The 144,179-nt window shown below is 45.5% G+C and overlaps 3 protein-coding genes, 1 long non-coding RNA gene and 1 pseudogene across 5 annotated transcripts; 1 reads left to right on the forward strand and 4 right to left on the reverse strand.

Annotated features, from left to right (window-relative positions):
- The first annotated feature begins 27,288 nt into the window (after nucleotides 1-27,288).
- Nucleotides 27,289-30,045, forward strand: LOC112878984. Of its 2 annotated transcripts, none has more exons than XM_025943280.1 (4): nucleotides 27,289-27,666; nucleotides 27,940-28,260; nucleotides 28,645-28,895; nucleotides 29,264-30,045. In XM_025943280.1, exons 1-4 carry the CDS (start codon nucleotides 27,576-27,578, stop codon nucleotides 29,843-29,845), a joined length of 1,245 nt encoding a protein of 414 aa, XP_025799065.1. In that variant the 5' UTR covers nucleotides 27,289-27,575; the 3' UTR covers nucleotides 29,846-30,045. The 2 variants fall into 2 exon arrangements, with proteins under 2 accessions (XP_025799065.1, XP_025799066.1); XM_025943281.1 differs by having other exon boundaries at nucleotides 27,289-27,612.
- A 9,089-nt stretch (nucleotides 30,046-39,134) lies between these two features.
- Nucleotides 39,135-42,362, reverse strand: LOC112878983 (the record flags this gene model as incomplete). Its single annotated transcript, XM_025943279.1, has 4 exons — nucleotides 41,411-42,362; nucleotides 40,776-41,299; nucleotides 39,862-40,622; nucleotides 39,135-39,735 (listed from the first exon to the last, which is right to left on the reverse strand). Coding segments are annotated over exons 1-4 (2,838 nt in total), but the record flags the coding sequence as incomplete, so codon positions are not given.
- Nucleotides 42,363-45,542: 3,180 nt separating this feature from the next.
- On the reverse strand, nucleotides 45,543-108,060 carry LOC112897134 (transient receptor potential cation channel subfamily A member 1-like). The gene is given in 14 exon segments (XM_025965343.1): nucleotides 45,543-45,594; nucleotides 45,901-45,935; nucleotides 45,937-45,984; nucleotides 46,082-46,210; nucleotides 46,212-46,253; nucleotides 93,552-93,653; nucleotides 100,697-100,852; nucleotides 102,318-102,440; nucleotides 103,150-103,236; nucleotides 103,481-103,634; nucleotides 104,512-104,604; nucleotides 106,774-106,939; nucleotides 107,040-107,110; nucleotides 108,041-108,060. Coding segments are annotated over 14 exon segments (1,278 nt in total).
- Nucleotides 108,061-124,669: 16,609 nt separating this feature from the next.
- Nucleotides 124,670-132,509, reverse strand: LOC112888471 (annotated as a pseudogene).
- Nucleotides 132,510-140,507: 7,998 nt separating this feature from the next.
- On the reverse strand, nucleotides 140,508-142,018 carry LOC112888492. Its single transcript, XR_003227826.1, has 4 exons — nucleotides 141,560-142,018; nucleotides 141,391-141,478; nucleotides 141,021-141,156; nucleotides 140,508-140,872 (listed from the first exon to the last, which is right to left on the reverse strand). It is a non-coding gene; the product is annotated as an uncharacterized LOC112888492 (long non-coding RNA).
- Nucleotides 142,019-144,179: the final 2,161 nt, after the last annotated feature.

Consider the following 144,179-nt stretch of genomic DNA (forward strand, 5'->3'; position numbering starts at 1 on the left):
TCTCACCCAGCGTCTTGACCTGCTGAAGGCAGTCGACGAACTGACGTTCAGTGTCGCCGATCACCTTCTGCAGCCTTTCGACGTCATCTGTACGACGATACAGCATATTCTTCACGTCAGTAAGTAGCTCCTCTTTGTGTTTCGTTATTTTCCTAAGCTCTGTGGTAAGGGTACTTCAGCATCTAAGGGAAGTAACTAAGGAAAAGTACTCGAAGGGAGCGAGGGCCTACCTTGGTGCGCCTTTTTCTCTGCCTTGAGTTGCTCCTGGTACTCTGCTTGTTGCTCCTTGAGCTGTTGTTGGAGCTCGGAGTTGGCCTTCTCCATGTTTTTCAGGTCATTCTTGAGCAGCCAGGTCTCTCGAGTCCTTTCTTGCTTCAGTATATCAAGCTCTCGCTGCAGATAGCAATTCTTCGTGATTTCCTCGGAGATGCGCTTGTCCAGGGCAGCTAGCTCTCGCGCGTCACTCACGACCGCGCGGAGTTTCTCCGACTTCTTCTGGGATTTGTTGATCACATGCTGTGCAAACGAGGAAGAATGAGTCCTCAACAACTCTCTACCGTGCACATCTGGAACATTACCCGAGTATTACCATGGAGAAGTCGTATAGCTCCTTGAAGGTGCTCTTGAAGGTCTTCAGGTTCTCCGCCGACAGCAGGAGGTCATCCACCAGGTCGGTGGTGATGACGTTCTGGTGCCCTGACCCGGCCCTCAACACCTCACGGGCACTCCCCGAGGGCCCGGCGGCATCCCCGGGCGGCGGCGGCTAGACACCTGCAAGCACACAACGTGGTCAACACATTATGCCCAAACCTCGGCAACCAGCCACAGGCGGGTAAGCGCGTACCTGCGCCATCAGTATGAGCGGCATCAGGGATCTCGACTTGTTCCCCGCCACTGGGTCCGGCTCCCTCTTGTCGGGGCTCGGGAGGCGGCAAGTCGGGGAGCGCCGCATCCGCTTCAGGGGCCACCTCTGCGGGTACCGGCCCCTCAGGCGCTGGGGGCTCGGGGGCTGCAGCAGCCGAGGCAGGCGCCGCAGCCGTGCCTGGTTCCAGCTGGAGTTGCACGGCGCTCGCAGCCCTGGTGACATCGACAACATCGTTATCCAAGTGGGCACGAGCAGGATCTTCAAGCAATCGAAAGGAAACTTACAGTGTCGACTTCTTCTTGGCAGCCTTCTTCACCCGCCAGGCCCGTCGGGGAAACTTACAGTGTCGACTTCAATTTTTTCAGATTGTTGAGGGAGCACTTACTGTGTGTCCACTCCGTCGTCAATGGCTCCGCATCTTTCTTCATTTCCTCGATCTCCGACTTCTTGGACGCCATCTCTGATATGCTAAGCCACGAGATGCTCGGGGGCTGCGGGGAGAGGGGTGGGGAGGTTGGAGCGGGAGGATCTCCTTGAGGGGATGGCGGCGGCGTTTGGCTCGGATTGGGGCTTTGGTGGTTTTTGGCGGAATGCGGATTGAAAGCACAATTTTCCCTCCTATTGCCGCGGGGTTAAGTAACCAGTGGGATGGGGAAAAGTTACTGTTCTGAAGTTCAAGAGTTGTTTTGTGGAATATTCCGAAGGTGAAGGGTCATTTGGTGATCTGATTGGATTAAATATTTGATTAATCATTTTTTCAGGGCTAATTAGCCCGAAAAAAGGGGTTTTTCGAATCTTTGGTCTAATTACATCATTTGTATCATCACTTTGGTCTCCCCTTAACGTGTCGTTGTTTAGCCTGTATGCCACGATTTTTGGACCCTTATCTCCAATTTTCTGGGATTTGGATTCAAGGCTCGGGGGCTGCGGGGTACGTGGCATCGACTACTTATTTTTCAAGTTTCTCTAAAGGATAAGGAGGACTACAGATTAATGGGACCCTCAGCCTGATTCTCTGATTCAACCTAAGGCTTGGGGGCTACTCCATATGGAGTGCGATTTTTTTTAAATCGCACACCATAGCAGAAATAAAATTCGGGGCATGAGCACCTCATAGCTTCGATGCAGCCAAGGAAGTACTCGAAGGAGGATTTCACGATGAAGCTTCAGAAGAAGTCGAAGACTGCTTCGAAAGTACTCGATAAGCCTGCAGTACTCAGCTACGAAGAGCTCGGGGGCTTGTCAGACCCGGGGCCACCGGGCTGGCATGTTACGAAGTTTAAGAGATTAAGCCCGTCTTATCTCTTATTCATTTTGTTTATCTCTTGTTTATCCCGTTTAAATAGGAGATAGAGCTAACCAACACGGAGAGGATCTACTCGAGATCAGTTCTGGTGTGATCCCTCGGAGGGGGTTGGTTAGCATCTTTGTAACTCTGACCTCTCGGATATATAAGGGAGGTCAGGGACCCCCCTCAAAACAGAAGATCATTAGGTCATTCTACATCAAAGGCAATACAAACCATACAGAACGTAGGGTGTTACGCTCCGTGCGGCCCGAACCTGTCTAATTCTTGTGTTCCTTGCACCTTCGAGTTCCTGATCTCGGCGTCTCCTCACCCAAAACTTACCAGCTTGGGCATATCCCTCGGTGGGCAGCCGGTTAAACACCGACAAGGGTTTCACCCGCCAATGGCGCGGTCCCCGCCATGGCGATGGTGATGGCTGCGGCAGCCGATGGAGCTGTTTCTTCTTCAGGCTCGGCCCGGGAGGAGGAGGCGGAAGGACTACAGGAGGACTTTGTAAGCATGACACAATATCAGCATATAGCAATACAACAAAACAACAACAAGTACCCGGAAGATTCGATTTCTTGCGCCTTCCGCTTCCGCAAATCCGACGACCCTGCGGCACCAGCGGCAAAGCGTCAGCCAACTCCACGACTGGCTCGGAGGAGTTGTCCCGTCGCGCTTCTCCTTCAGCTTCCTCCTCTGCCCGGGGGCTCACATCCTCTGCGGACCCGCTGCTGCGCTGAGCTGCAGCTATACGAGCCCTTTTGGCTTCTACAGCAGCACTGGGGAGGAGGTGGTCCGGCCGGGGGATATCGGGGCGTGGCGGGTAGCTACGGTATAGTTCTGTGTGTCCCTGCAGAAGGCTCTCAGTTAGCGATGGCATAACAGAGGTAGATTTCAACAAAGAGTAGTCGAGTACTTACAGTTTTGGGTGGATTCCGTGCGGTAAACATTTCCGGCACATACGGCACGGCGTCCACGTCCAGCAGCACTCGTCTGACTCGGAGGAGGGCGGCGTCGTCTGACAGCTCCTCTGCGCACATGCGAGATGGATCTTCAGAGCCGGTGTACTCGAATCCAAGTCGGTGGCGCTGTAGGATCGGTTGGACTCAGCGTTTGAAGAAAGAAAATATAACGGAAGCGCCGGTCACCCCCGTCATCTTTTGTGCCTCTATGATGTCTAAAAGCTCCTCGACTTGATCCATGTCTCCCCTGGACAGTTCAAGATTCCACTCCGGCCTCACTACACGTGGGTTATTTGTTTTGTTGGGGAGCTGGGGGGCATGATTTTCAGTATAAAACCAATGGTTTTTCCAACCGGGAAGGTTGGAGGGGAATTTGTATGAGAGGTATCTTTCGCTGGCCTGCTGACGCAATTGAATGCCGGCGCCCCCTACAACAGAAAGTTTTTTCGAGGTAGGCTGGGATTTGACGCGGAAGAGGAAGCGGAAAAGATCCCAGTGGGGCTCGATTCCGAGAAAGGCTTCACACAAATGGATAAAAATAGAAATATGGTAGATGGAATTCGGGTTGAGGTGATGGAGCTCAAGCCCGTAATAATAAAGAAGGCCACGGAAGAAAGAATAAGAAGGGAGGGCCAATCCCCGTTTGGCAAAATGGTAAAATGTGACGATTTTGTCAACATTTTCCATGGAAAATGGTTCACGGAAAGAGGGGCACCAGTTGACAAGATTCTTCTCTTGCAGCAACCCCTCGAAAACTAGCCTATTCAGATCGGTGAGGGAGCGCTTACTGTATGTCCACTCTCCGGTCGACGGCTGCGCCTCCTTCTTTTTCCCTTCGATCTCTGATTTCTTGGGCGCCATCTCCGATTCGCTTGCCACGAGATGCTCGGGGGCTGTGGGGAGAGGGGCGGGGAGATCAGGATTGGGGGATTTCTTTGGGGGGGATGGCGGCGGCGCGTGGCTCTATTTGGGGATTTTTGTGGCTCTTGGCAAAATGCAGATTGGAAGCACAGTTTTTCTCACTGCTGTCGCGGGGTTAAATAACCAGCGGAGTAGGGAAAATTTACTATTATGAAGTTCAAGAGTCGTTTTTAGGAATATTCCGAAGCTGAGGGGTCATTTAGTGGACTGTTTGGATTAAATATTCGACTACTATTTTTTTCAGGGTTAATTAGCCCGAAAAAAGGGGTTTTCAAATTCAAGATCTAATTTCCATCATTTGTATCATCATTTTGGTAATTTCTCAAGTTGTCATTTTTTAGCCTGCATGCCACGGTTTTCGGATCCTTATCTCCAATTTTGTGGGATTTTGATTCAAGGCTCGGGGGCTGCGGGATACGTGGCATCGTCTACTTATTTTTCAAATTTCTTTGAAGGATAAGGAGGATTACAGACTAATGGGACCCTCAGCCTGATTCTCCGATTCAACCTAAGGCTCAGGGGCTACTCCATATGGAGTGCGATTTTTAAAACCGCACACCATGTTAAAAAATAAAATTCAGGGCATGAGCACCTCATAGCTTCGATGCAGCCAAGCAAGTACTCGAAGAAGGACTTCAAGATGAAGCCTTTGAAGAAGTCGAAGGCTATTTCGAAAGTACTCAATAAGCCTGCAGTACTCAGCTTTGAAGAGCTCGGGGGCTTGTCAGACCCGGGGCTACGGGGCTGTGTACATAGCGTAGTTTAAGAGATTAAGTCCGTCTTATATCTTATCTATCTCGTTTATCTCTTATTTATCCCGTTTAAGTAGGAGATAGAGCTAACCGATACAGAGGGAATCTACTCGAGATATGTTATGGTACGATTCCTTAGCGGGTGTTGGTTAGTATCTTTGTAACCCTGGCCTCTCGGATATATAAGGGAGGGCAGGGACCCCTGTAAAAAGCGATCTCTAGACCATTCTACACCTAAGGCAATACAAACCACTACAGGATGTAGGGTATTACGCACGAAGCGGCCCGAACCTGTCTAAGCTTTGTGTTCCTTGTTCCTTCGAGTTCCTGATCTCGGCGTTCCCTCACCCAAAACCTACCACCTTGGGTATATCCCTCGGTGGGCAGCCGGTTAAACACCGACAGTGTGTGGTAGCAGTGGTTAAGCGTTTGAAAGTACTAGCCACATGCCGCGAAATATGGTAAGTGGTAAGCCTAGTAACCAATCAGCCCGGGGAGTGGACATACCTCCCACCACTCGTATTTGGTTTTTCCTGTTACTTGATTCGACGTGTGGGAATACGTGTTGCAGGGCAACCAGGAGTACGGTCGTGTAATCGCACTACAGACGTATATCCTGCACATTGGATGTGCGTATGGTCCTGCAGTCCCTTGTGGTGGATCTGATCCACGAGTCGGAATGAAAGGCAAACGGTTGCTTCGGAACAATCTCTGGACGTTCCAAGCGTGTGAGTTAGGTTTACCCTTGCAAGGCTGAAATTCGATTCAGGAATCGTCCGTTTCTTGCGGAAATTGAGACTGCTTGATCCCTTTGCCACATAGAGTAACAAGAGCAACTTTATGGTTATCAAAGATGATGTTTGGCTAAAGATTCTACCATGCTTGCATAGTTATAGGTGCTTATCTAGAATGATTCCTCACATAGAACTTGAAAGCTAAAATTTGAAATTAAGGAATCTACCCTTTATTGCTTTTCAACTGAAAATTTTACCCACAACCATTAAAGCCTTTATAAGTCTAGTTACATGGCTAAGTATACCATGAACAGGTAAGCATTGCTGAGTCTTAGAATACTCAGTCTTGCCTTATAACTTTTGTTCAGGTAATCCCCCTGACGACTCTGCTCTGCCTATGCCGTGGCCCTACCCTCTGCCTGATGGTTGGTCCATGGAGTGGGACCCGTCCCCGGCCAACACAGATTCCTCCGAGTGATATCATACCAGGGCTAGCACGATATCCGTACCAGCGACGTGTACAGTGACCATGTTTTAAACTCCGCTGCCAGGACTTGAGACTTAAAACTGTTTTGTAATAATTTCCATCAGTTGGGAACTGATGTTACTTTTAAATACCCGTGTAATATACCTGCCTGTGGTGTAAAATGTGATGGCAATTGTATCTTTGGACTCGCTTTCGTGCGAGGTACCTTGTTTGATCCTGCATTCGGTGGTTTATCGGGATGTTAGCCGACAGGCCAAGAGATTATACCGTTTGAAGTACGATGGAGCCCTCAAGAGTGGACTCGCGTACTTGAACCAGTGTAATTCAGGTTGGTTCTGGCACAGTATCCTCATCTTCAAGGAGTCAGGCAAAGAAGAATGATGGCTCCGCATCTTCGGATAGGCCTTCTCTCTTTAGAGGCAGCAGTTCTCACCTAAGCCGAAGAAGTGCACTTCAGCGATGTCTAGACGAGGCTGTGCAAGTAAGTCATATGTAGTTTGCATGTGTAATTTAATTTCTTTAATAACAATAAATATATACTTATCTTTAAACAGCAAGAAGAGGAAGGCAGGGGTACGGATGAGAAAGAATATGTCGTGAATGTAGATGGCGATGGAGATGGAGGTAGTGGAGAGGGAGATGGGTGCGAGGACAGAGAAGAGTGCGAGGATAGAGATAGAGATGCAGAGGAGGAGGAAGAGGAGGATACTACTGCACAACCTATGTTCAGGTACTTATAATCATTTCATGAAAAATTTTATATGAGCTAGGTAACTAATACAATACATTTAGATTTAGAGGCAACAATGTGATGACTCCTGCAGCAACCAATCCGGCAAATTGTCGACAGATTAGACCACATGGGGATTGGTAAGTAATATATTTTATTGTTGTGATTGTTTTATTTAATATATTATATAGTTCAAGTAAGAAACGTGATGGATATCATGTTCTAATTGCAGGCAGTGGGACGATATTTGTTGGGAGGGAAGAAATAGGTTAAGACCTGTGAATGCAACATTGGGAACACTTTGTCGGTTTCATTACCCAGGAATGGTCACAATTGGAGGTGTGCTTCAGCCTGCATTGAAGTGGGAGCACTATAAGCTGCAATCGGATGATCAGCGCGTCACGACTGCAGCAAGAGTTTGGAATGAGTTCTGGGTACTTTTTTATCATAACTTGTCTAACTTGTATAACTACTATCTATTTGATTCTTTTATAAGTTGTCTAACAAATTTATTTTCCTTTTTAGGAGAGGTATCATTTGCCGGACGAGGAGAAGCAGTGCCTACAAGATAGGGCTCGTTCTGTGTTCGACAAGGCAGAGACGAAGGTGGTAAGGGACATGATGTCCAATGCTCGTATACAGTGCGTTTGTTTATACTATAAGAAAATAAAGCTGCAAGACATGAACAAGAAACTAGGTGCTTCTGAGATATATCTCCGAGAGGATGAGTACCTTCAAGTTGATATTAGCGGTTTGCCTTGGTTGAGAAAGTGTCCGGTTGCTTGGCGAGCACTTTGTGCTTATTGGGCTTCACCTAGATTTGTGGAAAAATCCAGAATGAAGAGAGCTAATCGTCAAGCAGGACCACGGGTTACACAATGGGGCTGATGGGCACCTTCGTTTGGCTCGTCGAATGGTAGGTGTTTATTATTTCAATTTGATTATTATGTATTTACTTGCAATATCACAATTTCTTCTTTGCCAGGAGGCACAAAGTGGGGTGGCCCCAAGCTATATTGAGACATACATTCGAGGCCACCACGGCGCAGATCCTACACAGCCAGAGTTGCTTTGCAGTGAGAATGCCACACAGACTCTGGTTAGTAAAAAAATTTGATTTCAATTAAGCGATGATTCGAATATAATCTTATTATTGGTTGCCTGAATGGTAGGGGAGATATGGTGATGAAATGGTGGCACGTCATGGGAAGGAGTACGATTGGAGGAGAGTGATGTGGATATCGGTGCCTTATACTCAAGCGGGGGAGGGAAGAAACATGGCAGGTTCAGCATGTTGAATGGCGTTATTGATACAAGTGGTGCTTTGAGTGAGGCAAGGTGTTCCCAGTCCACTCAGAATTCTCGTGGCTACCAACGGGAAAGTGAAAGGGAAAGTCGACTGCAGGAGGAGATAAGGCAGCATAGAGAGGCGATGCAGAGGCAAGAGGAGTGGGCAAGGCAACAACATGAGTACATACAAGGTTTTTTCGCTCAGCAACGATAGATTCAGGTACTATGCAAGTTTCATATTTTTTTAAGTCCTTGTGCACTTTTCATTGCTATAAGATACTTGATCTACTATCGGTTTTTAGAAAATGCTAGCGGCTACTCTTGGCTCACAATTTAATTTGCCACCTCTTCCTTCACCTCCTCCTCCACCGCTGACTTTTGTACCATATGTGCGTCTACCGTCTCCACAAGTGGTAATTATATCGTACAACTAGCAATGCTCAAATTTTCTTATATATACATACTAAATAGATTTAACTTTTTCTATAATTAGGGTTCGACGAGTACTCATCCTTGAGGAGTTTCTGCCAGCCCGTCCATGCCACCATCAACAGCGCGTAACATTTCTGGAGATGACTGCGGCAGCGGACATAATATTATGTGTAATCACGTTTCGTTGACATATATATGTCATTTAGACTATGAATTTTATGATTGTACTTATTGGATGTATTTGATGATTGTGTGATAATGTATTTCCTAATTCTACTTATGGATATGTTAAGTAACTGCTTATGGATGATTGCGTTTCATAACTGCTATTATATGTAGCTGTTTTTTTAGCAGGATCCCAGTATTTTCGTCGGCCATGGCCGACGAAAATACTGGACACAATACAATATTTTCGTCGGCCAACGAAAATATTTTCGTCTGAGCCGACGAAAATACGACAATTATTTTCATCGGCCAAGCTAGCCGACGAAAATACATGACGTATTTTCGTCGGCCGTTAAAGCCGATGAAAATATTGCCATTGTTTTCGTCGGCCACTTAGGCCGACGAAAACATGAACATATTTTCGTCGGCCGTGTTGGCCGATGAAAATAGTATTATTTTCATCGGCAGCTGACGAAAAAGCACCTATTTTCGTCGGCAGCCGATTCCATCGGCCTAATTTCATCGGCCGACCCACGAAAATAGCTATTTCTGATGGCTTTAGGCCTATTTTCATCAGTTACTAGCCACAAAATTACACTATTTTCCTATAGTGATCTTGTGGGCTAGTGGGAGGAGTTTGTAGTGATCTTGTGGGCTAGTGGGAGGAGTCTTGAGCTTGATCGAGGGTGATGATGGTCATTTGTTAAGGATGAAGAGCTTCTCCTGAGTTGTTCTCTTTGAAGTGTTCAACATCTTTCTCAAGAACGGATTCAGGAGGGTCAAGAGGAGAAATGACCGTCACTTGCTCGATTAGATCACCCATAGGGATAGGCTCCGTCAAAGGATTGGTTGGTCGAGAGGTCATGACAGAAGAAGGTTCCTCCCCTAATTGGGTCCAAAGCGGTGGATGATGTCGAGGAAAAATTCCACGGCTTGCTTGGATTTGATGGTCGCGATCGGGTCGCGATCGGTCGAGCCTCAATCCACTCGTGAACTTGTCAACGGCGACAAGCAGATGCGTGTAGTCCCCGGGTGCTTTACTGAGGGGCCTAACCAGATCAAGTCCCTAGACCGCAAATAGCCACGTGATCGGAATCATCTGGAGTGCTTGTGCGGGCAGGTGGGTTTGCCGAGAGTAGTATTGACACCCTTCGTAGGTGCGCATGATCCGCTCAGTGTCCGCCACCGCAGTTGGCTAGTAGAAGCCTTGTCGGAACATAGTCCCAACCAAGGTCCTGGGCAAAGCGTGATGCCGGAAGACCCCACCATGGATATCCTTCAGCAGTTGCTTCCCTTATTCGATCAGGATACAACGCTGCAGGATCTTGGTGTGACTCCATTTGTAGAGCTCTCCCTCAATGATGACGAAGGACTTAGCGTAGTGTGCGAGCCCTCGGGCCTTCGTCTTGTCGGCCGGGAGCACCTTACAGAGGATGTAGTCGAGATAGGGCACCCTCCAGTCGGTCGAAGGCACAGGCTCCGTTGCTGGTTCCTTGCTAAGCTCCATGACCTCAAGGTCGGAAGAAGCTGGCAGCTGTTGAGGCCCCGTGCCCAAGGCAGGCGGCTCATCCCGAGCCCGCTCCGGCTCCTTGTAGCGAATCAAGGGCTTATACTGATCGCTGGCAAAGATGCTAGACGGGACGGGCTGGCGACTCGATGCCATTTTTGCCAACGTGTCTACCGCTTCGTTGAGCCGTCTCGGAATGTGGTTAAGCTCGAGACCATCGAACTTATCCTCCAGCTGACAGACCTCTTGGCAATACGCAGCCATCTTAGGGCTGTGGAAGCTTGACTCTTTCATGACCTGGTCAATGACAAGCCGCGGGTCACCCCGGACCTCAAGTTATTGGATGACTAGCTCGATGGCAATGTCGTTGAAGAGCACTTCATACTCAACCACGTTATTTGAAGCAGGAAAATGAATACGAACCACGTACCTCATGCGCACGCTAAGAGGAGAGACGAAGATAAGCCCCAAGCGTGTCCTTTCTTCATCAATGACCCATCAAAGTACATTGTCCAGTACTCCTCGTCCATAGCTGCCGAGGGTGATGAGGACATCTCTCCTTTGCATACAATGCAAGGACCGATCACTAGAGCACGTGCACGACAGTTGGATCTCCAGGTACGTTCTAACCTTGTCAATTATTTTTTAGAACTTATGCTTGGTTCTATGCATGTGTTATTGATTAGGAACAATGGAGAGGACCGGCAAGGGCTTGGAGAAGGCCAAGGAGTCAAGGCAGAGGAGCTAGGACGTTCACACCAAGGAGTCCATGCCCAACTCGACTTCGACTCCACCTCGGATTCCAAAACCTTACTTCACCAAAACTGACTCCCTGGCCACATACAGAGTCAGATTTGGCCATTCTATATATGGTTGGAACCACAATTTCATAGAGCTTCCAATGGAACCAGTACCACATCAAAATTCCTTCTGAATCGACGGGAATCATCGATACAATTCGGCATCCAGAATCTGTCAGGGTGCTGTGTCACCGTTTGTTGGGCCATTGGCCCGTGTATCGTGTTGAAGCCCGTTAGGGTTGCATCCAGGGGACTTGCACGCCCCTAACTCCCTTTCATTCAGTAGCCATCGCTATTTTAGGGTTTGGGGGTTTTGCTAAGAATCAATCTATTATCAAATAGTGTCGCCGTTCATCGGTTTGTGAGACTCCACCTCATAATCAAGTCTGTTTGATTGCATCTCCTGTTCTTGCTTGTGTTCTTGTTGCGCTTGTAGGGATAAGCCTCCATGGTGAGTTCATTCATGTGACACAGGTGATAACCAACAGAGCAGTGGTATAGTGATTGCGGGGTTCTGTTCGTTCGGAGCCTTGGATCTGTAACGTCGAGTTCTCCACCAATCAAGTTTACCGTACCTCTCGGAAGATCAGGACTGAACCTACTATCAAGTGGTATCAGTTATCAGGTTGCTCATGAGGTATACTCGTGTGCCTTTAGATTTGTTTTGTCTTCATCCTATAGTCCACAAAAAAGTCAAAAAAAATTTACTCGTTCCGACCTACAACCCTCGCTCGGCCTTTTGCACAATTTAGTTTCAAAGTCTGTAGTTCCGAGTTCGTGTCCTAGGTTGAGTTTGGTTGCTAGTTTAGATTTGTTTTAGTTCAGTTTTGTTTCTTCCATCCGCTACCATCTAAAAAAAAACAATCTACAAAAAAAATTTCCATCCACCGATCCGCATCCGATTCGGTTTCCACCGCCACAAAACCTAATTCGGAGGGTCCTCCTTAAACCGGGCATAACTTTTCGCTCGGAACTCCAATTGAGGAGAATTTTTTTCCCAGAAAGCTCTCGAAAAGTTGTACATACTATTCCCCGGCAATGCCAGGTTCGGCATTCTCAAAAAAATAAACAAAAATTAGGAAGGCACTTGATTCGGGCTCCGAAGTTCCAACACCAGTTTTCCAAAACACTCCTGAATTTGTACCGATCACATCTTCCATCGATCTGAGCTGATATTTGGTGCTGTTCATTCTCTTGTGCCCCGGGTTGAAAAAATATCAAAAAAACAAAAGCAAAAAAATAAAAATTTGATTCCTACTAGTACTAAAAGTCAAAACAGGGGGTAAATTGTTGTTTTCTATGTGAGCTGCTGGATACCTACTGATACTACCTTTGTTGTTCATCATCTTTGACCCTTGTTCCTTGCTTGCTGCTACCACTGTTCTAATATATTTTTAGGCCAGCAACTAGGTCAAGTTCTTTGGATACTTATTCAGCATTGCTATCTGTTACTAACTTGTGTACCACATACATATACTGCATTTGAGCCTTCCCAAGCTCCACCTTCTCCCGAGCAGAACAGGTACCCTTTGCAATCACACCCACTCTCTTCGTGTTGTCATACCGGTCACCGTTTGCCACCTACAGTGCTGGTAAGACACTGGTAAGAGCGGGGTAAGACGCATCTTACTGCTTGTTTTCCACTTCCACTTCAGAGAGTGTAGTCGTAGGGTTCACAACCTTTTGCCTTCATTTCTATTTTGTTCTAACCATGATAGGAAAGGCGCCGATGGACGAGACCTCTCCTTCTACACTTCCGGACGATACTGAGTGCGTGTCCCACATGGAACTAAAAGACATGATGTGGGCGATGACTGATGCTTTGAACAAGTACCAGACCACTACAACAACCACCTTTCAGAGGATTCATACAAGTGTTGATGGTCTTGCCGCACAGCTAGATGCGGTGGAGGCTCGTTTTCCCCACCATGCTCCACCCCCCATCGTCCCTGCTGCCGGCGGCCTTTCCCACAACGACACAGAGGACGAGTTTGAAGATGACGAGGTTGATGCACAGAAGTGCCGTCGCCTCCTACGTCATCGTCAAGGTATGGGAGGTAATGGTAGACGTCGTCCTCATGCTCCTGAGCAAGATAATGATCCTTATGCTAAGATTAAATTTTCTATTCCACCATTTTATGGATCTTATGATGCTGAGACTTACTTGGATTGGGAGATGATGGTAGAACAGAAATTTAGCTCCCATCTTGTTCTTGAGCATCATAGAGTTAGACAAGCCACTAGTGAGTTTAAAGATTTTGCTATCATTTGGTGGAATGAACTTGTCAATGCACGTAATGCCCCACAGACATGGACTGCATTAAAAGAAGAGATGCGCGCTAGGTTTGTTCCTCCATCATATAGACGTGATCTTTGTAAGAAATTACAACGCTTTGATCAGGGTGACATGTTTGTCCAAGAGTACTACCAAGAGTTGCAGAAGGGTATGCTTCGTTGTGGGGTAGTTGAGGATCAGGAAGACCAGATTGTTAGGTTTTATGGGGGCTTGCGGCGTGAGATCCAGAATATAGTTGATTATAAGGAATATCATTCTATACAATGTTTGTTTCAACTTGCTATGTTGGTAGAAAAAGAACTGCAGGGTCACCAATAGCAGCGGCGGAACAACACCTTCATGCCACAGCAGCTTCCGGCGCCAGCCAAAGTGGCACCCTCCTCGAGCGTACGTACGGCCGCACCTTCCTCCACCGGTGTTGTACGCAGCATCGCACCTTCGGCATCAAAGGGACACGACAGCAGCAAGTCCCAGATGCCTCCTGGTGTTGCAGCAAAGGCTAACACTTCCACTGGTCGCACATCCGACATCAAGTGCCACCGCTGCCAGGGATTTGGCCATATGCAGCACGATTGCCCTAGCAAATGGACCATCCTTGCTACTGCTGACAGTGGGTATGCTAGTGCTTCTGATATTGAAGATGAAAATATTATTGCAGCTAACATTTCAGGTTCCGATGACGGTGCTGAGGAGGTTCTTGGTACATTGGTGACCAACAACTACAGGACCTTAATTGTGCACCGAGCTTTGAGCACCACGGTGGGAGAGGATGACAAACGCTAACGTCACAACCTTTTCAACATGTTTCTTGTCGTCAAGGACTGCCGTGTGTATACAATTATTGACGGAGGTAGCAGCAACAATTTGGTGAATGTTGAGGTGGTCAAGAAGCTTGGCTTGACCATGCGGGAGCATCCACATCCTTATCACATTCAATGGTTTAATAACAACGGTAAGGTAAAGGTAACAAAAATAGCAAGGATACATTTTTCAATTGGATCTTACCATGACTTTGCTGATTTTGATGTGGTGCCTATGGATGCTTGCTCTCTTTTGTTGGGACGTCCTTGGGAGTTTGATACTGATGCTATTCACTATGGTAGATCTAATAAGTATACTCTCATGCATAGGGGCAAGAAAATTGTGTTGCTGCCAATGACTCCCACTGAAATTGTGCAATTTGAGACTGAGAAAAAGAATAATGCTAAACAAAAGGGTGTTTTCAATTCTGAAAATCAGCAGCCTATTAAGTTAAACAATCCTGTTTTGTTTGCAACTAAATCTGATCTTGATGAGCTATGCCTCTACTGGACCTTGCTATGCTTTAGTGTGCAAACATGCTTTATATTCCATTGAGGTTGCGTCCATTGCTTTGCCACCTGCTGTTGCTAACCTTTTGCAGGAGTATATGGATGTCTTTCCGTCGGACCTACCCCTCGGATTACCACCTGTGCGAGGCATTGAGCACAAGATTCATTTGATTCCAGAGGCGAGCTTGCCGAACCGTGCCGCCTACAGGACCAACCCCGATGAGACTAAGGAAATTCAGCGACAAGTCCAGGACCTTCTGGACCGCGGGTACATTCGTGAGAGCCTTAGTCCTTGTTCTGTCCCTATCCGTTTGGTTCCTAAGAAAGATGGCACTTGGTGCATGTGTGTTGATTGTCGAGCCATCAATAACATTACCATTCGACATCACTATCATATTCCTCATTTGGATGACATGCTTGATGAGCTTAGTGGTTCTGTTATTTTCTCCAAGATTGATTTATGTAGTGGATATCATCAGATTTGTATGGCTTTAGAGGATGAATGGAAAACTGCCTTTAAAACTAAGTTCGGTCTTTATGAATGGTTAGTCATGACTTTTGGTCTAACTAATGCGCCCAGCACTTTAATGAGATTGATGAACGAGGTTTTACGTGCTTTCATTGGCAAATTTGTGGTAGTTTATTTTGATGATATCCTTGTTTACAGCAAGTTATATGAGGCACATCTTGAACATTTGCGTGCTGTTTTTAATGTCTTGCGCGATGCACGTTTATTTGGTAACCTTGAGAAGTGCACCTCTTGCACCGATCGCGTGTCTTTTCTTGGTTATGTTGTTACATCGCAGGGCATTGAGATGGACGAAGCAAAGATTGTTGCCATCACTAGCTGGCCACTTCTGACTACGGTCACGCAGGTTCGAAGTTTTCCTAGTCTTGCAGGTTTTTACCGGCGTTTCATGAGGGATTTCAGCACCATTGCAGCACCTCTCCACGGGTTGACGAAGAACGGAGTGCCGTTTCAATAGGGACCAGCACAACAACAAGCTTTTGATGTCTCAAATCAAAGCTCACACAAGCACCATTGCTGCAACTTCCTGATTTTGGGAAGACCTTCGAGCTTGAGTGTGATGCAAGCGGGATTGGCATTGGAGGAGTGCTCATACAAGGAGGTAAACCTGTTGCTTTCTTTAGTGAAAAATTGCATGGTCGTTCGCTGAATTATTCTACATATGACAAAGAACTTTATGGTTTAGTGCGAGTTTTACAAACTTGGCAACATTATCTGTGGTCTAAAGAATTTATCATACATTCGGATCATGAATCTTTGAAGTACCTTAAAGGGCAAGCTAATCTGAACAAACATCATGCTAAATGGATTGAGTTCATAGAGTCATTTCCTTACATCATTAAGCATAAGAAAGGGAAAGACAATGTGATTGCCGATGCTTTATCTAGACGTTATACCATGTTGTCCCAACTTTCCCATAAAATATTTAGTTTAGAGACCATAAAGAGATTATATGCTACTGATTTGGACTTCAAAGATGCTTTTGAAAATTGTAGAGAGGGAAGAACGTGGCAAAAATTTCTGCTGCGTGAAGGCCTTCTCTACCGTGCTAACAAGCTGTGTATTCCAGCTAGCTCCGTTCGTCTTTTGCTGTTGCAGGAGGTGCATGGTGATGGTTTGATAGGATATTTTGGTGTTAAAAAGACGGAGGATATGCTGGCCGCTCACTTCTTTGGCCACGGATGCGGCGTGATGTGGAGCGCTATGTCTCGCGTTGCACCACATGCAACAAAGCTAAGTTTCGACTTGATCCACATGGTCTTTATATGCCTCTTCCTGTTCCTCGTGCACCTTGGGAAGATATTTCTATGGACTTTGTTTTAGGATTGCCTAGAACAAAGAGGGGGAGGGATAGTGTCTTTGTGGTTGTTGATCATTTCTCCAAAATGGCACATTTTATACCGTGTCACAAGACCGACAATGCTTCATATGTTGCTGATTTGTTCTTTCATGAGGTTGTACGCTTGCATGGTGTACCATATACTATTGATTCTGATAGGGATGCTAAGTTTTTAAGCCAGTTTTGGAGAACCTTATGGTATAAATTGGGAACAAAGTTGCTGTTTTCTACTACTTGTCATCCACAAACTGATGGGCAAACGGAGGTAGTTAATCGTACTTTGTCCACTGTTGCGGGCTGTTTTGAAAGATAATTTGAGGTTGTGGGAGGAGTGTTTGCCACATATTGAGTTTGCCTATAACAGATCTATTCACTCCACAACCAAGTTAAGTCCGTTTATGGTAGTATATGATTTCAATCCTCATGCTCCAATTGATTTGCTACCTTTACCAACTTCTGAAATTGTGAACTTAGATGCTACACAATGTTCTGAATTTATTCTTAAGTTGCATGAAACTACTAAGTTGCAAATTGAAAAAATGAATGAAAAGTATCGAATTGCTGCTAGTAAAGGAAGTAAGGAGGTAAAATTGGAACCCGGTGATTTGGTGTGGGTTCATTTGAGAAAAGATAGATTTCTGGATTTGCGAAAGTCCAAGCTCATGCCACGTGCCACTGGATCTTTTAAGGTTCTTGAGAAGATAAATGACAATGCATGTAAACTTGAGTTACCTCCCGAGTTTGGGGTTAGTCCCACATTTAACGTTTCAGATTTGAAGCCATACTTGGGTGAGGAAGATGAGCTTGAGTCGAGGACGACTCCAATTCAATAGGGGGATGATGATGAGGACAACTCTCCTTTGCATACAATGCAAGGACCGATCAATAGAGCACGTGCGCGACAGTTGGATCTCCAGGTACGTTCTAACCTTGTCAATTATTTTTAGAACTTAAGCTTGGTTCCATGCATGTGTTATTGATTAGAAATAATGGAGAGGACCAGCAAGGACTTGGAGAAGACCAAGGAGTCGAGGAGGAGGAGCTAGGACGTTCACACCAAGGAGGAGTCCATGCCCAACTCGACTTCGACTCCACCTCGGATTCCAGAATCTTACTTCATCAAAACTGACGCCCTGGCCACATATGGAGTCGGATTTGGACGTTCTATATATAGTTGGAACCAGAATTTCATAGAGCTTCTAATGGCACTGGTCCCACCTTAAAATTCCTTCTGAGTCCATGAGAATCGTCGACACAATTGGGCATCCAGAATCTGTCAGGGTGCTATGTCACCGTCAGTTGGGCCGTTGGCCCGTGTATCATGTTGAAGCCCGTTAGGGTTGTGTCTAGGGGACTTGCATGCCCCTAACTCCCTTTTATTCAGTAGCCATTGCCACTTTATGGTTTGGGAGATTTTGCTTAGAATCAATCTGTCATCAAACAGTGTCTCCATTCATTGGTTTGTGAGACTCCACCTCGTAATCAAGTCTGTTTATTGCATCTCATATTCTTGCTTGTGTTCTTAATTGCGCTTGCAGGGATAAGTCTTCGTGGTGAGGTCATTCGTGTGATACGGGTGATAACCAAGGAGCAGTGGTGTAGTGATTGCGGGGTTTTGTTCGTTCGGAGCCTTAGATCATCAACGTCGAGTTCTCCACCAATCAAGTTTACCGTACCTCTCGAAAGATCGGGACTCAACCTACTATCAGGGGGCATCTAACTCTCGGTCCATTCTGTGAAGAAATTGGTGAGCACATGGGATTCGATGGCTATCCAAGGGGCGTATGAGATCCCCTAACCCATCAGCTCGAGGGCCCATTTCGTGATCCTCCTGGTGGCATCTAGGTTATGGACAACCATGCTAAGAGGAAAAGATGTGACCACTGTTACCTAGTGTGACTCAAAGTAGAGGTGCAGCTTCCTTTTGGCCATCAGGACAGAGTACAAGAGCTTCTGGATATGGGGGTAGCAAGTCTTGGCATCGGCCAGGATTTCACTTACGAAGTATACGGGGCATTGCACCTTGAGGGCATGCCCCTCCTCCTCCCACTCCACGACTAGGGCGGAGCTGACCACCTGCGTCGTTGCTGCGATGTAGAGTAGGAGTGGCTCTCCGTCGGTTGGCGGGCGCCTTCATCAGGAGCACTTTAAGATTGTCAAGTGCCTCCTGAGCCTCGAAGGTCCACACAAAATGGTCGGTCTTCCTTATAAGCTGGTAAAGGGGGAAACCTCGTTCGCCGAGGTGCGAGATAAAGTGGCTGAGCGTCGCAAGGCATCCTGTGACTCATTGAACCCCCTTGAGGTTCTGAATTAGGCTCATCCTAGTGATGGCCGCAATCTTCTCTGGGTTGACTTCGATGCCGCGCTCGCGGACGATGAAACCGAGCAGCATACCCCTCAGAACCCGAAAACGCATTTGTCGGGGTGGAGCCTGACACCATTCGCTCAGAGTCTAGCGAAGGTCTGGTCTAGGTCAGCCACTAGCTAGTTGGCCTGTTTGGATTTGACCATGATGTCATCCACATATGCCTCAATGGTTCACCCGATGAGGTCCCCAAAACACCTAAACATGCAACGCTGGTACGTAGCCCCCGCGTTCTTTAGACCGAATAGCATGGTGACATAGCAGTACGATCCGAGGGGAGTGATGAAAGAAGTCATGAGCTGGTCGGACTCCTTCTTCGCGATCTGATGGTACCCGGAGTATGCATCAAGGAAGTAGAGGGTTTCGCACCCCGAGGTCGAGTTGACTACTTAGTCTATGCGAGGCAAAGGAAACAGATCCTTTCGGCACGCTTTGTTGAGACTCATGTAGTCCATGCACATTCTCCATTTCCCACTCTTTTTCCGTACAAGAACGGGATTGGCTAACCACTCGGGGTGATACACTTCCTAGATGAATCCGGCTGCCAAAAGCCTCGCAATCTTCTCACCGATAGCCCTGCTCTTCTCCTCGTCGAAGTGGCGTAGATGTTGCTTGACCAGCTTGGAGCCTGCCTGATTTTCAATGCATGCTCGGCGACATCTCTCGGTATGCCCAGCATATCCGAGGGCTTCCACACAAAGATATCTTTATTGGTGCGGAGAAAGTCGACGAGCGCGCTTTCCTATTCGGAGGTGAGCGCGGTGCCGATCCGCACCTTCTTGTCCTCCGAGTTGTCAGGGTCGATGAGGATCTCTTTGACGCCCTCCGTGGGCTCAAAGGATCCGGTGGTTCGCTTGGAGTCTCGGTCCTCCTCCGTTGTTTCCTTCCTAATGACTGCGAGTTCATCGGAGGCGATGACCACCGAGGCGAGCTCGCAGCTTTCCACCTCGCACTGGTAGGCACGCTAGAAGGAGGCACCAAAAGTGATGACCCCATGCAGGCCCAGCATCTTGAGCTTCAGGTATGTGTAGTTGGGGATGGCCATGCGTAGCAGGACCGCCCCAAGATGGCATGGTAAGATCCATGAAATCTGACCACCTCGAAGGTGAGGGTCTTCATCTTGTTGTTGGTCGGATCCCTGGATGTTAAGGACAGGTCGATCCGCTCGATATCGCCTGCTTCCTCGGCACGAAAACATGGAACGGCGCTCCGGATGGCCGGATGCATGACCAGTCGATGGCCATGGCATCTAGAGTCTTGGCGTACATGATGTTGAGGCTGTTGCCCCATCCATCAGGACCTTGGTGAGGTGCCTTATGCCGATGATCAGATCGACCGTAAGCGGGCACCTCCCTCGCTAGGGAACGCTGCTCGGGTGGTTAGATCGGTCGAAAGTGATAGCGGACTCAGACCACCAGAGGATTGAAGGTGTAGCTGGTTCGGCCTCGTAGACCTCCTAGCGCGTGAGCTTCTGGTGGCGCCTAGACTCGTAGGCAGTCGGCCCACCAAATATCATGAGGCAGCTGTCAGTATCAGGGAAACCATCATCCTTCCCCTCAGCGTCGCCCTCCCCCGGTTCAGGTTTCTTCTTCTGATCTCCCTTCTTGGAGCCCCTCGACACGTACTTATTCATAAGGGTGCAGTCCTTGTACAGGTGCTTGACGGGGAAGTTGCACTCCCTAGAGAAGCACCGGATGTTCTCCAGAGAGTCTCTCACGGCTTCTGCCGGCAGTTCTTGAGATCCAATGGGTTTTCAAGGCGCTTGTAGGTGCCCTGGAAATTCCCCACGAAGATTTCCTTTAGGTCCGACCAGTCGTGGATCCAGTCGGCGGGTAGGTGTTCGAGTCACATTCATGCCGAGTCGGCCAAGAATAGTGGCAGTTTGCAAATGATGAAGTTATCACTGTCTGTTCCTCTGCCCCTGCAAGCGAGCCGATAATCCTCGAGCCACAAGCCAGGATTTGTCTCCCCAGCGTACCTCGTATGTTCGCCGGGGGACGGTATCATGGCGGGAACACCGCACTGCCGATACGCGAGTTGAAAACCCTGGGTCCCGGCGGGTTGGGGCTTGGGCTTCGATCCTCGGTGCTGTCGTGGTGTCCGCCGCGGCGAGGGTCATACCCTTGACTTGCCACCGCTTGCTCATCTACATGCCCATGCTTCTGGGCATTGAGGGTGAGGCGTGCATTGTGGTCGGCGCCAAGGTGCCCCGTAACGGGGCCGTTAACGGGCCCCTCTCCCCGTGCGGCGCTTGGTGGACGAACACGTCCTTGACACCCTGCGCCGTGGATGGGTGCTGGCTTGCGTTGAGCCTGCGTCACCAAGACAATGAGCTTTCCACCTGCTGTTGCAGCGTGCGCTCAAGGAGCGTGCGCAGCTGGTTGTGGGTGCAGTGCCCTTCGGGTGTCGCAGGCTCTGAGAGTCCCTTGAGCAAACCGCTGCGGCAGTGACGTTCTGGCTCACCTGAGCAAAGAATACGGGCCCTTGTCATCCTCGAGGATCCTCCAGTTTACATCACGGGTGATGGCACGTGCGCGCCCGCCAACCCGGCGGTGTCCAATCTCTCACTTGAGTTCGGCATGCTCCTACTCCAGCTAGAGGCGTGCCTCCTTGAGCTCTTTTTGTTGTTCCCCCAGCTGCTCCAGCCGCATGCGCGATGGGGCTTGGTTTTTTTCCCGGGCTCCAGCATCGGAGCTGTCCAGGGAGGTGTTTCCATTGTGGACGCTTTCGATGTGCCCCTCAGAAGGATCCACCATGAAGCACTCCAGCGAGGAGTGATGGCTCCCCCTGTTGGAGTCAGAGTCAGAGATCGCCTTTGAGAATTCGCCGTCCGCAGGGAACAAACCAAAGTGCAACGCTACGATACGTTGTGCATCCTGGGCCACATTGCGCAAGCCAAACGGGAATGTTGTCGGGGCGCTCCCTGTTAGGATCTCCGGGGAGAGCGGTTCTCCTTCGAAAAGCTGCGCTGTGATGTTGGCGAGCGAAAAGAGGACCCGATGCAAGTCCAATTGGATTGGTCGGGGACCTAGGAAAGCGTGGAGCTAACGCCCCAGCCTCTCATAATTGAAATCGAGGAGCCGGCTGCCCTCAAAGGCGTGATTCTACAAGGATGTGTAGCCACAACCCCTCGAAAGTCTCGATGATGGGGTCGAGGTTGGTGGTGCAAGTGGGTCGGACCGGAACGTGAATCTGCTCCAGCCCTCCCTTCCATGGTGATGATGAAGTCCAGGCTCCCGAAATGAACGAGCGTGCCTGGGGACCATCCTCCAGCATGGTTCGCCATCTGCAACCTGGTGGAATCGACGAGACGCGCAAAAGGCCCCTACCTAGTGAGCCAACTATAGGTGTTTCGGATCGTTGACTAGTGTATTTGTGTTTGTGCGTCTGGCTTAGATGGTGTGCAAGGATGACACAATGGTTTATACTAGTTCGGGCAGGACATCCCTATATCCAATTCGAGCTGCTCGTGTTCTTGCATTTGTTTGCTGTAGGGGTTACAAACGGTCGAGAGAGGGAACGAGCTCCTAAGTCTGAGGTGGCGAAGTGTCATGTGAGTGCGTGAGTGTCTAGCATTCCCCCCTGTGCCTGCCCTTCCCTTTTATAAGCCAAGGGGAAAGAGTCGGATACATGAAAGAGAGAGAGATAACGAGAGGAAAAGGAGGGTCGCCGGCATCCCCCTGCTCTCCTTCCCTGCGCGTGGATCCCGTTGGCCCCATAGATGATGATGGGGTGTCCATGCGCCACCCGCTAGCGCGACGTGTGATGTACGCTTCAACAGGATGGGCGGCGCGGGCCCCCGGCATGTCTAGTGGATGACGTGCGCTCCGACAAGACGGGTGGCGTGAGCCCCCAGTGCGTTTTGCGGCTTAAGCCCTAGTGAGGCAAGCAGCTGGGGCTCGCCGTCATGGCCTATCACCTTCGGGGGTCACGTCGAGGTGCGCCCTTGCCTATCCCCGCGTCAGAGGTTTGACCTCTGATGCGACCTTTCACTCCCGTGGGAACCTGAGGGCCCTACGCCCTTGGGGCGGGTACGGCCGAGCCCGTGCCCTCGAGGTCGGGCGAAGCAGAGCTCCCCCTTTGCAGTCGGGCAAGGCCGAGCCATCACCCTCGGGGTCGGGCGAGGCAGAGCCCTCCCCACAGAGGTCGGGCAAGACTTGGTCCACATCCTCGGGCTCGGGCGAGGCAGCCCGTGCCCCGTGTCTGGGCCTGATATTGGGTCATCGATGCTCCTTTATCCGGCGGGCCGTCCGTGGCCGCATGATAGCTTGGTTAGGCCGAGCTGCATAGTTTGGAAGGGCTAATTTGCGATTAGTCCCATAAGGACCATACTTTGGGGCATCCATGATATTCACCCCCGTCACAACGCCACCTCCAAGTGTGAACACATATGCACTTGTGGCTTTTATCTTATCAACATCAATGATCCAGTTCGAATCATTATACCCTTCTAGTACTCTAGGGTACCGGATGTAGTGGATTCCATAGTCCGTTGTGCCGCTTAGATAATTCATTACTCTTTCAAGAGCATTCCTGTGATCATCTCCTAGGTTTGAAACAAACCGGTTCAGTTTGCTAACAGCAAACAAGATATCAAGCCTCGTAGCACTAGCTAGATACATCAACGAACCAATGATCTGAGAATATCTTATCCTTTTGTTCTTCCTCAGAATTACAGACACTATAACCAAAGTGACTTAAAACCAAAGCGACTCCAGCTGGCATCTTAAGGTGTTGAGACAGATTTACAGACACTATAACCAAAGTGACTTAAAACCTTCTCCACATAGTGAGATTGTGAAAGAGTCACCCCACCATTACTTTCTCTTACCATCTTAATATTAAGAATAACATCAACTTCTCCATATCTTTCATCTCAAAACTTTGAGACAAAAAGTCTTTGACTTCCTTAATCACATTAAGGCTTGTCCCAAAATCAGTATGTCATCCACATACAAGCACAGAATCACTCCTTCAACCCCACCAAAGCGATAGTACACACAATTGTCGGCTTCGTTCACAACAAAGCCTGCAGATGTCAAAGTTCTGTCCAACTTTTTATGCCACTAATTAGGTGCTTAATTGAGGCCATATAGAGACTTCAGTAACTTACACACCATTCCCTCTTGACCTTTTGATACAAACTCATATGGCTGATCTATATAAATCTCCTCCTCCAACTCTCCATTGAGAAAAGCTGTCTTAACATCCATCTGATGAATGAGAAGACCATAAGAGGCTGCCAAGAAAAGTAACACTTGAATTGTGGTCAAATGAGCAACACATGAATAAGTCTCAAAGAAATCCTCTCCTTCTTTCTGGGTATTACCCTTGGCCACAAGCCTAGCCTTGTACTTTTTAATAGTACCATCCAGCCTAAGGATGTTGAACAAACTCCTAGGTACCATTAGACATAATAGAATTCATCTCACTCGTCACTGCTTCCTTCCAATAGTCAGCATCAGGAGATGAATATGCCTCTTCAGTGGTTCTAGGTGTGTCATCCACAAGGTATACAATGAAGTCATCACCAAAAGACTTTGCAGTCCCTTGTCTCTTGCTCTTTCTAGAAGCCTCATTGTTAACCTCCTTAGGATTTTGCACAAGTGTCGGTTAATTGTGTACTATCGTCTCAATAGAGATATCATCCTCGATAAACTCTTGCCAAGATGAACTTGTTTCATCTCATGGGAAAAATGTTCTCAAAAAAATGTAGCATCTTTGGACTCCATTATTGTACCAACATGCATGTCAGGTATTCCAAATTTCTCTATTAAAAACCTATAACCAACGCTGTGAATAGCATAACCTAGAAAGATACAATCCATAGTTTTAGGTCCAAGCTTACGTTTCTTGGTTATTAGCATGCATGTACATAAGTATGAAAGTGTTGGATTTTTCTTCTCCCGGTCTTCGAATGGTGTTATCACTTTATTCTTTGTAGGAACACGGTTAAGAACATGACATGCAGTCAATATAGCCTCACGCCACCATTCTTTGGAAAGTCCTGCTGTATCTAATATGGCGTTAACCAAATCAGTTAGAGTGCGGTTCTTTCTTTCTGCAACCCGATTTAACTGAGGTGAATAGGGAGGCGTCCTCTCATGAATAATACCATATTCCTCGCAGAATGAAGTGAAAATATTTTAGAAGTATTCGCCACCATGACCCGACTTAACTCTTTTGATCTTTTTCTCAAGTTGATTTTCTACTTTAGCTTTATAGATTTTAAAGTAGTGCAAAGCTTCATCTTTTGACTTCAACAAATAGACGTAACAAAATTTAGTGCAGTCATCAATCAAAGTCATGAAATATTTTTTACCAACTTTTGTCAACACATCATTCATCTCGCACAAGTCTGAATGAATTAATTCTAAAGGTGCCAAGTTTCTCGCCTCCGCGGCCTTGCGACGCTTGCGAGTTTGTTTTGTTTCAAGACATACATGGCATTTAGAATTTTGACAAAGGCAAATTTTGGAATTAAACTCAAATTTGCTAACCGCATCATACAACAAAAATTAATGTGAAAACGCCAGGAATGCCAAACATTTGATTCATCAGTGTTAACAATATTGTTCACAACTTTATTACAATCATTTGACAAAGAAAAGCAGAACACCCTCCGCTATCATAACCTTTTCCAATAAAAGTCCCAAACTTAAACAAAATATATTTATTGGTGGGGACATGCTGCACGTTCTTCAACACGGCCATCAGGAAGTAGGCGAGGTAGAAGCAGTTAGGTGTGTCTCGAGTGAGAGGAGGGTGGCGTGCCAATCCCCTTTATCGGCTTCACAAGCAGTATACACATGGTCCATTATTTAAGTCGGTTGGAATCCTCTTCAAATACACATACGGGATCAAACACATAACTTCCTAGCATTTATTAGTGGATTTTTATTTTTTATTGTAAATGAATAAAATGGGCCAAGCCCATAAATTCTGACACCGTACCCACTCCAGCCCAATTGAACTCACGATGACATTGATCTAATCGTAGATGCTGGGGCTTTGCTTAGTCAGACCGTGGCGAATCCTCGATTTTATAGTCATGATTAACGATTGAAGGATAGGTCACAGACCGTGGTGTATTAGTTCGGCTTGGGGTGGCCGCAAATTAATTCACGCCCGCGCATGATTCACATCCAGGAACAAAGCACGAGAAGGTGCAAGGAGCACCGGAGCGAAGCCCTGCAACTTGGCCGGCTACCGCCTGCTGCGAGTGCGAGAGAGATGGAGAGAGGTGAGGAATAACCCTGACATAGAGGTACAGCCTCGGCTCTCTGGCTCACTGATAGGTAGGACCAATGTGGCCTGGATCCATCCGCGTGTCCTCCTAGCCGTCGGCCATCATATCGTCTCCACATCCGAGCACACCCTTAACCTTGATGCATCATTCCACCGGCCAGCCGGCATCATAACACAAACAAAGTTTCGGAGCTTTAGAAGTCGGAGCTATATTATCAGCCAAATAGTTTTAACAGTTCTATGTTTTTCTTTGAGCTCCTAAGTGAAGCTGTTTCACGGTGGAGCATAGCGGAGTGCTCTAAACGTATCTTTAGTATGTATTTGGTTTGAGGGTTGAAGTGGATCAGGTTAGGTTGGATCCAATTTTTAAAGTATTTGGTTTGAGGACTAGTAATTGGGTTCATCCATAAAGGAGAATATACCCGTCAATGCGGGTTGGTTGACCATTTCGACCCACTTTCTGTCCGTCCCTTTGCCGTTTCCTCAGTTCGTTCTCGGCGTGCTCGGTTGCAGCTTGGAAGGTGACGGCGGCGGCGCGGCAAGCTCATCTTACGGCATGGAGGCGGGTGCCAGAGGCCTGTAGGCGAGCGGGTGGACGGCTTGCAGCCGTCACGACGCGGAGCAGCTGCGCGAAGCGGAGGTGGGAGCATGGGCCGGCGGCCGTCGCGCGATGCGTAACAGCCAGCCGAAGGCCGGAGGGTGGGGCCGGGCGGCCGGTGCGACACGGAGGCCAACATGCAGAGGCAGCCGCGCGATGCGGAGGCGGGCTGGCGGCCGGCGCAGAGACGGCCATGCGGCACAGGCAACGGCGTGGCCGGCCGCGGCACGCAGGCCGGTGGCGGGTGGCAAGTGGCGCCAAGCCACAATGCGCAGGGCGATGAAGCGTGGTGGTTCGGGGTGGGCGACGGCAAACTCCAACACAGGGGCAGCACTACGGGGTGGGAGCAGGCTGGCGGGCAGATGCATGTCCTAGAGGAAGAAGGATGCGGGTCCCGCGTATAACACTCGCTAACGATGTGAAAATGGTCATCTCAACCTAGATTCATGTTCCATAAACCAAACAAAAAATTTAGTTGGATCCGATCTCTCGACCAACGTTATGTGGGTAAAATCCGGGTTGAACCTAACGCAAAAAAAGGATGGATCCAACCTATCTCTAAACGCAGGCAGGATGTAAAAAAGGACTGATCTCAAAAGGAAAGAAAAAACGTAGCAGAGTCGGGCACGTCATTTACGCGGGGGTCGGGCTCGGACAGAGCCGGCCCGGCTCGGGCCCTTGAAAAACAAGGGCAAAAAGGGGATGCCTGCCCAGTGCCCTAGCTAACACCACATTGGATCCCTTTCCCTTGGGCGGTTGCGCGTTCATGGCGGCGGCGGCGGCAGGCGGCATCGGCTTCGGCTTGGGAATCGGCTGGCGCTCCTCCTTGGTAGAGCAAGAGGAGGAGGATTGCGCACGCCGGGAGGTGGTGGCCGATCCTGGGAGTGAGCAGGAGGCGCGCGAGAATCAGGCGATTGTAGCCTGCAAGTCGACAGGCCTGCCCGGGCTGCCATGGATCGGATCAACGACCGTGTTCCCAAGCATAAGGGTGAGTTCACCCAATTCTGCTTCGACTTCGACAAACTCGACCTCGACAATGAGTGTGAGTAATCGTTTCATATGTATTGTCCTTCGCCCATCCGTCCATAAAAAAATCGGTTAATTAATGCGTCACACAACTCTATATTGACAACTCGATCAAATTATTCTACTCTTGATTAATGGATGCAGCTATTTGATTTACGGATCGATTGTTGCCTGCTCGATGTCGATGCCTAAAGTTAATGGATTCTGGCTGCTGTGTGCTTGCACCTATTCAGTTTCGATAGAGCACATTTGGGGAAGTTTAATTCTTTATTTTTTTCCTGCACCACAGGCTCCCCTGCTCCGATGAGATGCACTGATAGAGATGACTTGGTCCCCTCTATGTCAATGGTAGATAAATATGATAACGATGATGAGGACTGTGCAGACCTGGAACCTTTCTTCTTCGATGAGCCAGAGGCGGTGGCTGATCATGAGAGGCGGATGCGGAGAGAGCAGGAGGAAGCACGCAGGAAGGAGCAGCGCGAGCATGACTTGAAAGTCCACAATGCTGCCATGGACAGGATCCTCGAATATGAGCCCAAGCTGGGGTGCACCACCTTCACCCGCATAAGCTTCTGCAACCTCAGCAAATTCAACCTCGACGAGGAGTGTAAGTCCATTCATCTGCTGTCAACTAAGAGAACATAGCTATCTATTCATTCGATCCAGACTATATTTCGCATCTTAATGGTTTGCCATATATGAGAAACTAGTGTTTCCTTGATTGATATCTTTTCGATCAAATTATTCTACTCTGCATGCTGCAAATTTGGAAACTGGTATTACTCTATCATACCTTAACCTCTTGCTTTTTTTTTCTTGTCGTGGAGTTAACGATTTGAATCAGGTTTATGTAATTCCCATTACAGTAATTCAGTCTCCGAAGTATCTATGACCTACCACTGCCTGCATAAGTACTTGAGTATTGACTTTCTATATCAAAAGTAAAATGCATGAATTTAATTTCTAATGTTTTTCTTTTCTTCCACTGCAGCACCCCTTGGTCCAATGAGATACACCAATGCAGATGCCCTCGCTGTGAAGATAGCTTCCTCAGATGATGGTACTGCCAAACAGTTCATTCCTGGTACCTCAGCAAATGTCATCACTGTAAAGATTGCCTCCTCAGACGTCGGCTTCCCGATTGACGTATATGGCACTGTCATTGCCAGAGACAGCTTAGACCTCAAGTGTGTTTATCTCTTCAAGTGTGATAGGGATCATTGCCAACACATCACCTCTAAGGTATGTATGTAGGTACAAGTGTGTAACTTGATATGAAATAAGTCGTAGCTGCTAGTGTGCATTCTATGCATATTAACTACAGCTGTTAACTTCTTTTTATTGTATATCTTCATGTACGAGGAAATCACTCAATGCATTACGCTATGATATCAATATAGCATAGGCATATCACAGCTTCAATTCGTCATCTGGATTCTAAACAGTCTTCGTGATACTAGCATTTTGAGACCTATAGTGATATACTTGTACTAATACACGCATGTAACAAACAGTTCGTCTAACAGCCTCCATAAGCTGTGGCTGAAATTTCTTGTACTTCCATTGCAAGATAAAGATACCACTAACCTGTTATGTGAACTGTTTCACAGGATAATTTGTTGATCTTGACTGGGCCAAAGCGAGGGATTGCACTAATAGATGGTATATATTTTGAGGTTAATTTGAAGATCAAGGGTGGTCCAGGCCGCCAGAAGGACAAACAACTTAGTAAAGGACTACTAACGTTGGATGGCCGACCAGCTGTATTGGAGGACAGAGTGGTTGGAAGGGGCTCCTTTGACACTAGACTCACTAAGGTGGTGATTACGTATGCAGTTGTGAAACGTGCAATCGAGGCAACAATCGCTATTGAAGTTCTCCTCCAGGGAAGATTTTCTGGATTAATCACTGCTTGCACCACCAGTATGAAGAACAGCATTGTGCTTCATGATAGCAAAGTGACTAAAGTTATGGCCTCTGATTCTAAAGGAGCAATCGAACTGTTGCAACGTGTTGTATCAGTCAGTTTGAAGGAGAAGCTGGTAGTAACAATTGCTACCCGGACTGGTCTTAAGAGCACCATTAAGTTTACTCCAAGAGTCAACGGTGGAGATGAAAATGAAGTTACTTGTGGTTCCATCAAGATGCGTGTAAAAGTTACTTGGTCGATAATTTCTTACGAATATTTGTGAAGGTTACCTGGTCGATAATTTTTTCCAAACTTTTGCCTCGAGTCAATGATACATTCTATTTGTATGTCTAAGTTATGCATGCTTATCACTTTATCTCTGTGGTTCTTCTGTTAAACAAACGCTTTAGCATCGTTTTGGATTTGTAACTATGAAGTTTGCCTTGGAGGCATGATGATGTTCCTGATATGTGTTGCTTTCGATGTGGTAGATTGCACTTGTGTTATGGACCAATTTGGGCATTTATAGGTCTACAATCATGTATGATCCAGTAAACAGCACGGGATCATACTATTTGGCTAAAACCAGTTTTGACAGCTAGTCTGTTACTTTGGGCGTAGTGGTATCGTTGTTGGTAGACGTGGTCTTATGCTGTTGGGTAGAGGTCCTGTCTGTTTTCCTTTTGGCTAAAACCAGTTTTGACAGCTCGTCTGTCCTCCTGTTTTATGGCACTCTTTTGTAAGCTGGTAACCCCAGCACTTCGGCTGGATGTAACGCTCTGTTAAGCTTTCTAATAAAGCTGGGCAATGCCTTTGGTCAAACAAAAAAACAGCACTGGATGAGGGTACGTGATTTTGATATTTTATTCTGCAGGGCCATTGATTCAGGGAGCTATAGACATGGTGTCACATTGCAATCCAGTGTGTAGATGCATTCTGCGCTGGAGGCTTTCAATCTTCGTGCATATATAACTAGTGCCAATATCAACGTGATGTATTTTGTTCCCTCGCAACTTCTATAGGATAAAAAAATACAAGAGGGTGGTGGGAAGATCTCAGATCAGGCTGCTCTTTCGCAGCACTGCCAATATCGAAGTTATGAGTTTTCTTCCCTGGTGACTCCTTGCATTTCTGTTTATAGTAGTTTCCAACACTTCGGTTACTGAATGTAAATAATGACTTTAGTCAAGGCCAACTTCTGCTGAACTCGACTTTGTTTGAAACAAATCTGCTAAAAGTGCATCTTTATCAACATAATGTATCAATACTTCATAAAAAAAAAGAACTCGGCCAACCTTGGAGGAACTAGGTGGCCTTTATAATAATATGATAATATAATTAAGAAGAATCGTGCATCTAAATTGGCGTTGATGAGGACTTGAACTTGGGTGGTCTACACACTGTCGATCATTGTCTAGGTGATATTTGCAAGTCCGGACAATCATTACTTGTCTTTGTGTATCTGCGAAGTGGCAGAGGGTCGTGCTTTATTTATTTATCTGCTGTGCGAGTTCGATGTTTTGGAAATACAAACACAGTTATAAAAAAATAAAAAATGCATAAACTATATTCAAGGATGGTGAACTACACCTTAATAGAGGAGTCATGTGGCTTATCTCCAAGGGAAATGGAGACGGAGATACCAGTCTTGGATCAGCAATGTCTGTTGATCCGTTCAACAGTGTAATTGTTTTGAATTTACCTCATAATTAAATGGCGGCATTTTTGGTTTGCATAGAATCACAAGCTGACACCAAGTCGCTTCTATCGCATGTACATACATCACTGCCGGAGAAAGGCACATCAGTGCCGGTCCCAGGGAGATTTAGTGCCGGTCCCTGTGACCGGCACTAAATGGCTGGCACTAACGTGACAGTCGTTAGTGCCGGCTATATTGACCGGTACTAAATGGCGCGTGTTAGTGCCGGTCCGTAACTCCAGCCGGTACTAACGTGCCCGTCCCGGCCCGGCTCCTGGCAGCAAGGTTAGTACCGGCTGGTATAACTGGCCGGCACTAAATCTTTTTTCTTATTTACCTTTTGTTTTTCATTTTTATACGTATGGCTATGCGTATTTCTACCGTATGCGACTACATAATCGTACTTTTTGCATTGCACAGTAATATTAGGACAGCATATTACACTAATATTATATATATATATATTCATCATGTATGGAACACTTAGGAGTTTAAAAGTACTTGAGATATTATAAATTATTAAGAACATCAACTATAGTAATTTATCAAATTTCCCGTCGTCGGATCTTTTTCGGCGACGCTTGTACGGACATCGCCATAAAATTCGCCCTTAGGATTTATGACTTCATCGAGCAGGAATCCGCATATAGCTTCTTGAATTGCCCTGATCCGAGCCATTTCAATGAGTTCTTCTTTCATCCGCCAATGCTGTCACATTTTTCGAAAAAAACATGAGAATAAAAGATAATGAATTAAAATGATGAGCAGATGTGATTGTGCTCACGTACATTGAATGCCTCCACTGTCATTTGCCCTTTTTCACTTGCAAAAGTGTTGATCCACTCGCATACGTAGTATCCACATAAGTTGTTTCCTTGTCCCTGTCTCCAACACTATGGACAAATGTGGGTTAAGATATAGAATTTTTCTGATGTTTATTGCGAATGACATTAGTAGCGAGAGTATATTCATACTGGAAAATCAGTCACCCAACAAAGAGGCTCGATTTCACCTATGGGCAAGCCTATGTGTTTGCGGAGGTAGCGACGCCATGTAGTATTTACCACCTCGATGAGATCTTGGTACTTTGATTTATCTTGCCTTAACGAGTCGTACACCAAGACCTTGTGCTCCTCAATCCGAATATAAAGCAATATCCAACGAAAGCTGTGCATATACATACGCATAACCAATTAATGTTGATTAAAATAGTTATTAAATAGTATTATTAATACGAAGGGATTGAAAAAAAGAGGCTAACAAAGAACGACTCACTGATGGTTGTATGGCAAGAGAATGAAGGGACACATGCTATTCTTACGCAACCCCCTATATATAATATTGACTATTTCTTCAGGGTTTTGCTCTACCGTTTTCTCATGTATAATATCGGGGTCAAAGAACCCGACGTTATGGAAGTTCTTTTTCCGGCAAATTTGAATTTTTGACCTACGGGACACAAGAAAAATGGGAATTAGTCACCACACAAGGCTAAAAATAATGAAACGAGAGACAATACTCACATGCACCATACACTCAGGAGGGACTTGTCAAGGGCATCTTGATGGTATAAATCGTAAAGTGCTTCAAACTCGATATATACTTCACCTGCCCCCCGCCAGAAATGCTCATCTTTAATCCGGGCTGGGAACATCTCTAATTCATTAGCTTTAGATTGCACGGCATACCATTTGTGTAACTCGACCATTCTCGTTGGTAGGAATGGTAGCAACTCTGGCCATATCAAAGGTTCACCAAGTACAAACTTTTTCCTGCCGCGGGCATTCTGTAGGGCCTCCCCAAGCAATTGAGCCCTTGTTAGATCAGTTTGCAATATCATCCCAGCCATGGTCAACGGATCTCTTGATTCATCAGGACATTCTTCATGCGGCACTATCAACGGAGGGATCGATTGTTTGGACTGCTCTCCGAGCTGGGGAACGGTCTTTGCATTGATCCGTCGATTCTTGGGGTTGTTGTAGCACTTTCTGATCTGCCGATCATAGTCCGACTCCCTTTCTTTCTCCTTGGTGGGATCTTTAATGAAGTGTTTAATGAAGTGTGCCTTCGCAACCGGATCTATTTCTGGCTTCTTGTTCGCAGCCTCCCTCAGTAGCTTGCGCTTCAGCAAGAAGGTTTCAAACGATTCTTCTGCCTCTTTCTCTTCTGGAGCCTTCGCTTTCTTCTTTCTTTGCTGCTTATGAGATGGCTGGACCGAAGGTACCGTGTATGCCTTCTGTCGCTGACTCTGATTCTGTTGTGCGGCTGGTGATGATGCCGAAATTGGCTCGCTTTGTGCGGCTGGTGATGGCGGATCCATGCTGGGGTCCCGTGCAGGCGGTGGAGAAGGTGGGCCAACACTAGGATTCCTGTCATCAGGTGGCGTTGGTGATCTTTGCCTTGAGCACCGAGCGAAATCTGTGGCTGCTTGCACCAATCTTATGTCGCGCTTTGGCCACGCAATCCATGTGTGTACGGCATGTTGTAGTTCTGTTTCTTCAGGACCTATAGGGATCGGGAGGTCCAAGTCTTCCCAGCGTTCTTCAGTAATTCGGTCAACAAAGACTCTGGCGAATCCTTCAGGAATTGGCTGGCAATGTATTGTCCTGCTTCTTCTTGGACTTCCGCATAACCCTCAGCACAAACTTTGAGCTTTTTCCCATAAAGAACCAGAAGCTCACATTGGGTCCTAACGAGAATGTCGTCGATGGGGTCCCTCGTCCTGTCGGCACCCAAATTAGGGTGCTCTGTGGAAACAACACTGCTACGACGCTGAGAATGGGTGCTGAACTCCACATTGGCAGCTGGTTGGTCCGAGCGCTGCCCAACTGCTGCCTCAAGTGACATTATCCGGTTTTCTAGGCTACAGATCTTCTCTGCCACTGCTGCCTTGCTTCTGCATCGGCTTCGGTAGGTTTCGAGATCTCCGGAAAAGCCATATTTCCATGGAACTACGCCCACGCCTCGGGTCCATCCAGTGTGTTCCGCATTCCCAAGAGCGTAAATCAGCTCGTCATTCTCTCTGTTGGGCTGGAAGGTTCCTTCTTCCGTACGCCTCATTGCGTCGTCAAGTCTTTGGGCAGCCTCTCTTAGTACGTCGCTAGTCACAAACATTCCAGTGTCGGGGTCTAGTGTGCCTCCATGAGCATAGAAGTAATACCTTGCTCGTTTGGGCCAACTCAAGGTCTGCGGTACGATTCCTTTTGCAATTAAATTATTTTCCATCTTTTCCCATTTCGGAACAGCAACCTTATAACCTCCAGGCCCAAGTCTATGGAAGTTTGTCTTTTTGCTAGCATTCATTTTACCTTGAATCGAGGCTGCCATGCTGTCAGCACTGTGCTTGTAATTCACAAATTCATTCCACCACTCTCGTTGCTTCTTCCAGACTTTATCAAAATCTGGTGTGAGGCCCTTGTTGACAAAGTTTGCCACCAATTTTTTCTTGAACGAGCCGAACTGAATTGCCATCTTCTTAAATGCCCATCCCTTTACTTTGTCAGCTTTGCCCGGGGGAAAGTTGAAGTGCAACGACACCTCTTTCCATAACAAATCTTTCTCTGAATCTGGCACGATATCTTCAGGTCGATCAGAGACTTTATTTCTCTTCCAAAGCTTGTACTTTATGGGGACGTTCTCCCTAACAAGATATCCCAATTGATTTACAAAGGTCGTCTTAATTTGACCAGGGGCTAGTGGCTCGCCGGTTGCTTCGTTGATCTCCGTGATGGTCGTACATCCTACCATCTTCCTCTTTGAGCCACGTTTCCATTTAGGCTTCGTCGATCCTGATGCCTGAAAGAATCGCAAATTTATCAAGTGGGTTGCTAGCAACTAGTGGACGTCGCGGCAGGTATTGACAAAACGTTTGTCCTGATGCCTGGAAGAATCACTAAATTTCATACCTCGGCTTCCTCGACATTTTCTTCTTCCTCCCCACTAATATCTTGCTCCTCGTCGCCATGATAATGCAAGTTTAAAAATTGGCTGCCATCGTTCTCGTCCTCATGAATCTCTGGAGCTATTTGCCTAGTACTACCACAAATGAGCTCGTGCATTAACTCGTCTTGATTGTCCGTAGGATCCATTTCCACTACCCGAAACAATAAAAAAACATTAAGTATTTTCTAGTACTAATAAAATGTATGTATTTGCAAGGTTTCAGTCTTAACATTTCGACATCAAGGTGTCATACATGCATTTTTTAATTATGATATGCTATAACTTTGTCCCAAACTATAGCAATTTTTAGATTTGATCAAAGTTAAATATATTAATTATAAATTTAACTGTAACTAGGTTCGTACCCGTGCATTGCTACGGGCGATGAAAAAAAATTACAGTAACACACAGAGTACAGGGAACACATAATACAATTAGACACAATGTCACATAAATGAAAGAATAGCCTCTGTAATCATATTCAAATGAAAAAAGCAAAAATAAAATATCATTGCAACAGACCTTCCAGCAGCGTGATGCTTGATGATATCAACTGAAACCAACACATTAAATTATAGAAATGGTGTTCTAACATGGATTAGCATTGAGCATTACACGTACATCAAGCATTGACCACACACAATATGTCATACAACTCATAGATCAGACATAAATTTTATTTGAGTGGTCTACTGCTAATAAACAAGTAAATCTCAAATATAGGAAATCTAGACTACATTAACAAATGTCTTTGACTCCTGCCTCCTGGGATATACTGTGTTTGTGTTTAGCTCCATATCAGTCAAGAAGATGGCTTCTGTTACTGCAGAAATCTTTGTAATTGGATACTAAAACAGGCAAACAGCTAGGGCAAGAAGCTAAAGAAAATACTGCAAGAGATCAGAAATAAGCATCCATCTGCCCATCACAAAGCTTATTCAAGCACAAATAGATATATCCATGTTTAAAGAGCACTTGTTCATAGGCCATTAGAAAACTAACACAATATAGAAGTTCCCTTACTGAAAAACTAACAATACATATGTTTATGAAATTCACGTGCAAGTAGCTGGTTAATACATGCAGTTTGTATGACATAATTTGCAATTTTGTATCAGAATAAGAATATGATAGCTGCAAAATGAAAACCACCATGTATCTGTACAAATTTGACGATCACAAGCACGCCAGATTATGCAGGACTTTTATCAGTATTCCAATTACCGAAGAATATAACTCATCTACTAATGATCAAAGTTGAGAAGATCAAGCAAATGCAGATATAAACCTTCTTCAGCAGATTCTTCGGAGGGCGAGGAGGAGGTCGGGAGGGAGGGGTCGACGGTGGGGGCCGGAGCTTCGGGCGCCGCAGCAATGGCGCGAGGACGCCGAGCAGTGGCGCGAGGACCTCGAGGACTCCTTAATAAAGCTGTTGGGATTCAATTATGTGGTGGAATACAAAAAAGGGAAAGAAAACAAAGTAGCTGATGCCCTATGTAGAGCTTCTCATGCACAATCATTGGCAATTTCTTGTGTGGTACCTGTATGGATTGAACAATTTCTTGGCAATCAATATTTTATTGTAACAAGATGCATCGGCAGGTTAAGGAGTATGTTAAGTCATGTCCTATATGCCAGAAAAACAAATCTGAACACACACCATATCCTAGTTTACTTGAACAGCTCCCAGTTCCTGACATGGCATGGACTCATATCTCAATGGACTTTGTCGATGGTCTTCCTAAATCCAACAAGGATGTTATCCTAGTAGTTGTTGACAGATTTACAAAGTATGCCCATTTCCTCACCTTAAGCCACCCTTTCACGGTCCAGGATGTGATTACATTGTTTTTGGAAATCATCTTTAAGCTGCATGGCTTACCTTCAGCGATAGTAACTGATAGGGACAGAAATCACTATGATACCAAATATTGAACGAAAGCTAGAATTAGCAGTAGGCAAATATTGAACTAAAGCTAGAATTATCAGTGATAGTAACTGATAGGGACAGAAAGCACTATGACACCAAATATGCTGATGTTTTGTGCAACTTGCAAGTTACACAATGCACCATGCACTCGCACATCCACATGCTAAAGTTGTAGATCTTTACATTTCAAAATATATGGTTGTATTAGCGCTACAACTCTTATAAGTCTTAAAACCTCTAATTTATACTCTAGCGGCTTCAAGGATAATGCACAAGACGATCATATGCCCCCTTGAGTGTACCCAACTATGTAGAGATAATATTTAGACCACTGTATTTTGCATATTTAACTGCCCATTTTTAGAGATCCTCATGAGACCTGATATTTGTAAAATTAGCTGAAATTCAGATATTTTAGGAGCATCGTCAAGCCATGAAACACACCTCTATTACATATGTTTCTAAACTGCATTGATAAAAAAGAACACAACTACCAAATTCCATAGAGAGGATGCCATGTATAGAGTTTGTATCTAGCAGCTATAATCATGCAGGATTATCTAATAATGACTTATCCAATAATGACCAAATATATATCATTGTAATATGAAAAAGATGGCTGCTGTACCTTTCCTCACTACTGATGTCTGATGATGAACATTAGATGGTTTGACATTGATGTGATGCTCATAATTGAAAAGGAGTTTTGCAAGAGGACTTGCTGCCCCTGTAGAGGACAAGGTGCTCACCGCGAATCCGTTTTTGCGATCGGAGGGCGAGGAGGAGGTCTGGAGGGAGGGGTCGACGGTGGGGGCCGGAGCTTAGGGCGCCGCAGCAATGGGGGGAGGACGCCGAGCAGGGGCAGCCGGGCGGCCGGGCTTGCGCGGAACGGGCCGCGCGCGAGGACGACGAGGTGCGCCGCGGCCGGAGCTTCGGGCGGCGGCAGCAATGCCGCGAGGACGCGGAGCAGTGGCGCGAGGACCCCGAGGCGGGGGGGGGGGGGGGGGGGGGCAGCCGGGCGGCCGGGCTGCGCGGAACGGGCCGCGCGCGAGGACGACAAGGTGCGCGGCGGCCGGAGCTTCGGGTGGCGGCAGCAATGGCGCGAGGACGACGAGGTGCGCGGCGGCCGGAGCTTCGGGCAGCGGCAGCAATGGAAGAGGACGTCGGGGCGGCGGTAAGTCGGGGGCGACGTCGATCTGAATGCGAAGGAGCTAATTTGTTGGGGGGGTGGCTAGGTTAGTGCCGGCTGACATTATCAGCCGGCACTAACGCGCCCACGTGACGTCAGGGCCACAAGTTAGTGCCGGCTCGTGTTACCAGCCGGCACTAACGTGCTCAAGTTAGTGTCGGCTGGTATTACCAGCCGGCACTAACGTGTACCATCCGCGCGGGAATTTGCGCACGGGAACTGGCCACGCCAATTCCCATTTACACTAAATTTGTAGTATTCTTAAACAAGATCAACATAGGCTTAATAATTAGAATAATATAACAAAAATTTATATCTTATTTTTAGCTACACAATAATTATAGTAATTATATGTACACAATAATAATAGTAATTGAAGTAAATTAATGAATATGCAACCATTATCAATTATGTGTAGCGTAAAGGGTTTATATGTGTATATGTTTCTGTTATTGATAATAAATCGAAAACATTTCATTTTGATCCATGCAAAATTCTTCAAAAAACATTTCAATAGTACCCTATACAATGATGTAATCAATTCGCATATTACTTGATTATTTGTTTGTAATTTAATGTTTCAATGCTTCTAGTAATGCAAAATTAGTGAATGTAAATAATATTTATACCATGCAAAAATATAATATTATCTGAAGATGATATTATGTCATAATTGGAGAAATAGTATCAAGAATTAAGATAAATACGATGCGGTGCATTACATTACATCACTGATTGAGAGAATTCAATACATAATTTATATAAAACTACTACTCATTATCATTATCTACTGGAACATTGATAATCTTCCTTTTGACGAAAGTGCCTTGAGCGTGATCATAGCGTAAGTAAGGTGTGTCCTCTTTGGATAAGAGGATGCTAGGGTCAACGTCAACTGAGAATGGAGGAAGGTCATCAATCTGGTCATAATCTTCCGAATTGTCCGAAATATCCTCAACTCCAACAACTTTTCTTTTTCCTGGAAGAACTATATGCCGTTTCGGCTCATTTGCAGCCTTGTCTGCTTCAGACGTCTTATCTGACTTCTTCTTCGGTTTGCTCGACATGTCCTTCATATAGAACACTTGTGTCACATCCTTGGCTAGAACAAATGGTTCATCTTTATATCCAATCTTTTTAAAGTCAACTATGGTCATCCCATACCGGTCCTTCGTTACGCCTCCTCCAGCCACCCATTCGCAACGAAATAAAGGGACAACTATGGGTCCATATTCAAGTTCCCATATCTCCTCTATGACACCATAGTAGTTGTTCTTTTCTCCATTACTATTTACTATACACATACGGACACCACTGTTTTGGTTGGTGCTTTTTTTGTCTTGAGCTCTCGTATAAAATGTATACCCATTGATTTCGTACCTTTGGTATTGCTGGACAGTGATTGATGGTCCCCTAGCCAGCCATTGAAGTTCTTGATCAACTGTGTTGTTGCCCAATAATTTTCGTCTGAACCAGCCGTCAAAAGTTTTTATATGTTGGCGTGTAATCCAAGAAAGATTCTTTTGTGGATTTTCAGACTGTATAATATTCATGTGCTCATCAATATATGGAGCCACCTTGGATGAATTCTGAAGAACCGTGAAGTTTGCTTGGCTGAATTCACTACAAGGGATGTGCACATTACATTTCTTTCCTAGTGTGCCTTTTCCCTTTAGTCGCCCCTCATGGTGTGACACGGGGAGCCCAAACGGATTGAGATCAGGAAGATAGTCAACGCAAAACTCAATGACCTCCTCAGTTCCATAGCCCTTAGCAATGCATCCTTCTGGGCGAGAACATTTACGCACGTACTTCTTCAATACTGCCATGAACCTCTCGAAAGGGAACATATTGTGTAGAAAAACAGGACCCAGAATAGTTATTTCTGTCACAATATGAACTAGAAGGTGTGTCATAATATTGAAGAAGGAAGGTGGGAAGACCATCTCAAAGCTGACAAGACATTCGACAATGTCTTTCTGCAGCTTTATTAGATTATTTGGATTAATTGCTTTCTGTGAAATTTCATTCATGAATGCACAAAGCTTTACAACTGCCAATCTCACATTTTCCAGTAGAACACCCCTCAGTATAACCGGAAGTAATTGTGTCATCAGAACGTGGCAGTCATGGGACTTCAAGTTTTGGATTTTCTTCTCTTTCACATTTATTATGCCCTGTATATTTGAGGAGTACCCAGACGGGACCTTGATACTGTTCAAGCAATTGAACATGCTTTCCTTCTCCTCTTTACTCAGATTATAGCTGGCAGGTTTTAAATAGTGGCGTCCTTTGTCTCTCTTCTCGGGTTGCAAGCCTTGTCGTCCAGCTAGCATCCACATGTCGCGCCTTGCTTCCAATGTGTCTTTTGACTTACCATACACTCCCAGAAAGCCTAGTAGGTTGACGCAAAGATTCTTCGACAGATGCATCACATCAATTGCATTGCGAACCTGTAAGACTTGCCAATAAGGTAGGTTCCACAATATAGACTTCTTCTTCCACATTGGAACATGTCCCTGGTCATCCTTCGGAACAGGTTGGCTACCGGGACCCTTTCCAAATACTACCTTCACATCCTTGATCATCGAGAACACACGCTTTCCACTACGGAACAGAGGCTTACGACGAGTTTCGGGCTCTCCTTTGAAATGCTTCCCTTCGGTTCTTAGGGGGTGATCGGTAGGAAGGAATTGGCGATGGCCCATGTATACGCACTTCTTACAGTGTTTCAAATAAATGCTATCGGTTTCATCATAACAGTGGGTGCAGGCCATGTATCCCATGTTCGACTGTCCCGAAAGTTTTGCAAGTGCAGGCCAATCATTGATGCATACAAAAAGCAAAGCTCGGAGGTTGAAAGACTCCTGTTTATACTCATCCCACACATGTACACCTTCTTCTTTCCAGAGCAGTAAGAGATCATCCATCAAGGGTTGCAGGAACACATCAATATCGTTGCCAGGTTCTTTTGGCCCTTCTATAAGCACCGGCATCATGATGAACTTACGCTTCAGGCATAACCAAGGAGGAATGTTGAACATACATAGGGTTACGGGCCATGTACTATGAGCGCTGCCAAACTCACCGTACGGATTCATTCCATCCGCACTTAGAGCAAATCTTATATTCCTTGGGTCGTTGTCAAATTGAGGATACTCTCGGTTAAGGTTTCTCCACTGGGACCCATCTGCTGGGTGTCTGATCATGTGATCCTCCTTACGGTCTTCTTTGTGCCACCGTATCAACTTAGCGTTGTCCTTGTTTTTGAAAAAGCGCTTCAGATGTGGTATTATAGGGAAGTACCACACCAACTTTGCGGGAACCCTCTTCTTTACCGGCTCCCCATCAACATCACCTGGATCATCTCGCCTGATCTTATACCGCAATGCGCTACAAACAGGACAAGCTTCCAAGTTCTCGTATTCGCCGCGATACAGGATGCAGTCGTTAAGACATGCGTGAATCTTCTGCACATCCAATCCAAGAGGGCAAACCATCTTTTTAGCTTCGTATGTTGTTGACGGCAGTTCATTACCCTCAGGAAGCATGTTCTTTACAATCTTTAATAGCTCACCAAATCCCTTATCGGTGACACCATTAGTTGCCTTCCATTTCAGCATCTCTAGCGTGGTACCCAACTTCTTCTGCTCCGGTTTGCAATTAGGGAACAACGGCCTTTTGTGATCCTCCAACATCTTCTCAAACTTTAATGCCTCCTTCACAGTGTCACTATCTTTCTGTGCATCAAGCAACGCCTGACCTAGCTCGTCAGGTGGCTCCTCTTGTGCAACATTAGCTTCACCCTCGTCCATTGGTTCATCTTGAAAGCCACCTGCTTCATGAACCCATGACCAATCTGGAAGATTGTTATCACCATTGTCATCTTCTTCATTATCTTCCATCATAACTCCAACTTCGCCGTGCTTAGTCCAAAGGCTATAGTTACTCATGAAACCATTCAAGGCCAGGTGATTCCATAGAGTTTCTCTTTTCCGGAATTCCTTTTTATTTTCGCAAACACTGCATGGACAACACATTAAACCCTTTGGCGACCTATTGGCCATTGCTGCCTTGAGAAAAGAATCTAAACCCTGAATCCACGCCGAGGTGCTCCGGCTTCCGTGCATCCATTGCCGGTCCATCTGTACAAATTAAAAAAAAATCATGCTCATCTGTACTATGAATTTAGAAAAGTCTAAACGACTGATAATTTAAAATGGAACGGAGGGAGTAGCTTTGAGAGTGAAACTGTGAGAAACTCTCCAGAGGCATATCCAAGGTTTGGAAATTCTAAAAAAAATCAGACATATACAATAGGAGTTTGCAAAATTTTATGATCAAACTCAATCTCATTTTTGAGATATGAAAATCAGCAGATGGCTACATGAGTAGTGATGAAATAGATACATATTGCTATCTGTCAACTTCATATCCCATGAGGTTGCACTCAATTTTAAAATTTTGCAAGCTTATGTAAGATCACCTATTCTATATGTTTTTGGATGTCATTTTCGAAACCTCTAAATATGGGACATGTATATTGAGCGGAAATACACCAAATCTTTATCAACTTACATTCAATAGTAGCCATACAGTTCAAAAAGTTCTACAGTGAATTGCCTCTGTAGTTTTACTCAAGATTTATTTGCAAAGCTTCGAATTATACATACATCGGGATATTTATAATTTGCAGAAATTTTTCTAGAGATTATTATATGGCTTGTGCATTTATTGTGTGCGGGTTGTCTAATAGATCACGACCCCCTTTTTGTACATCTTGCTGTGGTGCATTTGCTTTGTCGGGATTGATTTCAGTTTGTTGGGCTTGTAATAACTAGTGGGATATACCAATTAGCTTCCATAGACAACATTTGTTTCCTATTAGTCCACTCCAGTCCACGAGTTATATAAGAACGGGCATTTTGCCAGTATCAAATTCAGCAAGAATGAATTGTCTCTTCCATCTTAAAGTCTTGTTCTAGCCTCTCTTATAAAGATCTAATGCCACAAATTATGGTTCACTGTACCAAATGAAGCATGCTTAGTTCAAGATAATATAAGTTGCTTATAGCTTATATCTTGCCAGCTTGTTAACAATTGCAGCCTATCTTGCATTGCAAACCTTAATATTTTTCATGCCGTGAATCATTCCCTTTTTAATATGTATTTATATCATGTTTGATGCTTACTTCATTGCTAGTAGGATGGCAACTCCAAACGCTTTGGAGGAAAGATTTAATGATGCGGTCAGATCCATGACCAGTATGGGTTTTCCAAAGTAAACTGTTGTGCGAAAATTGAAGAAGCTACTGACAGTGTATGGTGACAATTGGGAGCATATAGAAGCATATAGTGTTTCTTTAACAAAATCGTATTTTCGGTGTAATCAGATCCATTATTTCAATAATTAGCTCATTACCTAAATAAGCCAAATTTATCACTATAGCAGGACATTTATCAATAATTAGCTCATTGTCCCTCATCTTTAAAATCTCTAAAATTTTGCATAGTAACATATACACATGCCCCCGTGAAATAATTCAAAAAAATTACTCTAAATGTGTCATAGTCAAACTATCTAGAAAACCTTCTCTAAAAAGTAACAAATCAATTCTATTTTGCTCAAATTAATGAACAAATCGGAAAATGATGCTCATTTTTCCTCAACCTTAAAATCACTATTTTCTTTATCTAGAAAGCATGAAACAAAGAATAAACACCGTGAAAGAAGAGTGGAAGAAGATACTAACCTTTGGTGCACTTGGATGGGTGAAATCCTCACAAATTTAGGGAAAAATGGGCAGCACCTCCCCTGTAACACGCCATGGGAGTGAGAAGAGCTCGGTTGAATGCTCGGGAAGAAGGAGTGCCAAATGAAATGGAGGGCTGGGTTTGGAGTGGCCGGTATATACGGGGCAAGTTAGTGCCGGCTAGTGGCTTTAGCCGGCACTAACTGTGTATGTTTAGTGCCGGCTAGAGCTGACAGCCGGCATTAACTTGTAATTGACCAAGTTAGTGCCGGCTAGAAATGCCGACCGGCACTAACGTGCGTTTTGACCGTTGTGGCAGTCGTCTGACAGTTTGGGGGATGGCACGTTAGTGCCGGCTGGTAAGTCTAGCCGGCACTAACGTGCCCGCCTTACACTGTTGAGGCACGTTAGTGCCGGCTCGTTCTTGACCGGCACTAACGCGCTGGTACCGATAGACCGTTTTCTAGTAGTGCATGTTCACTGGTAAAACTTGATTGTGGTTAGGACCGCGAGCAGTTTCTGATCTTCGTGTGTATCTTGTCTGAGCCACTAACAAACTTTACGGTGGATGATGTGCAGTTCTTAATTGATGATTTTGAGGTGTTTCAAATAATCGAAAATGAAATATGGTGGTGCAATACGAATGGGTAGGGGCATTGTGTGCCCCTATTTATGCATTTTGAGGTGTTTCCTGAAATCAAATTTTAGGTGTGAAAAGCAAAAATCGTCTTCCAACAATATCAAAATGTATGCCTAGTATTTGAGCAAACCGAAAATAGCAGCAAACCTATAGCCACATATATATAGCTGGGAAAGGTCTACGTGTGCCCAATCTGCCAGTTCCACACCAAAATCAATCCCGCTTGTGTTCCCAAAATGCATGTCTAATGTTTCTGAATTCCGAACCCGTTGATGGCTACATGATGCAAATTTATTTTTGTTTTGAAATGAATTTTTGGAAACCATTGGTGGAGAGGGCTATTTTTTTGGTCCCATTAGTTTTTAGGAAAACTCCAAAATTAGATTATTTGGAGTCTTTTGTTTGGAACTGTTAGAGATGCTCTAGCGCATAGTTCTGGCACATTTGTTATTTTTCGTACTTACTCTGGTGAGACCGTTGGTGAGTAAGTGGCTGCATCGCAAGAATTAACTTGATGTTTGAGGCGTGGCCATGGCTCCGTGCATGTATGCAAGCATGCAACATCCACGTGCTGGCCTGCCACGAGTAGGTGATGCTCTTGCTGCTTGGGATTCCATCAGGAGACCATGATTTAATGCATGTGTCTCTAACAAGTAAAATAAGTTGTTTTAGCTGTTTTTAGCAATATATGTACCAAGGAGAAAATTGGGAAAATTTCCCAGGATCCAAAAGATAGTTTAGCCAGATAAGTTTGCAAATATAGGACCATGTGGAATTTTTCAACTCTGCACACCTTTACGGTGACACTTCCTCGAAAAAAAGAGCGATTAGGAAACCCTCTTGGTACCACGAGATATCTTCAAGGAATTGCAAGCCTCCCTGCATAATCAGAGATTAGGACAATTAAAATGCCATACAAGTGGGTCCAAGTAGCAACACGCATATGCGTAAGTGATGCTCTAGCTGCTTGGGGATTCCATCATGAGACAACGATCTAAGGGATACATTTCTAACAAATAAAATAAGTAGTTTTAGCTGTTTCTAGCTAGCAATATAATTTTACAAGCCCACGTCTGCATGTTGCAATATAAAATTATCAATGGTATTATTATGACGAGTAATGGAAACCAGAATGAGGTTTGCACTTCAAACCAAGACTTCAACACACAGAGTAGAGTGGGGTACCTTAATGCCTTCTCAATCTCAACATTTGTTGGGTCCGTCCAACTTGAGACCATCAAGAAATGCATCACATGCCTTTTCATAGTTCTGAAGACAAAATGTTAGCTGTGTCATCGGACAAAATGGACTCGCCACAGCAACAGGAATAGAGCATACTACTATGTGTTATAATGTTTTGTCTAACCTTCAGTAACATATGAGCAGCCCCTTGCCTGTAGCAAGCCTTTGGCCAATCAGGATGCATCATCCGGCAAAATTCAGCATCCAACAAAGCTTTCTCTCCATCACCCAAGTTAATCCAGCAAAGGCTCTTCGTTTGAATGCAAGATAACATCAGAAGGATCGAGCTTGATTGCCTACAAGTCACATTATCAACCATCACATCTATTTACCACTTGCATACAGGCCTTAACTGTTTACACAGGCCTGTACACCAGCGAGCAGTTGTATTTCTAGAAAGATGGTACACTTGAATATTGGAGGAATTAAGTCCACTATAATAGGATGCAAATTTGGTTATCACATCCATCAAGCATCAAGAAAATAGCTTTTCCCCTCTATCTGAACTCCAATGCAGATTTGGTGTTGACCTCTATTCGAGTCCAATTCAAAACTCATTGAAGGCGTGAGGCATGAAAACCTAATGGGAAAAAGAAAACATCCCTTGCTGTATGCCTGTTATACAATGACAGTAGCTTTTTGCAATGGTGGGGCTCTATTATCAGAGGCAGGTCAAGTCAGCTCAGTATGATAATGAAGAAGGCGCAGCAGCCAACCCAGCTGTGCCTATGACCACTACTAGCTCGCCCTATTAAGTTGTGTTCTTAGGAACTTGATAAGACAATATCTTAGTTGGATCTGATAGAAGAAGGCTGGTGCCCATGTTAAAGCACCACTTTTCTATTTAAGTCTCAGCATATTCACTAGAATATGCTTGTATCGGTGTCTTAAGGTGTCTTAAGAGTCTAGTAAAGGGTATTAAGTGTCTAATAGCATATTTCCTAGAATATGCCATTTAGAGTCTATATATGTATCAAGACTACCCTTTGGGCCTTTTTGAGTCAAATGAAAAAAATCATTGGGCCAACATTTGGTATCTAGAGCCTAGGGTTTCCCTAATCTCTCTCCAATCCCCAACTCTCTCTAGGCCTGGCAACGGGTACCCGACACCCAAGACCCGATGGGTAAAAACTCCATTAGGGTCCGGATTTGGGCAAATTGTTGGACCCACGGGTCTGTTAATGGGAAAAAAGAGGACCCAACGGGTATAGTGGGTACGGGTTCGTTCTCCATGAACCCATACCCGTTTACCCATGGGTAAAAAAAATCCAATTAAATCATTTCTTGTTGGCTGTTGGCTGTTGCAGTTGATGACAAAGATAAGAATGCTGCTTCATTTTGGTCTTGTCTCCAAGATATTCAAGAAGGTCTTCAGGAACTTAAAGTTTAATCCATCAAGTATTTAAGTATTTTGAGACCATATCAGTTCTAATTGTAATTAGTTTGGGCGACTAGCATTTTGACTTTTGAGACTAGCATTTTGAGACTATATCAATATTATTATTGCTGAATGGTTTGCTTAATTTTGTTGTTGAATGATTTTTGTTTTGCTGGAGAATGATCTGTTGTGTTCAATGTTGATTTGGGTATGGGTACCCAATGGGTACCCATCACCCACGTGGGGATGGATATGGGGAAGAACCTATACCCATGGACGGGTATGGATTTACCCGTGGGTATGGGTTTGCCTTCGTGGGTGTGGGTTTGGGATGGGTAAACCTGGTGGGTTTGTACCCATTGCTAGGCCTGACTCTCTCTCTCTTCCTCCCGTGCTCAGCCGCAGCCACCTCTCTCCCACGAGCTCCCTCCACCCCGGAGCCTCCCTCCACCCGGCTGCCCCCTCACTACCCCTCTCCCTCCGCGTGGCTCCCGGCAGCTCGGCTCACGACCGAGGCACGCACGGGGCGAGGACTAGCGGCTCGGATCAAGGCCGAGACGCTCGCGGGCGGTGCAAGCAGGACGCGCGGGGAGCGCGGGCATGCGGAGCGGCAGGTGGCCGCCGCAGAGGCCTGGGCCAGCGGATCCAGGCGCGGCGTGACCCAGCGGCATGGCATACGGGATGCGCATGTGGCAGCAGCGCGATGCGGGGGTGTACGGGCGGAGGATCAGCACGCGGCGCATGGAGGAGCAGAGCAGCGCTTGGCAGGCGAGCAGCAGGAGGTGCAGGCGGCAGCGGGTCTACTTATCTCTGCAGCAAGCTTTTCCGCTCCGGTCCATGGCTTCTCAAGCACCGAGCCACACCTCCGGCGGCGGCTCCATCTCGTCGAGCGCAAGGTACCGACGCGAGGAGGATGCAGTGATGCTAGAGGCCGCAGCGGCTGCTATGATATTTCAGGTACTTAGGAGCTAGGCACGCTAATTTAAAGTATGAAGTTGTGCTTGTTTTTTGTGAAGTTTATGTTTGTTTTGATGAATGCCTTTAAAATTTAAATTTTACTGTTAAAGGGTATTTTTGTAATATTAGGAAAAATTAGGGTTCTTTTTGTAAATTGTGTATAAATGGGAGGTAATTTTAAAAATATACGAAGGGTTGATTTGCAAATGTGAGTATTCACTCTTTAACCACTGTAAGAAGTGTAAATACTCCAAGGCTTCATTGAAAGAGTAAAACTTATTCTGGATTTATTTGAAATTGAATGATTTGTTGATTTTTAAAAGTAATTTCAAAACCTAACTCTTTTGAAGTTGGACCCTAAAGCAAAGTAGTAGATCTTTTTAAGCTCTACACTTTTGATTTTGGGCATATTTTCATTAGAGCTATAGTTTGGAAGAAAATTTTACTTTACTGTGAACAACTTGAACTTTTATAAAATTTATGAACAGGTCCTCGTCTTCTTCCTCCTGCTTCTCCATCTCTGTTTCTTTGCAGCGCCACCCACCGCCCATCGCTAGCATTTTCCCCGGCCGCCAGCTACCCCTTCGCCGCTCTTCCTACGCCACCTGGCCCCAGCTCACCCGCCCGCCGCTTAACCGACCCCGCTGGCTCCTCCTCGCGTAGATGCATCGCGCGCGCTGCCCTCCTGAGCCGCCACGCGCGCCATCGACCACCAGCAGCTGCTTGCCGCCCACCCGCACGCCTCTTTTTAGCTTGGGAATGCGCCCAGTAAACTTCTCCTTTCTTATATCCCCTTGCGCGCACCGCATTCCTGTTCTTTTCCCCGCTCGACTACTTCGCCGGAGCTCTTCTGTCCACCGCCGTAAGCCATCTCCGCCGCTCCTCCTCTCCAATTTCGTGCTCCACCAGCACCGCCGTGTCTCCTTGCCCCTTCCTAATTCACTCTTCTTCCTCCTCCCACGCACGCGCAGCCCAGAACATCGCGCCGGCGATCTCACTCTCCGCCGCCGTTCTAATTCTAGTCGAACCGAAGTTCCACCCCTTCTCCTCCTTCGCCAAGAGCACCATCAGCACCATATCTTCTAGTCGAACTGCCACCTCCGAGCTTCCCTTCTATGATTCCAACCACCCCCAAGTCTGCCGTGGGCTCCTGAACCTTTTTCCCCACCTTTCCCTCGCCGCCAGTGTGCCTCCTCGTTGGATTTTAATCGCCGCCGCTCGACTTCTTTTGTTCAAGTCGATTAGGGACCCAAATGCAAGTCTCTATTTCTTTCTAGGGTCTTGTTTGCAAAATACACGCCTGTCAGCTACACACCCATCGGCCACACGCTCATCAGCTACACGTCGATCGGCTACACCTCTATCGGCTACTTTTGCCAAAGAAAAATCAAGCCGATGCGTGCACAAGTAGTTACCCAGGTTAACACCTCAGGCAGGTATCGGCTAAACACAGTCGATGCAGTATGCATAGATCGGACTTTTTCGATGCACACCCCAATCGGCTAGATAAGCTATCTGAAAAATATACTGTTAAGTAGATCAGATCAGCTCTGTAACCTTCACCAAATAGCCATTTTGAACAAAGTTTTTATAGCAGAAACTCTACTTAAGCTTAGATTCAAATCTTTTTTTTTGGACAAATTAGTTAAGTCTTGAAGCGATGTACCAAATATATTCTTGTTGGATTACAACTTTTTCATGAAAATAAGATAGTAAAATAATAATCATTTGCTTCAAATCATTGCATATCATGTAGATTTGACTACACTCGCCGACGGTACCTACGAGCTAATTCCGGAACCCGACGAGGGTATTTCTGAAGCTCAAGTAAACGTCACCAAGGGTCTTTCTGAAGCCCCTAACCCAGGTTCGGAAGATACTGACATCACTGACCCCAGCCTCACCAGTGAAGGCAACCCCCGGTGCATAACCCAGTATTTTAAATTATGCACTTACATTGTTATATATCTATCTTGTGCATTAAGTGCTAGGAGTTGTTATGAAACCCTAGTTGCATGAAACCTAGGAACCTATGTAATATTTCCGAGTCCTTATCGAGTAGATGCTTTGCTAATAGGACCGGCAAAAGTCGAGGGATTTCCTGTCACTCGCGCGATATAGGAGTTGATTGTTTACTATTTTGCAATCACTATAAGGATCACGGATGGGGTTATGTGCAGTACCATGACATGGAATGGTACCCCGTCTGTGTTGATCAATTTGATAAGGCCGCAGTGTATGGTAGTGGTGATCAAGTGTTTGAAAGTACTAGCCACATACCGTAAATATGGTACGCGGTAAGCCTAGTACCTGATTGGCCCGGCAAGTGGACATATCCCCTACCACTCGAATTTTGGTTTATGTACACACGCACCGACGTGTGGGAGTACGTTCTGCATAGCAGACGGGAGTACGGTCATACAGTCACTTGTGGTGGCGCTGATCCACGATCCGGAATATGAGGGGAATGGTTGCCCGGAAAGGAAAGTTTCCGAGCGTGTGAGTTAGGATCCCTTGCAAGGTTATGAAATTCGATTCAGGAATCGTCCATTTCTCGTGGTGATTGAGACTGCTTGATACTTCGGCCACATAGAGTAACAAGAGCAATAGTTGGTGGAATAATATTGATGTATGATTTAATACCTAACTTACTTGTCTAGTATAGATGCTCACTTAGAATGGCTAATTGAACTAGAATCTGAAAGTTAAAATATGGAAATAAGGATATACTCTTGTTATTTTTCAGCAAAAGAAACCTAGAGCCTTTCAACCTCTCATGGTCTAGTTATGGGCTAAGTATACCCAATTGACGGGTAAGCCTTACACAGTATTAGTATACTCAGCCTTGCTAGTAATGTGGTTTTCAGGTATGTCATTCAAGGACTCAGTTGCTAGTTCTCCTTGGCCCTGCACTTTACCGCCTGGCTGGTCCGTGGAATGGGATCCGTCCCTGGCCGGCAATAACCCTTCGGAATGACGCCATGCTTTGGGCTAAGTATGGTGCCTTCTTTGCGATGAGTAGTCGCGTTGTTTTATCTTTTCCGCTGCCATCTCTAACTAATGTTCGTTGAAACTTGAAGTTTTCAAACAATGTCTATATAAATTTGTTTCAGTTAGGTTTGCAGTACTCTACTAGAAACGTTATAAAAATAACTACTATGATTACGTTATAAAAATGTAACGGTGATTGTATCTCTGTACTCGCCTTCGTGCGAGGTACGCTTGAACGATCCGGAATCCGGTGGTTTCATCGGGACGTTACCCGACAGACCATTGGGTTATTCTATTTGAAGTGCGTTGAGGTCATATCGCCTGTATAGCAATGATCTGCGCACTTGAGCCGAAATAATTCAAGCGGTTCTGCCACAGGCTGGTATCAGAGCTAACAAGTGTACACCAGAGATACGATTGACCTTAAAAATATTTTTAGAATAAAAAAGGACCAACAAAGTATTTTGTAAAAAAAATATATTGCGTTGGTTTCGTTAAGGATTATGCTTAATACGTAAAGCCCTAGGAGTTTATATGGGAATTATTAGATAGCTACTAATATATGTGACATTTAGGTACTTAGGGTTAAAACACACTAGATTCTAGTATAAAGTGTGTATGTTTGATCTTATGTATGTGTGGTAAAACTTTAATTCAAAGGCAAAAGGATCTTTTAGTAATTTTGGAAAATTTAGGTCCTTAGGTGTAAAATAGGTGAGAATGGTAGGTAAAATCAAAACATATGGAGGTAAAATAAAAAAGGCAAGAACTTACTTTTGAACCACAAATAGAGGTGAAACTACCCTAAGGATTCATGTGGAGTGTAGATTTTAAATAGGATTTCTCCGAAGTTTAAAACTTTGCCAAGTTCTAAATTAGATTCAAATCCTTAACTCTTTTGAAACTGAAACTTAAAGCAAAGTTGTAGACCTTGCTAAACTCTACACTTTTGCTTTTGGGCACATTTTCATTTGAGCTAGGTTTGAAAGTTAACTCGGCTTTACAGTGGAGTCCCTGTATTTTTGGAGAATTACAGATTAGTCCCCCTCATCTACCTCCAGCTCCCTCCTCTCTCTGTTTTCTCTCTGCCCGACCCCGCCGCCCTCGCCGGCCATGTGCCGAGCCTCAGCTGCCCCTGCGCCACCTCTCTTCGCACCACGTGCCGCTCCAGCACCCTGCCCGCTGCTTCCCGGCCCGCGCTGGCCCACTCCGCGCTCCTCCACGTCACGCCGCCGCCGCCCAAGCCTCCACGCGCACCGCCGAGCTTGACAGCACCTGCTTTCGCCCACCGTGTCTCTTTCTCGACTTGAAACATGTCCTGGAGCTCCCCACGAACTCACTCTTGCCTTCACGCGCTTGCATTTCCACTATTTTTCTCTTTCCCGAGCTCCACACCACGCCGCAGCTCCGCCGCAGCTCCTGCTCGTCGTTGACAACCGCCTCCGCCGCTTCTCACCCTCGATCCAGTGCTCCAACAGCACCCCTGCCACCCACTGATGCTCGCAAGCCTACACAATTTCGCTCTCCTGCACCAGAACGACCGGACCACTACGCCGGTGAGCTCGAGCTTCCGCCGCCGCTCGGCCTCGCCGTCGTCCCGATGCTCTGCCGCCTCTTAGCCCCGGCCGAGCACACCGTCAGCACGACATCATCGCGAGGAAGCTTCCTAGCTACTTCCCCGCCGCCCTCCTGCCCTCCGGCCACCAGAACGCTGTCGTCGTCCCTCGGAGCACCGCCGCCCGCCCCTATTCGCCGTCGAACCACCGCCACAGTGCCTCTCTTCCCCAACACCGGCCACCCCCGTGACCGTCGCGAGCTTCTGAATTTTTCCACTCACTTTCCCCTCGACGCCGGTGAGCCCCCTCGCCGGAATTTGATTGCCACCGATCGGCGCATCTGTGTAACCCGGCCAAGGACCCAATTGCAAAGATTCAAATCTTTCTAGGGGCCTTTCTGTAGAAAATCAGTACCCCCCAAATTCAAATCAGCCAACTTGGAAAATCTATAGGAAATTGTAGAAAAATTCAAAAATTACCAAACCAATTTTGTTGTACTCTAGAAGTTTAGCTCTACAACTTCTGTTACTAAAGTGCAATGTGAAACAAAATATTTCTAAAGTTATTTTAAAGTTTAGCAAAAGGGTATCTTGAGTATAACTTTTGCATGTTAGCTCAATTACTTGTGAATTTGGGTGAGTAGTCTATTTAGGGTATGAGTAAGCTTGTGTAAAAATTTCACCTGCAGTATTGAACCCTAGCTTGAATTAATTTAAACTTATGCAAATCAAGCATGGGTGATTTAAATATATTCAAACATGTTACTGGGGATTTGATGCTTAGATCTTTCCACCATGTGATGTTCTATAATAGAGTAATTCATAGTAAATCCTTCAAGAATTTATAACACTGCTTTGCCTAAGGTTTGAATTTAAACTTGAAATTTGAACTTAATTCAAATGCTTTAGTTTCTGTTTTTGGAAAATTATGAAAAATTCATAGTAAGCTTATCTGCTAGAAGTAATCTTACCCACAAAAATACAAGACCAAAGCCTTTGTATATTTCAAAATAAAAATCAAACATGTTAACCTAATTCAATTAATTTAATTGATTATGATCATTGAATACCAATAGTAAGATTGAATTCAAATTTCTTGCCTCATGACGTTGTGTTTATCAATTTGTTCGATTGCAACTTTATCGTGAAATAAAATTCTTAACTAAAGAACCACCTAATCCAAACCATTGCATATCATGTAGAGTCAGCGACACTCGATGACGGAGACTACGAGCTAGTCTCGGAACACGAGCAAGGATTTCCTGTAGACCCGGTGAACGTCGTACAGACTTTAACTGAAGCCCCGAACCAAAGTTCGGAAGTCTTTGACATCACTGACCCCAGCCTCGCTCAAGAAGGCAAGCCCCGATGCATAACCCAATATTTTAAATTATTACACTTATACAGTTTTCTACTTATATATCTGTATTATTCATTAAGTCTAAGAGTTGAAAAGGAACCCTAGATGCATGAATCTTAGGAACCTTTGTATTGCGCCTGAGTCCTTATCGAATAGATGCTTTGCTAATAGAACTGGCAGAAGTCGAGTGATTTCCTGTCACTCGCGCGATATAGGAATTGAATGTTTACTCTTCTGCAATCACTATAAGGATCATGGACGGGGTCATGTGCAGTATCATGACATGAATGGTTACCCCGTCTGTGTTTATAAAAGTTGATAAGGTCGCAGTGTGTGGTAGCTGTGGTTAAGCGTTTGAAAGTACTAGCCACATGCCGTGAAATATGGAAAGTGGTAAGCCTAGTAACCAATCGGCCCGAGGAGTGGACATACCTTCCACCACTCGTAATTTGGTTTTCCACACGCACCGACATGCGGGAGAATGTTCCACGCAGCGGATAGGAGTACGGTCATGTAGACGCGCTACCGACGTACGTCCTGCACATTGGATGTGCGTATGGTCCTACAGTCGCTTGTGGTGGCCCTGATCCACGAGTCGAAATGAAAGGCAAACGGTTGTTTCGGAACAATCGTTGGATGTTCCAAGCGTGTGAGTTAGGTTTGTCCTTGCAAGGTTATGAAACTCGATTCGGAATCATCCGTATCGTCCGTTTCTCGTGGAGATTGAGACTGCTTATTCCTTCTGCCACATAGAGTAAGAACAGTAACCATTGTTGGAATAATCTTGATGAATACTAATCTCTACCTTACGTGTCTAGTATAGATGCTTACCTAGAAGGGTTAATGCAACTAGAATCTGAAAGCTAAAACATGAAAGTTAGATCATACTCTTTGTTACTTTTCAGCTGAAATTAAACCCAGAACCATTACAAGCCATCATAAGTCTAGTTACATGGCTAAGTATATCATGAAACGGGTAAGTCTTGCTGAGTATTAGCATACTCAGTCTTGCTAGTCTATTTTTCAGGTATGGCCTATAAGAACCCAACGGATAGTCCAGCCTGGCCTTTCTCTGATCCGTTTGGCTGGTCCGTGGAGTGGGATCCGTCCCCGCCCGGCAAGGACCCTCCGGAATGATGCCATGTTTCGGGCTGAGCGTGGTGTCAACTTTCGTGACGTGTGTAGTCGCGTGTGAATTTTCTTCCGCTACGACTCTGAACGAGCTGTTTAGCTTGTTGTTTTAAACAATGTTTGTATAAGTTTACTTAAGTCTGAAACAGATTGTAATAATGTTTAATATTTTTGTAAATTAAAGTTGATGAGCTGTGGTGTGATTGTAAACTCGCCTTCGTGCGAGGTAAACCTACCTCGATCCTGTGTAACCGTGGTTGAATCGGGCGGTGACCCAACAGACCAATGGGTTGTTCCGTTTGAAGTGCGTTGAGTTAGTATCGCCGGTATAGTGATGACTAGCGCACTTGAGCCGGAATAATTCAGGTGGTTCTGCCACAGCTGGTATCAGAGCTGTAGGTTTACTTTTACAATCGACACTAAAACTGCAACAGCTCTTAAAAATGTTTTCAGGATAAAATTTGTTTAACAAAAGAGTTTACAAATCGTGTTGGATTCATTAAGGTTGGTGCTTAGATTGTAAAGCCCTAAGGGTTTATATGGGAGCACTCAGGTGGCTACTAGTATATATATGTGTATAGTTCAGCTCTAACTTGTAGCACTACTTTCTGTCAAAACTTACTTTTGAGCACAACCAAACCTAGATACCTATTCGTATTGTTTTGTTCCTCAATGTTGAGACAAGAAGGTAAGAAGGTAAGGATCCTCAGCCAACTGAGGGAGATTGGTCTTCCCGTCAGTGATGCGAACCGAACGCTGTTTCTCAAGTAGTGGCTTACATGAGATGCTGCCAATATATCAACAATTAGTTGATTATACTGGGAGTATATGGTTCGTCACAGGGTATGGTGATCGCTGTTCATACCCCCATTTTAAATGGTACCCCCGTGAATACGTTGCAGATGTAACGTATGCTAACGTCGTCCGTACGGTGGAAATTGTACGGATACTGTTTCTATAGTGAACAGTACTGTTTGGGGACGCTTTCATGTCGTGCTGCCATGAAAGGTTCATGTTATATAAATATGGTCTTTTGCAGGTACCCTAACCACGATTAAGAGGTTAAGACGGATAGGAGTTATCGACTAGTTATTAGTGAGAGACGTGTGTGTATGCCACCGAAACTAACCGCGTAAGTCCGAAGATATTCTGCAATTGTTTTGGTTGTGAGGTCGAATAGTACGTGCATGCATAATCCATTATCAAACAAAATGAATGATTTGAATGTGTTGTTCTTTTAAGGATGTATAGAGTGTTGTCTATCTTTAGTGTGGTTTCAATAGGATTTTTGTGGTAGTCTTAGTTGAGTTTTTGGCATCCTTCAAAATCTCACCATTTGAATTCTTGCTTCAGATGGCGGCTCCTTCAAACATCTTTTGGGGTCATGCAGGGCATCTCCATACCAATGCCTTGCACTGGGAGGGTTTTCCCCGTCTCTTATGGGAATCACTTAGGTTATTCTTCTACACTGAGCCCCCACAGTACGATGGAGTGGAATATAGGGAGGAAGGTTTTCCTCGGTGTAGAGTTAAGATGACCGTTCTCCAGCACCCTTTCCGTTCTCACTGGCAGCCCATCGAGGTCGATGTGATTGGCTATCGTCTCGTCGACACCATTGAGACCGCAGCACTTGAGGCCATTCACACTTTCCACGACCAGCATCCTGCAGAAGTTGCCAGGCATCCTATTAGCCTATTTCCTGCAATAGATTCCAGTGATCCCGAGTGGAATTTCTGGATAGCTCATTATGGCCACATGCTGGGAGATTTAGCCGAAGAGACACTCCGTGGTACTATCAGGTTCATGAATGTTCAGCACCACTATCAGATTGTGCTGCACCACGGTATGAGTCAGTTGACCAGTATAACTCAAGGACACTACAAAAATGCTGATCGACAAGTCACTCAGATAGAGGAGCTTCAAGCCTTGGTCACGGAGAAGGAGGAAATTATCGCAGAGCAAGATGAGAACATTATCCATCGGGAGGATCAGATCAATGAGAGTGATGCAATAATCACTCAACATAACACGATTATCGAGTTCCTCCAGGAGCAAGTCCACGACCTTATCCTTGAAGTTGACGACGCTCTCGCTCATATCAACGAACTTCAGCAGCAGCCAGCACCTCCTGCTGTACCTGTAGCACCTGAAGGCGAAGAAGAAGAACCAGAGGAAATTGAAGGAGTTTCTGATCTCGACTTCGAGCATGGAAACCCAGAGCCTAACCCTCAGCCAGATCACTTCTCTTCCGGTAGACAGTCCTCCGTAGGTGACCTTGACGATTTCAAGGCTACTCAAATTGTCGATCTTTCAGGTGTAACTAGTGTAGAATGTTGTGACATAGGTAGCGAGTAGTCTACCTGGACCTAGGGCCACTTGCTGTAATATATGTGGCATATGTATGTATGGCTTGACCCGTAGCAATCAGACCACCTTAATGTAATATGTTGAGGACAACCAGTGTCTGCCTTATAATCTAAGCCTTGTGTTCCGTTGCCTTGTTTCAATATCCTTGCCTTTGAAAGAGTTGGTCAAACAGAATATGTGACTTACATATCTATTTAACGGTAGTATATCTTCTAAAAATGGGAGCAAGAATATGCTGTTAATTATGGACATCTCCTTTGTTTCAGATGGTTGGAGCTACACGTGGAACCCCGGAAGGTTTCCGGCCAGACCAAGCTAGCGGTTCCCAACAACCGCCACCAGCACCGCCAAATCTAGCGGAAGTCATGGCACGACAGACGGAACTCCTTAACCAGCTAGTACAGGCCCAGATGAACCAATCTCATCACCCGTCCCGAGGCCGTGATGAACACCCATCGGCTGGTTACCAAGACTTTCTCAGTACTTAGCCCCCGTTGTTCCATAAAGCAGATGAGCCCCTTGAGGCTGATGCATGGCTTCGCACTATAGAGTCCAAGTTCACATTGTTATCTGCACCATGCTCAGACGCGAACATGGCACTCTTCGCGGCTCAACAGCTCCGTGGCATCGCCCGCATATGGTGGGACCATTATTACGCCATGCAACCAGCTGGTCATGTTGTCACATGGGACAAATTCCAAACCGCTTTCAGAGCGCACCACATTCCAAAGGGACTCATTGAGCGAAAGCTCAATGAATTCCTGACGTTGACCCAGGGAACCCGCACTATTATGCAATATGCCTAAGTCTTCAATCACCTGTGCCAGTACGCGGGTTATCATGCGGACACTGACGCCCGTAAACGAGATCGCTTCCGTCGAGGCCTAAACACAAAGCTTAATGAATGGCTGAATCTGGTCAGGGCCAACAACTTCAATGAACTAGTCAATATGGTGAAGCGTCCCCCCATCAGGGAAGACTTAAAAGTGTTACTTTATCAGTCCCAGGAGGCTGATAACACTTTTATTACATCAGATGGTGCATCACCGTACAACTCTTCGCGGTAATGGGCAGTGAAGCGCCACTATCGCGAGGATTACAACAAAAACCCATACTACTACACTAACTACGAACAGGGGATCATCAGAGTCTTGCGCCATGCGGAGCTCCAACGGTGACCTCACCCACAGGCAAGACTGGGTGCAGGACGAAACCCTACTCGTTGTCTTCGGGGACGTAGTCTGGGTCTTCCACTGTAAAAATAGGAATGGGGTGAGTACAAACGTACTCAGCAAGTCCAATCACACCCACGGAGGGGGTATAGAAATTAATGCAAAGGACAATCCAAGGGTACGGTTAGGGTTTGTTTGCGGAAAAACTCGGTTATATGCAGGGGTTCATTTTGAAAACACTTTTCAAAACAAGTTTTTCCAATACCAAGGAGCACACGATGTTGATCCACACAGGATCCCAGTTTTAAACTGCTACCGGACTCCCCGTCCGCCGTAGCACACGGCACAACTGCCGGACACTTTCCAAACAACTCACACTAGCCCATCCATTCCCAAGATAAACACTAGTTATGTGACCACACCGTAACTTGCCCAGTACCGTGGGCACGGCTATTCGAATAGATTTTCAACTCTGCAGAGGTGTGCAACTTTACCCACAGGTGGGGTACCACAGCACGAACACCTTAGTGCCGGTGCAGATCCCATCGAAGCCCTTACCCACCTTAGCTAGACCTGACTAGCCACCACGGGTTCTATCAAGGGGTCATTCAACCTGTCACCGAGGTTTAACCGGGGCATAAGTCACACAGAGCTTATCCCGTCTCCTTGATCACCCGTTGCTCCCAGCTCTCCTGATGGCTATCAGACTAACTAGTGGGATTTATGCTAAGCCGTTGCCCATACAACGGTCAAGTGGTTTGCACGACCGGAAGCTAGGTGAGATGTCACAACAACTCGGTCCTTAGGGGTGACAAGATGGATATCTCCCTTCCTTGCCCTACCACACAGGTATGAGCACACCAACGGCAATTCACACAGAAATGCCATCCATCCCGTCTGACTCGTCTTTCAAAACCACCTTTTATCCCCTCCCACACACACGCATTTTCTTTATAAAATCAGGTAGTCAAAGTATGGTTATCAATACAAGGGTGGCTATCCTACCATGTTTTCAGCACGCAAAACCATGCAAATTTTATAAAACAGGCCACTGGGTTGAGTTTATAAAAACTAGGACAAAAACATGCATCAAAGGGCGGAATTGAACTTGCCATCGTCAAACCCTTGCGGGAAGTCCTGATCGAAGCACTGTCCTTCGGGTTCGGGGTCGCAGAACTGGTCCTCAGTTGCTTGGTCGCGGTCGGAACTCTCGTCGTTCACTCCGTGTCCTACGACGCAAACAAACAGACGCACAATCAAGCGAAAGAACTAAAAGCTTTTATCGTTGGGCTTGAATCGGAAATAATTTAGTTACGGAGTTAGGGGTGATATCTTTGGGTGGTTTCTTAATGGCATGGCCAAAACTATACTAGAAACGGAGTGGTAAAGTTTCGGGTCGATCGGAGGTCGTTTCGCACATAAAATGACAGGTTAAAGGTGGTTTCAGGAGTTAAACAGGGTCCAGGGACTCGTTCGTAATTAGTTTTGCTATAGAAAGGACTTGATTGTAATTTCCTGGACTATTTGGGGTGTGTTAGGAAGGCGTAGGGGTTTATTTGACATTGGTTTACACGGCGGGGGGGGGTTATTTTCTAAATAACCAAGAGCAGGGGCTCCTGCCACATAAAAGGGGATTCTTTTCGGAAAAACAGAGAAGGCCAGGGGGTTTTGCATAAAAGAGCCGCCTTCTTCCTCCTCCCCTTACTGGAAACAGGGGAGAGGGGAGGGGAGCTCTGGCGCCAGCCGTCCCCGGCGGCCCGGGCTCGATGGCGGCCCAGCGGGTGGGGGAAAAGGGGGAGGGAGGTGCGGGGGACCCATCCCCGTCCTTACCTCGGCTTGGGGCGCGGTGAGAGGGCGTGCCCACGGGGGCAGGAGCGGCGGCGCAGGGCGGCTCGTCGGGGCGGCGTTGGAGCGGGGGAGGCGAGGGCTTAGGCGGGCGGTGGCGGTCGTGGGGGTGCCGGGGTGCTCCCCGGCCCCTTTTATAGGCGGCCAAGGTGGGTGGCGGCGGTGGCCGGTGAGGAGGGGCAGGCGGGCGGTGCGGGGCACCTTAATGGTGCCCGTGTCGTGGAGCGGCGGCGCGGGCGGCGAGGCCGGGACGACGCGACGGCTCGGCACGCGCGGGCACAGTGCGGCGTCAGCGGCGGGGCACAGCGAGCGCGCGCGGGGAAAGGGCTGCGGCGGCGCGTGTCGCGGCGTCCGTGCGCGTGCGGCGCGCCTCGGCGCGGGCCAGGGCGAGGGCGTGGCGACGGGCGGCGCGGCACGGCGCACGGCCACGCGTTGCGCGTGCGCGTGCGTCGCGGCGTGGCACGGCAGAGCAAGCACGCGGCCAAGCAGTGCTCGGGCGCGCGGCAAGGGAGGAGGGAGGAAGAGGGAAGGAGGAGGAAAGGAAAAAAAAAGGAAGAAGGAGGGAAAAAGGGGAGAAAGGAAAGAAAATAAAGGAAAAGGAAGAAAGGAAAGAGAGAAAGAAAAGAAAAGAAAAAGGGAAATGAGAGGGGAAATAGGAAAGAGGAAAAAGAGGGAGAGAGAGAAGGGGGCGTCGGCGCCGATCGCGGCGGCGGTCGCGGCCGGTCGGCCACGCGCGCGATAAAGCGGGGGAGATGAATTGCGTCGGCGCCGATTGCGGGAAGCGATCTTGCGCGGACGTCGGATTGCTGGGCGCTGTGGGGCAAGGGTCGTTTTAGGGTTTTGACGTTGAGCATTTTCAAACGATACACGCGATTTAAATTGGCGGATTTTCAGGGCGTCACAAACCTACCCCACTTAATTGAATCTCGTCCTCGAGATTCGGCTGACTTCTAAACAGATAGGGAAATTCCTTCTTTAGAGCCTCCTCGCGTTCCCAGGTTGCTTCCTCTACTCCGTGTCTGCTCCATTGAACCCTGCATATCCGTACCTCGGAGTTCCTTGTCCTTCTAGTGACAGTGTCCAGAATTTTGACCGGTACTTCCTGGTACCGTAGATCCGGTTGCAGGTCTATTGTTTCTACCGGCACGTGTTCACCCTCGGGTACTCTCAAACACTTCCTTAATTGCGAGACATGAAACACTGGGTGTACATCCGACATTTCTTCTGGTAACTCCAGTCGGTATGCCACTGCTCCGACTTTCTTTAGGACTTGGTACGGCCCGATGTATCGAGGGGCTAATTTTCCTTGCACTTGAAATCTTCGCGTCCCTCGAATAGGCGAGACCTTGAGATAAACAAACTCGCCTGGGTTAAAACTCATTTCTCGCCTTTTCTTGTCCGCGTAGTTCTTTTGCCGGGACTGAGCTGCTTTCAGTTTCTCGCGGATTTCCGCTACTTTTTCTTCCGCTTCCTTTATTAGTACGGGCCCTACTAGCGCACGTTCTCCAACTTCCGACCACATCAAGGGAGTTTTACACTTTCTCCCATAGAGGGCTTCGAATGGCGACATGCCCAAGCAGGCTTGGTAACTATTGTTGTACGAGAATTCCGCATAGGGCAGACTCTGCTCCCAGTCCTTTCCGTAGGTTAGGACACATGCTCTCAGCATATCCTCCATAATCTGATTTACCCTTTCGGTTTGACCATCCGTCTGTGGGTGATATGCAGAGCTGAAATCCAACTTGGTGCCCATGGCTTGATGCAGGCTTTTCCAGAACCTAGAGGTGAATTGGGTCCCTCTATCCGAGACAATTCGGCTAGGCACTCCGTGCAACTTCACTATGTTTTCAATATAAAGCTTTGCCAACTTTTCCCCACCATAATTAGTTCGTACGGGTACGAAATGTGCCGATTTAGTGAGTCGGTCCACTATCACCCATATGGAATCGTGTCCCTTCTGTGTTCGGGGTTGTCCCACTACAAAGTCCATTCCTATCTCATCCCACTTCCACACCGGAATAGGCAAGGGTTGCAACAATCCTGCCGGCTTCTGATGTTCGGCCTTTATCCTTTGACAAGTGTCACAATGAGCCACGAATCTTGCAATATCCGCCTTCATCCCATTCCACCAATATTTTTGCTTTATGTCCATATACATCTTGGTGGATCCTGGATGGATGGAGTAGGCTGAGTTATGGGCTTCGTCCATGATTACTTGCCGGAAGTCTCCATTCTGGGGTACGCAAATCCTATTCTCGTACCACAACGTCCCCTTATCGTCCACTCTAAAACCTGGTGCTTTGTTTTCTCCAGTTTGTTTGCAGATCTTTATTAACTCCTGATCCGAGTTTTGAGCCTCTCTAATTTTATCCTCTAATGTTGGTTGGATGTTCAGCACATGGCTGGAACCTTGCGGGACAATGTGTACGTTTAATCGTGCCATTTCCTCGCGTAGGTGGTCATCCTTGGGTCCATAGGTTTTTCGGCTCAATGCATCGGCTACCACGTTCGCCTTTCCGGGATGATATTGAATTTCCAAATTATAGTCCTTGACCAACTCCAACCATCTTCTCTGCCTTAAATTTAAATCCGGCTGGGTAAAGATATACTTCAGACTCTTGTGGTCGGTGTAAACCTCACACTTATTCCCGATCAGGTAATGTCTCCAAATCTTAAGGGCATGCACTACGGCTGCTAGTTCCAAATCGTGGGTCGGATAGTTCTGCTCATGAGTCTTGAGTTGGCGGGAGGCATATGCGACGACTTTCCCGTCTTGCATCAGTACGCACCCTAATCCTTGTCGGGATGCGTCACAATAAATGACAAAGTCCCGATGAATGTCCGGTAGGGTCAGCACTGGGGCGGTTGTCAACCTTCGCTTTAACTCTTGAAAACTTCTTTCACAACTTTCCGTCCAGGCGAACTTCTTCTCCTTCTTAAGAAGTTCCGTCATGGGTCGGGCTATCTTGGAGAATCCCTCAATAAATCTCCGATAGTACCCGGCTAACCCAAGGAAGCTCCTAATTTCACTAACGTTAGTTGGTCGCTGCCAGTTGGAGACTGCTTCGACCTTCTCTGGGTCCACAACTACGCCTTCTGCGGTCAGGATGTGACCAAGGAAAGCTACTCTTTCCAGCCAGAATTCGCACTTGCTGAACTTAGCATAGAGCCTGTGTGTCCTCAGCTTTTCCAATACTACCCGCAGATGTTGCTCATGCTCCTGAATACTCTTAGAGTAGATAAGTATGTTGTCGATAAAGACTACGACAAACTTATCCAGCTCATCCATAAATACCTTGTTCATGAGGTTCATAAAATAGGCAGGGGCATTGGTTAGTCCGAAGGACATTACAGTAAACTCAAACTGCCCGTAGCGGGTGACAAAAGCTGTCTTAGGGATGTCACTTTCCCTAATCTTGAGCTGAAAATATCCTGACCTTAAATCGATCTTGGAAAAGTACTTGGCTCCTTTTAGCTGATCGAACAGGTCATCAATCCTGGGGAGGGGGTACTTATTCTTAATGGTAACTTCATTCAGTGCCCGGTAATCTACACACATCCTCATACTCCCGTCTTTCTTTTTGACAAACAGAACCGGGGCTCCCCATGGCGACGAGCTTGGTCTGATAAAACCAATTCGTTGCAATTCTTCTAGTTGCTTCTTTAATTCCGTCAATTCCGAGGCTGCCATCCTATAGGGTCTCTTGGCTATAGGGGAGGTTCCGGGGATAAGGTCGATGACGAATTCTATATCCCTGTCCGGTGGCATACCGGGAAGTTCCTCGGGAAAAACATCTGGGTATTCGTTCACTACCGGGATTCCTTCTAAGGGCTGGGCTTCCATGCTAAACATCATTGGGTCAAACTTACTATCCCGGGTATGGCAGATCACTTGTAATCCTTCGGGGTTTGTTAGGTGTACCACTTTGTCAGTGCAGCCTATGAGACCATTGTGTCGGCTTAACCAGTCCATCCCAAGGATCACATCTATTCCCCCAAGCTTAAGTACTACCAAATCTGCTAGAAAGTCTACCCCACTTAAATTGATCCTTACCCGTGGACAACCTAAATGACAATTGATGTCGCCTCCAGGCGTCCGGGTTAATAGGGGTGTTTTTAGTAGTACTGTAGGTATTTTGTGTTTCTCCACATAGCTCGAGGATATAAACGAATGTGATGCTCCAGAATCAAATAATACTGTCGCCAGAGCTGAGTTGACCAGGTACTCACCGAGCACTACGCCTTGAGCTTCTTGAGCCTCCTGCGCGTCGATGTGGTTGACGCGGGCTCGTCCAAATGACTGCTGCTTCACCTGCTGGCTGCCGTCGTTGTTGCGGACAGGCACTCGGTTGGCACCGGTCAGGGCTGGTCTGGGCCCATTCACTGTGTTGGAGAAGGCTGATGTGGCCGGCTTGTTCTTGGCATAAGGGCAATTGGCGATGTAATGCCCTATTTCACGGCAGTTGAAACAAGCCTTAACATTGTTGTTGTCAGAGGCGGCCAGACTTGTGTTGCTTTGCGGGGCCCTCATGGTATTCTGACTCTTAGGCTGTGCTTCAGAGGCTCGTGATCCAGTCACCTGGGACTGAGTCCTATACTGCATTGGGGCCTGGGACCTTGGTGCAGTGTAGTTGGAGTTCCTCGACTTTTGGAAGCGGTCCTGTTGGCGAGCCTTACTTTCCAAGAATTTGCGTTTATTGTCCTTTCTTTCTTCGGCCTTAGCCCTTTCTGTGAGGATGGCCTTGTTCATCAGGGTGTTGAAGTCTAGATAGATCTGGGGAGTAAGCAAGGTCCGGAGCTCTGGGCTTAACCCCTTCTTGAACATGTCTTGCTTTTTGTCGTCGTCGTTCACCTCTTCCGGCGCGTATCGGGCCAATTCTATGAACCGGTGGGTGTATTCTTCCACCGTCATACTCCCTTGTTGTAGTGCGCGGAATTCATCCGCCTTGCGCTTCATAGTGGCCGAAGGGATGTGGTAGCGGCGGAACTCCCTTACAAATTCTCCCCAGGTGATGGTAGAGGCATCTTCGGCTGCAGCACAATAGTTTTCCCACCAGGATAATGCTGTTCCGGTGAGCTGGTGAGCTGCCAGAAGGACTTTATCCCGGTCCTGGCATTCGAATGGTTCGAGCTTCCTCTGAATTACCCGCAACCAGTCGTCAGCATCCAACGGGTTGCAGGATCCGGCGAAGGTAGGTGGCTTGGTCCTTAGAAAGGCCGTCAGCTTGTCGTTCATATTCTGCCCTCGTGGCTGCCGGTTAATGAGGGCATTTGCCAGAGTCTCCAGTATGAGGGTCTGGTTATGGATGATCTGCGCCAGGTCTCCGAGGGGTGGGGGTGGTGGTAGTTGTTCTCCTTCTTGACTTCCTCCTTGGTTCTGGCTTACTTCTTGTTCTCCTTGGGGAAGATCTTGTTCGACGGGTTGTGCTCCGACACTAGCGGCTACGGGGTTCCGGCCACGGGAGGCCCTCGCGATGTTTCGGGGGGTCACCTGTTGATTGGGTAAATCGGGGTTACGATTTTGTGATGTTTAAGTTGTTTAATTCGTATATATAAGGCAGAATCTACCTTCTGCCGGTACCCATATAAACAAGTAGCACACCACAAACCAGCACACAACATCACAAGCAACAAGCATCAACTATCTTATTAAGCAGGGGGGGTACAACTTAGGGGTACGACTAAGCCTCGTGCTATTCGGCCAGGGTCTTGCAAAAGGGCACGCCTTAAACAGAAAGGCTGGGGAGGGCATCACTGGGATGGCGTCGGTCACTCTACTTGCGTGGTGTGTCTTCTTCCGGGGCGGACAGGGTGAGAGGTTCTCGCTTGCCATCTTCTGGGTTCCCATCGGTCAGGGGTTGCATTGCCGCATCCCCTTCGTCGGTGGCAGCAGAACTTCCAGGATTCTCGGGTGGGGCTCGTGTGCTCCCAAAGAGCGATCCCCACCCTATGACGGGTGTCCCGAGTAAAACATGGTCTTCCCCTATCGCCGGGACGGGTGTTCCACTTTGGGTCCAATCTTGCATACGTCGGTCTCGGGCCTGCCTGAGGCTCTCTTGGGCGACAGCTTCGCTACTGACCGCGGCTGCGGCTCTCGCCTCGGCATGGGCGGCTCGGATCTGCTGTATCCTCACCGCGAGCTCTGCTTGCTCGGCTCGATGGGTCTGCTCCCTTAGAAGGTTGGCTTGCTCATCAAAGAGTTGGTCCAGGGCGGCTAGGTAAGTCGCTACTTGGTACAGGGGGCCTTCTTCATGGCGACGTCGCTCCAGGTTTCTCATGCGTGCTTCCCAGACTGGGGTTCTGATGGCCGGCGGGAAGAACTTCGCTGGTGTAGGGGCGAGGTGTTCTTCAAAAATCCGGCACAAGTAACGGAGTGCTTTTCTGATGGCCAAGGGGTAGGTGTCTTGGTGTCTAAACCCTGTGGCGGTCGCCCGCCAGGGCTGGATGTCGGGGTAGCGGTTGCTCCTGGCGATGACCAGGATCACCCTGCAGCGGAGGGTACCATGGTGCTCGTACTCTCGGCTGTAGTACCTTGGGCGTTCCGTGACGCCAAGGCCTTCCAGGGTGTCGATCAAAAGGCTGGGGAAGCCAGGTGCAGCTTGGCAATCGCCCTGGGTCCATCCTTCCTCAGCCATCTGAAACAAGGACAAGGTAAACAATAGGTGCAAAAGGGGGTAGATAACATTTATTATTACAACAGGGATGGTACAGCTTTCATGGGTACGTGGTCATCAAGGTAGGGTTCTAGCCCGGAGTGCTAATCCTATCATGGGGATTCTTCCTCGGTCCTGATAGAGCGCTTCTTTATTGGAAGGAACCGATCCATCTCATTTTCGGTCTGAGTACCCTTATCCCAATGGGTTTCCATGGGTTCTTCTTCTTCTTCTTCGATCCATCCACCTATTCCATTACGGTTCTCGTATTCTTGCATCTGGGCTTGGAGGGCGGCTAAAGAATACTCGGCGTTTGCGGCTCTTGTCCGTTGTTCCTCTAACTCCTGGGTTAACTTTTCAACCCCATGGATTAGCTGCTTCAGTTGTGCCGCCTGTTCGCGGTAGAGTGCATCCAAGCCAGTGAGGTAGATGGACAGGTGGGAGACCGTGTCTTCCAGGTCTTCTTCTTCTTCTTCTCGTCCAAGTCCCCTCATTCGGGCAATCCAAGCGCGTCCTCTTCCCTCAGCGGGTGGGAAAAATCCCATAGGGGTCCGCTGGAGGTGGCGCCTGTAGAGCACACGCAGCCGGCGCAGGGCTTTACGGGCGGCCTTTCGATAGGTGTCGGGGAAACGGAAGCCAGTTGTGGAGATGAACCAAGGGTCCACATCAGGGTAGCGGGTGCTCCTCTCCACAAAGATCATTGTGTCGCACCGAAGGGTGCCTCCGGCGATGTACTCACGGTAGGCATACTCCGGGGGTTCCATAATCCCAACGCGTTCCAGGCTGAGCAACAATAACTTAGGAAGGCCAGGCTCTGCGTGGCAGATTCCGTTGACCCATCCGTTGTCAGCCATCTGGAACAGGGTAAAAACCAGTGGTGAGTGTTCGTGCAGAAAAATATCTAAGTCAGAACAAGTCCTAGGGCTTAAAAAGAGGTTTCGCTCCTAGGGTCACGTCCTACGGCCAGCCTACGGCTCTAATACCACCTGAAGCGTCCCCCCATCAGGGAAGACTTAAAAGTGTTACTTTATCAGTCCCAGGAGGCTGATAACACTTTTATTACATCAGATGGTGCATCACCGTACAACTCTTCGCGGTAATGGGCAGTGAAGCGCCACTATCGTGAGGATTACAACAAAAACCCATACTACTACACTAACTACGAACAGGGGATCATCAGAGTCTTGCGCCATGCGGAGCTCCAACGGTGACCTCACCCACAGGCAAGACTGGGTGCAGGACGAAACCCTACTCGTTGTCTTCGGGGACGTAGTCTGGGTCTTCCACTGTAAAAATAGGAATGGGGTGAGTACAAACGTACTCAGCAAGTCCAATCACACCCACGGAGGGGGTATAGAAATTAATGCAAAGGACAATCCAAGGGTACGGTTAGGGTTTGTTTGCGGAAAAACTCGGTTATATGTAGGGGTTCATTTTGAAAACACTTTTCAAAACAAGTTTTTCCAATACCAAGGAGCACACGATGTTGATCCACACAGGATCCCAGTTTTAAACTGCTACCGGACTCCCCGTCCGCCGTAGCACACGGCACAACTGCCGGACACTTTCCAAACAACTCACACTAGCCCATCCATTCCCAAGATAAACACTAGTTATGTGACCACACCGTAACTTGCCCAGTACCGTGGGCACGGCTATTCGAATAGATTTTCAACTCTGCAGAGGTGTGCAACTTTACCCACAGGTGAGGTACCACAGCACGAACACCTTAGTGCCGGTGCAGATCCCATCGAAGCCCTTACCCACCTTAGCTAGACCTGACTAGCCACCACGGGTTCTATCAAGGGGTCATTCGACCTGTCACCGAGGTTTAACCGGGGCATAAGTCACATAGAGCTTATCCCGTCTCCTTGATCACCCGTTGCTCCCAGCTCTCCTGATGGCTATCAGACTAACTAGTGGGATTTATGCTAAGCCGTTGCCCATACAACGGTCAAGTGGTTTGCACGACCGGAAGCTAGGTGAGATGTCACAACAACTCGGTCCTTAGGGGTGACAAGATGGATATCTCCCTTCCTTGCCCTACCACACAGGTACGAGCACACCAACGGCAATTCACACAGAAATGCCATCCATCCCGTCTGACTCGTCTTTCAAAACCACCTTTTATCCCCTCCCACACACACGCATTTTCTTTATAAAATCAGGTAGTCAAAGTATGGTTATCACAACAAGGGTGGCTATCCTACCATGTTTTCAGCACGCAAAACCATGCAAATTTTATAAAACAGGCCACTGGGTTGAGTTTATAAAAACTAGGACAAAAACATGCATCAAAGGGCGGAATTGAACTTGCCATCGTCAAACCCTTGCGGGAAGTCCTGATCGAAGCACTGTCCTTCGGGTTCGGGGTCGCAGAACTGGTCCTCAGTTGCTTGGTCGCGGTCGGAACTCTCGTCGTTCACTCCGTGTCCTACGACACAAACAAACAGACGCACAATCAAGCGAAAGAACTAAAAGCTTTTATCGTTGGGCTTGAATCGGAAATAATTTAGTTACGGAGTTAGGGGTGATATCTTTGGGTGGTTTCTTAATGGCATGGCCAAAACTATACTAGAAATGGAGTGGTAAAGTTTCGGGTCGATCGGAGGTCGTTTCGCACATAAAATGACGGGTTAAAGGTGGTTTCAGGAGTTAAACAGGATCCAGGGACTCGTTCGTAATTAGTTTTGCTATAGAAAGGACTTGATTGTAATTTCCTGGACTATTTGGGGTGTGTTAGGAAGGCGTAGGGGTTTATTTGACATTGGTTTACACGGCGGGGGGGGTTATTTTCTAAATAACCAAGAGCAGGGGCTCCTGCCACATAAAAGGGGATTCTTTTCGGAAAAACAGAGAAGGCCAGGGGGTTTTGCATAAAAGAGCCGCCTTCTTCCTCCTCCCCTTACTGGAAACAGGGGAGAGGGGAGGGGAGCTCCGGCGCCAGCCGTCCCCGGCGGCCCGGGCTCGATGGCGGCCCAGCGGGTGGGGGAAAAGGGGGAGGGAGGTGCGGGGGACCCATCCCCGTCCTTACCTCGGCTTGGGGCGCGGTGAGAGGGCGTGCCCACGGGGGCAGGAGCGGCGGCGCAGGGCGGCTCGTCGGGGCGGCGTTGGAGCGGGGGAGGCGAGGGCTTAGGCGGGCGGTGGCGGTCGTGGGGGTGCCGGGGTGCTCCCCGGCCCCTTTTATAGGCGGCCAAGGTGGGTGGCGGCGGTGGCCGGTGAGGAGGGGCAGGCGGGCGGTGCGGGGCACCTTAATGGTGCCCGTGTCGTGGAGCGGCGGCGCGGGCGGCGAGGCCGGGACGACGCGACGGCTCGGCACGCGCGGGCACAGTGCGGCGTCAGCGGCGGGGCACAGCGAGCGCGCGCGGGGAAAGGGCTGCGGCGGCGCGTGTCGCGGCGTCCGTGCGCGTGCGGCGCGCCTCGGCGCGGGCCAGGGCGAGGGCGTGGCGACGGGCGGCGCGGCGCGGCGCACGGCCACGCGTTGCGCGTGCGCGTGCGTCGCGGCGTGGCACGGCAGAGCAAGCACGCGGCCAAGCTGTGCTCGGGCGTGCGGCAAGGGAGGAGGGAGGAAGAGGGAAGGAGGAGGAAAGGAAAAAAAAAGGAAGAAGGAGGGAAAAAGGGGAGAAAGGAAAGAAAATAAAGGAAAAGGAAGAAAGGAAAGAGAGAAAGAAAAGAAAAGAAAAAGGGAAATGAGAGGGGAAATAGGAAAGAGGAAAAAGAGGGAGAGAGAGAAGGGGGCGTCGGCGCCGATCGCGGCGGCGGTCGCGGCCGGTCGGCCACGCGCGCGATAAAGCGGGGGAGATGAATTGCGTCGGCGCCGATTGCGGGAAGCGATCTTGCGCGGACGTCGGATTGCTGGGCGCTGCGGGGCAAGGGTCGTTTTAGGGTTTTGACGATGAGCATTTTCAAACGATACACGCGATTTAAATTGGCGGATTTTCAGGGCGTCACATATGGCCATTACTCAAGAAGACTGCATATCAGCCCATAGGGCAGAAAAGAAACGGAAGACACCCACTGGACCCTCGAACATGCAGCAGCCAAGGTATCGGTTGGTCCAAAACACTGCTACTCGAGCTGTCATCTCGAAACAATCTATCAGGCAGATGGGTAGCCAGGCCTCCCCAGCAGGCTCGATTTAATCAGCCACCGACACCACAATCCCAGCAGCAACGGCAGCAAGGCCCGAGGCCGAGCTTTTCGCCGTCCAATCAAGGAAACAACAACAATTGTTGTTTCAACTGCGGCAGCCCATCCCATTTTATCAAGGATTGCCCTCAACCCAGAAGATTTTTCCAAGGGCAAACATCCAGCCCGAATAGCAAGGGCAAGGGCAAGAAGCAGGTGGTACAAGTCCGCCAAGGGAGGGTGAATTTCACAACTCTCTTCGAACTCCCCGAGGGTGCGCCAATAATGACGGGTACTTTCAACATAAACCATCAACCTGTGTTTATACTTTTCAATTCTGGTGCAACCCATAGTTTTATCAGTCCCAACTGTGGAACAAAAGTAGGCCTGGATCTCTATCCTACTAGGGGAGCCTATATGATAGCAACCCCTGGCAGTAAAATTTCATCAAATCAAATCTATAGAAAGGTGCCAATTCAGTTGGGTAGAAATTTGATAAAAACGGATTTATTGTTATTGGACCTAGAGGGAATGGATGTCCTCCTAGGCATGGATTGGATGACCAGGCACCGAGTGTCATTGAATATCTCTTCCTGAGCAGTGGAGATAGATTCACCTGATCATGAAACTACTATTCTCTATCTTCCACAACGGGAATGCAACAACTCTTGTGCCTATGCTGTAGAAGGGATCAAGTTAAAGGACATCCCTATTGTTTGTGACTACCCAGATATTTTTCCAGATGATTTGCTTGGAATGTCCCCGGACAGGGATATTGAGTTTGTCATAGAACTACAACCCGGCACAGCCCCCATATCTAAGAGGCCCTATCGTATGCCACCCAATGAGCTGGCAGAGTTGAAAATCCAACTCCAAGACCTCCTTGATAAGGGTTACATTCGTCCGAGTGCTGCACCATGGGGTTGTCCAGCCCTATTCGTGAAAAAGAAAGATAATAGCTTAAGGCTATGTGTAGATTATTGTCCCCTCAATGCGGTAAACATCAAAAACAAGTATCCTTTACCCGCATTGACATTCTGTTCGACCAGTTAGCCGGAGCCAAAGTATTCTCTAAGATTGACCTCACTCGGGATATCATCAGATCAAAATTAGGTCGAGTGACATTCCAAAAATAGCCTTTTCCACCAGATATGGACTCTACGAATATCTGGTCATGTCGTTTGGTCTTACCAATGCACCAGCATACTTCATGTATCTCATGAACTCTGTCTTCATGCAAGAACTCGAAAAATTCGTTGTGGTCTTCATTGATGACATCCTGATTTATTCCAAAAATCCGGAAGATCATGCGAACCATCTCCATATTGTTCTTCAGAGATTAAGAGACCACCACTTGTACGCCAAATTCTCCAAATGCGAGTTTTGGCTGAATACCGTTAAATTTCTGGGTCACACTATCTCCAGTGACGGTATATCCGTTGATCCCAGTAAAGTTCAAGAAGTGTTAGACTGGAAACCTCCTACATCAGTCCATCAGATCCGTAGTTTTCTTGGTCTAGCTGGCTATTATCGTCGTTTCATTCCCGACTTCTCAAGAATAGCCAAGCCCATGACTGAACGACTAAAGAAAGGAGTTAAGTTCTCCTAGGATCAGAAATGTGAAGATGCATTTCACACCCTCAGAGCACATCTTACTACTGCCCCAGTTCTGGCTCAACCAGATGTTTTCAAACCTTTTGACATCTATTGTGATGCTTCAGGAATCGGACTTGGTTGTGTGCTTATGCAGGACAACCAAGTGATTGCTTATGCATCGCGAGCACTCAGGACTCATGAACAGAACTATCCTACTCATGATCTTGAACTCGCAGCTGTCATCCATGCACTTAAGATTTGGAGACATCATCTAATGGGTACAAAATGTCATATCTATACTGACCATAAAAGCCTCAAGTACATCTTCACGCAAGCAGATCTAAATATGAGGCAAAGACGCTGGCTAGAGCTTATCAAGGATTATGATCTGAAAGTGCACTATCATCCAGGCAAGGCCAACGTCATTGCGGATGCACTTAGCCACAAGGCGCATTGCTCTTGCTTGTCAGTAGAGACTTTAAATGAGACTCTTTGTTGGGAGATGAGGAAGCTCAATTTAGAGATTATTCCTCAAGGTAGCTTGAACCATCTCTCAGTTGAACTACGCTTAGGGATACCATCATCCTGGCACAATAGCATAACAAAGGAATCAGAATCATTAAGCAAAAGTTAGCACAAGGAGAAAGAAAGTACAAGTGCTTTCGAGTAGATAACGAAGAGGTTCTATGGTTCAACGAGTGTATCGTTGTACCCAAGGACCATAGGCTTCATAAGCAGATATTGGATGAGGCCCATTTGTCCAAATTCTCTATGCACCTTGGCAGTACCAAGATGTACCAAGATTTGAAACAGAACTTTTGGTGGACTCGTATGAAGCGAGAAATTGCAAAGTATGCCTCGGAGTGTGATATTGGAAGTGGGCAGCATGGATTTTATCGTTGGCTTACCGAACACCTCTCTAAAGCATGACTCTATTTGGGTAATCGTTGATCGATTAACCAAAAACCGCCCATTTTCTTCCAGTGCATACTACTTATAACGCCAAAAAGTATGCTGAAATCTATCTAGATCAAATCATTCGTCTCCATGGGGTACCTAAGATGATCATTTCTGATCGTGGAGCACAATTCATCGCTCGATTCTGGGAGCAACTTCAATATGCTCTTGGAACTAAGTTAATCCGAAGCTCCGCATATCATCCTCAGACAGACGGGCAAACGGAAAGGATAAATCAGATTCTAGAAGATATGCTCAGAGCCTGCATACTTCAGTATGACAAGAATTGGGACAAATGCGTGTCACTGGTAGAATTTTCTTACAACAATAGTTATCAGACAAGTCTCAAGATGGCTCCGTTCGAAGCATTATACGGTCGCCGATGTCGAACTCCTTTGAGTTGGTCACAAACCGGCGAGCGTAAAATCTTTGGACCCGACCTTGTCACTGAAGCAGAGGAAAAGGTGAAGACTATTCAAAATAATTTAAAAGCAGCCCAATCCCAACAGAAAAGCTACGCTAACATACAAAGAAGACCATTACAGTTCCAGATCGAAGACTTCATATATCTTCGAGTATCTCCCACTCGAGGTATTCAACGGTTCGGCGTAAAAGGAAAACTTGCCCCTTTATACATTGGACCCTTTGAAGTCATCGAAATTTGTGGACCTGTAGCTTATCGTCTTCAACTTCCTCCTCAATTAGCGGCCATTCATAATATCTTTCATGTATCTCAACTTAGGAAGTGTGTCAAAATTCCTACCCAGATCATCGATCCCCAAGCCATTGAAATTGAATCTGATCTAACCTATACCGAACATCCGATCAGAGTGCTAGACACCAAAGAGAGAAGTACTAGAAGAGAGACCATCAAGATGTTAAAAATTCAGTGGGATCATCATACTGAAGAAGAAGCAACTTGGGAAACCGAATCATACCTCCAACGAAACTTTCCAGACTTCCTTCAAGTCAACTCCCAAATCTGATCATCCGATTCCATTCTATTCCGGAATCTCGGGATGAGATTCTTTTTAGGGGGGAAGGCTATGACATTCAGGTACTTAGGGTTAAAACATACTAGATTCTAGTATAAAGTGTATATGTTTGATCTTATGTATGTGTGCTAAAACTTTAATGCAAAGGCAAAAGGATCTTTTAGTAATTTTGGAAAATTTAGGTTCTTAGGTGTAAAATGGGTGAGAATGGGAGGTAAAATCAAAATATATGAAGGTTGTTTTGCAAAAAGGCAAGAACTTACTTTTAAACCACAAATAGAGGTGAAACTACCCTAAGGATTCAAGTGGAGTGTAGATTTTAAATAGGATTTCTCTGAAGTTTAAAACTTTGCCAAGTTCTAAATTAGATTCGAATCCTTAACTCTTTTGAAACTGAACCTTAAAGCAAAGTTGTAGATCTTACTAAACTCTACACTTTTGATTTTGGGCACATTTTCAGTTGAGCTATGGTTTGAAAGTTAACTCAGATTTACAGATTAGTCCCCCTCGTCTACCTCCGGCTCCCTCCTCTCTCTGTTTTCTCTCTGCCCAACCCTGCCGCCCTCGCCGGCCATGTGCCGAGCCTCAGCTGCCCCCGCGCCGCCTCTCTTTGCGCCACGTGCCGCTCCAGCACCCTGCCCACTGCTTCCCGGCCCGCGCTGGCCCTCTCCGCGCTCCTCCACGTCACACCGCCGCCGCCCGAGCCTCCACGTGCGCCGCCGAGCTTGACAGCACCTGCTTTCGCCCGCCGTGTCTCTTTCTCGACTTGAAACATGTCTTGGAGCTCCCCACGAACTCACTCTTGCCATCATGCACTTGCATTTCCACTGTTTTTCTCTTTCCCGAGCTCCACACCTCGCCGGAGCTCCGCCGCAGCTCCTGCTCATCGTCGACAACCGCCTCCGCCGCTTCCCACCCTCGATCCAGTGCTCCAACAGCACCCCTGCCACCCATTGATGCTCGCAAGCCTGCACAATTTCACTCTCCTGCACCAGAACGACCGGACCACTACGCCGGTGAGCTCGAGCTTCCACCACCGCTCGGCCTCACCGTCGTCCCGACGCTCCGCCGCCTCTTAGCCCCGGCCGAGAACACCATCAGCACCACATCATCGCGAGGAAGCTTCCTAGCTACTTCCCCTCCTACCCTCCGGTCACCGGAACGCCGCCGCCGTCCCTCGGAGCACCACCGCCCGACCCTGTTCGCCGTCGAACCGCCGCCACAGTCCCTCTCTTCCCCAACACCGGCCACCCCCGTGACCGCCATGAGCTTCTGAACTTTTCCCCTCACTTTCCCCTCACCGCCGGTGAGCCTCCTCGCCGGAATTTGATCGCCACCGATCAGTACCTCTGTGTAACCCGACCAAGGATCCAATTGCAATGATTCAAATCTTTCTAGGGGCCTTTCTGTAGAAAATCAGTGCCCCCCAATTCAAATCAGCCAACTTGAAAAATCTATAGGAAATTATAAAAAAATCCAAAATTACCAAACCAATTTTGTTGTACTCTAGAAGTTTAGCTCTACAATTTCTGTTACTAAAGTGCAGTGTGAAACAAAATATTTCTAAAGTTATTTTAAAGTTTAGAAAAAGGGTATCTTGAGTATAACTTTTGCATGTTAGCTCTATTACTTGTGAACTTTGGTGAGTAGTCTGTTTAGGGTATGAGTAAGCTTGTGTAAAAATTTCACCTGCAGTATTGAGCCCTAGCTTGAATTAATTTAAACTTATGCAAATCAAGCTTGGGATGATTTAAATTTATTCAAACATGTTACTAGGGTTTTCATGCTTAGATCTTTCCACCATGTGATGTTCTATAATAGAGTAATTCATAGTAAATCCTTTAAGAATTTAAAACACTGCTTTGCCTAAGGTTTGAATTTAAACTTGAAATTTAAACTTAATTCAAATGCTTTAGTTTCTGTTTTCAGAAAATTTTGAAAAATTCATAGTAAGCTTATCTGCTAGAAGTAAGCTTGCTCACAAAAATACAAGGCCAAAGCCTTTGTAGATTTCAAAATAAAAATCAAACATGTTAACCTAATTCAATTAATTTAATTGATTATGATCATTGAATACCAATAGTAAGATTGAATTCAAATTTCTTGCCTTATGACGTTGTGTTTATCAATTTGTTGGATTGCAACTTTATCGTGAAATAAAATTCTTAACTAAAGAACCACCTAATCCAAACCATTGCATATCATGTAGAGTCAGCGACACTCGACGATGGAGACTACGAGCTAGTCTTGGAACACGAGCAAGGATTTCCTAAAGACCCGGTGAACGTCGTAGAGACTTTAACTGAAGCCCCGAACCAAAGTTTGGAAGTCTTTGACATCACTGACCCCAGCCCCGCTCAAGAAGGCAAGCCCCGATGCATAACCCAATATTTTAAATTATTACACTTATACAGTTTTCTACTTATATATTTGTATTATGCATTAAGTCTAGGAGTTGAAATGGAACCCTAGATGCATGAATCTTAGGAACCTTTGTATTGTACCTAACTCCTTATCGAATAGATGCTTTGCTAATAGAACCAGCAGAAGTCGAGTGATTTCCTATCACTCGCGCGATATAGGAATTGAATGTTTACTCTTCTGCAATCACTATAAGGATCATGGATGGGGTCATGTACAGTATCATGACATGAATGGTTACCCCGTCTGTGTTGATAAAAGTTAATAAGGTCACAGTTTGTGGTAGCTATGGTTAAGCGTTTGAAAATACTAGCCACATGCCACGAAATATGGAAAGCGGTAAGCCTAGTAACCAATCGGCCCGAGGAGTGGACATACCTCCCACCACTCGTAATTTGGTTTTCCACACACATCGACGTGCAGGAGTACGTTCCTCGCAGTGGATAGGAGTATGGTCATGTAGTCATGCTACAGACGTGTGTCCTGCACATTGGATGTGCGTATGGTCCTACAGTCGCTTGTGGTGGCCCTGATCCACGAGTCAAAATGAAAGGCAAATGGTTGTTTTGGAACAATCGTTGGATGTTCCAAGCGTGTGAGTTAGGTTTGTCCTTGCAAGATTATGAAACTCGATTCGGAATCATCCGTATCGTCCGTTTCTCGTGGAGATTGAGACTGCTTATTCCTTCTGCCACATAGAGTAAGAACAGTAACCATTGTTGGAATAATCTTGATGAATACTAATCTCTACCTTACGTGTCTAGTATAGGTGTTACCTAGAAGGGTTAATGCAACTAGAATCTGAAAGCTAAAATATGAAAGTTAGATCATACTCTTTGTTACTTTTCAGCTGAAATTAAACCCAAAACCATCACAAGCCATCATAAGTCTAGGGGAAAATTCCCTGCAAGGCCCTCAAACAAATCACGCTTCCTTCTATGGCCCTGCAAAATTGCAACTTCCTTATTTGACCCTGATTTCATTTTCCTTCCCTTCCATGGCCCTGCCGTTACATCTGCATTTAACTCTCAGTTAAGTGACTGTGAAAAGACAATAGTACCCCTGGCAGGACGCGGAAGCAGGCAGGCGGCGGTCCCAGGTGGGCCAGGCCGGGCCATCTCTTTTCAGGCCTGTTTGTTGGCTTGTGGCATAAATAAATAAAACTATAAAAAGGTTATTACAGTACAGTTAAATGGGTTTAGCAGCATTTATATTTCCTTGATTATTCGATTCAAGTTGCACACAGTATTTTTGCCTCTGCCTGAGTTCCGTATGGCAAGCCGCACGCCGCCGCCCGCCCGCCCGCCCGCCGCCCGCCGCGCGCCGCTCACGGGATAGGATGGGGGAGATGGGGTCGGGGGTGTGCGTGGGAGTGGCAGGGGTAGTTCAGTCCAAGAAATTTTTCTTCTCACCTCAAACCTCAAACCCTAACAGATTGGGCTAACGGATCTAACGGGAGGGCCATGGAAGAGAACGAAAATAAAAAGGAGGCCACAAAAGGGCATTTCAGTTTTCCAGGGCCATAGAAGGAAGCGTGATTTGTTGCAGGGCCTTCCAGAGAATTTTCCCTAAGTCTAGTTACATGGCTAAGTATACCATGAAATGGGTAAGTCTTGCTGAGTATTAGCATACTCAGTTTTGCTAGTCTATTTTTCAGGTATGGCCTGTAAAAACCCAACGAATAGTCCAGGTTGGCCTTTCTCTGTTCCATTTGGCTGGTCCATGGAGTGGGATCCGTCCCCGGCCGGCAAGGACTCTCCGGAATGACGCCATGTTTCGTGCTGAGCGTGGTGTCAACTTTCGCGACGTGTGTAGTCGCGTGTGAATTTTCTTCCGACGTGTGTAGTCGCGTGTGAATTTTCTTCCGCTACGACTCTGAACAAGCTGTTTAGCTTGTTGTTTTAAACAATGTTTGTATAAGTTTACTTAAGTCTGAAATAGATTGTAATAATGTTTAATATTTCTGTAAATTAAAGTTGATGAGCTGTGGTGTTATTGTAAACTCGCCTTCGTGCGAGGTAAACCTACCTCGATCCTGTGTAACCGTGATTGAATCGGGTGGTGACCCAACAGACCAATAGGTTGTTCCATTTGAAGTGCGTTGAGTTAGTATCGCCGGCATAGTGATGACTAGCGCACTTGAGCCGGAATAATTCAGGCGGTTCTACCACAATATATATATACAGTACGCTTATAGTACTACTCTAACTTCCAGCACTACATTTCTGTAAAAACTTACTTTCGAGCACAATCAACTTTATATTCTGTAACAACGCATTCGATGATGAGGTAAGAGGGTAAGGATCCTTAGCCAACTGAGAGAGCTTGGCCTTCCCGTCGGTGATGCGAACCGAACGCTGATTCTCAAGCAGTGGCTTACTTGAGATGCTACCAATATACCAACGATAAGTTGATTATATTGGGAGTATATGGTTAGGCACAAGGTATGGTGATCGCTATTCATGCCCCCGTTTTATACGGTATCCCGTGAATACATTGCAAAAGTAACGTATGTTAACATCGTCTGTACGGCGGAAATTGTATGGATGCTGTTTCTATAAGTGAACAGTAATGTTTGGAAACGCTTTCATGACGTGCTGGCATGAAAGGTTCATGATATATGTGATTTTTCTGCAGGTACGCTAACCCTGACTCAATAGGCTCTGAACGAATAGGATCTCTCGACTAGCTATTATAGGGAGAGACGTATATATACTATGCTACCGAAACTAACCACGTAAGTCCAAAAATATTTGGCAATTGTGTTTTGTTGTGAGGACGAGTAGTACGTGCATGCATACTTCATGATTAAACAAAGTGAATGAATTAATGGCTTGTTGTTTTAATGCTATCTAGGGTGTTGCTTATCATAGGTGCAGTCTTGAAATGGTCATACAAACAGCCTTAGGGTTTAATATCTCGGAATCTTTTGTTTCATCCTCAAGATCTATATCATCTATCTGATTTCTAGCCTTTGCTATTACCAGAATCGGTTGTCTCATTCCATTTACCTTGTGAGTTCTTAGCAGAGTAGTTGCATTCCAGCTTTCCATGAGTCTGACTCACATTTTTCCCGCAGTTTTCTCAAAGCATTTTTGTTGAAAACTTGCAATCTTACCATTTGAATCTTTGCTTCAGATGGCAGATTTTCCAAAGATCTTTTGGGACCACGAGGGACATGCTCGCACCAATGCCTTCCATTGGGAGGGTTTTCCATGTCTCTTGTGGAAGTCACTTCAGTTGTTTAGCTACACCGAGCCACCGCAATATGATGGAGTGAAGTATAGTGAAGAGGGTGTTCCTCGGTGCAGAGTGAAGATGACTATTCCCCAGCATCCATCGTGATCCCTGTGGCAGCCCATCGAGATTGATGTGGTTGGTCACCGTCTAGCACACACTTTTGAAGCCGCAGCTCTTGAAGCCATCAACATTTTCTGTGACCAGCATCCAGATGAAGTTGCCACATATCCTATTGGTTTGTTCCCTACAGCAGATTCTCATGATCCGGAGTGGACTTTTTGAGTATCCTATTTTGGACACTTATTGGGAGATTTGACAGAAGAGACACTATGTGCTACAGTCAGGTTTATGAATGCACAATATCATCATCAGATACTTCAGCGCCACAGTATGAGCCAAATGACCAGTATAGCCCAAGGTTACCATAGAAACATTAACCGGCAGATTACTAAGATTGAAGAGCTCCAAGCCACAATCACTGCTAAAACTGAGGTTATCGCACAGCGGGACGAAACCATCACTCACCGAGAGGATCAGATCATTGAGAGTGATACATTAATCACTCAGTGCAACATTTTCATCGAGTTTCTCCAAGAGCAAGTCATGACCTTACTCTTGAGCTTGACGATGCCATCGCCCATATCGATATGCTTCATGAGCAGCCAGTACTCCTGTTGCACCTGAAGAGTCTGAAAGTGAAGATGAAGAAGAAGACCTGGAAGAGATTGAAGGAGTTTCCGATCTTGATTCCGAGCATGGAGATCCCGAACCTAATCCTCAGCCCAATCGTTCTTCTTCTAGCAGCCAGTCGTCTGTGGGCAACCTCGACAATTTCTAGTCTTTTCCAAATCATTGACCTTCTAGATGTACTTAGTGTAGTATAGTGTGACATAGGGAGAGACCAGTCTAGTTTGACCTAAGGGCCACTTGTTGTGTTATATGTGGCATGTGTAGGTATGGGTTGATTTGTAGTTAGTACACTACCGAGATGTAACCTAGTAATGACCACCAGTTTATGATCTATAACCTAAGTTTCCTATCCAGTTATCTATTGAGCTATCTATCTGTTGCACTATTTCCATATGTTTTAATTTTGTGCAGTATATTCCTGAAAAATAGAAGAAAGTATTGGTGATTTCTAATGGACGTCTTCCATTCTTCAGATGGTTGGCGCTACGCGTGGAACCCCTAAAGGTTTCAGGACGGACCAGGCTAGCGGTTCCCAACAACTGCCACCACCACCACCAAATCTAGCAGAAGTAATGGCACGACAGACTGAACTCCTTGATCAGCTAGTGCAGGCATAGCAGAACTAGTTCCGTCATCAGCAAAGAGGTCATGATGAACATCCCTCTTCTAATTACCAAGATTTCTTTAGCACGCAGCCCCCACTTTTTCATAAGATCAAGAGCCTCTTGGCAGATGCGTGGCTCCGTACTATTGAGTCCAAGTTCGCACTACTGTCCGCACCATGCTCCGAAGCAAACAAGGCACTCTTTGTAGCATAGCAGCTTCGTGGCATTGCTCGCATTTGGTGGGATCATTATTATGCCATACAGCCAGACGGACATGTAGTCACATGGGAAGAGTTTCGGACCGCTTTTAGAGCGCATCATATTCCTGAAGGGCTCATTGAGCGGAAGCTCAATGAATTTTTAGCTCTTACCCAGGGAACCCGCACCGTAATGCAGTACGCACAGGCCTTCAATCACCTGTGTCAGTATGCGGGTTATCATGCAAACACCGATGACAAGAAGCGAGATCGTTTCCGTCGTGGCCTGAACACCAAGCTCAAAGAACGATTGAATCTTATTAAGACAGACACCTTCAATGAGCTAGTCAATATGGCAATTACTCAGGAAGATTGTATTTCAGCCCATCAGGCTGAGAAGAAGCGGAAGATACCCACTGGACCCTCGAGTGCTCAACCCCCGAGGTATCGGTTAGTCCAGAATACATCTCCACGAGCCCCACCCCAAAACAATCAGTCAGGCAGATGGGTAGCTAGACCGCCTCAGCAGTCTAGATTCAACAGGCCACCAGTGCCTCAGCCTCAACATCAGCAGCAATAGCTTGGATTAAGGCCGAACTTTCCGCAGTTCAACCAGGGAAACAACAACAATCGTTGTTTCAATTGCGGTAGTTCATCGCATTTTATCAAAAATTGCCCTCAACCTAGGAAATCATTCCAAGGGCAGACTTCCAACCAGAGCAGCAAGGGTTGAGACAAGAAGCAAACTGTACAAGTCCGCTAAGGGAGGGTGAATTTCACAACTCTCTCCGAACTTCCTTAGGGTGCACCAATAATGACGGGTACTTTCACTATACACCATCAACCTGCAGTTATACTTTTTGATTCCGGTGCAACCCATAGCTTTATCAGTCCAACGTTTGGAACAAAAGTAGGCTTGGATTTCTATCGTACAAAAGGAATATATATGATAGCGACTCCTAGCGGTAAAATTGCTTCAAATCAAATCTATAGAGATGTGCCAATTCAAATGGGCAGCAACCTGATAAAGACAGATTTAATTTTGCTAAACCTAGAAGGAATGGATATCGTACTAGGTATGGATTGGATGACTAGGCACCAAGTATCATTAGATATCTCTTCCCAAGCGGTTGAGAAAGACTCACCTGATTACAAGGCTACTATTCTATATCTTTCACAGCGGGAATATATCAATTCTTGCGTTTATACCATAGAAGGGATCAAGCTTGAGGACATCCCTATCATATGTGAGTACCCAGATGTTTTTCCGGATGATTTGCCCGGGACGCCTCCTGATAGGGATATTGAGTTTATTATAGAGTTACAACCCGGTACAGCCCCCATCTCTAAAAGACCCTATCGTATGCCACCCAATGAGCTGGCAGAATTAAAAGTTCAACTTCAGGACCTTCTTGATAAAGGTTTTATTCGTCCAAGTGCTTCACCATGGGGATGCCCAGCCTTGTTTGTAAAGAAAAAGGACCATAGTCTCAGATTATGTGTGGACTATCGCCCCCTCAATGCAGCAACCATCAAAAACAAATATCCTCTTCCCCGTATTGACATCTTGTTCGATCAATTAGCTGGAGCCAAGGTATTCTCCAAAATTGACCTTCGCTCTGGATATCACCAGATAAAGATTAAGCCCAGTGACATCCCAAAGACAGCATTCTCCACCAGATATGGACTTTATGAATATCTGGTTATGTTTTTTGGCCTTACCAACGCCCCAGCATATTTCATGTATCTCATGAACTCTGTCTTTATGCCGGAGCTCAATAAATTCATCGTAGTATTCATCGACGATATTCTGATCTATTCTAAAAATCTAGAAGATCATGCTAGACATCTTCATATTATTCTTCAGAGATTGCGAGAACACCACTTTTATGCCAAATTTTCCAAGTGTGAATTTTGGCTAGATACAGTTAAATTTTTGGGTCACACCATCTCCAGTGACGGCATATCTGTTGATCCCAGTCCATCATTTCCGTAGTTTTCTTGATCTTGCTGGCTATTATCGTTGTTTCATCCCAGACTTCTCTAAAATAGCCAAGCCAATGATAGAATTGCTGAAGAAAGGAGTTAAATTCTTCTGGAATGAGAAATGTGAAGAGGCATTCCACACTCTAAGAGCACACCTCACTACTGTTCCAGTTTTGGCTCAGCCAGATAATTCCAAACCTTTTGATATCTATTGCGATGCGTTGGGCATCGGACTTGGTTGTGTACTCATGCAAAACAACCGAGTAATTGCTTATGCTTCACGAGTACTCAGGACTCATGAACAGAACTATCCTACCCATGATCTTGAGCTTGCAGCCGTTATCCATGCACTTAAGATCTAGAGACATTATCTTATGGGTACTAAGTGTAATATTTACACTGACCATAAGAGTCTCAAGTACATTTTTACACAAGCAGATCTAAATATGAGATAAAGATGTTGGCTAGAGCTTGTAAAAGATTATGATCTGAAAGTGCACTATCATCCAGGAAAAGCCAATGTGGTTGCGGATGCACTCAGCCGCAAAGTGCATTGCCATTGCTTATCAATAGAAGCTATCAGTGAAACTCTCTGCTGGGAGATGAGAAAGCTCAATCTTGAGATTATTCCTCAAGATAGTTTGAATCATATAGCAGTTGAACACACACTTCAAGATAGTATCATTATGGCACAACTACATGATGAGGGAGTCAAAATCATCAAGCAACAGCTAGCTAAGGGAGAAGAAAAGTATAAGTGTTTTCAGGTAGATCACAAAGGAATTCTATGGTTCAAGGGACATATGGTTGTAGCCAAGGACCATCAGCTTCGTAAGCAGATATTGGACGAGGCACATCTATCCAAGTTCTTTATGCACCCTAGCAGTACCAAAATGTACCAAGACCTGAGACAGAACTTTTGGTGGACTCGCATGAAAAGAGAAATTGCAAGATATGTCTCTAAGTGTGATATTTGCTAAAGAGTTAAAGCCAGTCACTTAAAGATTACTGGTATTCTTCAACCTTTACCCATTCCTTCTTGGAAGTGGGAAGATATCAGCATGGATTTCATCGTTGGCTTACCCAACACTTCCCAGAGGCATGATTCTATTTGGGTAATCTTTGATCGATTAACCAAAACCGCCCATTTCCTTCCCGTGCATACTACTTACAATGCTAAGAAGTATGCCGAGATCTATCTAGACCAAATCATTCGTCTCCATGGAATACTAAATCTTTGGACCTGATCTTGTCACTGAAGCAAAAGAAAAAGTAAAGATTATTCAAAGTAATCTAAAGACAGCCCAATCTCGATAAAAGAGCTACGCGGACAAATGAAGGAAACCATTGCAATTTGAAGTTGGTGACTTTGTATACTTAAGGGTATCTCCTACCCGGGGTGTTCAACGGTTTGGTATGAAAGGAAAACTCGCTCCTTGATACGTTGGACCTTTTGAAATTCTTGAAACTTGTGGACCCGTAGCTTATCGCCTTCGACTTCCTTATCAGCTAACCGCCATTCATAATATCTTCCATGCATCTTAGCTTAAGAAATGCATCAAAATCCCTACCGAGGTCATCAATTTCCAAACCATCAAAATCGAGCCAGACCTATCTTATACTGAACATCCGATCAGAATACTGGATACTAAAGAAAGAAGCACAAAAATAGAGACAGTCAGGATGTTTAAGATCCAATGGAACCATCACACTAAAGAAGAAGCGACTTGGAAAACTGAGTCTTATCTTCAGCACAACTTTCCAGACTTCCTTAGAGCCAAACCAAGTATCTAATCTTCCTATTCCATTCTGTTCCGGAATCTCGGGACGAGATTCTTTTTAGGGAGGGAGGCTATGACATTTCAGGTACTTAGGAGCTAGGCACGCTAATTTCTAGTATGAAGTTGTGCTTCTTTGTGTGAAGTTTATATTTGTTTTGATGAATGCCTTTAAAAACTTAAAAACACATTAAAGGGTATTTTTGTAATATTGGGAAAAATTAGGGTTCTTTTAGTAAATTATGTATAAATGGGAGGTAATTTAAAAAATGTATGAATAGTTGATTTGCAAATGTGAGTATTCACTCTTTAACCATTGTAAGAAGTGTAAATACTCCAAGGCTTCATTGAAAGGGTAAAACTTATTTTGGATTTATTTAAAATTGAATGATTTGTTGATTTTTAAAAGTAATTTCAAAACCCTAACTCTTTGAAGTTAGACCCTAAAGCAAAGTGGTAGATCTTTTCAATCTCTACACTTTTGATTTTGGGCATATTTTCATTAGAGCTATAGTTTGGAAGAAAATTTTACTTTACAGTGAACTCCTTGAACTTTTGCAAAATTAATGAACAGGTCCTCATCTTATTCCTCCTGCTTCTCCCTCTCTGTTTCTCTGCAGCGCCGCCCACCGCCCATCACCGGCGTTTTCCCTGGCCGCCAGCTGCCCCTTCGCCGCTCTTCCTGCACCACCTGGCCCCAGCTCGCCCGCCGCTTAACCGACCCCGCTGGCTCCTCCTCGCGCAGACGCATCGCGCCGCTACCCGCTTGAGCTACCACGCGCGCCGTTGACCACCAGCAGCTGCTTGCCGCCCGCCCGCACGCCTCTTTTTAGCTTGGAAATGCACCCAGTAAACATCTCCTTTCTTCTATCCCCTCGCGCGCACCGTATTCCTATTCTTTTCCCCGCTCGACTACTTCGCCGGAGCTCTTCTGTCCACCGCCGTCAGCCGTCTCCGCCGCTCCTCCTCTCCAATTTCGTGCTCCACCAGCACCGCCGCGTCTCCTTGCCCCTTCCTAATTCACTCTTCTTCCTCCTCCCGCGCACGCGCAGCCAACAACATCGCGCCGGCGATCTCACTCTCCGCCGTCGTTCTAATTCTAGTCGAATCGAAGTTCCACCCCTTCTCCTCCTTCACCAAGAGCACCATCAGCACCATATCTTCACGCCGAAGCTCCCTGACCAATTTCCTTCACCTTCCTGCACTCCAGTCACCGGAACACCATCGCCGCTCTCGGAACCTCGCTGCGTCGGCTCTGTATCTAGTCGAACCGCCACCTCCGAGCTTCCCTTCTATGATTCCAACCACCCCCAAGTCCGCCGTGGGCTCCTGAATCTTTTTCCCCACCTTTCCCTCGCCGCCAGTGCGCCTCCTCGCTGGATTTTAATCGCCGCCGCTCGACTTCTTCTCTTCAAGTCGATTAGGGACCCAAATGCAAGTCTCTGTTTCTTTCTAGGGTCTTGTTTGCTAAATACATGCCCGTCAGCTACACACCCATCGGCCACACGCTCATCGACTACACGTCGATCGGCTACACCTCTATCGGCTACTTTTTCCAAAGAAAATTCAAGCCAATGCGTGCACAAGTAGTTACCCAAGTTAACACCTCAGGCAGGTATCGGCTAAACACAGTCGATGCAGTATGCATAGATCAGACTTTTCCGATGCACACCCCAATCGGCCAGATAAGCTGTCTGAAAAATATACTGTTAAGTAGATCAGATCAGCTCTGTAACCTTCACCAAATAGCCGTTTTGAACAAAGTTTCTACACTAGAAACTCTACTTAAGCTTAGTTTCAAATCTTTTTGTTTGGACAAATTAGTTAAGTCTTGAAGCTATATACTAAATATATTCTTGTTGGATTACAACTTTATCGTAAAAATAAGATAGTAAAATAATAATCATTTGCTTCAAATCATTGCATATCATGTAGATTTGACTACACTCGCCGACGGTACCTACGAGCTAATTCCGGAACCCGACGAGGGTATTTCTGAAGCTCAAGTAAATGTCACCAAGGGTCTTTCTGAAGCCCCGAACCCAGGTTTGGAAGATACTGACATCATTGACCCCAGCCTCACCAGTGAAGGCAACCCCCGGTGCATAACCCAGTATTTTAAATTATGCACTTACATTGTTATATATCTATCTTGTGCATTAAGTGCTAGGAGTTGTTATGAAACCCTAGTTGCATGAAACCTAGGAACCTATGTAATATTTCTGAGTCCTTATTGAGTAGATGCTTTGCTAATAGGACCGGCAGAAGTCGAGTGATTTCCTGTCACTCACGCGATATAGGAGTTGATTGTTTACTATTTTGCAATCACTATAAGGATCACGGATAGGGTTATGTGCAGTACCATGACATGGAATGGTACCCCGTCTGTGTTGATCAATTTGATAAGGCCGCAGTGTGTGGTAGTGGTGGTCAAGTGTTTGAAAGTATTAGCCACATACCGTAAATATGGTACGCGGTAAGCCTAGTACCTTATTGGCCCGGCAAGTGGACATATCCCCCACCACTCGAATTTTGGTTTATGTACACACACACCGACATGTGGGAGTACGTTCTGCATAGCAGACGGGAGTACAGTCATACAGTCACGCTGTAGACGTACGTCCTGCACATTGGATGTGCGTATGGTCCTGCAGTCGCTTGTGGTGGCGCTGATCCACGACCCGGAATATGAGGGGAATGGTTGCCCGGAAAGGAAAGTTTCCAAGCGTGTGAGTTAGGATCCCTTGCAAGGTTATGAAATTTGATTCAGGAATCGTCCGTTTCTCGCGGTGATTGAGACTGCTTGATACTTCTGCCACAACAGTTGGTGGAATAATATTGATGTATGATTTAATACCTAACTTGATTGTCTAGTATAGATGCTCACTTAGAATGGCTAATTGAACTAGAATCTGAAAGCTAAAATATGGATATAAGGATATACTCTTGTTGTTTTTCAGCAAAAGAAACCTAGAGCCTTTCAACCTCTCATGGTCTAGTTATGGGCTAAGTATACCCAATTGATGGGTAAGTCTTGCTGAGTATTAGTATACTGAGCCTTGCTAGTAATGTGGTTTTCAGGTATGTCATTCGAGGACTCAGTTGCTAGTTCTCCTTGTCCCTGCACTTTACCGCCTAGCTGGTCCGTGGAATGGGATCCGTCCCCGGCCGGCAATGACCCTTCGGAATGACGCCATGCTTTGGGCTAAGTATGGTGCCTTCTTTGCCACGAGTAGTCGCGTTGTTGTATCTTTTCCGCTGCCATCTCTGACTAATGTTCGTTGAAACTTGAAGTTTTCAAACAATGTCTGTATGAATTTGTTTTAGTTAGGTTTGCAGTACTCTACTAGAAACCGGTTTGTAATAACTACTATAATTACATTATAAAAATGTAACAGTGATTGTATCTTTGGACTCGCCTTCGTGCGAGGTACGCTTGAACGATCCGGAATCCGGTGGTTTCATCAGGACGTTATCCGACAGACCATTGGGTTATTTCGTTTGAAGTGCGTTGAGGTCATATCACCTGTATAGCAATAATCTGCGCATTTGAGCCAGAATAATTCAAACAGTTCTGCCACAGCTGCTGTGGAAGCAGAGCACGCGCGGGTGGAGCGGCATCGGCATGCGGAGCAGGCGGAGCGGGAGGCCCTGGTGGCGGACCGGGAGGTCCTGGAGGCACGGGAGGCGGCAGAGGCGGCTGCCGCTGCAGCGGCCGTAGTAGCTCGGCAGCATGCTGCGCGCGTGGACCGGCGCGCTTAGGAGTGCGGGGCCCGTGTCGCAGCGGCTCAGTGGGCCATGGCTGAGGACATGGTCACGCTGCATGTGGTGGAGGCTGGCGACGACGACCTCGGCTCGAGCGCCAGCAACGATGATGGTGACCTGGGGTCGGAGGACAACGTCGAGGCCAAGCTCCGGTGGGCGAAGAGGCATCGATGCATCTCCATGTCACCGGAGCGGCACTGGTGTGCCTCTCCTTTCCTAGAGCGGCGACGGGGTCGCCCAGGATGGTAGGGTGGATCCCCCATCATTCAGACAATCTTCAAGGACTCCGGTGGCAGCACACCGTGGCTAGTGCTCATGAAGACAAACTACATCGACTTGAGCTCGATCATGAAGGTCAAGATGCAGCGGGCGACACGTGCGTGCTGGCGAAGCAGCAGCGCCTCCCCTTACCTCACCAGGCGAGCTTCAGTGCCAAGGAGAAAGTGGAGCTTGTGCATGGCAACCTCTACGGCCCCGTCACACGGGCTACTCATGGAGGCTGGCGTTACTTCCTCCTCCTTGTCGACTACGTCTCCCGCTACATGTAGACGATCATCCTCGACACCAAGGCAGCTGCTTCGGATGCCATCAAGCATCATCAAGCCGCTGTGGAGAAGGAGTGTGGTCGCAAGCTTTGTGTCTTGCGCACGGACAACGGCGGCGAGTTCATGGCGGCTGAGTTCGCGGCGTACTACGCCGACGAGGGCATCCAGCGCCTCTACTCCACGCCGTACACTTCGCAGCAGAATAGCGTCGTCGAGTGCCGCAACCAGACGGTGGTGGCCACCGCTCATGCCCTCCTCAAGCAGAGGGGGATGCCGGCCATCTATTGGGGTGAGGAGGTCATGATCACTGTTCACCTGCTCAACCACTTGCCTACTAAGGCACTCGATGGCAAGACGCCATACGAGGTGTGGCACGACCTCATGCTGGTGGTTAGCCACCTCCGCGTCTTCAGCTATGTCACGTTCGTCAAGGAGCTTGGCCATGTAGGCTAGCTCGACGATAGGAGCACTCCGGGGGTCTTCATCGGCTACGCAGATGGCATGAAGGCCTACCGCATCCTCGACCCTATGAAACAGCTTGTGCGCATCGTGCGGGACGTTGTGTTCGACAAGGGGCGAGGTTGGGTGTGGGACAAGGTGGTGGATGATGGCTCGACTTCAACGATCAACGACTTTGTTGTCGAGTACCTCCACTTCGATGGAGCCGGGGGAGCTGGCAACTCTTCTTCACCGAGCGTGCCTGCCCAAGCTCTAGGATCACCACCAGTTCTAGCGAGCCCCCCTCCACCGACACCACCGGCCACGCCCCATTCTCCTACACCGACACCTTGTACGTCTACGCCGGAGCCCCGTATACCTACGCCGGCACCTGCTTCTCCAGGCTCGGCACCGCCAGCTTCGGTCTGCGACGAGCATCGCTTGGTGGAGTTCATCACGCGTACCACAACGGCGAACCTCTACAGTACCGCTCCATGGAGGACATTCTCGGCTAGTAGCCGGTGCCTGGACTTGTACCACATGCCTTGGAGGTAGAGCTGCACCTGGCACACGATGATAGCAAGCCGCATTCCTTTGTAGAGGTGGAGGCAAATGCAGCCCAGCGTGCCGCGATGCAGCTCAAGATGGACGTCGTAGAGAGGAATCGGACTTGGGAGCTGGCTGATCTCCCTGCCGGCCACCGCATGATCATCCTCAAGTGGGTGTTCAAGCTGAAGAAAGATGAAGCCGGCGCGATCATCAAGCACAAGGCCTGACTGGTTGCACGCGGATTCGTGCAGCAGGAGGGAGTTGACTTCGATGATGCCTTCGCACCTGTCGTACAGATGGAGTCCGTGCGTCTCCTCCTCGCGCTAGCAGCCCAGGAGGGCTGGCGCATCCACCACATGGACGTCAAGTCTGCCTTTCTCAACGGCGACTTGAAGGAGGAGGTCTACGTCCACCAGCAGCCGGGATTCTTCATCCCAGCATGGAGGGCAAGGTACTTCGTCTGTGCAAGGCCCTCTACGGCTTGAGGCAGGCACCGCAGGTGTGGAACACCAAGCTGGACGCGAACCTCAGGTCCATGGGGTTCGTGCAAAGCCCGCACGAAGCAACCATCTACCGGCAGGGCAAGGGCGGCAATGCCCTGCTGGTGGGCGTCTACGTCGATGACTTGGTGACCACCGGCGCCAAGGACAATGAGGTGGAGGCATTCAAGTTGGAGATGAAGGCGCCTTCCAGATGAGCGACCTGGAGCCTCTCTCCTTCTACTTGGAGATCAAGGTGCACCAGGACGACTCCGGCACCAGTCTCCGACAAACTGCCTATGCCAAGCGCATCATTGAGCTAGATGGGCTCACCGATTGCAACCCCTCTCTCACTTCGATATAGAAGAGGTTGAAGCTGAGCCTTGATAGCACCGCGGAGGAGGTCGATGCCATGGAGTACCGGCGCCTTGTGGGGAGCCTTCGCTACCTCACCCACACACGGCCAGACTTGGCGTTCGCCGTTGGCTACATTAGTTGGTTCATGCAGCGACCGACGGCGGAGCATCTGCAAGCCGTCAAGAGGATCATCCGCTACATCACGGGCACCCTCGACTACGGCCTGCACTACCCGAGGTGTCCCGGCGCGGCACACTTCATCGGCTATAGCGACAGCGACCACGCCAGCAACATCAGCACGAGCAGGACGATGTTCTTCCTCGGCAAGTGTCTGGTCAGCTGGCAGTCGGTCAAGCAACAGGTGGTGGCTCTGTCCAGTTGTGAGGCAGAGTACATTGCCGCTACTTCCGCTTCGACGCAGGCGATCTGGTTGGCTCGACTGCTTGGTGATCTACTTGGTAGAGATGACGAAGCAGTAGAGATTCGGGTGGACAGCAAGTTTGCTCTAGCCCTAGTGAAGAACCCTGTCTTCCATGAGCGCAACAAGCACATCAGGGTGAAGTATCACTTCATAAGGGGCTGCTTGGAGGATGGGAGCGTCAAGGCCAACTACATCAGCACGCAGGACCAGCTCACTAACTTCCTCACCAAATCCCTTGGGAGAGTCAAGTTTCAGAGCTGCGGTCCAGGATTGGGATGATCAAGATCCCTTAGAAGGCTCCACAAGACTTGGGTATCGTGCACAAGACTTAGGGGGAGAATCGATAGAAGAAGGCTGGTGCCCATGTTAAAGCACCACTTTTTCTATCTAAGTCTCTGTGTCATGCTATAGCATATTCACTAGAATATGCTTGTATCGGTGTCTTAAGATGTGTTAAGAGTCTAGTAAGGGGTATTCAGGGTCTAGTAGCATATTTGTTACAATATGCCGTTTAGAGTCTATATATGTATCAAGACTGCCCTTTGGGCCTCTTTGAGTGAAATGAAAAAAATCCATTGGGCCACGGGGTCTGGATTCATTATTAGATTGGATTAAATTACTTTACCAGGTTCAAGCATCAAATTAAAGGTATTAGGCCTCTATCATTTGGATTAAGCACTAACAAGGTCCTTTTCTCCCCCTCCTCTGGTGCACCACCCTTGGCCATGGTGCCAGCCAGTTGACAAGGTCCCTGGACCATGACAACCCATTTATGACTATAACCTTTGTTACCAGAACCTGATCCATAGCAATTTTCTTTACAGATTAAATGTGAACGCTTGAGAGGAACTAAAATTTCAGAAGGAACAGACATAAACTGATCGCATGAATCATATTATTGTTTGTATCCTTGCAGAACACTCAAAATGGTGCAGGTCACTCAATTGTAAGTTGACAAACCACAATAGCATATTAGGAAAAATAATTGAGGCAATGATAAATTAGGAGTTTGGTAAATGAGGAAAGTACAATATATACCATGGAGTAGAAATTTACTGCAGAAACATAATCTTTTCTCTTGTACGCCTTGCTCCCTTCTGATTTCAGATAAGCTGGGCCCATTTTGTACAGCGGGTCATCCTGAAACATCTAAACATTGTTTAAGTTCATGCAAACACAAATCTCCCACCTGAACAGTAGGATGAAAGATAAATTTACTCGATTTGAGAGAAAAATTGAGGTCACATAGGCGGAAAATTTTGGGAATAGCACATCATATGGTGAAGAAAGAAAAAGAGTCAACCAAGCATGGACTAGAGGTAGAGATACCTATTATAAGATTCAAATGAAAGTACATTGGTGGTCCTAGTTTGGATGTGTGTCCTAAGGTCCCTGAACAATTAATTTGTAGTTTCATGTCCTGAACTTGCTAAGTAATGCTAGCAACCCACACTGCAATGACTCTTCATCTTTTAATTGTGCCTCATTTATCTCCTCTCCTCATCTCACATGAATCAAGAAACAACCGCGTGGATGAGCAACACCTCTAGCCGGATGACAAGCAGAATAACACTAATCAAGGAGGTTTGGACCTTGAAAGCTATATTTAGCAAGTTTAGGGATCTAAAACTACAAATTAATAGTTTAGGGTCTTATATGGCACATCCAGATAAGTTCAAGAAGTGCATCCTACCCATTAAATAAAATATTTTAGTCTTATACATACATATAAATGCTTCAGTTGCCAAACAGTCTACCAAGTGAGGGCAAGTCTCTTGGTAGACCTAAAGGTCCTGTGCATATTTGGCGACAACCATGCGACACTACATAAGAAGACACACTATGTGTTCAAGCATGTTAGAAAATAAGGGTTCTATAGGAGCATGGTCATCTTTCTAGAGTCTTCTACTGTTGGTTACAACTTAGCCAAACAGAGAAAGTCCAAATATTAGAATGACTAATAATACATGGGTCATACAACCGTAACACGCAACATATGAAGACTATTATCCATAGTCCACCTAGGTGGATATGATGGAAACTGAACCTAAATGCATCACACCCCCGTTGCGCCCCGCGTAGCGCAACCATTGCATCAAAGATCATTAGGAGATATTGCATTTGATATTGTATGAAACTTCATCTTATCGTATGTTTAAATTTTAATTGTTTTCAGTGCAATCATATTGTTTTTAATATTCTAATGTAACATATATAAATTGCATTCCCTCCAAAGTGAAATTTTATTGTTCCTCTAACTTTTGCAATGTTCCCATGTCATATGTGGTTTGGATGGTAGTTGTTGTGATGATGTTTTTGAGGATGCATATTGATTACCTTTCGGTGTATATTTATTAGTATATACTTATTAAATATTCAAGAAACACCTAGACCAGCTGGCCACGCCGTTGTCGATTTAACGGCGCAGCCCTCTCACTCCGTTAGCGCGGCGCGTTCTCAAGTTCTTTGGCGGTAAACTGGTCACCGCCGCTGCTTCACCAACCCCCGCTCCGCTTCCTATAAATAGCGCTGCCTTGGCTCCGCTTGTCCCCGTCAAGGTCCAGAGCAATCTTCTTCCAAGTGAAGAAGCACGTCGGAGAGATCAGAGATCCAGTAGCTAGAGAGAGGAAGAGGCCTATGGAGGCTGTGCGTCAGCAGGAGGAGGCAGAGGGGAAGAGGCCTAGGGTGGAGGCGGCGCAGCCGGACGACGGCAGCCAGCTGGAGACTTCGACGTGCTGCCGCAGGACCTGGTGCTCTCCATCCTCGCCGCCGTGTCGGCGGCGGCGAAAAGCCGGCAGACCTCTTCTCCGCCATGTTTGTGTAAGTGCGCCGGCCGGACTGTGTGCTCTGATCGTGTTTTATTTTTCCCCTTTCTCTGGAAGGGATCGGATGCCCGAGCTGCGATGGCTTCGCAGGTGCAAGAAGTTCGGCAAACTGGGGATGAAGCCCGAGGTGCTGAAGGTGGCGTCCGCGGCGTGCGTGTCCGTGCGCGCCGGCAGGTGGTGCCCCGCCGCGGACAGCTTCCTTCGCCGCTGCAGCGACGCCGGCAACGCTGACGCCAACTTTCAGCTCGGCATGGTGCGCGTCTAAACTAATAGCTTCGTCTTGTTTCTACGCGAATCGACGATTCGTCGTCATCGATCTGCTTCTATCTGTCTGCCTCACGCCGACAGATCGAATTCTACTGCCTCCGGCGGCGCCGGCAAGGGTGGTCGCGCATGAAGGCGGCCATGAGGTCCGGCCACGCGGAGGTGACCTTCGCTGCGGCAGTCATCCGCCTCAATGGCACCGGCAGCCCCGCGGTCGATGACCGAGGCCCCCGCGCCGCCGCGCGGCTGTTCCTGCGCGCCGCGAGCAGCGGCCACATCGGCGCGCTCCGCGACCTCGGCTTCTGCGTGAGCAACGGCCTCGGCGTGCCCCCGGACCCCGCCGCCGGCCGCCGCCTCACCATCTGGGCCAACGTGCAGGAGCTGCGCGACAGGTACCCGGAGCCGGGGCCCGAGCGGGACGCCGCCCTCGCCCACGTCGGCAGCGCCCCCGGCTGCCTGTCCACCGGCTTCGGGTGCTTCGCCGCCGCGCCGCGCCGCCTCGAGTGGGCGCACCCGGCCAACAGGTTCCTGGGCGAGTGGTTCGCCGCGCGGCCGCCGGCGCCGCGGCTGCGGCTGCTGTGCTCGCTGCCCACCTGCGGGCGGCCCGAGACGCGGCGGCTCGAGTTCCGGCGGTGCACCGCGTGCGGCGTTTCGCGCTACTGCTCCCGCGCGTGCCAGGCGGCCGGTGCACTGGAGGATGGGGCACCGGGCGGAGTGCGTCCCCGTGCACCAGTGGCTCCTGGCCGCCATGGCCAACCAGGCCGCCGCCCATGTCGACGGCGCGCTTGCTGCTGCTGCTGCGCCTGGCAACGTCGCCGGCTTTCCTATCTAGAGGAGCAGAGCTATACTATATGGGTCATTATTTTCTATTGTCTTTCCGTTCCTGTAATGGTTATTTGTGGTTTGCTGCTTAATTACTTGCTTATATTGTGGTTGTGTTTGAACATATATGTGTATCCGCCGTGTCCTAAAGGATCGAACTAGTTCTTTCAGCACGCTCAAGAATATAATTCGCTGTTTTGCTTTGCGCTGAGTTATTGGGTGTGAGCGCCTACAAATTGTAACAAGATTGGAGTTGGAGACGCAAGTTCAGGAAGGAGCGCAAGTTCAGGCCGGGAGATTGTGCTCTCCTGGAACTTGGAGTTGTCCTCCCGGCCGATTGGAATTTGTCCTCCCGTTTCAGGTTGCCAGAACGCCACAGGTCTCTCCTTTTCCTCCGTTACGATCCCGGCCCCGTTACGGCGTCGCACCCGATGGGATTGGTCGATAGGAGTTGGAGATGCACGTTCAGGAAGGAGCGCAACCACACCATCTATCGGCAGGGCATCCGAGCACGCGCGACGACCGTACCTTGGGCGAGTGAGGCTCAAGTCTCGTGCTTCGCCACCCCACGACACCGGCCGCACTCGGTTTGTTTGCTGCCTAGACTAGAGGTCATCGTCATCACGCGGCTTCTACTAGGCCAACTTACAGGCAACAATAACGGGCAAGGGCTCTACTTGAAAGAAAAGAAAAACATCTGCAATTCTGACCTCCATGCCCACAAAGAATCATGGTAAACCTTCAAGTCACCCTAATTTGGGGTCGCCAAAAAGAAACTGACAACGTTTTTAACTGGGCTGACAAAAGTTCCGGTACTCCTGGGCAAAGCTTTCACAGTTTCATCGAGCCAATGACACTGCGGACAACTGTTTGGCGGCTTGAGATGCCTTCATGCAATCAACAGCCTCCCTGCGAAACAAAATACGCCGATTACTGAAGTGTTTTAGTCGCAGATGATTCTCCAGGGGATTCAAAGGGCAAACGCCACAAGGATACAAAATAACAGATAAAAGCATAGTTAGGTAAGCTGATTCTTAATTTTTCAAATAAGTCACTACACAATCTGATGAAATCGATTCTAGCTGCGGAAAGAACTATGGACACCAGAGAGGGAGAGAGGGATCCAGTTTGAGACAATCAAGAAATAAGTCACTACACAAGTGTTTACCACAACGCTTTCTCAATCTCAACATTTGCTGGATCCAGTTTGAGACCATCAAGAAATGCATCACATGCCTTTTCATAGTCCTGAAGATAAAAGGGTCACAGCATCGAAAAAATAAGGATTTGGCAGAGAAAATAAATTGATAGAAGGAAAAGTGTGTGTGTGTGTGTGTGTGTGTGTGTTGTCTTACGTTCAGTAACATTTGAGCAGCTCCTTGCAGGTAACAGGCTTTTGCCCAACCAGGGCGCTTCATCCTGCAAACCTGAGCGTCCATCAAAGCCCTGTCTCCTTCACCCAACTTAAGCCAACAGAGGCTACTATTTGAGAACAGGGTTGCATCATCTGGGCAGTGCCTTGCTGCCTACATAAAAAGAATGAGAATTGCCACCACCTACATATAACACTGCACTTCTCTTTTCTCAAACACGCAGCAGAGCTGCATGACATTTCATTAAAGAAGAAAGAGTGTAGTTAACCGCCCTAACACTACACTTCTCTCGGGTAAAGTACACAATAAACAGGTAGGGCAGCTCATTTACTAGAGTTGGAGTGGTAAGCTAGATCTTAATTAGCCGAGCCAAATTAGGATACATGTCCATGCTATATCATAACAGCTTTTTACAGATACTCCATCCAATCACAAACAAATGACGTTTTTGTGTTGTCTGAAGTCAATCATTTCCAACTTCAATTACAAATTATTTTTATGTGCTGAGTTTTGATATTTGAAAATGACACAGGTAGTCTTTTTTAATCAGAAAATAATAGTATACTTTTTTATGTATGTTATAAACATATTGTAGCAAAAATTACTGGTCAAAGTTGTGTCCTGGAGACCATGTCAATGCCCAAAACTTCATTTATTTATGACTTGAGGGAGTATACTTTAAGATGCTGTAGTTATAATTGAAATTTTGTAGTAAATCTATAGTACGATATTCTAGCAAAGTTTTCTAACAATGATGAGATTGCCAAAAGTTTTCCACAATGCAATTCTGTTACTAATGCAGAAAACTTAGTAGCATTGACACTTAGTCACAACAGTGATCGCCTTCATTAGCAGCCCATGCGGGAGTAGCATTATTAACTTTCCTGCATAAAAGAATTAACTACCCACGCTAGTACAGAATATGCCTTTAGTCCCGGTTTCCGAACTGGGACCAGAAGTCCATAACCGGGACTAAAGGTTGTGCATGGCTGAAAAAATAATTGTCGCAAGCCAACCTAAACTCTGCAGTTCGCAGGACTCGAACCTGAGACTCTAGTTATATATCACCTCGCGCATAGCTTCCTTTCCATCCCAGCTACACAGTATATATGACTCTAGTTAGGATATTTTTACTTTAAACTAACCCGTGGATAACCTGTGGATACGGTCACCTTTTAGTTTCAGTTGGTGTCACCAACTGGAATTAAAAGAGAGACTTTTAATCCCGGTTGGAGGCTCCAACCGGGACTAAAGATCCCTCCCACCCACTGGTCGTTGGATCCGGGACTAATGCCTACATTAGTCTCGGGCCCAACATCAGCCGGGACAAATATCAACAACGAAAGATGTTTTCTGTACCAGTGACAGAAACAAATTAAACAAAATGGAACTAGCATAAAGGAGAGCACATACATTGTAATATTACTAAACCTTACTAGACATCAAAACTAATATAAACCATGTATGGATGCTTTAGTCTGGCCGTCATATTCAAGGGATGGACCCAGTAATAATATGCAGTAGTTAATTTTGATGTGTTAAGCTCCTGTTGATATTACTACTATTTGGAAAATTAAGTTCATGGCTTTTTTATGGTTACTATCTCACAAAATAATGATCGGATAATTTGAAGAAAAGAGAAGTAGAGAAATCTTCACATTGCTAAGAGCATGAATCTGCTAGCCATCTTTGGCCCCAGTTAAACTACCCACCTCGCAGTGTCCCGCCCCCCCCCCCCCCCCCCATCTGTTGTTTGTAGGGCTCTGTGGGAGTATGCTTCTGAATTTGTAGGATATGAGGTTGGAAAAAAATTATAAGGAAGTCGCTGGTAGATGGTTGAGTCACAAAATGTTTGCAATAATGCATATGCCATTTTGGCCATGTCTATATGGTGGTTTTGGCTAACTAGGAATGAATTTATATTTCGGAAACTGAGTTGGCAGGACATAGAAATGTGTTGTGAATCAAGATGAAGAGTATGGGATGTTGGCTACCTATCTAAAAGGATAGGTTAACAGAAATGGAGTTATTGTGTGGCTTACTGGAAACAAATTCAAGATACTCCTGAAGTGGCATAAGAAAATTCTGAAGGCAATCCAGATGTGTGTCAACTAACAGCTGAAGTCGAGTTCAAAAAGGATCGGAGAGGTTAAATATAATGGTAATCGGTAGTTACAATTTTTGTTCTTGGCCATGTGCTGGTAAGCTGATGAGGTGTTATGTGGGGACACCAATACTCAAGGCGTAGCAAGGACACCAAGAAGTCGCTAGCCAAGAATCCAGAAGAGGCTACGGCTTAGTTAAATTAGGGATTGTTAGTTGGTTTGTTTATGTAGTTAGTTGTTAGATGGAGGACATTGGTAATTAGAGATTGAGCTTGTTAGCTTTAAGATAAGATGTTTGGTTAGTTTGGAAGCTTGAAAGAGGGATAGAGGGTTCGGTCCATATAAATACAGACCGTGTACTTGGAACATCAAGCAATAGAATCTAGCTCCCCTTGGAACATCAAGCAATAGAAGGGACTTGATCACTTGATTCCTTCCCTCTGTCGTCTCCTGGCCATTACATGTGGCATATGTAGGAAGTGATGTAGAGCCGTACAAGACTGTAGGTCTGTATTGCTCACTATCACAATGCGCACTCGGTGGCTTGCCAAACATTTTGTCGACTGTTGAAAACTCTATGCTGTAAACTACTAGTCTTGTTCGATCGAAATGGGGCAGGGTTGTGGCCTGTATTTCTTAAAACTAATACAAATCATACAAACTGTAAATTTAGATATCATGCAACAGCAGATTAAGTGTAGGCTAAGAGAGATGATGCAATAATACCATTATTATCCAATGGTAACACAAACCGACAAAACGGAACTAAATTGACAATGATGTCTCGGTCGTACCTCCATCGATAGCATTGATTTCACATAACTTATTATCCCATCAATGCTCCAATCATCATGCACATATGGAACACGAGAAGTTACTGGAAATAAAATTGCAACGTCTTTAATCCTTCTGTTCTTATTTGCAGCAATTTCAATTGGCAGGTTACCAAACTGTTAAGGGGAAACGAATATAAATTTTACAGTAGCATTTGCAGAAAGACAACAAAAATAACAGAAGTGCAACCTGTAAGCATGAACACAAGGTCTGTGATAATACATGTAGAAATTTTAGTACTGCAGTTTAGGGGAAAACGGGAAAAAAGAACACCTTCAATTTCAATACAGCTAAACTTTACAGTGGTACAAATTACATAGGATTCTGACCTGAACCTCACAAGTAGTGCCTCGAGCTCAAAGAACTAAAAAGAACTCGCTAGTCATTGTACTAAAATCACCACCACAGTTACTCAAACCAAACAAACTGGATATCTGGAGCTGAAGAGATCAGATTCAATCATCTAACCTTTTAAACTTTCACTCCACCTCTCAGTATTCCTCCACATTATAGTTACTAATGGCTTGTTGCTTCATCAGTCCAGCCAAGGAACAATAGACTATGATAGGAAGCAAAACTAAGCCCATCATGACACTAAAACACAACTTTTCTCTGACAATGAGTAACTCTACAACAATTCAGACCATATGGGTGATACAAATAATAATGATTACCTAGAATAATGTTAATCATCTAATGTTCACAATCATGTGGATAAAAATGGTAACAATATTTAACAATTATCATAACAAAAACTTGATCATCGATGTCTATTGCAATATATTTGCATAACACCATAAAAGAAAAGTTCATATAATTTCCATATCAGAGATACGAATAGCCATGATGATATTCTTAGTCAAATATGTGATTATTCAACTGCAAGCAATTTAGAACACCACTTTACAGGAATGACCATTTTTTGACATTGTGTTAGAAGTTTACTCGAGATAACAGACTAAAATCTTGCAAGATGGCACAAAACTTTAGACATAAGCTAACAAGCTATTAAATATAAAAACCTAAAATTCAATCTCTCAACAAACTCACATTTATAGACCATTATACCAAGAAATATTGCCTGTAGAAAATCACAGCTCATATTAATTATAAACAATCTAAGATTTACCATGTGGATAATCTGTTTAGTTATGACGGAAAGATCTAAACACAAGAACAAAAATCTTAATCTAAGCCAAAAATAGGGTGTCAGCATGACATTGACATCATCTCACATGGATCCATAAGATAAGTAGATGAATAAAGAGAACTAAATATATATATATATACTTTGTTCGAACAACAGGTCGATGTCCACAAGGTATTTGCACTTATAATCGGTTGTGCATTTTGGAAGAAAAAAAATCATGGTCACTAAGGACAATTTGGAACCATTCATGGCATTCACAGATTGACTTTGAGAAGGAAACAGAAACCTAGATTACTAAGTTCTCCTTATTACTATTAGCAAAAATTCACAGTTTTGCAAAGGTTACTTAACATTTTCTTGTGTCTGAAAAGTAACTCCATGGTTTGTGAAACAACAAGCATGTGGCAGCGAAGCGAAAAGTAAGAACTTACATCATCATGAAAATTAGGATCTGCACCAGCCTCCAGTAAGCACTCGTAGAAGTCAGTTAAGCCTTTTTTGACAGCAAATAATAGGGGGGTTATAGTCCCAACACCCTTCACATCAGCACCAGCCTAACACAAATAATGATGCAAATAACTGACTTTCATTATTTGAGATTACAAGTTCAGCAGAGAAATCACCGACTTTTCCAAAGGAAAATAACTCTTGTAACACCATTCCCAAATGGACAGCTTTGCAGACATGCCACTCTTTTGTGGATTACTCTTTTAGCACTCTGTAGTTTTCAAGTTTGCTTTGTTATACCACTTCAAAAACTTGACATATGTCAAACAACTCATCATCTCCTACAGTCTCTTCCTATGTTTGGCCCTTTTGACACACCTCAGAGCAGACCGACACAACCTCGCTTAGGAGCCACCCAGGAAGCTCCAAGCTAGCAGCAAGTGTGTTGGCCAGATCTGGTGCGCACACTACCAAACAGGCCTAAATCATAGTGGTAGATGAAACAAAACAACATTAATCCGCGGGGGGCGGGGGCGGGGGTGGGGGCGTGCTTTGAGAATATTGGATATGTGCCCCAAAAGTCGAATTATCTTAACTCTCTGGTCACCTATATTGAAGATCAATGGTTGAGAAGACAACTGAATTCACTAAGGTAGGAAGATGCACAAGTTTAACAAGGGTATATGGTTATTTTGTATTTTTAATTCATTCATGTGCAAAGAGCTCAAATGTGAAATAAAAAAAATTAATGAGGGGATAGTTAGTGATCTTATCAAGAGTTCAAAGAAAAACAATGTCTGTGAGATGAATGCATACCTTAACCAGAAGCTTCACACATTCCAGTGAGCCAGCAGTAAAAGCGGCAATAAGAGGTGTGTATACACTGTTTGCAACCTTGATACACTGACAACAAGGACTGGAAAAATCAGTGCCTTACATGATGAAAGATAGCAGAAATATTTGGTCTTCGAAACAGGTTTTTTTTAATTTTTTGCAATCAGATTTTGAAAGAGGAATACCATGTTAACCAACCTTAACGAAAAAAAAGTGGACAAAAGAAAGTAGTCCGTTCCACCAGACAAAAAAGAACTTGTAATCAATAATGTGGACCTTGTTATTATAAGGGATAGACAAGCTAGTGACATACATCTGCATGGTTGTCCAACAAAACCTTCATAGCATTATACTGCTTACAGGCAGCAGCCATATGCAGTGGCGTCGATCCAATACCAAAAAATAAATGAATATCAGCTCCTTTTGAGAGTAAGGCTTTTACTATTTCACAATTTCCTAAATCAGAAATATAGAATACAGCAGGTTATTAGTTAATAATTACACAAGCATAAAAATATAGAGCATTCCACAGGCTATCTGGAAATACAGAATATCAATAAGTTATTTGCTGTTGTCTCTCTTTCCTATATCTAAACATTAAGATTATGCTCCCTCCATCCACCAATGCAACCCATATATTGACTCATAAATGTAAAACTTCGTCATATTTGACCAACAACAGTTAATATTTTTAAGACGATGTTGATTTTATAGCAATGGACAATACATTTTGTAAGGGAAATAATTGGTAAAAAATTGTACTTGGGAAGACTTACTCAAATAAAACTATGCCTTACAATAATGGATAGACCTAGTGCGTAATATACCTCCCAAGGTTAAGAGTTTCATCTTAATAAGTTTTTCGTGTTCAACATCAGATCTGAAGTTTATTCAGTTACTCTAGGAACTAAATGTGAAATAATTATGCTTGAACTTATGGACAAGTAAATAGTTGGATTTTGTACACACTTGATCGATGTCTGTACAGATAACATTTTGTTAGATGAAGAGTACAAATGCATAATGCATATATCTTGATAATGACAACTTTTTAGACTTAAAGGTAGCAATTAAATAGCTCATTCATCAGAGAAATCCCTCCTACTCACGTGACATTATTATAGCTTCACACAACCATAGCCAATAAAGACACAGCCCATTTCCCTTTTTATTACCTACAAACTATATGCCATAATCTGGTTCAAATTTCATTACATCACTCTAAACAAATAAATAAAGAGCTTTTAAGACATAGTGTCACGCACACGTAGGAAAGAGATAAGTATACATAGGGAGAGACCTCCTGCAGCTGCTAAATGGAGAGGGGTGGACCCATTTGCATCAGGCTTATCCGGATTAGCACCATGATCCAGAAGATATTGTACGGTATCCACAGTGTCACCACGAACTGCATAGACCAGAGGTGTCTCTCCTACAAGGAAACATCAAGAGTAGAAATATACTGCATAAGAAACTCATAAAATAAACAATATAAATTAGGAATAATCCAAAATGAAATTCATACCAGAAACAAAAGCTATTTAAACATGCATCTGTGGCCAAAAATATACATAGAAAATTATTATATACAATAGGATATTCAGAGTTCATAAAGGATGTGACATTTATGTCGCAGGTACCATACACGAACATATCTTGGCACATGACACTGACACTTTACATAGAAAACAGACAGGTAGCACCCAAAGGCCATGACAAAATATTAACAAGCACTGAGAAAATTAGTCTAACAGTACCTATGTGCCCACATAATCAAATAAGCGACATATTATTCAACTTCAGTATGTGCATTCTATGTGATGTTGGGGGGCGCCACCTTCGGATCGCGCCGAAGGGTCAGATGATGAAGGGCAACGGCGACGCTCTAGGGCCTCGTGAACAAATCATGGGTCTTCAGTCGGAGCCGAAGAGTCACAGAAACAAAGACCTCCCGAAGGATCATCGAGCAAAGCCAACACTGCAACCAAGCCGGCGAAGGTGCCAAGAAGTCTTGGGGCCGAAGGCCCGTAGCGTAGGGGATTAGCAAGTCGAGCTGGGGCTGAAGGCCATGATAAGCTGTAAAGGGGGCTTAGATAGGAAATTACTGTTTGCCCTTAGAATATTCTTCGAATATAGTTGTTGGGGGGCAAAAAGGTGTAATTACGTTCTGATGGGATGGATTCCTATTGAAGAGAGAATTATTTGGTATCAACGGAAGACGTCTCTTTCTTCCGTCGTGCCTTCAGGGTTCGTTCTACGGGCTGTCGTGGTGCCTCTTCGTCCGAAGGGTACCCTCCACCAACAATTGGTACCCTCCACCAACATGTGAATTGCCATAAAGTTAGATGCTTTAATAAGAATAAAACAAGCAGATATTAGTATACAATTAAAATGCCTGAACCAATGAAATCCAGATGTTTCTGCTGGAACTAAAGCCAGGTACTTATACGGGTGGTGCACATAAGGAGAAAAAGTTAGTCATTTTTCGTAGAAATCAAATTGATGCATCGAAAGAAAAACAAGCTGGCAGCATTTTCGGGGGTAAAAGTGTACTGAAGCTAGCATCATTAAAATTTCTACTTATGCAACTGTTCCAACAGTATATGCTGCCTCTGGAACAAATGGACTTCTAAAATTAATCCAAACAAGGTAATTGATATATATCCGGGTCCATTGCCAAGTTTAAGCCTTGGATTTCTCAAAAGAAGTTATATCCAGAGGCTAAACATGTGTGTCGTTTTGGCATGAATTAGCTCAAGTTCCCTTCCCAATAGAAAACTTAGAAACCAGAAGAGGTACATGATCTGAGGCCCTGTTCGTTTCATACCCTCTAAAGTTTAGACCCATCACATCAAAGAGAATCTTGCTATTTAGAAGTATTAAATAAAATATATTTATAAAACTTTTTGCACAGCTGGGTGCTAATTCGCGAGACAAATTTAATGAGCCTAATTAATCCATAATTTGCCACAGTGATGCTACAGTAATCATCCGCTAATCATGGACTAATATACCTCGTTAGATTCGTCTCGCGAATTAGCACTGGGGTTCTGCAATTAGTTTTGTAATTAGATTTTATTTAATACTTCTAAATGACAAGATTCTCTTTCATGTGACCCCTCTAAACTTTAGACCCCAGGAAACGAACACACCCTGAGTTCACCTAAAGTTCTTAACATCCTTCAAGGTTAATCTACAAAACATTTTCTGCGTAGTTGTAGAGCCTGCCAAACCAGAACATGGAATAGGGAAACCACATTGATAGAAGCAATATTTCACATTATCATGCATCGGCATCATGTAAACTAGGTGAAACCCAACTCAATCAGATATCCAGCTTCAAGCTCATGGATTGAAAGTAGATGATGAACAGCTTCATTTCATGCTCCAAAGAAGCAGACAACGAATCCATCACATTGTGTTCACAATATACACATGCGGATGAATGAAACCAACTACCACAGAAATTGCGGTGCCTTCGTAATGTCACCTCAGCAAAGTGCACCAATCGCAAGCCAACAATGCCAAAAAAAAAACTCTGGTCCAGAGAGGTGACCATATATATCTACAACGATTAGGCAGAGAAGGGTAAAGGAAAACCACCACTCATCAGCAGCGTTGACGTCTTGATGGAGCTCCTCGACCAGGTACGCGCACAGCGCCGTCCTCCCGGGGAAGGCAGCGATGTGCAGCGCCCCGGCACCATGGTCCTTGACAGCCGCCACTGTCTGCCCGAGGCGGCCCTTCCCAGCATCCAGCACGCTAGCTATCTCTGCCGGCGGGCGACACAGATCAACAAAATTCGGAACCCCAAACCCCCAAAACAAAAAATCAGCACGTGATAGAGCACCACCGACGGCGCGCGCACGTACTCTTGAAGCGCTGGAGGTCGCCGTCGGCCGCCGCCTGGAGGAGCCGCCGCTTCAATTCGGCGCGCCAGGAGCTGCAGGTGGAGAAGAGGGCAGGGAATACAAAACCGCTTGATAATCGCGATTATCGGTGAAATTTATCGTTACCGATGCTAGCTGAGAACGTAAACCGACTGAAATTTCGCTAGATTTCAATGAAAAATTCAAAAAATTTAAAAAAATTTATAAAAAGTAGAGAACTTATTTTTATAAAAAACTAGACCTTCTCTTGATTCCAGAATGTTGTCACATATTAAAAGCAACAATTGTTTGCTTAGAGAAAAAAATATTTTTATCTAACTACCTGTTACGATCCACTAACTCGTTAACCCGTTAACCTTTCCACCACACTGTGGCCTCACGAGGACCACAGTCACTCTCTCTCCAATCTTCTGTCCAACCTCCTGTCCCTTGTCTCTTTCCCCTGGCTCTCACTTTCCTCACATGCGCGCAAGCACGGAGCATCCCTTGTCCCTTTCCAGTTCACTTTCCCCTGCCTCTCACTTTCCTCACACGCGCTCCAATTCACTTTCCCCTGCCTCTCACTTTCCTCACACGCGCGCAAGCACAGAGCAAGAGAGCGGGCGATTTCAGCTCCGTTCACTGATTTTCGTGCGATTAAGGCCGATAATCAATGTATGTGCGCCGATTATCGATGATGCTGCAGCTGGGAGCGAGGGAGCTGTAATCGTTGCATCGATATTCGAGGTAAATCGTTGATTAGCGATTTGTATCGGACGATATTCAGTTCAGTTTAGCTTCTTATTTATCTGTACTCACTGATTTGGCTAAATATATTATAGTGGTATAGAATATTTCTTGAATGGTTGGTTGTATCACAGATTTAATATGCCTTATGTTGTTTGTTAGCACTGTGTTATCCTACTTTTTGTTAGGTTCTCCAAGTTAGTTGTAGGTGTTTTCCTGATATATGTTTGTGAACTCCGTTTGCTGAATTGTGCCACCTTTTGAGAGATTTTCTCATGTCACTGAAGTGAAAACTTCAAGCCCCCATCTGTTGGGAAGAATAGGAAATGAAATCTTGCTCCAGAATAGCGTACTACTGGATGGTTTAGACAGTATTATTTACCCTTTGTCCAAGGTTATTTCCTCCAAAATTTTATTGCTTCATTTTGAGAAGCTAAGCTATATTGCTTTATGATATCTCTGGCCCATTTGCTGAAAATAGTACACATATTGTACTATTATACTAAAACAGAAGAGCCTTAGTTAGTTACTTTACATGTCTGAACGATATGCACTTTAATTTTCGTAAAATGTAAACTGCAGTGTTAGATATTAGTTCTGGGAAAAAGTTTATTGTTGTACAAAATGCTATGTTAAATAGGAAAACAAGGTGCATGCCTTTACTTTATTTTGTATGCCTAAATGGTACAAATTAAGAGTAAGTATCATTTATTCGTAGCATAATTTTGACACAGACATTGTTTGATTTCCCTCTTGTAGGTGAATGTCTGATAATCAGGACTTAGTTTGGGAACATGGAGATAAGATTGGCATTGGCTTCAAGTGCAAGTATTGTCGTGTTGAAAAGGGTGGAGGTGGGGCAACACGGCTAAAGGAGCATTTGGCACACCAAGGGAAGAATGTGAGGTATTGTCCCAATGTTCCTAAAGAAGTGAAGGAGTACTTCGGGCTTCAGATCGACAATAACAAGCAAAGAACGAAAGCAAGATATCGTCGAAAGCTAAGAGAAGATGAAGCAGCTAGAACTAAATATGTGGACTTGGAGACTGAGAATGACGACCATGATTTGGAAGCTGCTCTCCGACAGTCGAGAGAAGAGCATGAGTATAGAGAGAGGGCTGGTCAACGATATGAGAGAGGTGGTGGTTCCAGATCAGGGCAAGTGAAAGGTATGCTCCCATCTATGCTCACTAGGAGCAAGACACAAGTGCCAGACCGTGTGAGAGACTACAATCTTGCTTCTGCCTCTGGCCCAAGACAACCACGAATTGATACAGGCCCATGGACGGAAAAGGGGAGAGGGGCCAAGAGCAAGATTGGGAGAGCGTGGGCGAAATTTTGCCATGCGACTGGTATACCTGGCAAGAAATTAGATGACCCTTACTTTAGGGCAGCTTTCATGGAGACCCAAAAATATGGTGAGATTGTATGCATGTGCTAGTTTGCGTACTATTACATCTATGTTTATTTTGTGTTAACATGTTTGTGTGACAATGTAGGTACTGGAGTGAAACCACCTACTGGGAGGGAGGTTGATGGAGTTTACTTAGACGAGAATGAGAAAGAGATCATAAAAGAGATCGACAAGTGGAAGCAGGAATGGTCTACTTATGGTGTAACAATCATGTGTGATTCATGGACTGGTCCAACCCGCATGAGTGTCATAAATTTTTTGTTGTACTGCAATGGCACTATGTACTTTTGGAAGTCGTTTGATGCCACAGGATATTCACAGGATGCTGATTTTATTCTTAAGGTACGTCGAACTTGGATCCATTGGATTCACAGAATATCGTATGATTTTATTCACACAATATTCATAAGATGCACACTAATAGTTTGTTAATACATGCAGCTCATCAAAAAGATTGTGAATGATATTGGCACTGATCATGTTGTCCAAGTAGTGACAGATAATGGATCCAACTACAAGAAGGCATGTCAGTTGCTCAATGCCGAGTATGAACACATAGTTTGGCAGCCATGTCTTGCCCACACAATAAATCTTATGCTGAAGGATATTGGACAATGGTCAGACCACAAAGCAATCATTGAGAGTGCTAAGAAGATATGTAGTTGGTTATACAACTCCAATTCCTTGCACTACATGATGAAGTTAGCCATTGGAGGTGAACTGGTTAAGTGGAATGCAACAAGGTTTGGAACAAATTACATGTTCCTTCAGAGCTTCATGAGGAAGAAAGATCAATTCATGCAGTGGATGATGACCCCAGAATTTTGGGCTTCTCGCCATTTCAATTCAGAACAGGGAAGGTATGCATACGCAAACTTTACAAATTTAGATTGGTGGGCAAACATGCAGTATGTGTTGGAAGATGTGGAGCCATTGTATGTTTTCTTGCGGTTTGCCGATCAAGATCAGGTTCCAACTTTAGGTGAAGTGCTTGTGCAGTATCAAAATACAAAGCAGACATATGCTGCCAACTTAAGTCAGAAAAATCCGACTCGTTTTCAACATATCATGGAGATAATAGATACGAGGATGTCCACTGTCATGCTAGGGACTTATGTGCAAGGTGCTTGTGCTTTGAATCCGATGGTGAATTATACCATGGGGATAACAGATTCCTTAATGACAGATCTTCGCAAATGTTTAGCAAGGATGTGTGATACAAACACAACGGCTGCTGCACTTCAGGAAGCTGTGTTTTTTAGCAAAAGCGAGGAGATTTTGCTGGAGAGCTAGCTAGGAGGATGGCCACTGATCATGCTACTTCACCGGCTAGTTGGTGGTCTATGTTTGGTAATGATACTCCAACACTTCAACGCCTTGCAATAAAGCTTCTCTCCCAATGTGCCTCATCAAGTGGATGTGAGAGGAATTGGAGTACTTTTGCCTTCATCCACACAAAATTGTGAAATCGGTTGGGACACAAGAAGTTGCATCAGTTGCTTTTTGTGAACTACAACCTTCGACTTCGTATCCAGCGAGCAGGAAGCAAAGTTGATCCTAGTGACTTTGATCCTGTGAGTGGAATGATGGATCTTTCATTCTATCGCCAACAAAGTGCGATTCAAGATTGGATGGAGCACAGCAGATCCAATGCCCCTCCAACATTGGATGAGGACTCTGATATTAGTGATGTTCCTCTTCCTAATCCAATATTCACTTTTTTAGCAGAGGACAATGAAAATTTAGAGCAATGGGCAGGTGAGAATGTTGGTGATACACATCTTGGCAAGAGGAAGACCAAAGTTCTCCGACCTCAGCGACCAGAAAAGAAGGGAAAAATGATTAGAAACCCTCCAGAGGAAGAGCTTGCGAGCAATGAGACAACACCTGATCCTAGTGGTGGTGGTGATGAAGGCAACACTGATGATGACGATGACGATGATGATGACAAAGATGATGGAGGGAGTGGTTATCCTGTATCTAGTCAAGCTGGTGGAAGGAGTGATCGTAGTATGTCGCCTATTAGATTTACCGGGGAGACAGATTTCACCCATGCCACACAAGATCAAGATCATGGTCAACCCATGTCACAACGGAGGACGACAAGCAACCAACGTCGATATGATCCTCGAGAAGGTGATAGCTCCAGCTCAGTGAGTTCAACCTTCAGCTATCCATGTCCACCCTCCTACCCATATCCATACCCACAACCATACTCATATCCGTACCCACAACCATATTCACACCCACCACCATATCCAAGCCACTTCATTCAACTACCGGTACATCTTGGCATGAGCACTAGTGGTCAGATTGGTGAATTACAGGTATGTATGTACATATATTACAATTTCATCATTATGTGTTCCCCTCTTATTTGAGTTCATTTCAATATTTAGGAATATTATTATAGATATCACACGTACCAGCAAGAAGAGACCGAAGAATGATTAAATTGATATGCCGAATGCCTTCATGTATGGACTATGTGCTTGCTAAGTTTGTATGTGGCTTGTATAGACTATGTACTCTTATTTCTATGCACTATGAGGTTTGTATAAACTATGCACTCTTTTATTTCTATGAACTATGAAGTTTGTATGGACTATGCACTCGTTTGTTTATATGAACTATGCATTCGTGGTTTGTATATATGTGCAAATTCATGTGTTTTATGCAATTTTATGGGAAAAATATGTAAACATGTTTATTTCTTAGGCAATTCTATATGCAAAATTGTGCATGTATATGTAATTTATCTAATATAATATAATACATAACCTAAAAAATTAAATGCTATCAAACCTTTATTTTTTTTCCACTGCCAAAACATATTTTCAGTGGGCGAAGCGATAAATCATTCAGTTTGCATCGATTATCGATGATAAATTGTTGAATTTCATTTTTTTTGAATTTAGGTCTCTTTACCAATCAGTTTTGGCGATTTTTCACCGATTTTCAACTGATTATCGTTACCGGAGCTCATTATCGTTACCGGAGCTCACTGATAAATGCTGTATCACCGGTAATGTAATCCCTGGAAGAGGGGTCGGGGTTACGGCTAGGGCTAGCCCACGTGAATGGAGCTATTTCTAGGATTTGAGGGTCGCTTACCGCAGGTGAGAGGCGGCGCCATGGCTGGTGGTGGTTGGTAGGGTTTTGGAGTGGGAGAGAGGGGACAGGGGAGAAGGGACGTGCGGCGGTGCAGGTGCGAGGCAGGAAGAAGAAACGACTCGCGACGGCCGGACGGCAGGTCAATCGGGGGAGGGGGGAAATGCTAAGCGCACAAGACACGATCACACGAAGCGAGACACATGGATATATATATATAAGCCTATTAATAAGGCAGATAGATTCCATGATTTACTCATGTTTGTCGAAGTGTGAGAACGGAAAAACATTTACTGGAACGCTGCATGGATACCCTAGAATCCAAGTGCAAAATAGAGCGGAGAAAAATTACAAGAACGGTTCTCAACGAAAAATTCAAGTATGGCCATGTGTCCATACCATTACAGTTTGTACTATATACAGTGCAAAAAAATAAGAGGATTTGTGGGCCACTGGAAAAAGTTAAAGGTTTCACCAAAAAGAAGTTAAATGATTATGGTCTCAATGAGACGGCAACTAAGGGTCCGTTTGGTTGGGCGTTTCACGTCCGATTCGCGTCTAGAACGTGAAAATCCGAACCAAACGGCTTGCACCGGCGCAGCGATTTTCGTAACGCGGGTGCATTGCCCAGTTCACACGAAGAATCGCCCCGGAGCCTGATTTTCACTGCGTTTCGGGTGAAATTACCCGCCATGCCACCGCTTATGTAGGTACCGGTTCGCGTTTCTTTCTTCTTCCCGAGCTCGTTCCCGAGCTGCGATAGGGTTCCCCGCCGCCCCCGCCCGGCCTCCCCTGCCCCGCCGCCCCGCTCCGCTCCCCGCTCGCCCCGCCGCCCCGCTCCGCTCCCCGCTCGCCCCGCCTCCCCTGCCCCGCCGCCCCGCCCCGACCCCCCTGCCCCGCCGCGCCGCCCCGCCCCGCCCCGCTCCCCGCTCGCCCCGCCTCCCCTGCCCCGCCGCCCCGCCCCGACCCCCCTGCCAGGTAATCGATCCGATCCGTATTCTGGCCCCCCTCTGTTGGCTTCTTTGTCATTTGTTGCAGTTTTTCTTCCCCTGGCAACAATAATTACTTTTGTGCTCATTTGTCTAGATGCAGAAGCTTGAGGGAGTGTAGTATTCAACATGAATGCATTAGCCTGTCTGGTCATTGCGTTTATTCTGCTAGTAGCTTATCGAAGTATATGATGTTTCAAAGTAGTCATTTAGGATATTCGTTTGTTTTAGTTTGTGCTTGCTTGATCAGCTTTCAACTATGATGTTTATGGCACGGTGTATCAATTTACTGGCATAGCTATCTTGGACGGTTTTATCGTTCGGATTGTGCTTGGGTTTAATGTTGACCATGTGAATGTCAATGCCCATTTGAACGCAGGCTGAATTTGTCAGTAGTTGTAGTATATGACTTAATGCTTGTTTGTCAAGAGAGATATTAATTGCGATGTGAATGAGTGTTTCATGGATTTGGTTATAGATCTTGTTCTTGTGATGTTTATGTGTGCTCACATGTTTGTTGTTGAATTGTTTTGCGAAGGAAGGACATATATTTGCGATGTGATTGAATGTCTCCTAAATTTGGTTATAGGTCTTGTTCCTGCGATACTGTGTGCTCTAATGTTTGTTTGCTGGAAGACAGGAAGTGTGATGCAAATTTCTGCTCATTTTTTGAGTGAGACTATTTGCAATGTGAAGCTGTTGGCCCATCATTAATTGCTATATTTGTTATTGTTGCGGCATGCCTGGGTAGTACGCCTGGGTAACTATGATGTTGCTGGCAGCGGCAACTAGGGATCCATTTGGCATTTCCAGTAAAGAATTATATTCATGCACTTTCCATGTCTTGTATTAACTGAGCTATTCATTTACGGTGCATGATCTGTATCAGTAACTGAAGACCATAGTAATCAGCACCATCCTTTTTGCACTGTCAAGTTGGTCACCATGCTCTCTATGACATATACTATAGAACAGAGACATGATAAGAACATATACCATGCTCTCTATTCATATATGGTTACTATTATTGCTTAGCCACCATCTGGCAACTTGCCAGATTCATAGTCAGTCAGATTATATGGAGTAATGTGGGGGCTGGAGAGTTACTAGCATGAAAACATGGTTGCAAAGCACGACTTGAATGGAGCTGAAAAATTGCACTAGCTTGATAACTTTACTGCAAAACATTCTGCTGCAAAACTTTACTGCAAAACATTCTTGTTGGGCATTGTTTCTCAGCTTAATATACTTGTTTTTTGGCTAGCTCTTTGTACAATGTTCGTATCATGTAACGAATCAATACCGGTGGAATTGCCTCACATATTAGATCTGGAACCCTACCTGGAAAGCATCTAAAATTAGAGTTCAGATTCACTACATGTTTGTGAGTAGTTTCTTTGGATATTTGTAGTGCTAACTTCTGCCTGTGACATTTCAGCTTGCATCTAGATCTCAGTACCTGAAAGCTCATCCTCGAGGCCCTGCATCTTCGGAGTTTGATTGGGGAACCAGTAGGCATCTTAAGATCTCATCATTTGTTAATAACTTCCACTTAGTTATGTTTTTGTCATTTTCATAACTTTGCTACTGAAATTGCTCTCTACTTGATGAATTGGAACTATTGTTATAAATTATGATTGCTCTCTATGTGTATATTAGAATGGGTGAAAAGGCAGATTGGAGTGCTGCTCATGTGAAGCTTTTTTGTGAATTGTGCGCAAATGAAGTTCTTGCGGGACATAGGCCATTAGGTCACCTTAATAAGGTTGGTTGGAAGAATGTCGAAGCTAAGTTCTTGGAAGAATCGGGTCGGAAACTTGAACACTTGCAATTCAAGAATAAATGGGACAACCTCAAAAGAAATTACTCTGTTTTTATGGAGTTAAAAAATGTTGCTACCGGACTTGGATGGAATGAGACGAGACAAACAGTGGATTGTGATGACAAATGGTGGGAAGAACATCTTGCGGTATGTACTACTTTGTGTAGCTATTTTCTTTATTATTTATGATTGTTGGACAATAGCTCACTTGCTTCTTTTGTACCTGATTGTAGAAATGTCATGATCCACCAAATGGAAGGAAATGTAAGCATGTGCAGTTTAAAAAATGTGGCCCGGCTAATTTAGAATCATTGCACATTATGTTTGGAAGTGCCCATGTCACAGGGGCATCGGCCACCATACCAGGAGACTTTTCTGCTAACTCAACTGATGATGATGTATAAGAGATACAAAGAAGTACATCCAATGCAAATCTGAATATGAGGAACCAAAATGACAAGAAGCGCAAGGCATCTTCCTCAGCTAGTGTGGAAGATAAGGAAGACAAGAGCAGTCCATTCTTACGGTTGTATAAGCAAGCTTGCAGCAAGATAGAAGAAGGAGTGGACAAGATTAGCACAAGCATTGAAGCTTCGTCGAAAACTACGACAAGCCACGTTCCTACCATTGCAGAAGCTATGAAGATGGTGAAAGAATGTGGGGTGCAGGAGGGGACTGCTCTTTTGCATACTTCCAGTTTGGTCATGGTAAAACCTGAGTTTAGAGAGCTATTGGCAACTTTTGAAACACTTCGAGGGAGACTTGATTGGTTGCAGAGGCAGCATGAGATGAAGCAGATGCCATAAGAGTTGAAGGGAGACTTCTTTTTCCAATAATGTTTGCTTGTTTGAGAACCGTTATTTACTTGTTTCAGAACCATTACTTACTTATTTTAGAACCATTATTCGTGTATGCTTGTAAGAATATTTGCTTGTTTTAGAACCATTATTAATGTATGTTTGAGAACCTTTATCTATGCGTATGTGTCATTGTTGATTGTATGCAATTGCTGTATGTGTCATTGTTGATTGTATGCAATTGCTGTATTTGTATGTATGTCATTGTTGATTGTAAAATGTTCTTTTTTTTATAGATGGATACGGAACTTCAAGAGTTGACAAAGAAGGCGTGCAAGGGACTGCAACTTGTAGCCGAATTGTCTAACCAAGCTGCTAGTCTTGGGTACAAGATACTTAAACAAAAGTGCGTATAGAGATCCTCAACAAAGTGGGATGGAATGGTTTGAGGAGTGTTTAACTTATCCTAATCAATTCTACAAGATGTTTAGGGTCACTCCTGAGGTCTTTTGGTCACTCCATGATTTGCTTGTTTCCACTTATGGATTGAAGTCCACATGCAATGTTTCATCTATAGAGTCACTTGCTATGTTCTTGTGGATTGTTGGAGGCCCTCAATCATTCTCCCAAGCGGAAAATCGATTTGTAAGATCTTTATGGACAGTTCACATGAAGTTCAAAGAAGTCTTGTCATGTTTGGGCAAATTATCTGCAGATAATATCAGGGCAAAGGATCCTAATTTCAGTACTGTTCATCCTAAATTGAGAGAAGATCGTTTCTGGCCTCACTTCAAAGATGCTATTGGTGCAATAGATGGATCACACATTGAAGTTTCAGTGCCTAATGATGAAGTTGTTAATCACACATGCCGACACGGATACACATCTCAAAATATTATGGCCATATGTGACTTTGATATGAGGTTTACCTTTATGGTTGCTGGTTAGCCAGGATCTGCACATGATACTAGAATTCTCAATCATACTTTGACAAACTTTGGTCATCGATTTCCAAAGCCACCTGCAGGTATTGATGCTAGTTTCATATGCATTTTAGATTTTTTATGTGTCTAGTATATACTAACATGTTGTTTATCAATTTTATAGGCAAGTATTATCTAGTGGATTCCGGTTATCCGAACCGTACCGGATACATAGCTCCATACAAAGGTAGCACGTACCATCCTCCGGAGTTTCATCTTCGTAGGCATCGTGCACCACAAGGGAAGTATGAGATGTTCAATTACTTACATTCATCACTCCGTAATGTCATTGAGCGTGCATTTGGTGTCCGTAAATAAAAGTGGCGCATATTGAAAAAATTACTAAGTTTCTCACCTGAAATACAAGCGCAGATCATTATGGCTTGCATGGCATTGCACAATTTCATTCGTGATAGTGCACTAAGAGATGATGATTTTGAGAAATGTGATGAAAATGAAGACTACATGCCTGTGGATGAGGATGAGGATGCTAATGAAGGGCAACAAGTAGTTCAAGTTCAAGATGATGATGAAGTTCTTGAGAAGGAGAATGAGATTTCCATGAATACCATTCGTGACAACATAGCGAATGCTTTGGTTACATAATCATGATTGTACTCCACTTTGTATCTTTCATGTGAAACTACGTGAACTAATTATATTGTGAACTATCTATATTTTATATTAACTATATAATAGCATTCTCTAATTGAACTAATAATATGGGTACATTTATTTTATTAACTATTTTTTAATAGATTATTAAATATACCTTATTTTAATTAATAAGAATATATATTAATACTTCACTGTTAATGAATACATATGAACATTAAAACTAAACTCAGGGATATAACAGGGTATAACAGACAATTGTACAAAAAATCCACAGCTGGCAGCAGTTTCAGCCAAACGGTTTTCAGCTTTCCCACAGCCGACAGCTCACAGCTGATTTTCCACAGCTGATAGCAGAAATCAGATTCTCAGAAATCCACGGCTCAACCAAACGGACATAGTCGTTGCGGACCTTCGGCTCTTCCTCGCCACCGCAGCGCCAGCATGTCTAGCCTTCCGCCTCTGCTACGCGCCCAATCGCCTTGCCGACCACTCTCTGCTCTCCCTCTCCCTCGTCCTCGGCTCTGGCCCGGCGGCTGTTCCTCCTGCTCCGCCATCAGCATAGTCGTCGCGGTCACCGCCACAAACGCCCTTACCTTCTCCCTCACGCTCAAGCCGTCGCTCTGGGACTTCACCGTGCGCGAGTGCTTTGAGTCCATCGAGTTGACGAGCGACGTGTGGCCGCGTCGGCTTCCGAGGTGACCATGCGGAGCGTTGTGCCTGTGCGTAGTGGCGGTGAGCGTCCGATGGGGCGTCAGGATAGCCACCGAGGTGACCACCGGTTCGGAGGCCGATACGGCGGGGTGGTGGCGGCGCGCGACAGCGAACGGTGGCCACCATTCTGGAAATAGAAAAAAAGGAAGAGAGCTAGAGAGAGAAAGAAAAAGAAAAAGGGTGGCGTGGCACCTGACATGTGGGACTCACTGCATCACGTAGGGCAAAACCATTGAAACCGTTCAACCGTTCGAGGAGGTAAATTGCACCAAGTTGACGAGTTTAGGGAGTCAGGCTACGCTTTTTTTGAAAAAACGAGGGATCAAAAGTGTGCTACCTCAATGATTAAGAAAGGTAAATAGGATTTGCTCTATATTATATAAAGATATCGCTGGCTTGGGCTACTAACCTCTGTTTCAGGGTTCAGAATTCGTGTGGAAAAATCTAACCAGAAATTGACTTCTCTTACTTCTTCCGTCCATAAAAAAATATAACACTTGCTTTTGAAGAAGTCAAATAATCAAGTTTGATCAATATATTATAAAATATATATTATTAGATTAATTATGTAATATAATTTTTTACTAAATTTATTCGTAAACATAAATGTTAGTGATTTTTATATAAATTTAGCTAAATTTAAATTTGTTTGATTTCTTGGATAGTTGAGAATTGCGTTCCTTCCTGGACCGAGGGAGTATATAATAAGGAAAAACGAGACCGACGTAGGTGACCCTCGCCGCCGCCATTCCAAGATCCAGACCCCTCCTCTCGCTTTTCGCCATGCCATCGGCGGTGTCCCTGCTCGTGCGGGCTGCCCGCGACGCCTCTCGCGCCGCCCGCTCAGCTGCGCGAGCCGCATCTCGAGCCGCCTGCTCTGCGGCGGTGGCGGCGGCCTCATCTCGATCTGCTCGTCCTGGTCCACCTGGCGCGGCCCGCACTGGAACGGCCTAGGAGGCGATTCCTGCTTGTACCGCTGGGGCTCTCCCGGCTCCCACGCGTCCTCCAGCGGCATCGATTCCTGCTCAGATCCGGTTTCCCCTGAGCAGAGTCTCTGCACCAGCGGCGTGCCCTCGCCAGGTACCAGCAACAGCATCGTTCTCTGTTTCATCGAAGGGGATTTGATGCCCCTTTACAGCATAGGTAGAATAGGGCCTGGATTGTCCATCTCTTTCCGATCTGAATAGACTTTTTATATGGACTTGGATAGATCCTCGAGGCCAGGCTAACTATAGCTAGCCAGTTGAATTGCCTTCCTTTGGTATATAAAGTAATGATGAATAGAGATATATTTGGTTATTGGTTTACTGCTACAGCATCGTTCTCTATTTCATACGTTAGAGCAGCAACAGCTTTTCTTTGTTTCATCAAAGGGGATATGATGCCCGTCGATATAGGTGGGAGCAGTTCTCTGCAAACTGGGGCTGGGTTGTCCATCTCTTTCCGATCTGAATAAACTTGTTTTTATTTCATTGGATTTATCATGGAGGCCAGAGTATGTAGCTAGCTAGTTGAATTTCCTTTTTTTCTTTTCTTCTTTTTGGGTAAAGTAGGCAGAGTAAGTTAAATACTAGTTCACCGACGAATCAAATTCGGATTCTTTATACTTAATAACACATCATTTTGTTATGGATGATCAAAACAGATGTAAGTGAGCTGGATCGGATGAACACAGATGTAAGTGAGCTGGATTTTGTGGCACAAGAGGCCAAATTGCAATGTAAGGTGAATTTACAGATACATGAGGACGACTTGGCTTCAGATGAAGCTCTGTGGTCCTTGTATGAGCGCTGGTGCAAGGTTTTCAACCAAGAACGTGACAGTGATGAGATGGCTCGCCGATTCCAAACATTCAAGGACAATGTTCTGCTTGTGTATCGTGTGAACAATTTTGGGCTACCCTATAAGTTGAAGTTAAATAAATTTTCTGATGGGAAGCTAAAAGAGTTGTGTTATCCTAGGCTTGCTGACAATGAATACTTTGTGTGGCTGCCTTACTCAAATTCTCGAGTTGCTATGCGGGGTAACAAAAAGCCTCAGGAAGATGAAAGCGCATGGGCCAAGAAGGTCTAAGAATCGGGTGGATTCCAGCATCTTTGAATCAGAAATATCATGGATCATTTGGAATCTTACTAATAATTTGTGCGCATGATACCAACTTTACCAACTTGTGTAAGGCATGAAGGTGTGAACAGAGCTATGCTTATCTGTTTTATTAGCTATATATATATGCTTGTAAGTTGTACCAAGTTATGCTTGTAAATGTACCAAGTTATGCTTAATATTTTAACTCATTGTGCCACCAGTGTGCAACGGATTAGAAATCTCTCCACTTTGTTGTGTCAGGTAAACTCATTTACCGCGTTCAAGGTTCTCGTATAGGTTGCCAAACTTTTTTTTTCCTTCAGGGCTTGTTCAGTTTGGAGGGGATTGGAAGGGGTTGGGAGGGATTAAATCCCCAACAAGTCAAGATCCCCCTCAATCCCCTCTAATCCCTTTGTGGAGAGGATTAACCGAACAAGCCCTTAGTGATAATGGGCGAGAAGGTGGACTGTTGTGTTCATCTATCGTGCTACTGATTTTGCTGTGTATTTATTACCGTTTGATTTCTGCTAGAGATTGTAGATAACTTTTCTAATCCCTAGCTGAAGGCCTAAATTATCTTTCCACTGTTGTGAAGAGGCTGCAGAATGCCTCCTTGCATGGCACTCACTAGAAACATCCAGTGTGTGTGTGTGTTGTATAAATTTAAGGATGGCAGCGGATCGGGTTCGGGGCGGATATATGCGGGTTTCAATTTTGGTTCCCAATTTTCGCCCATGAATTTGCCAGTTCGGATACCCAAAATACTGCGGGTTTGGGGCGGATTCTTAAATTCGCCCGTGGAGCTCCATCAGGCCCGAAACATTCAGCCCACGAGAAGCCCACCTAGCAACCCTAAGTATATAAGCCTGAAATCCTTATCCTTCAATCCTCATTCCATCATTCGCTCAACCCTCGGTCCCTCACGCCTCAACCATCCGGCCGCCGCACGCCCGCATCAGCGCACCGCGCAAGCGGTTAGGCGCAGCCCCGCACGGTCGCACCCAGTCCCGCACGAGCGGTCGGGCGCACGGCACGGCCGCCTCGCTGGCCTCGGCAGTCAGTGCTGACCTCCACTCCGCGAGCCGCGACCCTGGCCTCTAGGCTCCAGTCCGCCCACAATCCCGCACCCGCACCCACTCGAAGCCTCGACGAGGCAACGAGCGACCTCGCCGGCCTCGGCGCCTCGCCAGACCACGACCTCACTGGCCTCGCTAGTCCGCGAATCCAGCAGGGCAGGAGGTACGACGGCATACCCCTTCCCTAGATCTCGAATTTCATGCATCATTTAAGTGTCAAACTAATACAGAGACTCATCCCATGTGGCTATGTATGTGTTTGCCTTTTTGCATTTGTCAAGAAGTGAGCAATGTCGACTCCTGGTGCTTCAAGTGGACCTCAAGCTGCTGCTGCATCTCAATCTGTGGGTTCTCGTCCTCAAACTCGTCCACGTCCACGTCCCGCACCTGTAGCCAATTCAGCAACACCGCCATCTGACTCAGCAGCACCGGCAACTGATTCGGCAACAGTAGGTAATACTGATGTGGTAGAGGTAGAAGATGATGTTCCTGTTGGTAGTAAGAGGAAGCTAAGATCTGAAGTATGGAAAGACTTTGATTTGATTAATATAAGGGGGGATTAGGAAAGCAAAATGCTATGCAAAAGTATGGAAAAAATTTCTTATTAGGTAACTATAAATCGCAGCATTTTGTGTTCTTGTGTTATGAAAATTGTCCACCACAATCACTTATGATATTTTATTGTTGTAGGTTTATTTATGTTCCAGTGCCACATACAGCGGAGGTTATAATTGATGTTCTTCATGAAGTTCTCCTAGATTGGCATATTGAGAGAAATCTATCCACTATAACTCTTGACAACTGTAGTGTCAATGACAACCTCATGAAGAATATGATTGGCACCAGTGGTGATGACCTTGCAAAGAACAAGGCTGCTATGGAAGGCAAGTTACCACTCCTTGCTTGTATGTTGAACGGCAAATTAATTCATATGCGTTGTGCTGCATATATTTTAAATCTGATTGTGAAAAAGATGGAATGAATGTCATGGAGAAGGGAATTGATAAGGTGCGTGATAGTGTTGCATATTGGTCGGCCAATCCTAAAAGACATGAGAAATTTGAGAAAATGGCAGCACAAATGAAAGAAAAATATGAAAAAAGAATTGTTCTTGATTGTAAAACTAGATGGAACTCAACTTATATTATGCTTAGCACTACACTAACTTACCAAGATGTTTTTAAGCGTATTGCTTCTCGTGCTCCATGTGTTCCATCTGAAGATGATTGGAAGTTTGCTAGAGAGCTTTGTGATAGGTTAAAGATGTTCTATGATGTAAATGAGCTACTGTCAGGCACTAGATATGTCACAGCCAACCTTTTCTTCCCCAAAATATGCAACATTTTTTTAGCAATTAGGAAGTGGCAAAGTAGTGATATACCTAAGGTAGAAGAAATGTCTATTAAAATGAAAGAAAAGTTCAACAAGTATTGGTCAGATGTGCATGATTTGATGGCTATTGCTGCTGTCTTAGATCCTAGGTATAAATTGCAACTGTTGAGTGCTCTTTTCCTCAAAATTCATGGGTTAGAAAGTGTTGCTATGGAACCTGTCAACAAAGTGAAAGACTTGTTGTACAATTTGGTTTTGGATTACGAAGATTCTATGGAGGATGTTGCTACAACAGATGGTGCTGAAACTAGACCTAGTGCTCCTACTCAGATGGACGATGAGGATTGGATTGACACTTTTGATGATTACATGTCCAAACAGCTAGCTGTGACCTCCACTTATGTGTGACAGAGTTAGATTTGTACTTGGAAGAGCCACTGCTGCCTAGGACACAAGAGTTGGATTCATTCAGCGGTGGCAACATGCATGGGTGAAATACCCAACGTTACGAAAAATTGCATGTGATGTCCTTGCTATTCTTGTGACAACGGTGGCATCCGAGTGAGTCTTTAGCACTAGTCAGTCCACATCGTAGTAGGCTTGCCCCATCAATGATTGAAGCACTTATGTGTATGCAAGCATGGTCTCATGCCGACATGTTAGGTAAAAGGTAAATGTAATTTCTATAAGTATGTGGTCTCATTTCATATAAGTTATAGTACTAATTTGTGAATACTATATCAATGCTGGTCCCAGTCTACTTTTGTTGGTGCTTTGATGACTTATCTTGATGAAAAAAATGAAGAAATGGTATTGCTGTTATTTGCTTATGCATTGAACTTGCGAATTTACAATGCGTTGAACATTTAAGTAATGAGCTACTCTCTCTATATTTTATTTCACAGGATGAAGATGATTTCACCATAATTGATGAATGAAAATGATGTAACTCTGTAATAATGCTATTTGTTTGGTGGCCTACTGTTATTTGTTTGGAGGACTATGGATGTTGATTTGTGTTGTTTTGCACTTATATTGAACTTGGAGTGCTTCTCCCTATGTAGTGTTACTCCGTTTGTAATAATCTCAACCGTGTATGACTATATATTCTGAAATCTGGACAACATGCTATATGGTCTGGACATATTCTCTTATTCTGTTGATGCTTTTACTTCTACTTTCATGGTCTATAATTTTATAACTTGGAGGAATAATTTATCTATATTTATTTGCAAGCTACTTCCTTGCTCTTGTTCTCTTACGTTGTCTTTGCTTTGCTGGTTTGTAAAAAAAAAAATCAGATTTCAAATTATCCATCAGGTTTCGGGGATCCATGGGTTTCGGTTTTGGGATGGATTTTCACCCAAATCGATGTTTGGGGTGGATTCGGGTTTTAGGTTCGGGTTTCGGTTTCGGGTGCCCAGATACTCCACCCGATCCGTTGCCATTCTTATATAAATTGTTTACCGTGTAGTACTCAAGTATAAATCCTAGGTGAAATTGCTACTGAACTAAAAAACTGCAGTGTCCAGCCACAAAACTAGCAGGATGCGAATCTGTTTGATCAATGGCAATTGATCCTTGGATCACGTCCTCATGATGACCAATCCGTGAACCGTCACCTTGTCTATTTATTTTAGGTGTTCAGGACGTGGTCTAACATTTTCCCGGGCCTTCTAATAGGCTTTTTGCTTCACAACTGAATTTCATCCGGATGTCATAGCATCACTAACCAATGCATTCTAGAACGATACTATGGATCTCCACATCACATAACTATGGTCGAACAATAGCTCACGCCCATCACACAACATACCAGCGTGCGTCGCACACGCCTAGCCATCAACCTTGATCCAGCCGCGGGGGAGCATTGGGTTTCGGTGAGGCTGGAGCATCTATAATAAAAAACAAAGCAACTAAAGCACAAAAGCAAGAACGCAAGTCGCAATAAATAGAAGATCCAACTACTACTATATAGTGTACTTTTTATCAGCACATGGTAGCGCAGAGTAAAGGTTGAGAGCTGATAAAAAAGAAGGGTCGTGGTGTTATGACATATTACGAGACCTACAAGGCCAGCATTTCCAGGCAAATACTACCTAGTACGACCTAGCACACGCAGAAAGAAGAGACTTAGTAATTCTTCACGACCTAATTGAGAGTTAGCAGAACGAATCAAACAACCCATATTTACAAGACCAGAGGGGTTGTCGTAAACTCAACATCCAAGACCAGATCAGGGGTAGTCGTAAACTCAACATCCCTTTACACGTTGATGAGGAACCAGCAAAAGTCATGGAACTTCTGGAGTAGTGTCCCCTTGGCAAAAGAGAGTTCTGACAAATTACTTGGTTGTGTGAGATGTCTTCAAGCAGTTGATGGCCTCCCTGCATAACAAATCACAGCACAGAACATACGTGGATGATGCTCTAGAATTTAAATAGGACACGATTATCTAATTCACTGGATGAGTCACCAGGGTATGGGTTTCGATATGATGAGATATATGAGATCTAGGGTATGGAAGTCGGTGTTATCCTTGAAAATTAGGTTTTCTGACAGAGGAAGGGGTGAGTACAATACCATAATGCTTTCTCAATCTCAACATTTGCTGGGTCCAGTTTGAGACCATCACGAAATGCATCACATGCCTTTTCATAGTCCTGAAGACAGAAGTGTCGCTGCTTCACTAGAAAATGGTTTTGGTGGAGCAAAATGAAAGAGTAACAGAAAACGATATATTTCATCTCACCTTAAGTAACATCTGAGCAGCTCCTTGCAGGTAGCAGGCCTTTGCCCAGCTAGGGCGCTGCATCCTGCAAATTCCAGAATCACTCAACGCTCAGTCTCCTTCACCCATCTTAAGCCAGCAAAGGCACCTATTTGAGTACAAGGTTGAGTCATCAGGGCACTGATCTGCTGCCTGCATTAAAAAAGAATTACCGCATTATCTTCTTGTTGCCACACACGCCTGCACGGACGCACAGTACTGCATTTCTCTGGATCAAGTACACGAATTTGGTATGGCAGTTCATTTACTAGAGCTAAGGTGGTAACTGGACCTTCATTATCTGAGACATCAAATTAGGGTACAGAAGTTAAAGACATATACATAAAAAAAGAGCTTTTCTCCTTATATCTAATCCAATAAATGAGATACATGTTAATGTGTTCTTAACATATATAGTCTTTGAAGCCACGGTTATAATTGGTATTTTGCAGTCAGATATTATAGTGAAATTTTGTAGAAGCGTTAAGATTGGCAAAAGAATCCCATAATGCAAATGCAGAAAACTTAGTAGCATTGGTGATTTATCACACCAGCAATTGCTTTCATTAACATCAAATGCAGGAAGTAGCATCATTAACTTCCTACACATAAATGTGGAATGACCAGAAATAAAAATTTAAACAGCAAAAGAACAAACAAGATGAAATCACATAATTTTCGTATTAATAAAATATTACTACAGACCAAAACTAATATGAAACATACAGACTGTTAATTTAGATAATACAAAACAGCAAATTAAGTGTAGAGAGATGGCACAATAATACCATGGAGTAGAGTTTTGCAGCAGTAGCATAATCCTTTCTCTTGTAAGCCTTGCTTCCTTCTAACTTGAGATCAACTGGTTTCATTTTGTACATGGGGTCATCCTGAAACAACAAAATAAATCATTTGGTGCAAAGAACCAGGATGTGTACAAAGGAGGAAAGAGTCACATTAGCTAGTACATAAGGACACTAGAATATCATTAAAAAAAAATATTTCTAATCTAACACCTTATTGACTCACTTCACATAATAAATTACCTATTTTACACACGTCACTAAACTTTATGTTGCTTCCTTTCGGAGGGATTAATGGACAAACAAGTTCTGAGTACCCCACTTTTATATTTAGGACATGCATTGAAGAAATAATAGAATAGAAAACACTCTACCACCAAGCTAACATTAACACAGAACAGCAAAAAGGGACTTAAATTGCAATACCTCCACGGATGGCATTGATTTCACAAAATTGATTATCCCATCAACGCTCCAATCACGCACATATGGAACACGTGAAGTTACTGGAAGTAGAATCTCAACATCTTTCCTTCTGTTGTTATATGCAGCAAGTTCAATTGGAAGGTGACCAAACTGGTAAGTGAAAAATGAAGGTAACTAAGGTAAAAATTACAGAACCATTCACAAAAATGTAAGACAAAAATGCAAAAGTGCAGCCAGATAGCATAAACATAAGGTCTGTGATGATAGTGAATCTAGAAATTTAGCACTAGGTCAAACAAGAACAGGAAAAAGAAAAGGAACACCTACAATTTGAATACAGCTATATCTTATAGTAGTAACAATTACATAAAATATCTGACTTGGACCTCATCAAGGAAGCCTTAAAGAAACGAAAATGAACTCATTTCTCATTGCAACAACTGAATGTCTGGAGTTTAAGAGGAAACATTAAATAATTGAACTCTTCAAACTCCATTGGTTTATCTACCTCTCTTGATTTTCTTATAGTAGTCACCAATGCCTTATTCTTTCCACAGACCAGCCAAGGAATTCTATACTATGATAGGAAGCACAACTAAGTCAATCATAACGCTAGAACAAAACCTTGCTCTCAGATTGGAAAGCAATGGTTATATGGTAAAAATACAGACCATAAGGATTAAATACATAACGAAAAGGTTCTCCAGAATCAGCCAAATACTACAATGTAAATTATCTAAACTTCACAACAGCAACATGCTTCACCCAGATAAAAATGTACCATTTTTATGGACACCAGAAATGTACTGTAATGAAAAAAAACAAATTTGTTGCATTTTATTCATCAAACCTTATGTCATAAAACTATGTTAGCCTAACGGTAAATGCTAAACAGTCCATCACCTATATGTGCTCGTCATTTAAACGGGTTAAACGGTCATTAAATGGGGTAAACAGCTGATTAAACAGACATGGTTAGTCACTGTGTAGCATGTCCACGGTGTGTACACGGGCTAAACAGCCGTGTAGGCGAACAATAAAAGGTAATCATAAAGCTGCTGGTACTGGTAGTCATATATGTGATTATTCAATTGGAAACATTTCTAAACTTCACACACATCAGAAAAATCTAAGTTTTGACTAAAAAAATCATATAAACATGAACCATCTATTTAGCAAAATCAGGACATCGAGTCATCAATATCGTGCAAAGATTCAAATTCATGGTCACTAAGGACAATTCGGAACCATTCAAGGATTTCATTGGTAGGCTTTGAGAGGGGAAAAACTATATTACAAAGTTTTACTTCTTATCATTAGCAAAAGTCTAGTTTCACACAGGTTGATTTACATAATTTCCCATGTGTGAAAAGCCACTTCATGGTGGAAAAAACATGTAGTGGAAAAGTGAAAAGTAAAAAACCTACATCATCATGAACATCAGGATCTGCACCAGCCTCCAGTAAGCAATTGTAGAAGTCAGTTAAGCCATCGTTGGCAGCAGTTATTAAGGGAGTTACAGTGCCAACACCCTTCACGTCAGCACCAGCCTAACACAAAAAAGGTGGCAATAAGCATACGTATATATGTTTGTACTCCTTTTTTTCTATGAGATATATTTAAGAAGTGAAAGTTTCTGGTTAGGAACAGAAGAGTCATCGCTAATTTTACCTAAACTCCCCTTCCACTTTAGTGCATGGTAGAATTTACAAGACTATTATATCTTCGCTCACTCGTCACTAATATTAAAGATCAATGGTTTAGAAGACAAAAATTATTCACCAAGGTAGCAAGAGAGAACTTAATAAGGGCATATGTTTACTCTACTATTTTCATTAATTCACATGCAAAGAGCTCAAATATCTAGAAAGAAAGAAAGAAACGAGGCGATGCCAAGTTTTGAAATGAGAGTTCATCTCAGTTGTCTCATCAAGTGTCCAGAAGATTTCAATTTGATGTGAGATTAATGGACCATACCTTAATCAGAAGCTTCACACATTTCAGTGAGCCAGCAGAGAGTGCCACGAAAAGAGGAGTGCACAGTGTTAAATACCTTGTTGCACTGATAACAAAGATTGAGAAAATCATTGCCCTTACATGATAATTTGGCATAAATATATGATCTTCGAAATAGGAATCATTTTCGTTTTAAAGTCAGTTAACACAAAGCAATACCAAATGTCACCAACTGTAATAAAAAATAAGAGACAAAGAGTAAAGTAGGACAGAAAAAATCTTGTAAATTGTAATCAGTAAAGTGGATCTTGTTAATCTAAGAAGGAAGGTATACAGGCATGTTACGTACATCTGCACGGTGGTCCAACAAAATCTTCATAGAACCATCCTGCTTAAAGTAAGCAGCCATATGCAATGGTGTCCCAGTATCACAACATGAATCAACATTGGCCCCCTTTGAGAGTAAGGCTTTTCAATGTTCAAAAAGGCGCTAGGCAGTATCTAGGCGGTGACCCACCGCCTAGAGCCTAGGCGAGACTAGTTGAGCCTAGGCATTTCAAGGCGATTTTCTAGGCGGTGCTGTATATGTAGATATTTCTTGTCGTACACATCAACTATCTCTAAAAGAAAAGGAAAACCAGAGAATAGTGGGCCTAAAGTTAGATAGAAGGTCCATCTAAACAGCCCAACCGAGTCTCAACAGTCAACCCCACCTTATCCCTAGCCTCAACCTTATCGGCTCCCCACCCGTCTCCTCTGCTGCCCAGGCCACCGCCACCCTCCCGCCCCTGCTTCCTCCTCCATTGCCCAGGACGACATCGCCCACCCGCCTGCCCATGCCTCCTCCTCCTCTACTCTGCCTCAGCCTCCTCCGCCGCTGCCCGGCGCATAAGCATGCCGGCGCCGCCTCCTCTCTGGCTCTCACCTCCTCCGCCGCCGCTTCCGCTTGATGTCCCTTCCTCCCTCGCCGACGCATGGCGTCCCCGCCTCCCCCACACGTCCCTGCCTGGCGGATCTGCACGGCGGCCACCAGAGATGGAATTCCGGCCATCCTTTCGCCCACCGACGAGCTGGCGCCGCCTAGGGGACCGCCTACCCCCTAGACTAGGCGGAACCCCCTCGCCTAGTGCTTAGTCGCGCCTAGGCGGCCGCCTAGAACCGCCGTTTTGAACATTGAGGCTTTTACTATTTCACAACTTCCTAAATCACAAAAATATAATACAACATTTTATTAGTTGCTTACTTGGATCGTATTATTGTAATAAGTAGAATGGGTAGAGAATAGAGAGAGAATCTAAAAAAAATGTGTATTTAAATAATTAAGAAATCCACACCGCATTAAGTCATCCTGAGAATTGGTGGCTCATGCTTCTTGTCTATGTTTAAACATTTAAACTGGTTGAGTCCAACCCCAATGTTAAGAGGTTCCTGTTAATATGTTTTCGTGTACTGCTCCCTGCAGTTTTACGTGAAAGAATATATACATATATTTTTTTCAAGTTCAACATCAGATTTAGAAATGTATCCAGATACCCTAGGAATTAACAAGAAATAACTCTGCTGCACTAACAGGACAAAGAAGTTAATAACTGAATTTTACAAATCTGATCCAACACGGTGCAGGTGCAGCTCACATTTTGATAGATGAAGAATACAAACTTCATGAAACATATATCTTCATAATGAAATTTTCTTTTTGACTTGGGTAGCGATTAAACAACTCATTCATCACGAAAGTTCGATAAATGCTTGGATGACACTGTGAAAACTAATGACTATCCACAAGCATGACACAAAGATGCAGGCCATTTTCCTAGTACCTATAACGTATGGCATGATCTGGATCAAGTTTCATTACATCACTACAAACACATAAACAAAGAATTTTAAGACAGTGTCATGCACGTGGAGGAAAAAGATAAGTTGCATAGGAAGAGACCTCCTGCAGCAGCTAAATGGAGAGGGGTAGACCCTTTTCTATTAGACTTATCTAGATTAGCATCACGATCAAGAAGATACTGCAGTGTCCAAAGTGCCACTACGAACTGCATAGGCCAGAGGTGTATCTTCTACAGGAAAGATCAAAAGTAAGTAGCATATTAAATAAGAGACACATACAAGAATAACAAAAATTACTACGATTCGAAGTAGAAATTCATACAAGTAACTAAAGAAAAATCCATAGAAAGATTTTTCTACCGAAACACGCATCTGCTTCCAAAATATGCATAGACATTTTACACATACACTAGCACATTCAATGCTAAAGAGGATGGCGTTAGGTTGCCTTTGAAAGTATCATTGATGAACACATCTTGGCACGTGGTACTAACACTTTCCGTTTTATTGGGCCTCAGGAGAACCGAATGAACTGTCAATTTCAGCTGGATAGCATCAAAAGATCAATACAAAATAATTAATGAGGAATAAGAAAACTAGTCTGATGAATAGTTCCTGCACGCAGATAATCAAACTAGAGTCGTATGATTCAACTTCAATATGTGCATGTTTGTGTCAAGTACCATAACGTGAGATGCTTCCCCAAGAATACATGACTCAACTTCAATATGCGCATGTTTAGGTGAAGTACCATTACATGAGATGCTTCGCTAAGAATACAAAACAATCTGACACTACTGCTTGTTCAAATCCAAGATACTTTTACAAAAATTAGTATAATGGATGAGTTCAGTGCTGATGAAAGAAATCCAGATTCCTACCAAACTGAAGAGAGGACAGCTATTTATATGGGTAGAAGTATATAAAAAAATAGAAGCTAAAACTGATTCACGGAAAAACAAGTTGACAGACTTCAAATTTCAAGGTTCAAAGTCGACAGAAGTTGTGTGCATCAGCACTCTTTTACTGATGCAATTCTGTCCGAACGGTATATATGTTGCATCTGGAACAAACGAACTTCATAAAGTTTTTCACGGCCTAGGCCTACGAGTGCCAAAAACTAAACTATGGACACCACACCGATAGAAGCATAATTTCGCTTGAACTTGCATCAAGTAGACCAGGCAAAACTCAAGTACTCAACCAATTCTGACGGCCAAAGAGCTGATTCATCACGTCAAATCACATTACACATACGATGAATGAAACCAACTTCTAGTGACAATGTGGTGCCTTTGTAATACCACCTCAGCAAACTTCACATCACAAGCCAACAGAGCTAACAATCTCCGGTCTAGAAACGGGATCATATTGCCACCAGAAGCTAGGATTCTGCTTTTGCGCGAGGATGGGGAGGGAGACGAGACGAAGAAACCACCTGAATCGTCGGACGCGTTGACGTCCACGAGGAGCTCCTCGACGAGGTACGCGCACACCGGCATCCTCCCGCGGCCCGCGGAGACGTGCAGCGCCCCGGCACCGGGGCTCTTCACGGCCTCGACCGCCTCCCTGAGGTGGCCCCTCCCGGCGCCCAGCGCGCTCGCGTTCCCTGTGAACGGCACGAACGAAAACCAAAAATCCCCCAAAATCAGCGCCCGACCCCAAAACTCAGAGGGGGGGGGGAGAACCAGATGCGGAGCGCGCCGTGTGCACGTACTGTTGAAGAGATGGAGGTCACTGTCGGCCGCCGCCTGGAAGAGCAGCTGCGGCAGCGAGCCGGGACCTGCAGGTGGAGGCGAGGGATTGGGGTTAGGGGTAGCCCGCGGGCCGTTAGGCGGGTGAGGGGGGCTAGGGTTTGAGGGTCGCTTACCGCAGGTAGGGGGCGGCGCCATGGCTGGCGGTGATCGGCGGCGGTTGGTACTTGGTGGAGTTTTGGAGCGAGGACGGGAAGCAGAGGGACGTGCAGGTGGGGAGCTGGAGAAGCAAGTGGGTGGGTGACGACGCCGCGTCAAGCGGAGGTGGATGGAAAATGGTAAGCGTACACGACACGGAGAACTCTCACAGCACATGGAAGTCTCCGGGTTTTTTTTTTCTCTTTTCTGGGGGAAAGGAAGTCTCCACTTTGTTTTCTTTCGAACGTGCCTATCTGCACCGGATGACTTCCCAACAAAATAAATTTTTCACAGGCGCCTGAGGATTGAGGAAGCTCTCCACTTTGTTTTTCAGTTTTATCATGTTTGCAACATGTTAACATACTCCCTACATTTGATGTTTCCAACAAAAATTGTTAGCATGTTTCCATTACGAATGTGTGGTCGGAAATATCAATTATTCACGAATAGAGGTAGAACATTTGGACGTGGTTGGGTAACTCATAGTTGAGGCAGTCCAAGCAAAGCAGAATTTTCCTTTTGGTGGTGCATGAATACTTAAATAAGTAGTGGTTAATTTTTAATGCCTTCCATATATCTTCTCATTAGGAGTAGATTTTAGAGCATAGGATCAGCTGCGCCACCCTATAGTGTGGTGTAATCACATCTATCCGATCAGCGCCGGAGGGCTGAGATTAAGCCGGGTTGATATGACATGGCTCAATCTCAACTCTCTGATGCTGATCCGATAGCTATGAGTGCGGGTGGGCACTTGACCTTATGCTACAAAGTATATAACTTTTTTTATTTAGGATGTTTCTTCTATATCTATCTTTTGTTGACTCTGTTAAACATTTGGATCGGCTACTGCATTGATTAGATTAGGAGATGCTCTGTGCAATTGACTTAATCGAGTAACCGATCAGGGCGCATGGGTGAGGTGGCCCATCGGCCCGTTAGGGTCCGATAAGTTAGGAGATCAAACTAACAGTCTTCCCCCTTGATCTCACCCTGTACTTTTCTTTTACTTTTACCTTTTTCACGTTTCGTCATAGATTTGTGTATAGAGCATGCCTCATCTTCACGATCATCTGTCGATAGATTTAGCAGCTACAATTCACGCTTCCATTCAGAAACGGATTCTTTAACCTTTTTGGGCCCTTATAGTCCGAAGATCACAGGCTATCCCTTAGCCCCATGCCGGCTACGTGTTCCTTGAACACGCTGGGTGGTAAGCCTTTCGTTAGCGGATCCGCAAGTATTTTCACTGTGCTTATATGCTCGAGATTTATAATCTGATCTCGGACTTTATCTTTCACAACATAATATTTTATATCTATGTGTTTGGCAGCACCACTTGTCTTGTTGTTGTGAGCATACATTACTGCGGGCTCATTATCGCAGTACAACTGTAATGGTTTACATATATCATCAACCATTCTCAAACCGGGTACGAACTTCTTTAGCCAGTTCACCTGCCCTGTAGCCTCATAACATGCAACAAACTCGGCATACATTGTGGACGATGTAGTTACGGTTTGTTTGCAATTTTTCCACGATATTGCTCCCCCGGCTAGGGTGAACACATATCCTGACGTGGACTTTCTGTCATCTCCTGCATAATCGGAGTCTGAGTATTCTACGATACGCAGAGATTCTGTTTTTCTGTATGTTAACATGAGGCCTTTGGTTCCTTGCAAATAGCGTAGAACCTTCTTTACCAACTTATAGTGTTCTGGTGCTGGATTACTCTGGAATCTGTCAAGCAACCCGGTAACGTAAGCTATATCAGGGCGTGTGCACACTTGTGCATACTGTAAGCTTCCCACAGCAAAAGCACATGGTACCATTTTCATTTGATCAATTTCATACTGAGTCTTGGGACATTGAAATTCCCCATATCTGTCGCCCTTAACTATAGGTGCAGGTGAGGCACTGCATTTGTGCATGTTGAATTTCTTTAGAACCTTTTCTATATATGTCTTTTGAGACAGTCCTAATACCCCTTTCAATCTGTCTCGATGAATCTCGATTCCTAGAACGAATCTTGCTTCATCAAGATCTTTCATCTCGAAATGCGAGGATAAAAACCTTTTTGTTTCTAGCAGCAGACTGACATCACTACTTGCCAGTAGAATGTCGTCCACATACAGGATTAGGAAGACATACTTCCCATTCTTGAACTTTGCATAAACGCAATTATCCTCGATATTTTCTTTAAACCTGAATTCTTTTACTGTTTTATCGAACTTCAAGTACCACTGTCTTGAAGCTTGCTTTAGCCCATAAATCGATTTCTTCAGACGGCATCTCAATTTTTCTTTTCCTTCCACGACAAAACCTGTCGGTTGTGCCATGCAGACGGTTTCATCTAGATCCCCGTTCAGGAATGCTGTCTTTACATCCATCTGATGTAATTCTAGATCATAATGAGCTACAAGAGCCATTATGATTCTGAAAGAATCTTTACATGAGACTGGGGAAAAAGTCTCGTTGTAATCAATTTCTTCTCTTTGTGTGTATCCTTTTGCCACGAGACGTGCTTTAAATTTATCTATATTCCCTTGGGAGTCATATTTTATTTTGTATACCCATTTGCAGCCTACTGTTTTGGCTCCTTTAGGAATTTCCTCTAAATCCCACACTTTGTTGGTACTCATCGATTTAATTTCATCTTCCATGGCATCAAGCCATTTCGACGAGTGTTCACTTCTCATGGCTTCTTCAAATAAAGTGGGATCATCCTCCATTTGAATTTCTTCGCTATTATAGACTTCATAGTCGTCAGAAATAGCGCGCTTCCTTGTTCTTTGAGGTCTCCCATGAGCCTGAGCCTACGGTGCCTCATCTATTTGGAGCTGCTGTTGCTCCTCTTCTTGTGCGGCAGTGGGCTCGTCAGGAGCCTGATGATTAGGTTCCACTTCCTCATTCATCGTTACCACAGAAGGAGCTACCACAGGTGTTGGCATCGCAGTGACTTGCACTGGCGGTGCAGACACAGCGGGCAGCGGGAAGAAAGATTCCTGAATCACGGGATTGGGTGTATACACCCGCTTCTCCTCAAGATCAATCTTCCTTGCTGTACCGCTCCCCTGGATCATTTGATCTTCAAGGAAGACTGCGTGTCTCGTTTCTACAAATTTTGTAGATCTGTCTGGGCAGTAGAAACGAAAACCCTTTGACCTTTCTGGATAGCCAATAAAATGGCAAGATACTGTTTTGGAATCTAGTTTTGCAATGGTCGGGTTAAACACTTTTGCCTCAGCAGGACTCCCCCACACCCACAGGTGATTCAGTGAGGGTACTCTTCCTGTCCACATTTCATACGGCGTTTTCGGCACTGATTTACTTGGAACTCTGTTGAGAATGTGAATGGCGGTTTTCAGAGCCTCCATCCATAAACTCACTGGCAATGTAGAGTAACTGATCATGCTTCGCACCATATCCATCAGGGTACGATTGCGTCTTTCAGCCACTCCGTTCTGCTGAGGTTCGCCCGGCATCGAGTACTGGGCTACTATGCCTTGCTCCATCAGGAACTTTGCAAAAGGTCCTGGAACTTGGCCATATTGGGTATGTCGACCGTAGTATTCCCCTCCACGATCGGATCTTACAATTTTAATCTTTAAATCGTGTTGATTTTCTACTTCGGCTTTGAATATTTTAAATTTATCCAAAGCCTCCGATCTTTCTTTAATTGGATATATGTATCCATAACAGGAATAATCGTCTGTGAATGTTATGAACGAGTTATATCCATCCACACTCTTTACATTGAACGGACCACAGATATCTGTATGAATTATTTCTAATACACCTGTGCTCCTCTTAGCATTTTTCTTTATTTTCTTAACGAATTTGCCTTTTATGCATTCAATGCATTGGTCTAAGTCAGAGAACTCTAATGGAGGAAGAATTTCGTTTTTAATTAATCTCTCTATTCTCCCCTCGAAATATGGCCTAAACAACAGTGTCATAATTTCGACGACGCATCTTGAGTTCTCTTACGTTTTCTATTTGCGAGTGTAGACGAGAATACATTCGCACTGTTATCGCATACGGAATTCACACTTTTGCGTAACGATATCAAATAGAGATCATTTTTTCTGAATGCAATGGAAATCACTGTATCATTACATTCGATCAAGCACCTGCCATCTCCAAATAGACAGGAATAACCATCTTTATCCAGGCGAGACACACTAATTAAGTTTCTGTGTAAAGACGGTACATATAAAACATCCCTAAGGACTATAATGAAACCAGTGTCGAGTTCCAAATGAACGTCTCCCACTGCTTCAACATCTGCCTGAGCTCCATTTGCCACTCTAACTTGCTTTTCACTTCTTTGAGTGGTTCTCGTCGAATGGAATCCCTGCAACGAATTTGCAACATGAACAGTTGCTCCTGAATCAATCCACCAAGTGGTTTTTAAATATTCTATATACAAGGATTCATTTACAAATGAAATAACGTTCTCACCTCTCTTCTCCATGATCATCTTTAATATCGGTGACAATTCTTCTTGTAATGACCCCTTTCTTTGCAGTAGAGGCATTGATCCTTCTCTACTAGAGCCTGTCCCTCTTGTGGTCTGTGTTGATGAGAGCTTTTGCCTTTAGAGGAGGATGAAAAATTACCCTTGAAATTGGTATTTTTCTTCTTGTTTACATAATTTAAAGATCCGCCAGTGGTGGATCTTATTCTTTCCTCCTCCTGAACACACATCGCAATGATCTTTTCAATGTCCCAAGTATGCGGTTGGGTGTTGTAATTGACAACAAACGTGTCAAACTCTTTTGGTAACGAAGCAAAGACCAGATGGACAATGTGATCCTCCTTGAAGGCAAGGTCCAATGACTTTAGCTTGTTATTCTGGTTGACCATGCGATGAATGTGTTCCCTTATGCCACCGCCATTGTATCTTTCGGAAACCAGTTGTTTAATCAACTGGGTTGCATAAGTTTTTGAAGAACCAGTATACTGATTCTTTAGTTTTTAAAGATACTCTATGACAGTGGTACAATCTGGGATTGAGCCCATAATCGCAGGCTCAATCGTGTTCTTTACCACTGCCAAACACTTCTTGTTGGCAGGTAACCATTTTGCATAAAGCCTCTCATAATCTGCTCTTGCTTTCTTATAAGCAAGCTCTGTTTGCTTCCAAGAAGCATCTTTGTCTGTGTCCTCTCTCTCAGGAGGCACAGGCTCTTTGGGAGTCGGTGTCGCTAGGACCCAATCCAATTCACCCATGATGAAATAGAGGTCCAGCTTTCTTTACCATTCATTGTAATTGTCTCCCTTTAATATAGGAATATCGTTGATGGAAATCATCATTGATAATCCTCCTGAAAAACATTCATGAGTGGTGAAAACATTAAAATAAAGTCAAATAAATTATTCAATATGTATAAATACGACGTTGGTCATAAATTAAAATATGCAATAACCTTGTGTATTAAAACTAAAACACCGTTGGGCAGAGTTAGAATTAATACATGACAATTATCTATGAAAAAATAAGGCATAATCTCTTTTGTATTAAATCTAGAATACCGTTGGGCATAAATAGAAATAATACATGAAAAATATCTATTAAAGGTAATGCAGTAGAAATTGCGATATTGTCACTTGTTAACGTTGGTCAAAAGATAACAATATTACAACTTAGAAAATTATCTATGTGCCTTGAAAAATTAAATTATCCCGTTGGTTCAAATTTAAATGACAAGGCAAGAATACACTAAAATTAATGGCTATAATCTGTGCAGCGGAAAACTTTAAATTCTATCAAAACATGTGTAATATTGTCTTTTATAAGCAGTGCATCAAAGTTCAATTAAGTTTTAATTTGAAATGCATCAAATTCAATCAAATTCACTTGAAAAGTGCTTCTGGAAATTGAAAAAGATGCACTGTTCTTTCTGTTGGAGACAGTACAGCCGGCCCATCCTATCGCGATGGCCCAGCGACAACAGCTCCCGCGTGCACACGCTCGCAGCCCACGCTCTCGCAGCAGCCCTTTCACGCGCGCGCGGCCCAGTCGCAGCAGCCCAAGACGTGCCGACCTGCCCGCCCTTTCGCTCCCTCGCGCGAGCGAAAGCAACCTGGGCCTGGGCCCTCATTTCCCCTCCCCGCCTGGGCTAAAAGATGCCCACTCACGCGCGTTGGATCTCTACCGTTGGATCGAAATCAACGGCTGCGCGTGGTTTTCGGCGGAACAAAAACCCCAACGCGGCTCCGCCCCCGGCTAACCCTAGCTCATTCTCTCCTTCCCCCCGGCGCTTCCTTCTTCCACGCCCGCGCGAGCAACCCGAGCAATGGCGGCTGGTCTGGAGCAAGCGGCACCACGGCGAGCCCCCTCGCCGGCGCGCGCGTCCACCGCAGGGTGGGTGCGCCGCCGTCGAGCGGCATCTCCGTGGCGCCTAGATCTACGGCGCGGCGAGCTGCCCCACGGCGGCTCGCGTGGCCACTGTCCACGCGAGGTCCAAGACCTCGCTGGATCTGGTCGAAGCGCCGGCGTCCCGGGCGCATCGACGGCGAACGACGCAAGAAGAGGTAAGCCCTCCCCTTGCCGGCGTCCCATTTCCTCTGTGTGCTAGGGTTAGGGTAGGGTTACCGTGGGATTTTGTTTTAGGGTTTCCTCTGGGATCTTTTCTATGGGTTTATACTTTTGACCTTCCAATGCTAATCAACGCAATTAGATAGGCGACTGATACCAATGTTAAACATTTGGATCGCTACTGCATTGATTAGATTAGGAGGTGCTCTGTGCAATTGACTTAATCGAGTAACGGAGAGAGATAGAGAGATAGACAGGGTAGGGGCACAAGTATACCTTCGTGCCCTAGGGCGGCGGCTGACGCAGACGTGCCCGCCATGGTGATGTAGTGTGGGAGCTTGCAGTGGTCGGGCCGTAGACGTTCGTGCTAGCGCGTCCACTGGCTCGGAGTCGAGGGAGATGGCGGGGAAGATGGCCGGAGGTGAAGCTTCCCGCCGCTACCGCGCACAAGCTAGATCGGCTAGGGTTTAATTGTAGGTGGGGTGGCGGCGGCCGGTGATCCTCGTTATCCGAGCCGTTGGCCCCCACCTCTCTTTATAGCGCAGCGCGACGGGGGCCCACCAGCTAGGGTTGAGCTGGGGCGCCCCCGATCAGGGCGCATGGGTGAGGTGGCCCATCGGCCCGTTAGGGTCCGATAAGCTAGGAGATCAAACTAACAGACTCAACTTTTTTTATGTGAATATATTGATTTAACTATTTTTATAAGAAAGTTGAATCAATATTTTCTCATTAACTCAACATTTTTTGTATATTATTGAGTCAACTTTTCCAATATATTTGTTGAGCCAACATTTCAAGAGATACAATTTTTTACAAGCAAAGGAAAATATATATTTTCCTTTCTTTTGAGTGGCCACTACTTGGGTTTCTTTGAATCTACCAGCTAATTGGTAGGTAGCTAATTTTCGCTAAGATGGATCCAAACATGACTAGCTTATACGCAGCTAAAGTCCTTCTAACTAGCTAAATAACAATTATCCAATTAGCTGGTTTAACCCAACTAATCAGCTAATGGATTAGCTAGATGGATTCAAGCGGCGCCTTAGCTAAGCAATGACGTGCCAATAAAAGTCAAGCCTTGTAGCTTCTAGTGGATTTAGACTCATGAGTTTATCCTTTATCAAACAATTATTAAGTCTATAGAAAAGAAAAATAAAATTTTATGATATCAAGGTAGCAATAGCATATAGTTGGATCTGTTACGAAATATACTTCATATATTACTCAATTATGCGGTGGATGTTAATATCCTCTGTAAATTCTCAAAAAGAAAAACACTCCTCTCTATGAATTTGTCAAAATTGAAAATAGTTTTGACTTAAAACAAACTGAAGACCCCTTATATTCCAGGATGGAGGCAACAGTAGGAAAGTGTGAGATGGTTGATATAATACAATCCAACAACCCAAATTTTGCAATAAGATGCATTATTTGTACAAGATGGAACTATCTCACAAGTTTACCATAAATATACTTAAAAATTATACAAGTTGTTTGAGACTGAATTTCTGCAATGTCCAAACTAGAAGCTGTTCGATCCAAGAGAATTGAGGCTTGGGTCACGACCTCGTGATGACCCTGTGGATGCAGCACATACATGTTTTTTCGTTTGTCTATATAGTTGGTCAAGACTTTGCCTACACAAGTGAGTTTCATCTGCATGTCATAAAGAGTTTCATCTGCATGTCATAAAAAAACCTTGTCCTAAAAAAAGCTGACGATGTACCATCATTAGTGCAATCTAGACGATACAAACAGAACGGTACGATGAGATCTTGATATCACATTGCTCTGTTTTTAACTCTAGCTCGATCCCATCACAACAGATACCGGCACCGCGCCACCATGCACGCTTTCTGCCAACATGGCATCCATCCAGCCACATGGGAGGAGCACCTAGTGAGCCTCCCCTTTATCAACCACACTGCACATATGAACACAACAATAAGTACCCAAGTTGCAATGCAACATCGAACTACTAGAAACTGATTGATTTATCGATATTCGGTAGCATTAAGACTCCGTGCACGTCAAAACTAAGTTAAGGTCATAGTGTTATGACTTAGTAAGACCTAGATGTCCAGCAGCCCTGTTGCGCACCGGTGAGAACTAGCAAAAGTCATGACACTCCTGGGCAAGTGTGTCCCCTCGGCAAAAGGCAATTCTGACTAGATGAGGTGAGATGTCTCCATGCGGTTGACGGCATCCCTGCAACCAATTACAGCAATTACTAAAGCATTTTAAATGAAGAAGCGCATGACACACGTAGATGATGCTCTTGACTCAAATAGGACAAAATTATCTAATTCACTGGATAAGTCACCATGTGTATGTTTCAATATGATGAAATACATGAGATCTACGAATAGAATATGGATATGCAAGTAAAATGGTAGCTTTGGAAAACTGAGTCTTCCGAAAAGAAAAGGATGAGTTCACTACCATAATGCTTTCTCGATCCCAACATCTGCTGGATCCAGTTTAAGAGCATCAAGAAGACAAGAAACGCATCACATGGTTCTTCATAGGCCTGAAGAGAGAAGGCTCGCTGCATCACTAAAAACAGATTTGCACAGCAAAATAAAATAGTTGAAATGACACATTATCTCACCTTGAGTAACATCTGAGCAGCTTCTTCCAGGTAGCAGGCCTTTGCCCAACCAGAGCACTGCATTCTGCAATGTTGAGCATCCATCAAAGCCAGTTCTCCTTGACCCATCTTAAGGGAGCAAAATTTCATACTGGAGTACAAAGTTGCATCATCGGTGCAGTACTTTGCTGCCTACATAAAAAAACGAATTAACATACTTGTTTACTACTACCACGTACATCTATTATTGTGTTTCACTGGGATAAGCACATGCAAAAGAAATTGGCATGCAAATTATTGATATCAAACTGGACATTCATTACCTGAGATCAAATTATTGATATGCTATTTATGCAATTTTTGCCAAAGACACAAGCTGTCATGGATGGAAGTGACCGCAAGCAGTAATACTACAAATATGGATTGATAGTGCATAGCTGGCGATTATATTCTTGTTCATTAGATGACTATTGCTCAAATTGCGACATCAGAGATGATGTGGCACTCACCAATCATTACTTTTTAATTAGCTTTGAAGTAATCATGGTCATAATCATATCTTTAGGAATTGACAGAATCATGAAAGCTTACGACTAATTTGATAAGTTAGAGAGGAAAAATGTAGACCGGAGATCAAGAGGCTGGGGGATAAAGCTAAAAAAGTGTGTAGAACACCATTGTCGGTACATACAGATAGGGGTACCTCCTGCTAGTGTGTCCAACCCAAGGGGCGCGAGGTTATCCGTAACCTCGCGCTAAGCCTTTGGGTGACGGGGCGTACGGCCCAGGTCTGACAGCTGGGGTCACGGTCTCCGGACCTCCCTCCATGCTCTAGGAGGTCCGGCACCTCCACGTGCCCATGAGGACAAGACGCACAGGAACGGCTACCGCCGGCCCAGTCCACCGCGGGGTGGTCCGGGCCCCTACGTGTGGAAGCCGGACCCCAAGGGGCCTGCGCGCCTGTGCCAGCCTTGGCGACCCGGACCTCCATTCCCACCGGGGAAGAGGTCCGGTGCTGCCACGTGCCCTTAGGGAAGCGGCCGCTAAGCCAGCCCTGCCACGTGTCCGGTGGCAGCCAGTCTTCTGCGGGAAGCCAGCCCAACTACCGCATTAAATGCGGGTAGGTGGGGTGCGCGTGCCCGAGACAGGGCATGGGCTGCCCACTGACACGTTGGGTAGGTATGCTGACACCATGGTAAGCCCGCCTGTTACCGAGACGGCGCGTCGCATCACCACACTGTGTACGCAGACGGGCGGCGTGTAGTCACAACACAGCGCCGTGCGCGTGAGCAAAGGGTAATCATGATCTGCTGTAGGAGGACCGCGGCGTGCGCTACTACAGAGCTCGCGGAGGCTACAGCACGGCAGGTCAACATAGTCCCTTCGCCTGTCAGCGGGAACTGTGACCCAACAGTGACAGCACGTCTCCCACTGTGCAGGCGAGACGGCACAAGACCAAATCCAGACGGAGAATACACACAGAGGCTGGGGAGGAAGATCTCAAGATCTGAGGCATTTAAGGCTCCGATGTGTACGTTATTTAATATATCGTCGGGTCCACCTGTCGAGACCCCGCTCCCCTTGAGCCTATAAAAGGGAAGGCGCGCGCGTTAGAACACAAGGCTCTCTCAAGCTTGCTCAAGTCTCTCAGAGTCACAAGCAATACAGCACATAGTGGATGTAAGGTTTTACGCTCCGGCGGCCTGAACCACTCTAAATCCATTGTATGCTTTCCGTGTTCATACGCCTCTTGATCTAGCGTTCCTTGGCTTCCTCCAAACTCATCCTAAACTAGGATTGGACGGGTGCATTTCGCCACCCGGCTGGAAAATTCCTCCGACATTTGGCGCGCCAGGTAGGGGGTAGGTTTGGTTTGCGCTTGATCAAGGCTCAAGATCACAATGCCTCAGTTAGCTGAGCTCCATGACCATCCGATGGGGGAGGAAGTGGCATCATCTGCGCTGCTTGCCTCTCGCCATCCTCCATCCAGGGTTGTGGCGCCCATCGCGCCGCAGCATGCTGCGGGGCAGTCCTCCAGGGCTGTGTCGCAGCCCGCTCAAAACAGGCCGTTGATGGTGGCTAGGAAGCTGCTCCACAACCCGCCAGACGCGGCGGCCTCACCTGACGCGCTGAGGCAATGGCGTGACGACGTCGACCGCCTCCTCAACCTGGCGTAGGTCACCCCAGGCTCAGCGGGGGGATCTGTGTCCAGGCAGTGTCGTCGTCAAGGCGGCGCATCCGGCTCTGTGCATTCCCCATCAGTAAGGAATGCACGAACCGAGGACCTGCGGGCGGAACTCAACCACAGACGTGCGGGAGAGGATGCCCGCGTCACCATCGAGCGGGCGCGCGTGCAACGGGTCAACATCGAGGGTCGCAACCTCGAGGCCGAGCTCGACGCGGCTGTGCCAAAGCCGCAAGGACTCGCTCAGGCCCCGATGGCCAGGGTGGGCTGCGCAGCGCTCGCAGACCACCTTCGTGCGGTAGCCTGGCCGTCCAAGTTTCGGCCCCACCTGCCGGAAAAGTACGACGGGTCAACCAACCCATCGGAATTCCTGCAGGTCTACATCACCGCCATCACGGCGGCTGGGGGTAACGACGCCGTAATGGCAAGTTACTTCCATGTAGCCTTGACCGGGCC

This window comes from Panicum hallii, chromosome 1 (genome assembly GCF_002211085.1).
Source record: "Panicum hallii strain FIL2 chromosome 1, PHallii_v3.1, whole genome shotgun sequence".
In the NCBI taxonomy this organism is placed as follows: Eukaryota; Viridiplantae; Streptophyta; class Magnoliopsida; order Poales; family Poaceae; genus Panicum; species Panicum hallii.

Coding starts and splice junctions, on each gene's coding strand:
- LOC112878984 (XM_025943280.1), top strand. CDS start 27,576: ATGGATCGGATCAACGACCGTGTTCCCAAGCATAAGGGTGAGTTCACC. Junction 28,261..28,644: donor ATTCAACCTCGACGAGGAGT/GTAAGTCCATTC, acceptor CTTCCACTGCAG/CACCCCTTGGTCCAATGAGA. Junction 28,896..29,263: donor GCCAACACATCACCTCTAAG/GTATGTATGTAG, acceptor ACTGTTTCACAG/GATAATTTGTTGATCTTGAC.